The sequence below is a fragment of the Girardinichthys multiradiatus genome, chromosome 1 (assembly GCF_021462225.1).
Source record: "Girardinichthys multiradiatus isolate DD_20200921_A chromosome 1, DD_fGirMul_XY1, whole genome shotgun sequence".
In the NCBI taxonomy this organism is placed as follows: domain Eukaryota; kingdom Metazoa; phylum Chordata; class Actinopteri; order Cyprinodontiformes; family Goodeidae; genus Girardinichthys; species Girardinichthys multiradiatus.
Genome location: NC_061794.1, coordinates 14,588,323 through 14,732,501, shown reverse-complemented (window position 1 = coordinate 14,732,501; position 144,179 = coordinate 14,588,323). Strand labels below are relative to the sequence as shown.

The following is a 144,179-nucleotide window of genomic DNA, read 5'->3' as shown; positions in this document are numbered from 1 at the left end:
TTCATCACTCAAAATCCCAATCATGGGTAAGACTGCCGACCTGACTGCTGTCCAGAAGGCCACTATTGACACCCTCAAGCAAGAGGGTAAGACACAGAAAGAAATTTCTGAACGAATAGGCTGTTCCCAGAGTGCTGTATCAAGGCACCTCAGTGGGAAGTCTGTGGGAAGGAAAAAGTGTGGCAGAAAACGCTGTACAATGAGAAGAGGTGACGGGACCCTGAGGAAGATTGTGGAGAAGGGCCGATTCCAGACCTTGGGGGACCTGCGGAAGCAGTGGACTGAATCTGGAGTAGAAACATCCAGAGCCACCGTGCACAGGCGTGTGCAGGAAATGGGCTACAGGTGCCGCATTCCCCAGGTCAAGCCACTTTTGAACCAGAAACAGCGGCAGAAGCGCCTGACCTGGGCTACAGAGAAGCAGCACTGGACTGTTGCTCAGTGGTCCAAAGTACTTTTTTCGGATGAAAGCAAATTCTGCATGTCATTCAGAAATCAAGGTGCCAGAGTCTGGAGGAAGACTGGGGAGAAGGAAATGCCAAAATGCCAGAAGTCCAGTGTCAAGTACCCACAGTCAGTGATGGTCTGGGGTGCCGTGTCAGCTGCTGGTGTTGGTCCACTGTGTTTTATCAAGGGCAGGGTCAATGCAGCTAGCTATCAGGAGATTTTGGAGCACTTCATGCTTCCATCTGCTGAAAAGCTTTATGGAGATGAAGATTTCATTTTTCAGCACGACCTGGCACCTGCTCACAGTGCCAAAACCACTGGTAAATGGTTTACTGACCATGGTATCACTGGGCTCAATTGGCCTGCCAACTCTCCTGACCTGAACCCCATAGAGAATCTGTGGGATATTGTGAAGAGAACGTTGAGAGACTCAAGACCCAACACTCCGGATGAGCTAAAGGCCGCTATCGAAGCATCCTGGGCCTCCATAAGACCTCAGCAGTGCCACAGGCTGATTGCCTCCATGCCACACCGCATTGAAGCAGTCATTTCTGCAAAAGGATTCCCGACCAAGTATTGAGTGCATAACTGTACATGATTATTTGAAGGTTGACGTTTTTTGTATTAAAAACACTTTTCTTTTATTGGTCGGATGAAATATGCTAATTTTGTGAGATAGGAATTTTGGGTTTTCATGAGCTGTATGCCAAAATCATCCGTATTAAGACAATAAAGGACCTGAAATATTTCAGTTAGTGTGCAATGAATCTAAAATATATGAATATTAAATTTTCATCATTACATTATAGAAAATAATGAACTTTATCACAATATGCTAATTTTTTGAGAAGGACCTGTACGTATAACCAGGCATGTAGTTAGACCTGGGCAGGCTTCTTGATAAAAGACAGTTAGAAATATTAAAAAGATGCAGCCACAAAATGGCATTGGACTTCACATTTTTATTTAAAAACAATCAGCTTTTTAACTTGTGTTCCATATACTCACGTCTCGCTCCACAATAACCTGACAATGAGGTAAAAAGAGAAGACAAAAATAGTTATTTGCGCACTTGCAGCTCATGTCAGAGCAACCGCGGAGCCAACCGAAGAGTGGGAGGCTGGTGTGTTCAGGAACAGGTGGAAGCAGAGTGGTATAACCCAGACGAAGGTAGTAATAAAACCTGAATGCTAACTTGGAATGGGCTAAAACTATTGTCAGCAAAATTCAGATTAAGTTATTTTCTAAATACCTCAAAATGTGTCATTATTTGCTTCAGTTATTCATTATTTTTCTTCAGTCCTAAATTCTGTTTCTCCTTGTCCTTCATTCAGCTTCTAACCAAAATAAACAGTACAATTATTGCAAACCTTTTTTGTCCACAAGAATTTACATTCAGTCTAAAACCAGCCGAGACAGAGAACTGGTACAATATGTCCTATATTATTTTAATGTTAAATTACCTATAAATTGTCAGAGGGTGTGTTGAATAAGGGCAAATATGCACGAAATGTGGGGGACAAGGCAGAGAGAAATTGGAAGCGTTTAATGCAGCTGCTTGCGTGACAAGGAACTACACACAGACATCGAGGTGTCGCCTTCACCACCGCACATCCACCCTAATAATCCGTTTACTGAGGCCATGGTTAGAAGAGTTAGATTATTAGTTGGTATAACTTTAGCATTGGGAGATTTCAGACAACGTTTGGGTCGCAGCACTACACATAGTAATCTCTAAGTTATTGAGAACGCGGCCCGCACCTCTCATTAATGCAACGCAACACGTTATTTTGCTGTGGCAGGAGACGCGCTGTGTGACATGTTCCCATCTAAAATTCAGACACCGTGCTTTAATTTTTCTGATACAGGCGAACACATGTTTCTTTATGAGGCGGTAGAAACCTGTATCAAACAGACAGTGACTTGATAGAGTTCAATATTTTAGACAAACTGTGATGGATGGAAGACCTGAACGAAAACAATGCGAGGAAACCCAGATTTAGAAAGGTTTGGTCACGCGAGGTGGGACAGACATTTGGTACACCACATGCAGAAGAAATTGGATAATGGCTCCTGTTACATCTCCGCCAACTTCAGCAGCTCGGGGTAAAACCTCCTAGCTCATACCAATGTATATCAACTGGCTCCACCTATCCAGTGGGAGTCACACCCATATAGTCCTCGTGGCCGGGCCAGGGGTGGACCGTTTGAAAAGAGGGCTGGACGAAGGGGTGGACAGGGAGGAGCTGGTTCCTCCCCCTGCCTAGTATGTGGGCAGACGGATCATGGGGACCGCAGCTGCCCTCAGCGTTATGGGGCACATCCAGAAGAAGCTCCTCCATCCTTGCATCAACCTCCTCTGACACAACAAGCTCCTGTCACCGCACAATGCATCAATCATACCACAGTGACACACCCCGCAGAGAGGGCCAGACAATGGGAAAAAGGCAGAACCCATTGTTCCAGTGGAATTAAAGGGACACATTGCTATTTCTTGTGAACACTGAAGCCATGTTTTCCATGTTGAACATTCCTCCATCCACTAAAATGTCTTCTCTGATGGGGTGAAAGACTCTGGCTGTGTTTACACCTCTTCACATTATGGTTGGAAACTGACACATCTGTGAATCTACTCGGCAGAGACATTTTGATTGCATTGGGAGCAACACTACTATGTTCCATGTATGGGTTGGTTGTGACTTTTCCAGATGGAACCTGAAGCTGTAGAGGAGCCTTGTGTGGACATTGATCAGGGCTTCATTGAGCCTGAAACCCCTTCTGGTGCTGGGGTGAGGTCCAGTTTCCTTATTTGGAAACCCTGGATTCGGGCCCTGGCTCCTTGCGGCCCAATACCTGCTCTGCCACAGATGACTTTGTTTTATGACAGAAATGAGAAAACAAACAGATTGGTTTCAGGAACAGTTTGAGGCATACTTTAGAAAAGAAATTATGGACCATTTCCTCTAAACCATTTATGAAATGTCTGATGAAGCTGTATCTCACATATCTCTAACCTTGCACTCAAGTCATCAGACTAAAAGAACAAGATAAATTAATAGTTCTGACAGCTGACTAGCTGAACACTACAGGGATGTCTTTTCGTTCACTTATAGGAATCAGCAACTGAGAGACACCAGGTTGCCTCAAGATTTTGCCTTATCCCCGGGTCAGGTTCTCAAATCAGGTTCTCAAACAGCAGCTCCAGGACTGCATGTTGCCAGTGGAGGTGGTTTCTGATTACAGCCAGAACAGAAACCACCTGTATTGAAGCTACCAACTCTATTCTTTTACATCTTGAAAGAAAAAAAAAAAAAAAAAAAAGGTATCGAAGTGAGTAAAATGAAAAACAGATTGAAGAATACACGTTACTTTTTAGGACTAGTTATTTCGACAACAGGAACCCATATTTTGACTATTTTCTGCCTTTTTTATTTAGATGTTTCTGTAACAACGTTATTGCAGAAAAAGGGGGATATAGAGGTGACTCAGTATGTTAGCTGTGCACTAGATAATATGGGAAAAGACATGTTGATATGAAACAATGGTTGAGAAGTGGATTTGTGACTGCAGCACAGAAGCCAATCAAACATGAAAATTAAAAGAGATTTGTGGCTTGAGCCTTGCTGTTGCCTAAAAAGTAGCAGGTTATGCACGAAGCTTCAATTTGGTAAGTGTTGAAGCTGAGACCTTTGAACATCTAAACTTGGAAAAAATCAAACATCACAAAAGGGGTTCTCCCCTTGAGGAACTTACTGTGTGGAAGAAAAAAGTCCCTGGTAATAAAAGTTGTGAAACCACCAAACATGAGAGAACACATTTCGGAAGAGGCACATGGAACATCACATGTAGGTATTTTGCAGGTGCCTATCAATCCAGAACAATGGTGGCACCCATATTTAAAAAAATATTGTGAGAGAGAAGATCAGGTGTTCTATTTGCAGACACTTTAATCCAAAACCCACTGTGCATCCATTTCCAGGTAAGTTTAAGACAGGGTATCCACAGCGAGAGGATATGAGTACAGGTTGGTCTATGTGGATGGATATTCAGGATGGCCTGAGGCATGGCTCACAAGAAAGGAAGACAGTAAGTATGTGGTACAATGTTTAATTAATCATTACATTCCCAGACATGGTTTCCCAGAAAAGATAAGATCTGATAATGGAACTCATTTCAGGAGCAAAGATCTGCAACAGGTGGAGCAAATGCTGGGACTGAAACATGTTTTGGTACAGTATATCATCCTCAGTCACAGGGCAAGGTAGAAAGAACGAACCAAACATTGAAAACAAAATTGGCTAAAATCTGTGCACAGACCAAATTAAATTGAGTGGATGCTTTGCCAGATGATTATGATGTCTGTCAGGATGTCTGTTAATCAGTCCACAGGTTACACCCCACATGAACTACAGACTGGGACCAGCACAGCGGATACCAGGACAAACAGGTGAATTTGCACAATTACCTTCTAACACGTTCTTTAATGAGTTGCAGACCCTAGCGGCAGAATTTTCCAGAGGACCTGAGGAAATAAGAGGCTCCCCTGTGGTACCAGGAGTCAACTGGGTATAGCTCAAAGTCATCATCAAGCCAGGAACCCAGGTTCACAGGCCCGTTCCAAGTCCTGGAAAGAACATCTCATGTGGTTTGTTTGAGAGGAAAAGGAGAAATCTGGTATCATTGGAGCCAGTCTGCACCAGCTGAGGAGCCTACAAATTCACAAGCACCAGAGGTGTCATAAAGGGGCATAATAATCCCCTGGAGGCTCACCGGTGTGATTGCACTTAGCTGAAAAGGATTTATCGACTCCAGAGACTTTTTATTTTAGTTTTCAAGATTAAAAGAAGAGGATTTATCGACTCCAGAGACTTTTTCTTTTGGTTTTCAAGAGGATTTATCCACTAGGAGTCATTATATTCCACTAATCAACAGATAAATTCAGGACTGGGAATCGGAACATATGTGACTCTTTATTTTGATTGTGTGATCATTGAATGTGGGGTCTTGTCTGTCAATTAATCTTTGAAGAATTGGTTATATGCTATTGTTGTTTTCTGTACTGGATGTATGAGTTTGAATCAACATTTCTGAGTAAATCCCACAGTGTGTGAAGGTTATAAGCTCCTGGGTAAGTGGAATTGATCTGATCCAAAAAATAAAAATGGTGATGCATGGTTGGGATGTTGGTTTTAAATGGGAACATGGGGGAGGAGGTTTAATAATGACACTGGTGGGAATAATTGTGTTCTTGACGTGTGATGTTTTCCAGAGTGGTGAGCACCCCTCCAGTCCCAATTTCCGCAGCTGTCGTCATCTACTCTGGAAAATGACAGAAATATCGGACACATGCATTAAAAGACATGGAGGTATTGAATTAGATTATATACTTGGCTCGGACACCACGTTTCAGTTTGATCTCTGTTCTGTGTTTACATGTAAGGGTAGGGAGCTAGCCTGGACTAAATATAATGTGTATCTGAGTATCTATAAGAAAGGTGCGATGGATGGTATGGAGAACATTGGCATGCCTGCCCAGGGTTTTGTCATCTGGGACACTAAACAGGGAAGAATACTGTCAGATAATCCATATGAAGAAAACTTTTGGTGCATTTGGTGACCTTGGCTAGAGGACAAGCAAAGGGTAAATTGACAGCTGGAGGTATTAATCCAATATTACTCAGCATTGGAATAATACAGAGCAACCCCTACCACAACCCTAATATTACAATAAGGCCACCTACTCTTAGATGTGGAAATATAAATTCCGGATTTTATATGTATTTAGGAGTAGATTTGCCAGGATGGCTCGCACGAGATCAGGGTAGAATTGTTAGAATTAATCTTATTTCTGTTATGGCCAAAGGTGGTGAAGAGAAAACCCCTGTGGTTCAGATAGACTATAACACCTTAACCCCTAAAGATGTTGTCCAAGGGGCTCTGAGATTTACAGAGTCCAATTTGTGGTTAACTTGGATGGCTCAGACAGCACGTGAGTCAGCCATGAGCAATTGTATAGCATGTGCGGCGGCTAGACCCACTCTGGTCACTGTACCTGCCTCCATATATGAGAACGCGGATCCAATAGGTTTTAAATGCATGATTCTGACCCCGCATGTCATACCTTAGCAAAGGTGTTTCCGGTTATTAGTAATAGCTCACTGGTAGGCCCTTTTTCTCCTTAGAGTGAGGGATATGATTATCCCTGTTTCAATTTTACAGGGGTTACTGAAGAACCACAGTTAAATTTGGGAACTGTCTCTCCATCATGGTGTAACAAAACTTACCCAGCTGGCACTGTAGGATACTGGGCCCGAGAAGGTTTATACAGGTCCTTCTCAAAATATTAGCATATTGTGATAAAGTTCATTATTTTCCATAATGTCATGATGAAAATTTAACATTCATATATTTTAGATTCATTGCACACTAACTGAAATATTTCAGGTCTTTTATTGTCTTAATACGGATGATTTTGGCATACAGCTCATGAAAACCCAAAATTCCTATCTCACAAAATTAGCATATTTCATCCGACCAATAAAAGAAAAGTGTTTTTAATACAAAAAACGTCAACCTTCAAATAATCATGTACAGTTATGCACTCAATACTTGGTCGGGAATCCTTTTGCAGAAATGACTGCTTCAATGCGGCGTGGCATGGAGGCAATCAGCCTGTGGCACTGCTGAGGTCTTATGGAGGCCCAGGATGCTTCGATATCGGCCTTTAGCTCATCCAGAGTGTTGGGTCTTGAGTCTCTCAACGTTCTCTTCACAATATCCCACAGATTCTCTATGGGGTTCAGGTCAGGAGAGTTGGCAGGCCAATTGAGCACAGTGATACCATGGTCAGTAAACCATTTACCAGTGGTTTTGGCACTGTGAGCAGGTGCCAGGTCGTGCTGAAAAATGAAATCTTCATCTCCATAAAGCTTTTCAGCAGATGGAAGCATGAAGTGCTCCAAAATCTCCTGATAGCTAGCTGCATTGACCCTGCCCTTGATAAAACACAGTGGACCAACACCAGCAGCTGACACGGCACCCCAGACCATCACTGACTGTGGGTACTTGACACTGGACTTCTGGCATTTTGGCATTTCCTTCTCCCCAGTCTTCCTCCAGACTCTGGTACCTTGATTTCTGAATGACATGCAGAATTTGCTTTCATCCGAAAAAAGTACTTTGGACCACTGAGCAACAGTCCAGTGCTGCTTCTCTGTAGCCCAGGTCAGGCGCTTCTGCCGCTGTTTCTGGTTCAAAAGTGGCTTGACCTGGGGAATGCGGCACCTGTAGCCCATTTCCTGCACACGCCTGTGCACGGTGGCTCTGGATGTTTCTACTCCAGATTCAGTCCACTGCTTCCGCAGGTCCCCCAAGGTCTGGAATCGGCCCTTCTCCACAATCTTCCTCAGGGTCCGGTCACCTCTTCTTGTTGTGCAGTGTTTTCTGCCACACTTTTTCCTTCCCACAGACTTCCCACTGAGGTGCCTTGATACAGCACTCTGGGAACAGCCTATTCGTTCAGAAATTTCTTTCTGTGTCTTACCCTCTTGCTTGAGGGTGTCAATAGTGGCCTTCTGGACAGCAGTCAGGTCGGCAGTCTTACCCATGATTGGGGTTTTGAGTGATGAACCAGGCTGGAAGTTTTAAAGGCCTCAGGAATCTTTTGCAGGTGTTTAGAGTTAACTCGTTGATTCAGATGATTAGGTTCATAGCTCGTTTAGAGACCCTTTTAATGATATGCTAATTTTGTGAGATAGGAATTTTGGGTTTTCATGAGCTGTATGCCAAAATCATCCGTATTAAGACAATAAAAAACCTGAAATATTTCAGTTAGTGTGCAATGAATCTAAAATATATGAATGTTAAATTTTCATCATGACATTATGGAAAATAATTAACTTTATCACAATATGCTAATATTTTGAGAAGGACCTGTATTACTATTGTGGTGGAAGTGTTTTATTAGGCCAAATTTCCCTTAGGGCAGTAGGAAGCTGTGCAATGGTGCGGCTAGTGGCTCCCTTACTGCTGTGGGGGAGAAATCACCACATGGAGGAATGGTGAGGAAGACCACATCCTTTGATCTTATGGACAGCTCGTTAACTTATATTGATGCAATTGGTATTCCACGTGGAGTTCCAGAACAATTTAAATTAGTTGACCAAGTGGCAGTGGGGTTTGAAAATTTACTGGTAATTTCAGCAGTTTTTCCTGTAACCCCAAATAAAAATGTAGACAGGATCAATTACATACATTACAATGTCTTAAGGTTGGCAAATATGACACAAGATGCGATTGAAGGATTGGCAGAACAGTTGGCGCCTACTTCTCTTATGGCTGTGCAGAATAGACTTGCTCTGGACATGTTGTTGGCTGAAAAGGGGGGTGTGTGTACAATGTTTGGTGACGTGCTGCAAGTTTATCCCAAATAATACTGCCCCCGATGGTTCAGTGACTCGAGCTTTAGAAGGTTTACGTACATTAGGTAAAGAAATGTATGAATATTCGGGAATTGGGACTGGAGGCATGGTTCACCAACACCTTTGGTAAGTGGAAGAATAAAATCATCTCATTGCTGATTTCATTGTCTGTATTTGTTAGTATTCTAGTAACATGTGGATGCTTTTGTGTGCCATGTATTCGCTCCCTTACAGTACGACTCATAACGTCAACTATTGAAAAAGGGGGGTACTCACTCATCAGCCACCTCCATATAATATGATGCAAAATGTTGTAACTGAAGGTTGGGAATTAATGGCCCAGTTGTAATTATTTGGTTTTCCTTTGTCACTTGCAGAGTACTAATCTTTTGGTGAGCATTTGTTACTATAATTCCTACATTTTTGAATATTGACCTCTTTTGCAGAGGTCAAAAGGGGGAATTGTTGAGAATTAAAATCATGTACTTTCATGCTATTAGTTTAGTTTGCATGTGAGAACATTAAACTGAGATTTGACATGAGTGAGCCTTGAGGAGAGAGGACAGATCACCGCAGGAGTCAGGATGAACAGGGCTGAAGCAGAGGTTAGAAAGATCTCAACAGCTGCATAGGGACAATAAAGCAATAAAGGTCAACGTTTGGCCATGGTATAGATACCAAAAGGGAGCTTGGCTGATTTACAACATCAGACGAAAAAAGGGAAGGAACAGTCAGTAAGCTTTGAAGACAACAGTATAAAGAGATACTGGAACTTGTAAATGACAGACATCTGGGTAAAGACAGCCATGCTTTGCTGAAAACCTGCGATCTCTCTCCGTAAGGCCTTATGTAAAATTTATTTCCATTTATGTCATTGTCTTGTGTTATTTGTATATTCATTTTGCATTAGAAATCATTGGACTTATTATCGTCCAAATTAAATGTGCGTTAATCTTAATTTCTTGCTCTTCATCTGTTCTTTCTCACGACATCCGGACTGGGAGAGGTTGGGGCCGCAAGAATATCAGTGATAGCATTATTTTACCTCAACAATACCTCTCTCTGTCAGATTGACCATAACCTTTGGAAAAGAGAAGGGGTCATACAGGTAGAAGAAATGGAGGGTGTGTTTGCACCTCAACCATAACTGAGCCGATTTAGGCTAAACCTGACTCACCCTTACTCCATCCAACAGGGAAGGTAGAAGATGGAGGTAAAAAATAAGGAAGAAAAGTTAAAAGCAAAATAAAGCATTTAATTTTACCACATTTCCTCATCCCTTCTCTTCTGTACATGCAAACCTAGCAGGTCTCAGTCCCTGCCTGCAGCAGGCTCTATACAGTAGCAGCAGAGCCTACATGCAGATCAATATATTAGTGTTATTGGTTAGAATATGAGTCTTTAAGTCACATTGTTAAATTTAAAGAGAGTCAGTTTGCATGTATTAAAAATAATTAGTCCTCACAGAGACAGATACATGAGTGTGTAACAGCCTGAATAACCACACAGCAGATACATGCAGCAGTCAACAAGCTCTTGCCTTTGAGGGGAAATGTCAAAAGTCTCTTCTGCATAAAAAAGCAAATGTTTTCCCTAAACTATCTCAGTTGCTCACTTTACAGAGCTTTTATACCCAAATAAACCATTTAGAGATGCTGGGGTAGAGATGTGCTCAGGTCAAGTTCATTATGTACAAAATAACATACGTAATTATAAGTGTCTCCAAAGAAGTTAGCTCACTTAAGAACCCACTCATTTGAATGTGTCGACTCATAACCATGTTTGTAATGTACAGTATGATACACCATTTAGCACCTATTGATAACACAATGGTTCCAGATATACCAAATGTGAAACCCATTTTCCACCATGACCTGGGAAACTTCAGGTTCTCAGCCTGAAAACAATTTATTTATTTTCAATTTACTTATACTGGTGTTTTTTTCTTTGTTTTGGAGGACAACAATTTAAAGATAAAAAAACAGAAATTTACAGAAAGAAAGAAAAATAGCTATGAAGGAATAATGTGACATATCCATAATGTTCTCAAAAGGGCTGCTAATTTGAATAACATTATAAAAGAACTAATTGCTGATGGTTACTAGTTATTTTGTTGTACTTTGTTCGTTTCAATCAGCAGAGGATAACACATAACAGAAGGTATACCATAACCACAAGCAAACCACATGCATTAATTGTATAAGTGGTCAGCTTACCAGGAGACACTGTGTGAGTGTGCTCTGTCAAAATAGGACAGTCACATCAGTTTATTGGCTGAGACAGGCAGGATTACTTATGTTAACCCTTGGCTCTCAAACACAACTGTATTATAATTAAAAGCAGCCAAAGGTTTGACTCAACTATTTTGTAAAGATTTTTTAAATGAGCATTTTGACAAAAGACAAATTTGTTGAAATACTCTTAGATGTGTGCGTGTCCTGCACCTAAAACAAGGAGCTCATTCGTAAGGAAAAAAGATATAAAACTAAAAGCTCAGCCTCCCATTCTTGTCTGAAAATTTCTCAAGATAACAAGAACACCTGCCTTCTGAGAGTGAAGTGCTCATTTGGGGTGATAAGAAACAATAAACTCTTACAAATAAAATGGAGGTAGGATATTGAGAGCTTTCTATATAATGAAATTGATTTAGAATTTTATCCTGAAGGAGCAAATTCAGCAAGAATTTTGGCAGTTCCCTTACAGTTTAGTCAAGACCGGTGGCAGCCCAGTGTTTGTTTCATTTAATTCTGTTTGCTTAATTTCTCTGGCACCAATCAATAACAAAAACCATCTGAGGGAACTTTCCAAAAAAACCGGGGTCTCCCATACAATACACATTTACTAAATGAGTTTCTTGATGTATTTTATATTTCATCATAATAAAAACTTAAATTTGAGTGTGTTCAGACTCCATTTAAGACATTTAAGACAAAAGAAAGCCATTTGTGACAAAGAGTCGCCCAGAACATTTTCCAGCAGAGTTACTGATGCTCTGTTACAGCGAAGATTGCTTGTGTTGCTGTTTTTCCAGCATATATATGAATTAGGGAGGGATTGGGTAGGATTTGCTTGTTTTCTCTTTAAGCCCAGATCTGAAATGAAACTGATATGTGTTTTTTGCAAAAAAAAATGATTAGCACTTATGGCAGAAAACTAACGGCACACCTGATCTCACCCTAAATAAAGCAGCACACCGTAGCACCTTTAAGATCTGAAAAATGTGTAAGATGCATTGGGAGGAATTTTCCCAGGGAAAATCAACAAAGGGCTGAGTTTATGTAACATTCCGCATGCAGGGTTTTTAAATGTGTAAAGATCTTTAAATACAAATACAGCTGTGCACTGTCCTTAACAAGTAATATCTGCATGACGACTTCAAGCTACCTATTCTGTGCATTTTAGTTGATTCCAAAGCATAAAGAATACTTGTAGACCACGGAATCAAAGGATGATCTGAAAGGGGCTTGTGAAACACAGGGGGGTTAGCTTTACGCTGTGGGGATGATTTTCTTTTGCAGGGGCAGAGACACTGGTCTCTGGGTGGATGGGATGACGGATACAGCTAAATACAGGGAAATCTTGTAAGACACCTGATGAAGATTGCTTAAGACTTAAGATGGGGGCAAAAGGTTATCTTACAGCAGGAAAATGACTGAACATACTGCCAGAGCAACAATGGAACATTTTAAAATCCTAGCAAATGCATTTCAACCTGGAAAGACTCACATAACGGAGAAACAACAAGAAGACGGTAAAATAATTTATTAATGAAAGATTATTTCTTTGGCGCTCAGACTCCTGAGGGAGATGTAAACGCTGAGGATGAAGTAGGTTTGAATAAACATCTTAGGATTATGATTAGGTACGTCTACCTAAAAAAGTGAGGGTTGGTAAAAGTGATGCCCTGGGAGATGATTGGCTGAGGAGGAGTGCGGACCTGCCGTTGATTGGAGCAGCCAGTGAGGAGTGATTGGACGCGGCGGGGGTGGTGAGTCTTCCATGTTGAATTTTCGTTTAAACTCCATGTGTTAAAATGGCACCGCGAAGTCCACACCTAAAAAGCATTTAGAATCTGTGTCAAGGCTACTAAATTTACATTTATTGATGCTTTTTGATGGAACTGGAGGAAAGAACAGTTTGTAAAAAGTTCAGAAAATATGGAACAGACATGCAGCTGTAAACGCAGGTTCTTCAACGTTTTAATTCAGGGGGATGTATATAAATACAAGACGCACTTCAGATTTTTCCATGTTAAATTTGTGAAAGCATCCTTTTCCTTTCACGTCAAAATAACACTTTGATATATTTTGGTTTATGACATAGAAGCCCAAGAAACTATATTAAAGGTTCGAGATAATTTGACAAAATGTAAAATGTTCATGTGGTTTGAATTATTAAAACAAGCCAATGTACAGTGGCTGTTGCAGTTTGTCAATATAAAATGAAGTAAATAAAACATGTGAGGATGAACATTTTAGTTAGACCTTCTGAGGTCATAGTGTGGTGCTTACAGTATGTAGTTAACTCAAAACTTTAGACTGAGCGGCACCTGTGTGAGGACATAATAAAAAAATGGATGCACACCAGCAAAACTGCAAAGCACTTTCAGAGAGGCCATCACCAAGGACTTGTAGTTCAGCGAGAGAAGAATGGCTCAATCTCAAACTTCTCCACTCTACAAATTGAAGTATCCTTTGGCAAGACAGTGAACCTCAGTTTTCATCTGATGCATTCATCTGCATGTGTTAGACAGAAAAAAAGGCTATGTATATTCCGCAGAACTGTTTATCCCAAGATGAGCTGTGTAGATGTATAAAGTGTTGTGTAAAAGCACGAGTGGACATTAAGACTTGAAATGCCCAGTCCATTTACTGTAACTAGCTCATACAAAATTGCATGGCAAACATATCTGCCATTAACTTCTCTACTTTAGTTGCTATGACAAGAAGCTAGAAGTCCACTTCAGGTGTAATAAAATCCTTTAAAGTAGTGTAGATACACAAAGTCCAAAACTTGAAAGGCTTACAGAGAGATGGATATTACATACTTGATGGTAATAATGCCATTAAAAAACTATGAAGAGGAGAGTTTGATAGTCCTCGCAGCTGTGGTTCTACCTGTCCAGCTGCCACTCTGAGGGGGTTTAGAGGACAACATATTAACTTTGACTGCCCTATCTGAGCTCGGTGGCAGCACACTCTTTGAAGACCACAGTTTTGCAGCAGAGATTAATCTCACTGTACTAAAGTATCTCCTTGGCAGCTGTCGGCATGTGCTGTCCACCCCATTGATCGGGTCCTTCTGTAGAGGCATGGATGCATAATTCTATTTAATGTATGAGGAGCAAAGGGGTCTCCAGGCCTGTCATAGTCAGAGCAGACTGATCCAAATGGCCTCATACTAATGCGGCCTGGCAGGCCTCCCTCAGGGCAGAGTGTGGCTTTTGGGCGCACAGATGTGTATTCAACCTGCCCGTGCGGATTCGTCAAACTGGAGCGAAAAACTGTGTTTCCAGGTGATCCAAAAAATTAGCTGACAGCATGAGAGCAGAGAGAGGATGAAGGCAGAGAGAATATGACTCTCCAGAAACACAGAGAAAGAAGACACAAGGGGAAACCAGAGGCATCTCTGCAAATTGTTAAAAGAAAACTAACATATTGCTTTAAGGCTTTAATCTGTGTCTTTTTATTGATGAAAACACCTTGAAATTGGTTTCTTTTGGAAATGAGTCATGCAACAGGTTTAGGTATTTCATTTCTTTGCACTGACGTCAGACACTGCTAGCACTGGAGTTGCTTTATTTCACAGATGCAAGAAATAAAATAATGTAAAATGCTGAAAAATATTTCCTTTAAAAACTTAACATTGTGGCCTTGTTAAACACATGTGTTCAACAGTGTTAAAAAATAAATACAATTATTGCTGCTAATTATACATTATTCTGATTTTCTTCAATATTTATTTCCTTTTACTCAAATACACTGCTCAAAAAACTAAAGGGAACACTTAAACAACACAATATAACTCCAAGTAAATCAAACTTCTGTGAAATCAAACTGTCCACTTAGGAAGCAACATTGATTGACAATCAATTTCACATCCTGTTGTGCAAATCTTTGGCGATTAGCAAGACACACTCAATAAAGGAGTGGTAATGCAGGTGGGGACCACAGACCACTTCTCAGTACCGATGCTTTCTGGCCAATGTTTTGGTCACATTTGAATGTTGGTGGTGCTTTCACACTCGTGGTAGCATGAGACGGACTCTACAACCCACACAAGTGGCTCAGGTAGTGCAGCTCATCCAGGATGGCACATCAATGCGAGCTGTGGCAAAAAGGTTTGCTTTGTCTGTCGGCGTAGTGTCCAGAGCCTGGAGGCGCCACCAGGAGACAGGCCGGTACACCAGGAGACGTGGAGGAGGCCACAGGAGGGCAACAACCCAGCAGCAGGACCGCTACCTCCGCCTTTGTGCAAGGAGGAACACAAGGAGCACTGCCAGTGCCCTGCAAATTACATCCAGCAGGCCACAAATGTGCATGTGTCTGCACAAATGGTTAGAAACCGACTCTGTGGAAGTGTGTTGTTAAAAGATAATGGTGTTTATGACCTGTTTACGATGCAGCTGTTTTTCCCATCCCTAGAGAGTAACGTTCTTTGTAATTAGGGACCCCCAAAAGATAATAAAAAGAGTGGAACGGACAGATATTTTTCAGAGCGGTAGGAGATTTGTAACTGAAGCACATCTCTGTCCGTTCTCCTTGCTGCGAGTGAAATAACAATTTTTTTGTCTTTCTCTTCTTTTTGTGATGTTATAAGTATTTTAGGTTGTTTAAACCTGACACCTGCAACATCCTTCAGCATGACCGGTTGGGCAGTAATGGTGTGGGGTGGCATTTCTTTGGAGGGCCACATGGCGCTCCATGTGCTCGCCAGAGGTAGCATGACTGCCATTAGGTACCGAGATGAGATCCTCAGACCCCTTGTGGGACCATATGCTGGTGCGGTTGGCCCTGGGTCCTCCTGATGCAGGACAATGCTAGACCTCACGTGGCTGGATTGTGTCAGCAGTTCCTGCAAGATGAAGACATTGAAGACATGGACTGGCCCGCCCGTTCCCCAGACCTGAATCCAATTGAGCACATCTGGGACATCATGTCTTGCTCCATCCACCAACGTCATATTGCACCACAGGCTGTCCAGGAGTTGGTGGAGGCTTTAGTCCAGGTCTGGGAGGAGATCCCTCAGGAGACCATCCGCTGTCTCATCAGGAGCATGCCCAGGTGTTGTAGGGAGGTCATACAGGCACATGGAGGCCACACACAATACTGAGCCTCATTTTGACTTGTTTTAAGGACATTACATCAAAGTTGGATCAGCCTGTAGTGTGTTTTTACACTTTAATTTTGTGTGTGACTCCAAATCCAGGCCTCCATTGGTTAATAAATTTGATTTTCATTGATGATTTTTGTATTATTTTGTTGTCAGCACATTCAACTTTGTACAGAACAAAGTATTCAATGAGAATATTTCATTCATTCAGATCTAGGATGTGTTATTTGAGTGCTCCATTTTTTTTTTTGAGCAGTGTATAATGGAATAAATGAAACAGCTCAGGTTAAAAAATTGTGTCACTTTTGAATAAATTTAGGACAAGTAGGGATATATTTTAATATGGAGTTTAGATGAAAATTCAGAATGAAAGACTCACCTTCACCGCCTCCACCTTCCAATGACTCTTCTGTGCGTCTCCCGGCCTTCCAACCAGCATCCTGTCTGCCTGATTCTCCATTCAATCACCTTCCGACGCCTTGCTTTTAATGGAAGGCTTCCAAGCTTGAGGTTCACAGGTTATATCTTAAAGACTCTATTTTCTTATTAAATGACATGTTGAAAAATGCCAGAACAGAGTACTTTGCAAAGCTTATTGTTTCAGAAAAGAAAAATCCTAAAGTCTTGTTTGACACAATTAAGAAAATTGTCTCTCCTGATATTCCTCATGCACCAGTCTATACAAAGTCTGAGTGCAATAAGTTTTTGAATTATTTTGTGACTAAGGTCGCTGCCATCAGGTCAAGTATTTCTCCATTATGTTCTCAGTATTATTCTTGCAATTTGCTTACTTCTGACACCTGGTATTCATTTGCCTGTTACCTTACAGAACATCAGTGCTTTGCTTGATCGTATGTAACCAACTTCAAGCCCCCTCGATATCCTTCCCACTTCATTGTTTATTAGTGTGTTTGACTCTATTGGCCTCTGTATAGTGGAGATGATAAATACTTCTCTTCAAACTGGCTCAGTTCCCAGCTCCTTAAAACAAGCTGTTGTTGAGCCAATTTTAAAGAAACCTCATTTGGACCCACTTGTTAGAGTCTGCCATTTTTGACTCCGTTTCAGTTTGGTGTCTTTACTCTTTGTAGTTTTGTTTGTTTATTCCTTCAGTTATTCTGATAGTTTTGTTCTCCCTCTACCGCCTCCTTGTGTGTGTTGTATTTCTCTCCTCTCGTTTTTAGTTTCTTAGTAGTTGCTTTCTTTTCACTTTGTGTGATATTATTATTATTAATATTATTATAGTTCTTGTCTTCCTTGGATTCTTTAGTTTAGTTGCTCTTTAGTATCTCTTTATTTATTTATGGTTAGGTTTGTTTACTTTAATAACCAGGTTCTCCTTATGGGCTTTGTTTGTTGTTAGGTTGTTGTCCCTGTTCCCTCTAGTTTCTCTGTTTACTTTAGTTCATGGTTACTCTAGTTTTCTAATGCTTCATTTGATTATTTATCTTTGTCTATAGGTTTGCTTGGTCTGTGTTTCTCTTTATTTGTTTATTAGTCACTTCGCCCTTGCTCAGTCTTTGTATTTGTTTCACCTGTTCCTTCTGCCTCCCTGCCTCCTTGTCACACCTGTTCCCTGTTCCTTTGATTACCTGCCCTTTGTATTCCCTTAGTGTATTAGTTAGTCCGGTTTGTATGTTCTTTGCTGGTTCCTTCGTTCACACCTCGTTACAACCCGGTCCTCTGCCCTAGTCCATGCCATGACTTTCCATGTTCCTGCAGTGTCTGTTATGTAAGTGTTTGATCTCAACTCTGGTCAGTACCTGCAGTGTTTTTTGTTACATTTTGTGAACTTCGAATAAAGCTGAAGACTGCTTCAGAATGCTGCTGCCTTGCTCTTGTCTGCGCTTCGGACCGCCCCGAAACCATAACGTGACACCACTTCTTCAAAACAGTTACATACCAATATCCAAATTACCTTTTGTGTCAAAGATTTTGGAAAAAACGGTAGCAGAACAACTTAACCATTTCTTGGAAGAAAATAATGTTATGGACACTTTTCCAATTGCACTCCACTGAAATGGCGTTACTTAACATTTTGATGGCAGCAGACTCTGGAGAGTTCATAGTTTTGGTTTTATTAGATCTCACCTCTGCTTTTGATACTATCAATTACAGTATCATGATAAACAGGCTTAGGGATCTGTTTAGGATTACTGGTGTTGTTTTAAAATGGTTCGTGTCATATATTTATCTGAGAGATCTTTTACTGTTCATATGAATCAAGTGATGTCTGAAACAACAGTTTTGTCTTGTGGGGTACCTCAGGGATCTGTTTTGGGTCCAATTCTCTTTTCACTTTATATATTTCCGCTAGGCCAAGTTATAAGACGTTACAATGATATTTTTTACCATCTCTATGCTGATGATATTCAGCTATATTGCTCTTTCAAAGCCTCTGAGTTTTATAAATTGTCCAGTTTAAGTAATTGCCTGACAGAAATCAAGCAATGGTTAAACGACAACTTCCTCCAGTTAAATACTGATAAAACCGAAACACTGATTATTGCTCCTGACCACATGATTTCGGAAATTAGGCGACATATCAGCTTCTTAAGCCCTTCTGTACAATCAAGCCTCAGAAATTTAGGTATCATTTTTGACTGTTCAATGTCCCTCGAGCATCACTCCAAACAGTTGGTTCGGAATTGTTTTTTTCATTTAAGAAATATCTCAAAACTCAGATTACTGGTGTCAAAGGCTGAGCTTGAGATGATTATTCATGCTTTTATCTCTTCCCGTTTGGATTATTGTAATGTCTTTTTACTTGTTTTAACAAATCCGTTTGGATTGCCTTCAATCTGTGCAGAATGCTGCAGCAAGACTCTTAACTGGCACCAATAGAAGATCTCATATCACTAAAGTTTTGGCCTCTCTTCATTGGTTGCCAGTAAATTTTAGATTTCATTTAAAATTTTTGTTTTAACCTTTAGGGCCTCACATGACCAAGCCCCCAGTATATATCTCTGACCTGTTGAAACCATATTCTTCATCCCGAGCTCTTAGATCATCAGGTCAAAGGTTACGGTTGGTCCCTCGCACTCGTTTCAAAACTCGTGGGGATTGGGCTTTTGGGGCTGTGGCACCAAGGTTGTGGAATTCTCTTCCATTGTCTTTACAATGTACTGTTACGCTCCATTGACTCTTAAAAAGCAGCTGAAGACACTTTTTATACAGACAAGCTTTTAATTAACATGTTATATTGTATCCTACTGTTTGATATTGTTGTACTTATATTTTATTTTTTGTTTTTTTGTTGTGAAGCACTTTGTGATTTTTATCTGTGATAAGTGCTTTATAAATAAATTTTACTTACTTAAAAGGACCTTCTGCGGTGTTCATCCTCGCTTGTCAGCTGAGTTCATCCCTCCTCCACCCCACCTCCACCATCTTCCTTCACGTCTACTCCTGACTTCCTCGCTCCCTGGCCGCCAATCCACCACCAGTGTCGGATCGGGGGGAAGACATCTCTAAATCTAAGCCTTACAAATGATCATCTTAGCTAATGTCATTCTCAGCATTCATGTTTTCCTCCCAGGTCCGAGCGCCAAAGAAATAACCAAATACAGGTCCTTCTCAAAATATTAGCATATTGTGATAAAGTTCATTATTTTCCATAATGTCATGATGAAAATTTAACATTCATATATTTTAGATTCATTGCACATTAACTGAAATATTTCAGGTATTTTATTGTCTTAATACAGATGATTGTGGCATACAGCTCATGGAAACCCAAAATTCCCATCTCACAAAATTAGCATATTTCATCCGACCAATAAAAGAAAAGTGTTTTTAATACAAAAAACGTCAACCTTCAAATAATCATGTACAGTTATGCACTCAATACTTGGTCGGGAATCCTTTTGCAGAAATGACTGCTTCAATGCGGCGTGGCATGGAGGCAATCAGCCTGTGGCACTGCTGAGGTCTTATGGAGGCTCAGGATGCTTCGATAGCGGCCTTTAGCTCATCCAGAGTGTTGGGTCTTGAGTCTCTCAACGTTCTCTTCACAATATCCCACAGATTCTCTATGGGGTTCAGGTCAGGAGAGTTGGCAGGCCAATTGAGCAGTGATACCATGGTCAGCAAACCATTTACCAGTGGTTTTGGCACTGTGAGCAGGTGCCAGGTCGTGCTGAAAAATGAAATCTTCATCTCCATAAAGCTTTTCAGCAGATGGAAGCATGAAGTGCTCCAAAATCTCCTGATAGCTAGCTGCATTGACCCTGCCCTTGATAAAACACAGTGGACCAACACCAGCAGCTGACACGGCACCCCAGACCATCACTGACTGTGGGTACTTGACACTGGACTTCTGGCATTTTGGCATTTCCTTCTCCCCAGTCTTCCTCCAGACTCTGGCACCTTGATTTCCGAATGACATGCAGAATTTGCTTTCATCCGAAAAAAGTACTTTGGACCAATGAGCAACCGTCCAGTGCTGCTTCTCTGTAGCCCAGGTCAGGCGCTTCTGCCGCTGTTTCTGGTTCAAAAGTGGCTTGATATGCTAATATTTTGAGAAGGACCTGTAATTTCACATCATTAAAACTTTTTTTTTTTTTCTTTTCTTTTCTTTTTACCGTGTCCTGTCCGGCAGAGTATCGCTCAGAATTGTTGTCTGAGTGCCAAGAAATTGCCCAACAGATTTACTTTCACAAGCTGAGCATCACAGCTAATGCTTTAAAGCTCTGCTTGATATTTATAGAAGAAACTTTATTATAAACTTCTTTGGAAATATTTCAATTGTTACGGACATGGAGACTGAAATGAAAAGGAAAAATGAAGCTCAAAAAAGAGAGATGGGGAAAAAGGGGAGAAAATGAGGAAAGAGTGGAGGAGAGAAAGAAGGATAAAGAGAATACAAGATTACACCCTGCTTGCTTATACACTTACAGCTGTTTTTTTTGTTTTTTTTTTACAAAATAGTACACGGTAATTCTGAATGTAAAATGTACTTAGTGAGAGGTGCAGCCCAAAATAGAACATCTGTGTATCTGTCAACACCTGAAGCTTAACACCTGTGAGTATGAGTGTGGACGCGCTTTTGTATACAAGGTTTCTCCACAAAATATGCAATAGCGAGTGTGAGGACCCACAGGCCTGCCCATGGTCCCTGGACAGACACTGAGGAGATCTGAGTCACAGACATCTAAAGGCCCCCCAAAGCACAAGAACCCCAGGAGAACCACCGCCGGGACTACCGCAACCCCCCCAGAGAAGAGCAGTGGAGAGTCCCAGGGGAACCACCCAGCAGCGACAGTGTAGAAGCCCCGGGAGCCGCAGCGACAAGTCCACAGGCCCCACCGGCAGCCGTCCATGCCCGAGCAGATCCAGCCATGGACCCGAAGGCCCAAGACCCCGGGACACACCTCCCCCCAAGCAGAGGCCCGACAGAGCCCAGGGGGCCAGGCCCCGGCAAGCAGCCACCAGGAGTGAGCCAGCCCACACCAAAGCACCCGGCCGCGGACACCGAGAACCACAAGTACACCAGTGGGCAGAGACTCCAACCACCAGCAGGCGGTGTGGCGGGGAGGAAGCTGATCCAGGAGAGGGAGCAGTTCAAGACCCAACCTGTCGCAAAAAAAAAACAGGCACACACAGTCACAATCACCCACTCCCACCCTCATGCATACACATAAAATCACTCACACCCAACATAAGGATAACTACAATGGACGTCATACACTCACTCACACTCCCCATGCATACTCTATACTCCCAGGTCCAAGCACCTGTACCCCCTCAGGGCAACCAGCCCCCGGACCCAGGAGGTAGTCCCCTTCCCTCCCGGGGCAGAGGCAGGCAGACAGCGCCGGTACTGCCCAGACCCGGGTGCCCCCGGCCCAGCTCCCGCCCCCCTGCCCCGAACACAGTCCCCAACAAAAGAGGGGTCCATATGGCCCAAAGCAACCCGCCAACCGAAGCCGCCCCAGGTCGGAGCAGTCCCGACCCCCCAACGAGCCCTGATCTCAACCCCATGAATCTCCCACCCCCAGTGAACCCCAACAAGAACAAGAACCTCCCCACAGAGCCACCCCCAACAAGGACACCGATATCAAACACATCCCCACAAACCCAAACGGCACGAATCCCCACCCCCACAGGGGCACACCCCCACAGGTGAACTCCATGGCCGAGAAGCCAATGAAGCCACACCCACACAGCGCAAGCTCCACACACAGCCCCGCACCCACAACCGGACCGGCAACCCCACACCATGATGGGACAAACTCATCCACCCAGAGGTCCCCGGCCAGCGGCAGGCACCCAGGGCCAGTAACCCCACGCCCCCACAGCAACAAAAAACACTACATCACTGCCACTGCAATGACCGCCCAGGGAGAAACACTATCCAGCTCAGCTCCACCATCGCCGCCCAGCCGATCCAAACGCCAGTGACCCCACGCCCTAGAAGTGGACACAACCCCTCCACCCCACAGGCCGCAGTCCCTCCACGCCACCCCCCAGTCCACTGCCCCGATCCCCCCTCGGACAAGACAGCCAGCAGAGCAGCACACCTCCAAGCCCGCCCAACCCCCACAGACAGTGCCAGCAGCTCCAGCCCACCAGTCCACGAGAGGGATACATGCACCGGCCGGGGACCTGGGCCATGCGGGCCAACCGCTCCAGGCCAAGCACACCCCGCCAGCCGTCCCGGTGTGGTCACAAGACATGCTCTGCCGCCCCACCCACCCGACCACCAACCGCAGCCCAGCGCCTGACCCCGGGCCAGGACCACAGAAGGAAGCCGTGGAAAGAAGAAAACTTTTCTAATTGCCATCCCTTTTCTTTGTGAGTCTTTTCAGATTGAAATGCAGGTTATTTGCATATAGTCTTATCTTGCTCATTTAACACATTCTGTACTATATGACTTGTGCTATGTTTAAAAGAGATTTGATAATTTTCTTTCTTTATTTCTTTATTTAACTAGACACCAGTTTGCCTATCGTTGCTTTATTTACTACATATGTCTAATTAAAGATCCACTAAACAATAAATGAAAGTCTAAAAGAAGGCTTAAATTAAAACTGCTCTCATACTGTGAAGTGAAAGTACATGAGAGAAAACCTACTTGTAAATCTTCTCAGAGCAGGCTCAGGTGAGTGACAGTCAAAGGGCAAATAGTAAATAACAAATTAAAGCCAAAATAAAATGTGTCTTCATGTTTATCTGCGGTTGTGATTATGAATATGAATATATTATTTAATATTGATACTTTAATATTTATTAAATATTAATTGGGTCTGTTAAAGGTTGTCCTGTGAATACCAGCCCAATAAGGCGGTGGTATTAGGACAAAATTAAAAGGGATGAGCCAAGCTCTGGTATTATTGAACAGCACAACTCTGTACACACACAGAATTAATTCATACAATTTCTTAAAATACAAGTATTTATCAACAAAAATAAATCAACTCAAAGTCAAATATATTTCAATCAACAAACTCTTTATGCTTAAACAACCCAACTAAATTACCAAGCAAAATGAAAGAATAAGAAAGACTAATGGGCTATGTACAATATAAACAAGTGAATCAAAGATGGTTGAAAACCATGATCAAAAGAGTGATGCAACATTACCATGCAATGTTATTCATGTTTGAGAAAAAAAGAATGGAAATGAAATGAAATTAGTCTAGGAACTAACTTGGGCAATAATTGGCAAACCTTTAAACAACCATTCACATTCTAAGATCAGATAAAACATTATTTTAATAAAATAACATTTTAAAGAATGATTTGCTGAATAAAACCAACCTTCTGGATGACTAATTCAGTGTTTAATTAGCTGCCTTTATTTATTAAAATACTATTTAAGGAAATATTATTTTGAATAAGAACTAAACCTTTTTGGATAAATGGGTCTAAATGCTGTTTAATTAGCTGGCTTTGTCTAGTACAAATAACATTTGAGAAAATATTATTAAGGAAATGTTAAAATAATATTTGAGAAAATATTATTTTGAATGAGAACCTTTATGGGTAAATGATCTTTAGTGGTGTTTAGTCAGTTATCACGTTTAGTAAAATAATATTTAGGGAAATATTACTTCCTAGATTGGAAACTAACAACCTTTCTGGGTAAATAATCTTCAGCTGACTCATAAAGTGGGGGAGCACATGTTCTTAGCCGTTAGCGGTTGGAGCTAACAAAAGAAGCTTATAGCTGGTTACCAGAATCAAACATACCTTTACAATACCACTAATAAAATGGTTGAAATGCATAAGCATGGACGGCATGTTATAGCCAATCGTCTGTGTTTAAAATCACCCTTTAAATAAAGTTTGTCTTAACTTTAAAAACACAACACAGAAAATATCCTTAGTTGAGTGCTAGTCTGCTAACACTGGCTGTAGCTGAGTTTCTCAACACAACACAAACAAAAACAAACGCAATTAAACTAACATTATTTAGATTATTTACCTCTAAACTAATCTTCTCTGCCCAAACACTACCTCTTACGTGATCCATGCTGAAGAGAAGTTGTCCTGGACGTTGAGGGAAAACATCCACGTGTGGGTTAACAAAAGGTTATCTTGCACCTAACCTCCATAGCTGTCGGGTGGGGTGGCTCGTTCTGCTGGCCAGGCCAAACCGCACGTACAGTGACATGCTTTGTTGGGGTACCTTCTTTCCTTCCGTCAGGCTGGGAAAACCACTCCACTCGGCTTTTTAGAGGCAGGGTCTCTGTTGGGAACTCTCTGGAACACAGTTTGCTTCTGTAGACCAACACTGCCATATTACTGCTTGCATCATACTGTATAGGCATGCAGCTAAAGTGGCCTTCAAAGACCCATTATAGAATGAATAATCAAACAGAGGCTGTGCTAAACTTTTATTTTATTACTTTTATTAAGGGTGGAGTACTTTTATTAATGGTGGAGTTCTCCAGACAGAATGAAAAGCCGGCTGTAGAGACATTTTACACCTTGATCAGTTTGAAAAATGGCTATTGGAGCAGTAATGGCTTTGCTTGCAAATATGCCGCTGTTCATTTTAGGGCTTTTTACCCAGGCGGACAATGGTGCCACAGTTATTTTTTGTCAAATTACTAAACCACCAGTGCATGATGTGAATGCAGTGACCACATTACGTTGACCATAACAACACTGACAATAAAAGAGGATCATATTTATACTGATTTCTTTTTTAATTTGTGTAAATGTTCCAGTGTAAAAAATCTCAAATAGCAATTTTGTAATCGTTTAAAATCTGTATTATGCAAATTACAAATGCTTTCAAGCACCGATCATTTATTAATTACAGAAGTGTTGCACTAGTGATCATATGATCCAATCAGAACTTGAGCAAAGAAGCATAATAATGTGATATTTACAGAGTAAATAAACACTGTTAATATTGTGGGTAATATATAATGTTTTTTAGGAATTTGAGACTTACCAGCAGCACAGTGAAAATAAAAAGGAATATATGGATGGATTTTGGAACTACTGTAACTAAAACAACACAAACTGTGCCTCATTTTCTTTACTTGGATTTTATTTTGCTAACTTTGTGTAGTCTTTTTGTTGTTCATACTGCAGGGTCAGTGCTTCTGTTTAGCTGTATCTCTTTTCTGGACATAGTCATTACTGGCAATAGTTCTGTGTGCTCTTACAGAGAGAGGTTTTTTTTGTTTGTTTATTACTCCCCTTCTTGTCTTCTCATTTTCTAGCCAGTTATGACAGAAGGCAGCTCATACTAAGCCAGGTTCTGCTGGAGGTCCTGTTAAAAGAGAGGGGTTTGCCTCTACTCCACTAATATGCTTGCTTAGGAGGAGGGGTTGGGGCAAAGTTAGTGAGTTGATGCAATTGACTGGACGATTGCTTAAAAGATAACATTTCACCAGCCGGCTTATGGTCAACTGAATTCGATTGTGTTGTATTATAATTTGGATGAAATTTGACTGGAGTTGAATATGAATATATTTTGAATTGTCTTTGTATTTGAGCTGAATTGTATCCTTTATTCCAACTTTCTTTGTTAAATTATAAACAGCTTAACATACAATATCAATCATTGTAAATAGAACAAAAAGGCAATCATTACAACAAAGTTGTATGCCAGATTTCAATCCTTTATACTAGGATATGAATTGGACATGCTGGTCTTATAAAATGCCTTGGGACAAAGTTTCTAAAGACCAGTTCCAAGATAAGACAAAATGAGCTCAATTAATTAATTGATAGCTTTCCCCTACAAAGATATGTACAGAGAAACTAGTTTTTGTTGTTTCCATTCTGGCGAATGGCAGCAAAACAGAAGAAACCAGGGGTAGAGCAATGATAGGCAAACGAGAAGAGCTAATCAGAGGGAATGAATTGCAGCTGAGACAAAGATGAGGCAACGCATTCTGAGGATATGTGAAGCAGCTGAGACAGAAGAAAAGAGCACAGCAGGGAAGGGGAGAAAAGACAAATAAACATGAATAGAGCTGAACAAGAAACCCTAGGGAAAATACCAAACAGAGATCTAACAGCAAACATCTAAATGTAAAGGGATCACAAGAAAAACTCAAAAGAATGAACTAAAGAAATACACCAAACAATAATGAGCACAAGGAAATGAACCTATATGGCAAAACCCAAATGGCGAAAGTATAACAAGACCTATAGAACATTACGAGGAAAATGCTGAAAAACATAAACACACATAAAAACCATAAGCTAACACCTCACTATTGTGACAGTTTCAAGTGACCCAATTCAAAAAAATTATGGTGAATTTTATTTAGCTCTGAAGCTAGAACTTCAAAAAATAGAATATAAGATGCAATTTAACAGCATTCCAGTTGCAAGTCGGAAAACTAGATTAATTAGCCTTTTTTTGCTGATACTGTGCTGCTATTAACAGTACAAAATCTGTATGGTCATGTGAAAAAATTTGTGCACCCTGTTAAATCATTTAGTGCCGTATTAAGAAATCTTCACATATTTATGTCAAATCTTATTTTACTTTATCTCTGGAAAAGACAGTGGTGCAACTGCACTTATTAATAAAAAGGCAGAACCGAGGATTATCTTAAAGAATCTGGAAATTAAGTTAAGTTAGTCTTGGAACTAACTTAGGCAATAATTGGTATTCTTTCAAACAATTATTCACAATGCAAGATCAGATAAAATGTTATTTTAATAAAATAGTGTTTTAAAGAAAGATATGCTGAATAAAACCAACATTCTGGATGACTAATTCTCAACACTGTTTAATTAGCTGCCTTTATTTATTAAAATAATATTTAAAGAAATATTAAGGAAATATTAAAATAATATTTAAGGAAATATTTTGAATAAGAACCAAACCTTTCTGGATAAAAGGGTCTTATTGATGTTTAATTAGTTATCAAGTTTAATAAAATAATATTTAAGGAAATATTACTTCCTAGATTGGAAACTAACAACCTTTCTGGGTAAATGATCTTCAGCTGGCTCATAAAGAGGGCGAGCAACTGTTTCTTAGCCGTTAGCGGTTGGAGCTAACAAAAGAAGCTTATGGCTTGTCATCAGAATCAAATACATACCCTTAAAATACCACTAATAAAAGGCTTGCAATGGATAAGCATGGACGGCGCATCACATCATTAGCTGAGTTTCTCAACACAAACAAAAGTCATTAAAAGAACATTATTTAGATAATTTAACTCTAAACTAATCTTTTCTGCCCCAACACTACCTCTTACGTGAACCGTTCTGAGGAGAAGTTGTCCTGGGTGTTGAGGGAAGACATCCACGTGTGGGTAAACAAAAGGTTATCGCAAGATAACCTCCATAGCTGTGGAGAGAGGGGCTTTTAGCTGGCCCGGCCGAACTGAACCACAAAGCCACCTTCGGCTCCCTGAGTGGCCACGATGCACCAAGCTAGCTCTCGCTACCTTGACGTACACACAGGAAGGCGTGCGATGCGGTCTCGGCCTTCTTTACCAGGCCATGGGGGAAATCCTCTTGGATTAGAGCTGCTTCTGAAGGCCTCAAAAAAAAAAAGCCAAGTCATGCTTCTTCTTCTTCTTGTATCATTTTTGGCGGTTGGCAAATAACTTTATGATGTGCATTACCGCCACCAATTGATATGGAGTGTGGTTCTTCATGGTTTTAAATCTTATTTACTATTACAACAATCAAGTTCTATTTATTCATTTAGTTTTTTTTTTTTTTAAATCTAACTATAATTTGAATATGTTTGCTACCTAAACTTCTTTGCAAAGTATCTATCAAAATAAAATTTTCTTTAATACCTACAAATTCTCTCCTTAAAATTGTTATTTCTTGTTCATATTTCTGACACTTCAATATTACATGTTCTATTGTTTCCTCCTCTCCACAATGATCACATTATACTGTATTATGTTTCTTTATTTTAAACAATGTAGAATTAAGTCCTGTATGTCCAAGTATTAATCTTGTAATTGACCTTTCCTCTTTTCTGCTCCTTCTTCCAGTTCTTACTCCTCCTACTACCTTGTTGATTCTGTAAAACCATCTTCCTTTCCTTTCTTCATCCCACCATTTTTGCCACTCTTTCCTGATTCTCTGTTTAATTATATTTCTCGCCTCTGACCTTCTAATATTAATTATAAAGCTAATGCTGTTTTGTGTTGCCTTCTTTGCTATCCTGTCTGCCTTCTCATTCCCTCCAACTCCTACATGTGCTGGTACCCATAAAAACACTAATATTAATCCCATCCTTTGAATTCTAAATAAAGTATGTTTTATTTCCAACAAAATGTCTGGTCTACCCTCTGAATGATTATGTTTTAAACTTAATAATGCTGAACTTGAGTCTGAACAAATGATTGTTTTTAATGGTTTTATATCCTCCACCCACTGCACTGCTAACAATATTGCTAATAATTCTCCTGAACATACTGATAATCCATCTGTAATTCTTTTTCCTACTTTTATTTTAAATTCTGGTATTACAAATGCTACTCCTACTTTTTCATTTGTTTTTGATGTGTCTGTGTAAATCTGGACATGATGATAGTAATTGTTTATATATTCCTGTATTATATTTGAATCTAATCTATATTTCTTATCCTTTTTCTTTTCCATCAATGCCATATCCACCACTGCTTCTGGTAATAGCCACGGTGGCAACATTGAACTTATTTGTTTTTCGTATATTTGAAATTATTCTGCTATATTATTGATAATCCAACCAAAACTCTTAACTTGTTTTTTTTCTTTTTCCCAGCATGGTTTTAAAATATCATGTGTGGGATGATCCGGATTATTGCTTTGTAAGTTTATCCAGTAATTTATTGCCGTTTCCTTCTTTTATCTAATGGCATCTCTCCCATCTCTACCTGAAGTGCTGCTATTGGACTGGTTCTGATTGCTCCTCTACAAATTCGTAAAGCTTGATGTTGTATATTGTCTAATTTTATAAGATGTGTGTTTGTTGCTGATCCATGAATTATACTTCCATAATCAATATTTGATCTAATTAATCCTATATAAATTATTTTTAATAATGTTCGATCTGCTCCCCAATCAACACCAGCCATACATCTCATAATGTTTAATATTGTTTTGCATTTATCTATGATATTTTCTATATGTACTTTCCATATTATTTTTTCATCAAACCATATACCTATGCATTTTTGCATTCTTAATGATCTTTCTTACCTTTGCCTGCTTTCTTTTGTACTCAATTAGATTCTGATAAATTGGGTTACTTTTTAACGTTTAAATGCTTTATTTCTTAGTTTTATTACTTCACTACATTCTTTTGTCCACCATGGCACAATTTTTTTATTGTTCTGTCTTCCTCCTTTTTTTATTGACTCTTCTGCAGCCTGTAAGATTTTGTTTTACAGATATTTATATTTAAACTATTTATATCAATTGATTCATCTATTTCTTCCAATTTCTTTTGACTTAAATATTTAAATTTTTCCCAATCAGCTTTATTAAAATTCCATCTTTTATATAATCCTGTATTCCTGTTATTTATTAATATTCCTGTTGTGATTTTAATGGGGTAATGATCACTGCCTACTGTTGTATCTTTGTCAATGTCCCACTCACAGTTATCGGCTAAACAATTTGATACTATTGTTAAATCAATCACAGACTTTGTACCTGTTTTTACATTAATTCTTGTTCCTCTTCCATCATTTATACATACCAAATTTTTCATTTCCATTATTTCTTCAATAACTTGCCCATTTTTATCATTACATTTTCCCCATAATGTGCTGTTAGCATTAAAATCTCCACACTAGATTACTTTTCCTTCTAAGTACCCCATTAATTCATCCATCAACTCGAATGATAACATTTTACATGGATTATAAAAATGTATTATCTTACATTTTTCTTTTTTATTGTACATTTCAACTACTATGTATTCTAAATTTTTACCTTTTCCTAATATCTGATATTGTATTCCTTCTTTTATAAATATTCCACATCCTCCTCCATTTCCCTCTTGTCTATCCCTTCTGATACTATTATACCCTTTAAACACAAAATCTAGGTTTGGTTTTAACCATGTCTCCTGTATACATATAATTTCTGGTTTTACATCAATTCCATCTATATACCATTTAAATTCCTGTCCATTAGCTATTAAGCTTCTTGCATTTCACTGTAATATTATTACCATATTTTCCGCACTACAAGGCGCACTTAAAATCCATTAATTTTCTGGTGGTGTTGGACTAGGAGTAAGCACAGTACAGGTGTTTACCGCTATTACTTCGGCGACCCCCCTGACTACGGTAGCCGTAATGCTGCAAGCGGTGCGGCTTTGTAGTTTACCAGTCGTACTGAAACATTTTGACAGAGCGCCGTGTACAACCAGTATGGATCAACCAATTAACCAATTGATCCATATATAAGGCGCTCCGGATTACAAGGCGCACTGTCATTTTTTGAGAAAATTAAAGGTTTTTAAGTGCGCCTTGTAATCCGGAGCGCCTTATATATGGATCAATTGGTTAATTGGTTGATCCATACTGGTTGTACACGGCGCTCTGTCAAAATGTTTCAGTACGACTGGTAAACTACAAAGCCGCACCGCTTGCAGCATTACGGCTACCGTAGTCAGGGGGGTCGCCGAAGTAATAGCGGTAAACACCTGTACTGTGCTTACTCCTAGTCCAACACCACTTGTGTGTGTATAACGTTTGAATGTACTGTTGCAGGAATTGCCTGAACTATATGTGATTAGAAGCTCAGTGTGTGGGGTGTATGTTTCGTGTGTGTGTATGGAAGATCTTGACATTACTCCTCCGGACAGAGGTGGCGCTGTGTGCTGCCGTAGCTGAGAATCAAGAGTGAAGGAGTGACGTCGGTATTATTGTGTGTGTGGGGTGGGTAGAGATGGCGACCGGAGCAGCGGTGTATGAGTCTGTAAGCCCTGTGTTTTTACGTGCTGCAAAGTCATTAAAAAGAACCCCGAATCTCGTCAACAACTCAGTGTTTTGATGCTGTTTCTTCATGCTCAACTCAGCAATGTATGAGTGAGGGAGTTAACCCCGAGGAAACTAGTAACTTCGGCCCTGGAGAAAGCGTCTCCCCTGTGTCATCAGACTACGGTCAGGGGACAGAAACAGGAAAGGTTAACAGTACTAACGTTTGATTTAGTGCATCAAACTGTTTCTTTTACGTGTTTACTGAATCAGGGAAAAGTTCCCTTTCACGTTTTAACTAACGTTTGACTTCAACTTCATAGACTCCAATGCATTCCTAACATGCGGTTGGCTCTATTCAATAGAATTCTATGTAGAGGAGACCTTACCATGAGAGTGAATGGAGTTATCAGAACGCTGGTTTGTAGTGTATTAATAAAGTTTGACTGACTGACTTATCTGACTGTTTTGTTGACATTCTCTTTAGCACAGCTCCATCTAGTGGATGCATAACACAACCCCAGTCAAACGTTTGACTGCAGTAGCTTCTATTCTATGCGCCTTATAATCCGGTGCGCCCTATATATGAAAAAAGTTCTAAAATAGGCCATTCATTGAAGGTGCGCCTTATAATCCGGTGCGCCTTATAGTGCAGAAAATACGGTATATGTTTCTATCAGCAGGGGTTCCTCCTTGCCTCCCATCTGTTTCCAACTTTTTATTAATGTATTCCCAAGATCCTTCTTTAAACCCTAAGAACTTTTCTGCTCCTCTGACTATTATTTTAATCTTTTCTGTTTTGTGTTTAGCGTGTTCAGTGCATTTAATGACATAAGCTACAAATAATATCAGTTTTTCCACAGGCATTGTGACATTTTCCTCTGATTCTACTTTTCTCTGTTGATAAGCTGGAATTTTAATTTGACCTTCATCCCTTGTTCTTTCATGCTGTACATTTTTGACTGCTTCAGCATAGCTTATGTTTTTAATCATTTTAATTTGTTGAATTTCTTTTGCTTTCTTCCTTACCTCACATCCCCTGAATGTAACTCTATGTTGATCCACAATTGCAACATTTTTCCTGCACTTCTTCCCCACAATCGTCATTCGATGGTCTTCTCCACACTTTGGACATCTTTGTTTACCTTTGCAGACAGCTGCTATATGACCATATCTCTGACTTTTATAACATCTTAGTGGTGGGGGAATGAAAGGCCTCACAGGAAAACTCAGATATCCTATTTTGACATTTTGTGGCAACACTGTTTCTTCAAAGTCTATTAAAATTGACAGGCTTCCTACTCTTTCTCCATTTACATTTTTTGTCAGTCTTTTGAGATTTTTTACCTTTGCACCAACAATGCTTTCTTTTAATTTGTCTATATCTTGCTCCAAAGGAATGCCATAAATTACCCACCGAACAATTTTATCTTCTCCTATAATCTTCCTCTCTGTCACCGTTTTCTTGTGAATGTTTTCAACTTGTAAAGCCTTTCTTCTTTGTTCTTCAGTTTTACACGACACCAGTATATTTCCATCTCTCAATACCTTCAGCATTTCAACATTTTTAATTTCCCTAGATAGTGAAATAGGACTCAGGTTCTCTTTTTCTTCTTGATTTTTTTATCTTTAATATTATTTTACATTCTTCCCTTCCAATTTTCCTCCTAACTACTCTCTCTTCTTCAGAACTGTTTTCTTCCAACTCTCTTTTACTCCTTTGACTATCTAACATTTTTCCTTCTTTTGCTTTACCTCTTCCCCGTCCTCTCCCTCTACTTGCGTCCATTCATAAAAGTCCATATTGTCCTCCTGTGTATCCATTCTGAACCATTCACATACCAGTTTATGCCTTTTACCACCACTTCCAAAAGTAAATAATCTCTCAGTATCTATGCTCGATACTGTTAACAAATTTCAATCTCAGCAGCAATTCCAGGCAGTAAAGTCAGGTGATCTCCGTCTGCGACTCTCCAACCCAACAATACCCAGACCCCAAGTCACGCTTGTCTCATTACACCCTTTATATGAATGAATGCAGGATATTCGAACAGCAAATCATTACTTAACTTTGTTGCATGTGATCGAAGTTACTTTTGGATCGTAGTTAAAGAGTCTTGTCTGCTTGCAAGGAGACATACGCGTGTTTGGTGCCTCTCCTGTCTGGTTCCCGTCTGGAATCTGCCTGGAAAGAGATCTGTTTGTTGGAACGCAAGGCTTCTTTTCAAACAGTGACATCAAGGGAAGTCTGCTGTTACCCCTCTTGTTCCTGGCTGTGCTGGAAGTAGGTTAATGTTATTTATTTTGAAAGAAAGTTCTTACTCAAAAGTCTGGCCTTCTCACATACCTTCCATAAAGTTAAACTTGTGCAGTCTCTTTCTGATCATACAGCTGTGCACTATGAATTGTAGCAAGAGCCTGCTGTTGTTCATGTGATGACATTTTTGGTGGAGACCGCCTTTAGCATCTTGCCCAGTGTTTCTGCTACATGTAATTAATCGTGGCGCACTTCCACGGCAAAATAAAAGCCGCTACACCTTCAGAATAAAGTACTCATACAAGTATGTATACAAGTATAATGGAGAAGGGGAGAGAAGGAGAAAATGGAGGAGAGAATGAAGAATGAAGAGAATATAAGATAACAACCTGCTTGCTTCTACACCTGCAAAATCATTCATATTAACAGCTTTTTTACCAAAAAGTGCACGGTACTTATGAATTTAGTGTTAAATGCGGCTCAATATAGAACATTTGTGTATCTGTTAACACCTGAATCTAAACACCTGTGGGTCTGAGTGTGAGTGCGCTTGTTTATACAAGGTTTCCCCATAGAAATATGCAATACCAAGTGTGAGGAGCCACAGACCTGCCCCCCTGGACCTGGGACAGATTTGGAGATGATCCAAGCCATAGACATCCAAAGGCCCCCTAGAGCACAGGAACCCCAGGAGAACCATCGCCAGAACTACCGCAACACCCCCAGAGAAGAGCAGGGGAGAGTCCCAGGGGAGATACCCCATAGGGGCCCCCAGACCCAGGAGGTGGTCCGCTTCCCTCTGGGGGTGGAGACATGCAGACTGCCCCAGAACCTGAACCTGCGCTGGGCTAGCCTGGGCTGGTGCCTGAACCTGAGCGACCCTGGCCCGGACCCCGACCCCCGCCCCAATCCCAGTCCCCAAAGACCCCCATCCTCACCCAGAGAGGGGGCCATGTACAAAAGAGGGGTCTACATGGTCCAAACTAGCCTGCCAACCAGACACGCCACAGGATGAAACAGTCCCAACCCCCCAGTGAAGTCTGATCCTTACCCTATGAGCCCCCCACCCCCAGTGAACCCCAACATGAATTTCCCCAGAGGGCCACCCCCAACCAGGACACAGATATTGGACACATGGCCCCAAACCCAAAGGCCATGAATCCCCTCCCCACAGCGGCACACCCGCACAGGTGAGCTCCATCCCCGAAAAGCAGACAAAGCCACACCCACACAGCACAAGCTCCACACAGCCCCACTCAAAGCACCCTGCCGCATCCTGCCCCCACCACACAGCCCGCCGTGATGGCAAGGCAAGGGCTCTGTGCAATGCCACCCCAGCCTCCGCCCACAGGTGCAACAGGGCAGACACCACCGAACACCGCACCCACAATGGAACCCCCGACCCCACACCAAGATGGGACAAACTCACCTGGCAAGAGATCCCCAGCCAGTGGCAAGCACCCGGGTCTGACGTCCCCCACCACGCCCTCCGCAACCACACACAGACACACCACATAACTGCCAATGTGACGATAGCCCAGGGAAAAACATTATCCAGCTCAGCTCTACCATCGCTGCTCAGCCAAATGCCGGTGACCCCACATCCAAGAAGATGCTCCGGCTGTGTCAACCAATGTACCTCTCGTGCATGCTTTTTTCGGGCTCCAAGGAACTTGGAGCTGACATATGTTGAATTTGAGTGATGGTAATGTAGTTAGTTAATATAACTTTTACGTTAATGCATAAAGTTTCAGGTATGTTTTCAACAGCACAACGTACACCTGTCATCTCTTTAGGGATTTGTTTCACCCACATGCAAATTAACTCAGGACACCAGTAAAGGTTCAAACGTTTATTTACAGTCAATGTTTCAAGTCGCACCGGCTCAGGCAGCTACTTAAGACTTCTCGGATTCTCTTAAGAGAGAAGCTCTGGTTAGTTCTGGCCACAAAGGAATAAATCCACAAAGTCCAAACAGTCTTGCTTACTTGGGTCACAATTAGTAAACACCAGGGGGTTATTTACCATTGGGCTTGGGAGTTAGGTAATCCAGAAGGCTAGTCCAATAAGAGCGATCCACAACAGATCAGAGTCCACACAGAGGAAGGAGCTTGGGAGATTTAGGAACCAAACAACAGTCTAGTGGTGATAATCCAAAGTTCACAAACTGTAGAGAGAGATACTGGATGTCCAGTTCCAGGTAAAGAGGAAACCACCCACACCTCACAGGTACTAGCAGGAAGCAGACAAAAAACAAACAAGGTTAGCACAGGGTCAGGTCAAACTGGCAAAGTTACACTGGCTTGGTGATTACCACATGGGCAAAAACACTCAGGCAATGGACTGGTGGCAGGCTCCTAAATACTCCTCCCAGGTACACACAATCAGCCAAAGATCAGGAACCCCTGTAGTAGAGTCAGCAGTGGGTCCAGGAGGACAAGCACAGAATGACACTCCCAATTCCCAACAACACCCACCACCCCCTTCCCCCCCTCTGGCAGCAGACCGCCACAATTTCAAAAAATCCTAGAGGAAACCCTGTTGCAGTCTGCTGTTGAGGTAAACTTCCTTGGATGGCCAGATCTGGGCATGTTGGCAGTTGCTTTGAACGTTCTCCTCTTGTAGAATAGTTTCCTTATAATGGAGTGGGGGATTTTGAAATTGTTTCAAAACCTCATTAAATCCCTTACCAGGCTCATAAGTAGCTACAACCATCTTTCAGAAGTCCTCAGACAGCGTATTTGACTCCATGGTGTTTACTCTCACATCAAGTGTAAGGAGCACACCAAACAAAAAAGTTTGAGTTTAAAAATGTATGTGACTGCTATTTATTATAAAAATTGGCAGATTAGGAACAAACAGTTTATTCCTGCAGCAACAGCCACTTTCAGCCAGTCATTGTAGATTTCAGGTTACGGTGTATGAGAAACCTTAAACTGTCCAAGTCAGCATTCCAGTTTTTTTTTTCCATCTTAGATCTTTCGTATACAAACAGAGCACAGCATTACCACACATCAAGGAGCATGCAGCGGCATGGTGCTCTGTAAAAACTAAGAGCCACCTTAAGTTAAATGCATTTCCTTTACCTCTTAAACTCTACTTAATATGTTTTTGTTTTTTTTTACACATCCCCCCGCCCGCTTTCTTCTATGGAAGATAATAAAGATGCATTTCGTGCTAGCATTAATTCAAGCTGAACAATGAGAAATTGTGTTTGTTAAACAGAGATTCACAAAAAAAAGACCAATGAAAGACATTTAAACTTTGTTGCAGTTCATTGAACTTACAGTGTTTCATGGAGAATGAAATTTACCCTTAGTGTCAGGTCTCAATATAACAATGATGCATGACTGATTTGGGTTTCTGGCCAAAAATGGACCCATCGCCAGCACAACAGTGGCGCACCCACGTTGATGAGGCCCTTTCCTGGTTGGGTTCCGGCTTGGAGGAAATCATTTCCACATTAAGTTCTGGCAATCTTGTCTCCGAGCCGCCACCGTCACAAAAGGAGCCACGCCTATCTCCGCCTGAGATGTTCAGGGAAGACCCAGACCAGTGTCGAGCTTTCCTAACTCAGTGTGAAATTCATTCTGAGCTTCAGCCGTCATCCTTTCCCACTGAACGTTCTAAGGTGGCTTTTGTTATATCTCTGCTGGCAGGAAGGGCGAAGCAGTGGGGACTGCTGAATGGCAGAACAGGTCTGCGTTTTGTACCTTCTATGAAACTTTTTCCAAGGAACTCATTTGAGTTTTTAACCCTGTTCTTCCAAGTTGTGAAGCCGCAAGAGGCTTACTGTCCCTCAAACAGGGTGATCAGTCTGTCTCGTCTTATATAATTGACTTTCATTTGTTGGCCGCAGATAGCCGTTGGAATGAGGCAGCACAGATGGATGCATTTACGCAAGGACTAAACGCAGACATCAAGGATGAGTTAGCAACCCGTGACTACCCCTCTTCCCCGAAACAACTCGAGGACCTGGCTGCTAGCATTCCCATTTGGCTGGCAGAGAGAGGGAGGGGGAAGCGACATGAGGAGGGTCGCTCCTCATTAACTCAGGGTCCTGCACTCTGGTCTGAGAGAAGGAGGCTGTCACCTCTCACTGAGGAAAATGAGGATTGTGGGCCCATGCAGTTGGGCAGAACCAAGATTACCCCTGAGGAGAAAGATCATCGGAGAAGATTCAAGCTCTGTTTTTATTGTGGAGAGAAGGACCATTTAGCACTCAGGTGTCCATTAAAAAGGACAGGCAGAGGAAGGGAGTTTTCTACTGAGCCGAAGTCAGCTAACTGCCTCCTCCTTCTTGTTTCCTGCTCATTTTCGAACCTCTTCCATGTCTTTCCAGGGGGCCGTGTTTACTGATTCAGGAGCAGACACTGAATTCATGGATGAAGCATTTGCCATTAAGAACAACATAAAGCTCATTCCGTCAGCTGACACACGTAAAGTGCTAGCATTGGATGGTCACAGCATGAACAATTCACACCTCAGGACGGAGGAGATTACCTTAACAGTTGGAGATAATCATCAAGAGAATGTAACCTTCATGATCATAAATTCACCTGAACTTACTGTTGTCCTAGGGGCCTCCTGGTTGCAGAAACACAACCCTCACATTGACTGGAAGAGAAAAGAAGTTCTGGGTTGGTCTGAGTCATGTTCCGACTGCCTTTTGTCTGCTGCTACAGAGGTTATTGTGGAGAATGAGGTTGAGGAGACCTATCCGGATTTATCCAAGGTACCTCAAGAATACCATGATCTAAAGAAAGTATTTAATAAGATTAAGGCCAAGAACGCTCTGGCTCATGCTGTTCATTCGGCTCATCATGACTGTGATCTACTCAGAGAGCAGTATGAGGAGGAGCAGGAGGCCAAAGCTGAGCTGCAGCGTGCTATGTCCAAGGCTAACAGCGACGTGTCTCAGTGGAGAACCATGTATGAAACTGATGCCATTCATCGCACTGAGGAGCTCGAGGAGGCCAAGAAAAAGCTTGCCCAGCGTCTTCAGGATGCGGAAGAGTCCATCGAGGCTGTGAATGTGAAATGTGCCTCTCTGGAGAAGACCAAACAGAGGCTACAGGGTGAAGTGGAGGTCTTGATGATTGACGTGGAGAGAGCTAATGCTCTGGCTGCAAACCTGGACAAGAAGCAGAGGAGCTTTGACAAGGTTCTTGCAGAGTGGACGCAGAAGTATGAAGAAAGTCAGGTCGAGCTGGAAGGAGCTCTGAAGGAGGCGCGTGCTTTGAACACAGAGATGTTCAAAATGAAAAATTCCTATGAAGAAGCTCTGGGCCACCTGGAGACCCTGAAGAGGGAGAACAAAAACCTGCAACAGGAAATAAGTGATTTGACTGAGCATATTAGTGAAACAGAAAAGACAATTCATGAACTGGAGAAGGGTAAGAAAACTGCAGAGAATGAGGTCAGGAGCAGGAACGATGCCCTAAGGTGCCAAAGAATATGGAGAGAGGCCAGGAGGTCAATGATCAGAATGTCACTGATTCAGTCAAGAACGGCCAACTGGAGACGGACCTGCCCCTAAGTACCAGGTGGGGCAGAAAGTTTGGCTCACCGCCAAGGACATACCATTAAGGGTAGAATCCCAGAAGTTGGCACCCTGATTTGTTAGACCTTTCCCAATTACCAAGATCTTCAACCCTGTCGCTGTACGGCTGAGATTACCCAACTCTATGAGGATTCACCCCACGTTCCATGTTTCTCAGGTCAAGCCCTTCATGGAGCCCCGACTTGGCTGCAATCGGCAGATTAGATGCACCTGGTGGCTGCTGCGGTGTAGTGCAATCTGTGGAATGCCAAGCACCTGTGTCTTCCCTGATATATACTGACAAGCAGACGGTGCCAGATTTTTGAAAGCCATTCGTGTGAGTAGATATCCAGCGTTCCTTCCTGTCTGATCTTTGTTCTTGACCTTGCCTTGCCTTTTGGATTTATGCCTCTGCCTGCTCCCTGTCAGACTATTTGGATTTTGGTTGTCAACCTTGTTTCCTGCATCTGGTTTATGCCTCTGCCTGCCCCTTGCCTGATGCCTCCTGTTCCGATCGTTGACCCTGTTTCTGTCCTTGGATTATTGAGCCAGCCTAGCCCTTGGATTATTCAGCCTGGAGTCAATTCTTACCTGTGCTGTGGAGATCACCGCCTGCTGCCCACTGAGGTTTCCCTCTGGGTTTCAAGTTCCACTCAAGACAAAAGCAGGCTAGTGGCTTTTCTGATCCCTGCAAAATCTGGAGAGACTACAAGTCACTAATCCCTCTTTCTGCCTCAGTGATTCCTGGAAGCTGTGAGGAGTGTTACCTGTGTGACGTTTTCCTGTGGCTGAATAAACCTTTTAAACTTTCAGTACTGTGTCTGGCTGAATCTTGGGTCCGCTTTTTTCTGATTCATAGCAGGTTTCAATCTCTAAATGTGATCAGTGTTTGTAAGCGCTCCAGCTAGTATCCATTTCATTTGTTTCATATAGTACACAGTAATTTTATTTTCTGAAGTTTAGTGAAGTCACTTCTCTACCCTTAGTAAAACCCAAAAAAATGTGTCATGGGACAGGCTTATGTTGTTTTATGTTTTATTAATAGCAACATCAGAGTACTAAATGTACAGAGGACGAATCCAGTGAGAATCGCATTTACAGTGCTTGCAAATACATAGCTTAGTAGTACAAGAGTAACCAAATCATAGTCACCTGGAAATTGAAACGTTTACCAATTACTACAAAAGGAAGAGATGTGGTTCATAAGACACAAAACAAAAGTTATACAACGTTTAGCCGTCACAGAGACAGACTGGAGTCCCTTTTTTTGGAGGTTTATAATGTGTGTGTGTGTGTGTGTGTGTGTGTGTGTCTGTGTATACTATAATCATATGTCTTATACAAAAGTTAACAGAGGTACTCATTGATATATTAAACACAAATATAAAAAGTTTAAGAGTCACAAAGTACAAACTCTTCATTTTTATGGCAACAACACAACTGGAGTCATTTTCCTTCATTGTAAGTATGAATGAGCTGTTTTTGATTGTAAATGATCAAAGCTTATGTGCTCAGATATGAGCAGCCCCTCCCAGGTAATGAAATAACATAGATCTGCATCATTTACTTTACCCCTATCTGTAAACACAATGTATGATATTCATGACAGTTCTGTCTTTGATATTAATCGTACTTCATCTTCTGATTTTGTCATCATCAAACAGGCCCAATGAGTCTGCAGTAATTCTCTTCCTGTTCCTTCCTGCTTCTCAGATTTCCTTAACATGTCACTCATTTCAGGTCTGCACTCTGTTGCAAAGGCATCTTTACTAGAGGCCTTCTGTGTGAATTAACGGCAGATTTGGGTCATGTTCCTACTCCCCCTCTTGCAGATGCATAATGAGAAAATTGGGGATGTTGCAAACAAAATGTTTTTCTTTCTTTTCCCAAGTCTTTCACTGTATGGATAAGCACCAGAAGTGCTTTAGCTCTTTTGAATAAAAAAGCAAAAACATGACCCAGGAGCAGAGTCAGAGCCCTCTGCTGCAGTTACAGTAAGCGCACAATATGTGATTTTCCTGAAACAACAAGGAAAAGCAGAGTGAGGAACTACAGTTTCCTCACGGCTAAGGAATTGGTTTGGTAAGATTTATTGTGAAATCAAATATTTCTCTCCTCCTACAGAGTCTCACCTCATTTAGCACCCTATTAACTTTGATCAAATTCAAACCACCACCTTGTCACCATCAATACCACATGTGTAATATGTTTCTGGGCTAGTCAGACATCAAAAGCTTGTAATGAAGCTGAGTCGATTTATTGATTCTATTTCTTTTATGGTAATGCTGTTTCACAATATGGCAGGGAAATAAAAACAGGCCTTGGAAATGTTCAGCCAACATTTAGATGTTCAAACAATACATATGTCGATAAGTTCCACTCCATATGTCTGACATGCAAACACAAATCACAGGACCTGTAAATTGGTCTTATCCTTCATTTTTACAGAGCAAATCTTTTCTGATCGATAGTGTCTTTGTACTGAGGAGAGAGAAATATTTCATAGGCGAGTGAGGTGACAGAAATGGGAGCTGTAGAATATTCATTTGCTGTGTGAAAGGAATGCACCTGCTTATAAAATCAGATCTGACTGGCCAAATGGATTTTGTTTTTTCACTATTTGCAACAGGCTATTCTGAAATATTTACTGAAAATGGAAAGGAAAAATTATAAGGTATCTTGCGTATTAGATTTTGGACAGGAGTTAGAAGAAACGAGTTTATATGTTGCATTTGTGATGTCACGCTGCAATGGATTTACTCACATTATGTAGCCAAACAATCTGTGTTTAGCAGGTTTCTATACTAATCAGAAGTATCTGTTTAAAACACAACTGCCATCGAAGCATTATAGGTAAAAATTAGGCAAAAGGTACATGTACCAAGAAGTATCTTGGAAACTTTGAGGAAATATTTTTTTCAGAGATTCAGATCATAGGTTTAAGTTTACATCATCAGCATCATGTACTTGATTAATATAATTCTGTCGTCCTCCTAGAAAAGATTCTGCCAACTTTTAAATGTCTGGGGCAATTGTAGCAAAAGAAATATGAGAAAAAAAGAAAAATTACAAATTAATAAAACTCAACCTAGATCAAGTTTAGTTGGTTTCTTGGCAGCAACAGTTGTATTAACAGTACATGTGATGATGCTCTGTATGTGAAATCCCAATTATAAATGTTTGAGAAGAATAAGTCATTGGTTTTCCAGCCAACCATAAATGCACCAGAACTCAATGTATGACCAAATAACCTGATAAAACCACCCAGAACTCTTGCTTTTAGATATTCCACCTGGAGATCACTTTTCAGCCAGTGAACTATTGCAGCGTCTACTGAAGTATTATACTGATTAGCTAAAGATATCATACAAGTACTGCTTAAAAGTGCAGATAAGAAGCTTGGCACAAGGTTAGTTTTTGTGTTTTTGAAAGAAATACTGTAGATACACATGTAAACAAAGACACTATTCCCGACCTAGCTCAAAACCTTCCCAACAACTGGAAAGGACTTGAAAAATAGAACACACCTGTACACAAATAGAAGTAAATATATAGAAAATACATTTACACTTGTATAATATACAGTAGGTTTCATAACCTTCTGATAGAGAAGGTAAGACTCTTCATTCAAAAAAATATATGTTAGGTGAAAGAAGCAACACAGCCTGGTGCATTCGTGACTGAACCAGTTATGGGTCATTCGTTAGTCTTTTTCATGTTATGAATGATACCAAGTCATTTTTACGCCTCGACAAGGGCTCACATTTACACATAAGGCGTTTTCACACATGCACTATAGGCCTGGAATGTTCTAGAGATAATTTGGCAGCATTTGCCCTAAATGTTTTTCAGAGATTTTTCAGGCTGCCTTGTAAATAAATAAATAAAAAAGAAATCAGGAAGAACAGCTTGTGACAAAATGTGCAAACATAGCAGCAAATAGATTAATTTTTCTGATGACTTGTTCTTTTCCATTTTGTTCCCTCACCAAAATGGAATTGTTAAGACACAAACAGTTCTTATTTTTTAACAAAAATGATTGTAGAGGTTTATTTGTCATTTTTGATTTGTTCTAATAAAAACCTATTCATTTTTTCCAGATTATGTCCTGCTTACAGTTTCTCCCCTTTCACACATTTATAGCTCCGAGACCAAATCTTCAGAGGAACCTTCTACTGTGGAATGCTAACGTACAGCCACTTAAAAAAAAATAAAACATCGGACCAAAATTTCTGCACAATCCCCAAAACATCTTAAGTCAGTCATGTGTGAAAACAGCCTCATTGACATTACTTGGCGTGATTTCTTGGTACATTTTAGGAATTAGGTACAAGTCTAAAATAAATTACCCATGTGTATTACTGGAAATGAATTCTTAACACTCAGTGAAACCATTTAAATCTGTACATATTGCTGTTTGCAGCCAAACAAATGTTTACAATTACAGAATTGTATTTGTGCTTTGTACAAACCTACAGCACAATTACAGGTAGATTATTAGACAGTTTTCACAAAAGCTTCATAGCACAAATGTAATCAGAGGTTTAAGTTTTGAGAATAATACAGTCATTGGTGCTAGGAGGCTCTCTCAGGAGAGCTTTACTAGTCTTCTCACAGAAGGTCACTCGACTTGACTTCAGAAACTGTTTCAACAAATTTGGTTTTTGGTAGCTGGTTCGTCTTAATCCGTTTACTTTAACACAATAATTAGGGAGTGTCAGCTTTTTTAATTGCATTATTTCAGATATAACTGTATTATTTACTTAACCACAATCCATTTGGATGAAACCTGACTGAATTTTAATCTGCTTGAGCAGCTGTTCTTCTGGTGGAGTACAAGGTGGGTCAACAGGGAGTTGGCCTTTATAACATATCTGGTAATACAACTATTCCACAGAGACCACGAATAATTATATGAATCCTCAAGAATTGCTTAATTTTAGGATTCATGAGGATTCTTGGAGTTTTGCTAATTTTCTAGTTGAATTTGTGACATCCAAAATGGATGTTCAACATAGAGCACCTGTAGTACTGGCTCTGGAACTGGAGTATCACTTCTTCTAGTATAGCTAGAAAAAGACTTATTCGAAGTGGAAGGAAAACAGACCCCAGGTGGTGGGTTAGGCTGCGACTGACACCAGCTAGAAGGCTAGAATATGGTCACCACAACAGACTGATGCAGGAGCTGGGGGTGGAAGATGAGAATGCATTTGTTTTGTGGTTAAGACGCATAGGAATTCCTAGAAATTAATTAGGAATCAGTTACCATACTTATGAATGAACTACTAATTTGTTAAGAATTGACTGAGATGCTTCAGATTTAGGAGTTCTGCAGCAAAATTATGAAAAGCTCAAAACTTTTGCCACGAATTCCAGATGGCTCAAGAATAAGACTAAGAATAAAATGTGAACCAGTTATGAATTTAGGAATTTATGATTAAAATAAGAATCCTAAAATTCAGCAATTCTTGTTATTTGTTGTCTGTGTGGATGGTATAAGGGAGCATGTTGAGGATAATTTTGACCCTTAGAACCATTCCTTTGTTGCTTCTTTACTGTCTTTTCTTCAACCGTATGTTCCCTCATCCACAAAACTTTTTCATAAACTTTTTTAGGTAAAAACAAAAATATTGAGCAATATGTTTTCACTTTTTATCCAAATTATATCAGGTATCAGAATTTACTCCAACTGGTTGCTTAGTAAGAGACTAATTTGTACTTCACATAAAACCTAGACAGTCCTGAGATGGTATGAATGTCCTGTGGAGCTCCCTGCAGTGTGTTGTGGCACTCTATATTCCCACCAAATATATCTGGTGCTGTTGGATCTGCCTTCACAAACCTGAATATGTTTCCTTTAACCCTAATCTGAACAAACCTCACATAAGAAGCAGGGACATTAGCATTGGATTAGCTTGGAGCAGGTATAGATGGGTTTCTTTGTAATAATTTTAGCTAACGGTGGGGCGTGAAACAACAGCATTCCCTGGTTATCCAGACTTTCAGTGTAGGGGCTGCAGCAGCTCTTTTTAGGTGTACAAAAATAGACTTAACTATCCTGGTTTTAAAATGGGACTTAATAGAAATTACTATATGTCTTTAAAGTAAAGCATAAACCATCCATATTTTTTTCCAACTCTTTGTGATTCGTAGAAACATGTTTTAGACTCTTTTGCAACACACATCTCAAAATTACTTCAAAACATTTTTAAATACATTTTTAGTATTTTTTGTTTTTGTTTAACTTTTTTTTTAAAAAGGACAAAAAAGAAAAGAAAGAAAGCAATAAGAGCTGATACAGGGTTAATATCACACTTTGTTTAGTCCTTCGGTTATTGTTAAAACCTCCATTTATCCAGGTTGTGGCACATAGTGGCATTATTGGCACATTGTTCAGAAATACAGTTCATCTTCTGCCCAAAGCAGCTCCTTGGGCTTCTTTATCTAAAGTCAAATATTTTCCATGAGACATCCTTGATGTTCACAGTCTTGTTCCATACGTCCTTTAAATATATCTATATATATATATCTATATATATATATCTATATATATATCTATACATAGATATATATATATACCTAAATGAATGCTGTTCTTCAGGAAAGATGGAGGAGCAGCTCCACAGCTGCTCAGCTTGTTAGCTCTAGAAAAATAAATATCTTCACAAGTGTCCAAGGAGAGATTACACTATTTTACAAAATAAGCTGTTTTGTGTGTTTCTTGTTTCCAAATGGATCCTGTGGAAATGCACACAAGACAAAAAAAACAACAACAAAAAAAACAGTTATTCCTCATTATGAGGCAAGCAAAAGCAAAGCTTTTTAAATTAGCCTACTTACTACTTGCTTTAGAGGGGAGGGTGGCATAATAAAAATTTGGCCTCAAAAACATTCAGCCCATTTCATTTTTCAAAGCTGACCAAAGTAACACGTGGTGGACCAAAAAGTATGCACTTAATGCTAATTGTTAGACAAATAATCTTAATAACTACATGAGGCTGCACAGATAGTGAGGAGTCTTGCATTTTATTCAAAACTGCACAACAGAAAGCATGCTGTGAAAAGCTGAACTATACAATGTGTGTCCAGACGACAACAGACGACATTAGACCCTGTCCTCTACTAATATTACCTGCAGGCTATCCATTTCTCTGAAAATCTGGGTCAATACCAGCAGTTCCACCTCCTCCTAGGCTTCTACGAACAGTGCATGGCCAAGCATGCATTTAACGTTTACAATTTGAGTTTTAAATTCTGGGGCATTCTGGCATGTATTAACAATACAAAGAGATGTTCTAGTAAGGTAAAACTTTTTTGGTTCTGAAAAATAAACAAACTGTAAAAGTAGACTTGTGGATGGTAATGAACAGACAAACATTAATGAGAGTTAGTGTCAAGTTAAGTTTGGATGCAAGATGGTAGGAACCATTCTGTGGCGCAATTTACAAGAATTACAGTAGGCCTAAGTATTCCCACATTTTTTAAATGCTGCTCTGAACTGAATTTCTTATACCCTATTTCTCCCAGCACAGGGTATGGAATAAATACACAAATATGTCACAAATAACAAACATATGCCAAGTTTCTCTCAATTCCCAAAGTGGGGCAGCATTACCACGGGGATCGAGGTGGCTGAAGCTCACTCGACAGTTTGTAGAGGCGGTAATGTGGAAAAATACGCACCAAAGCGTGGATTCATGAAATCTTTCCCACTGAACTAGTGAAAGCCCACAGCTCGTCAACAGGAGATCTCGAACCATTTCTCTGACACAAAGGCCACAGGAATCAGTTGTCTTTCAGTGGGGGAGGGCCTGTTGGGTAAAATGAAGGCAGTTAGTACATTAAGCAGATTGACTTTCAAGAGGATGAAATACAGAGCAGAAGCATATTTTTTTTTACCCCAGAGACTTTATTACTGTGTCCTCTAAAGTCCAATTATGCCCCTAGTTAGCCTTCACTGCCACTGTGAACAGCGTAATGCTAAAGATACTAAAGAAAGCTGCTAGACTCATCAGCAGTGTCCCTGTTAAATCTGTAAAATACAGCAATAAAAATGCTTTTAGTGACTTGTGATGGTTAAATATAGTTACTAAATAAATCCTTCCTACCATAACTGCCAATGTAAAACTGTTAATTTCTCATAATTGTTGGCTTTTACCTCATGACTTAACCTTTCTTACCCAGACTATAAAAACTTTCAATATATGACCAATTTGATGTCACTGCATCCACATAATAGGAGCAATATGAATAAATTCGGATCCAGAAATGACACATTTTAATTATTTTATCAGTTTCTCGGATATAAAAATTACTAAATGTGTGACATTCTCAAAATGGTAGTGCAGAAACTTCCTGTTGCCCTGAATCTTTATACCCAATCATTGCAAAAGCAAGTACAATCAATCCCACATGCTTTCTGTAAGCAGATTCAGTGAGGAACTGAACCAGCAGACTCTCAGGAAGATGGATGACGAATGATACAATGGAAATAATGATAAAGATTAGATTTTACCAAAGCTATAACCCCAAAATCAGCAGATTGTAGGCAAGAGAAACACTAGCAGGAGGAAAATTTGAGCATCCTTGATTTTTTTATTTATTTAAATCGACTATTAGTGCAATAAAACAAATTATCTCCTCATTCAGCTGTGACCTTCAGCATGTACCGCAATTATCACAATGATTTGCCCCCGTGTAAAGATGCATAAACAACTTAAAATAAATTCATAGCATACCCTTACACTGAAAGTTATAGAAAAATTTAAACTTTTATTTAAGTACATTTTTTCAGTGTGGAAAAAGAAGCCCACATTAAAAATGTGTTTTAGAAAACCACCAGTTCCACACCTATTGACATCAATGCTATTATTTTATCCAACACCCTTTTGTTCACAGATCAGCGCTTTGTTTTTTAGGTTATTTAACACAGTCTCTAGAGCATCCGCTGTCCTGGTTCTTCTTTTTTGCTCTCTTCTCTTCAGTTCACACCACAGGTTTTCTCCAGGATTTAGGTCTCTGGACTGATATGGCAATGGATGACAGTTGATTTTGATTTTCAGTTGGCTGGCAAAGCCCCCCAGATGTTTTAAAAATCTCCTGGTATTTTAAAGGTTTATTGATGCAAAACACTCTAACTAAAGACCTTGTTAAAAATAGGTCCTTTATCAAACTTAACAGGAAACATAAGGGTTTTCTCTACATATTCAGCCTTTGTTTCCAATGAAACATACAAAATCCTCGCTGGATAAGGGTAATGGGACTCTAACATAAATTTTCATACTCATTGATTCAAGTCACTGAATAATATTTAAACGTTCCTGACATTCTACACTCATGACACACTACCACTGTAGCAAATAAAAAACTACTGAAATTGCATTTATTTAATAGGAATTGATAAATCAAGGACAGTAATTTTCTATTTATTTTGTAATATTGTTTTTAAGAAGGTTTTCTTTTCAAAACAAATAGCTTGAGATTATACTAGTGCAATTAAAGAGGGATTTTGTTGTAAGGTGCCACTAGTAGGTGCCAATAATTCCAGAGGGTGCTGTACTTGCTTCACATGTGAGACACCACACTCCAGCAGCACTAGTGGTCATATATTAAGTGCATTCAAAATTATTTATGACAAGCAGAAGAAATATTTTCACCTTTCATTTATTCATTCTTCCACCATAGTACCTGTTTCCATTGTAAGTACTCTTGTAGACAGGAGTCTGCTGGATCATCTCATCTGTGTAGATGGGCACGGCAGTCCGTACGCACTCATGTGAGCACTGCAGGCTGTCATTGTAGGCAGTGAAGATGTCCACCTTGCTGGGCACACGGGCCGGGGTGAAGTCTGTCAGGTTCTGGCAGCTTTCCTCCTGCTGGTGGATCTTTCTCTGATGGCTATTGTGGCGACCATTTCCAGACTGTGCACAGCTACAAAAACACGCACCAAAGACAAGAAACAAACATAAAATCATACCTCGCACCTATCACTAAGCTAGTAAAATTCTCCAAAAGAGATGAAGACATGTAGAGAAGGTGCTGTGAATGAAAAGTAAAGGAATCTTTCCTACCAGTTTTTAAGGACGAGTGTTGTGATCAGGGCTGCGATCACCATGATAAGAGACACAGTGATTGTAATAATCTGGTGAACTGCCAAACCTGCAGGAAAAACACACAAACAAAGAAATTACTGTGATTTGCAGATAAAATGGTTCCTTGTGTATAAAATGTCCTGAAATCAATTTTTCAACAGACGTTCCCCAGTCTGAATACTGTTATGCATTAACATTTGCACACCTCAAAGTAAGCAGGTTTTGCCCGAAGGCTTTAATTTAAGCATTGAGTAGAAGCAAATTTTTGATCAGATATATCAAATGAAATATCTGATCAAAAGCAGAACCTGAAAGGTAATCCGAGTTCTTTGAAAAGCGTGACAGATTGAGAAGGCAGCAAAGAAACAAACAAAATGTGATCCTTGGGGAGTTTGAGGAAGACAACAGTGAAATCTCATCTAAAGAAAAAGATAAAACATCATGGGAAATATGTTTCACATTCAGCAACAGAACATTGGCTGTGCTAATTTTGCTTGAAATAAATCCTTCATTAGGTTCTGTTCTATATCGGTATCGCATCAGCGCCATCTTTCTGTAAAGACACATAGCCATCCAAACTATTATAAATATTAAAATACAGAAATAATGTTGCTTTAAAGAATCACAGAAGTCTTGTTATATTCCAGTAGAAGTGTAACAAGATCTCTTGTGAAATGAAGACAGCATGAGGTCTATCATGTGACTTTGTCTGGTTAACTAAGTGTAAGCTATTATTATAATCTGTGGATCTGTGGATGTGAATGTGTGTGCTATAGGCCTAAAAAAATTTTTCCATCCTTAAGAATTAGTATTTTTTAAATAAGAAATAAAGATGTCCTTGAGTTGTAAGGCTGTGTTGACAAAGTCAACATATTAAAGACTAATTTGAATTCCCTTATCATTCCTACTCTTCTCAATTAGTAGTGGGTGCTTCCATGGGTCTCTTTCCCATTCCAAAGCACTCTCAAGCAGCCCGGTCCTCGCACAGCACTTCCTCCTAGCTACAGTTAGAACCCCTATCTGCCCTGACTACAAAATAAATTATGCATGCATGAAGCTGATGCTGTCGGATTGTGCCTACAGTCTATGCTTAATGTAAATGTAAAATGTTTTTATATCGAAAATTAGACAAAATGAATTCACAGAAATGTAATTTATAACTCTAAGCAGGATGCTTTTTATATGCTTTTTTAATCACAAGGTTATTCCTCTTTCCTATAGAGGCCATTACAGTTTCATACACATTGGCCAATTTTGCAGATTAAATGACGATGTCATTTAGTGACTTCTAGAGACTTTTAGGACAGCCAATAGCTACTTTCTTAAAAGAGGAGTTGGCAAAATTACAGTTGACAAATAAAACTTATCAGACTAGTACTTGGTTACAAAAGCATTTAAGAAGCTTTCACCACACATCATTTGTGTGGCAGCAATTTGGAGACCCAATAAAAAAGAAACAGTGACAGGGGGGCACACAGGAAATTAATGATTTGTAAACACTATGAGAATAGAGAGAATAGCGAACCATTAGCCACAAATGATGCTATGGTTGTTATCTTTAGGGCTATTTCACAGTTTGGCCTCCATCTGATTATCCCTTATTCAAGGTCTTAAGTATTTAGCTGGACTATTCTGAACCAAACAGAGATTGTAATTTGTGTGAGAGCCCCACATCTTAGAAAAGACAAAGATAAAAGCATACTTAAATTTTATCTTAGTACCCATGAGATACAAAATTTTCAAACCTAAGATTAACCAACTATGTTTTAGATAAACAGTAACAGCTTCAAAATATCTGAGAAAATGGACTTATTCAGATTGGCCTGTGATTAATCTTAATTAAATTCCCAAATCCTGAATGGGTTTTTAAAATGGGTTTTATTGTACAAAAAACCACCAGGTGTTTTCCAATTTGTGCGTTGTCACCCTTCAAGTGTGTTGCATCTATTACCTTTGTGTTGTATAAAGTGAGGAAGGCTCCTATCTAACAAGGTTTATGAGTTACTTTCAAGAAATGTCAGTGCATGCTAAAAAGAAAAACTGCAATTGAAGGTCTAGTTTTAGTATAATATTGACATCTGTGTATTAAGTATTATTTCTGCTATTTCCTTTGTTGTCAGCAGTAGATAAAAGTCATGTTTATTGTTTATTACCAGATTTATATTGAGAATAGTTAAGAAAAGCACCAATCAGATTCTTAATGGCTGATAGCAATTTTACTTTTCCGATAAGGTCTGACATGCTGATTACATTTTCTCCTTCATATATTAAAGTGAAGAAAATAAAACATTATCTCCATTTATGGTTTAAATCAGGTCTCTAGCCTTTCGTTTGGTGAAAAAAATGCATGAAAGAGCATGTTTATAGTTCTCTTATTCTTGGGCTTAAAATATTTGTTTTTTTTTATTTGATTGAGTTTAATGAATGGGGAGATACATTTTGGTTTTCCATATTTGACCTGCCGATCACTAATCACAGCCAACTAATGGAAAAATGACAGATGCTTATCTCTGGCCGATTAACTGGTGCATCTCTTGAACAACTGATTCCAGCCTGTTGGTGTGGCACCAGCAGGCACAGTTATTAATGCGGACCTTAGACCATGTTTTTCATGTTGAATGTTAAGGGTACTTCATGTTGGCAGGTCATGGACATAAAGCAGCGATAACCACAGTTTCTGTACATTAGACAGGTTCCAAGGTTAGTCGAGGTAATGTCACTCATTCATGTAGGGAAATTAGATTTTGACATTAGAAAGCCTACAGATAGATAAGATAGTTCAGTTACATCATAGATAGTGAAACACAGGAAGAGAAAATCCTGGCCCAAAAAATGTATGCTTTTTTTATAGACCAACATAATTCTTTTTAAGAGTATCCAGCCATGTTAGATGATGGATTTACTTTAAGTTGAAGCAACACAGCATACATCTCTCAACGCAGAATGGATAACTTGCTTTTATGTTGTATGTTTGCACCAGCAAAACACATGTTATATTTTGGTTTAAGACACAACTGTGAAACAGATTCTTATTAGAGACATTTCCTTGTTGCTATCATTTAGTTAAGCCCAAAATTATTTATAGTCCTTACAAAATTTGATTTAGAATTATTAATTCATTCAACAAGAAGTTTGTGTCTCATAGGAAATAAGAATTGCAGCTTGTAGCAGATAATAAATCAAACAATTATAAATTTAAAGAAACTGAATTTGGTTTTATCTATGCATGTTTGCACTGGTTTTGATGACTGAGCATCTTTTGTGATGATCTCTGAGTGTTTAGGGTTGGAAGGTCTCCTTGCCATCACCCTAATCTTCAGCTTAATCCATAGGTTCACTATCAGATTTAAGTTGGCACTATTGCTGGCCACTCCAAAACATAAGAAGAAATATGTTGGTAAAAAAAAAAAAATCTTTAAAGCTACATATGACAGAGGTGTTAATAATTTTAGACTTAAATGTTCTTCCTTAATTTGTGAAACACACTAGTTTAACCCAGCAAACTAATTGATTTTCAAACCCTAAAGTGAGATCTCTTTCCTTTTTTATCAAAAACAGTTATTCACAAACACAACTTTGTTGGACATGTTGAAAGTGAGGATTAGTTCAGCACCACTGCGCTGTACTTTAAGGTGTATTTGTGTTGGTGAGTGATGAGCATTAGAGCAAATAGGGCAGAATGACACACTGCAGAAGGTGACATACTGCAGGGGGACAAAACATATAAATAAAAAGAAAAGCCGTTACGATGAAAATGCTCATGTGGGCCTTATACATTTCACCTCTCCATCAGCCAGCTGCCTAGCTGCTGATCCAAGCCAATTTGTCTTCTGAAAACACTCAAAAGGAAGTGCTACCCTTTAGTATTGGAAAAGAACACAACCTCTCCCCAGCTCCCCTGCTGCCCCCTCTCACATAATAAACATCTGTGAGCAGGAGTTTGAAAAAAATCACAACAGGTCAAGCTTGGATTAATGATATCTCTGGATGGCTCTGGGAAGCCTCATCTTCCCAGTGCAATCAAGTCCCTCACCATGACAAAAGCACATTTAGTTCTCTGGCCCACCATTTGCATTTCCAACAACCCACTCATCTCTGCCCTCCATCTCCTTCTCTGTCTGTGTTCCTGTGATGTTAGAGCTGGAAGAACCTAGCTATAAATGAGCATCTGTTTCTCTGAACTCAATCAAACATCGAGGTGTCCACTGATGAGAATCTCTTTGCCTTTCGTTGATGTCAAATCGAAAAGGGAAGCCTTCCAGTTGGTAGATTTTAAATCAAAAACTGAACTTAGTAGATTTGCCCTATAAACTGTAGCTGATTAAAACACATTTTAAGGCTGAATTAGTTTCTTCTCCTAGCTTTCAATGGAAGCTACTCTATTAATTTTGATAAGAGGAAGCTGACTGACACAGCTGGTAAACAAGAACATTTTATTTGCAGTTTAGTCAGGGTACTTAAGTCAGAGTAGCTCATTAAGAGTTACATCAGGCTGCCATTTGGGGCCAAAATATGCATACAATCTTTGTACAGTCCTTTAATGAAACAAATGAAGCCGAAAATGTGACTCTCAGCAACACAAACATAATTTCAGGCCTTTCAACCCAATTTTCAAGGCACAAAATTTAAAGGGGTCTTAGACGGCATCAGGGTTCTAAGTCAAGAGGCCAGATCTGTTTTCATCCATAGAGGGAGCAATGTTTGACATGTGGATCTGAAAGTCATTTTGTCCTAGTAGGGAGTTAGATAATGCATGCATGCACCTTACCTTGAAAATACCCAGTAATGGTTTGGTTTTTGTTGTGGTCTTGTGTTTTTGACCTTTCATTTAGTTTGGGTTTTGTCTAAGTTCCTTTAGTGGTTTCTTTTCTATTACTTGTTATGGTTTTCATGTGACTATTATTATATTCGTTGGTATTTTAGGTCCTTTGTCTTCCTTGTAGTTTCTAGTTTAGTTTCCCGTTTAGTATATCTGTGTTTATTTATCTTTTGGTATTTGTTCACCTGCGCTCTTTGTTTACTAGTTTATTTTCTCTGTTCTCTAGCCTGATCCACACCTGATTTCCATTCTCATCTGATTACCTGCCTCAGTATCTCATTGGTCCATACTCCACTTCCCTCTGTTCATACGCTCTCTGTTTTTGTCTGTTTTTCGCTGGTTCCTTGGTTAGTTCACCTATCCTCGTCTAAAGCTTTGACTACTATGTTCTTGCAGAGTCAACTCTAAGTTTTTGGAGTTTTGACTTGTGTTTTTGTACCTGCAGTGATTTTTGCTACGTTCTTGCTACGTTTGAAAAACCTTTTGAACTTATCTTTGAATAAAGAAAGAAGACTCCTTTAAACATGCAGCTGCCGAGCTCTTGTCTGTGCTTTGGTCACTCTAAACCTCAGAACCCGACAGTGTTGTTTGGTCAAAACACTTTCAAAAATAAAGTGGCAGTTTGACTTAAAGTGAAAAGAAACCAAACAACAACAAAAACTGATATAGAGGAAATGAACTGAACTCCCCCTCCTTAGCAGTTAAGGTGTGTTGAACCGCCACCTTAACGTGGTGGAGGGGTTTGAGTGCTCAAATGATCCTAGAGGCTATTTTGTCTGGGGCTTAAATGCCCCTGGTAGGGTCTCCCATGGCACAGGCTCTAGGTGACGGGTCAGACAAAGAGCGGTTCAAGAGCCCCTCAATGACGACTACGAAATCGAGGCATGTGATGTCGCCCGGTACTGGAGACAGGCCTGGGGTCGGGACTTGTCGGAGAGCGCCTGGTGGCTGGGTTGCTCCGCGTGGGTCCCGGCCGGGCCAAGCCCGAACGAGAGACGCGAGACCATCCCCCAGTGGAACCATGAGGGACCGGTGCAAAGAGGATTGGGCGGCGGACGAAGGTGGAGACCTCGGCGGCCTGATCCCCGGATGCTTAGGCTGGCTCTAGGGACGTGGAATGTCACCTCGCTGGGGGGGAAGGAGCCTGAGTTTGTGAGGGAGGTCGAGAGATATCGACTATAAATAGTTGGGCTCGCCTCCACGCACAGCGTGGGCTCTGGAACCCATCTCCTCGAGAGGGGATGGACTCTCTTCTACTCTGGAGTGGCCCACGGGGAGAGGCGGCGGGCTGGGGTGGGTTTGCTTGTTGCCCCCCAGCTCAGCCGTCTCATGTTGGGGTTTACCCCAGTAGATGAGAGGGTCGCATCCCTGCGCCTTTGGGTTGGGTAGAGGTCTCTGACTACCATTTCAGCCTACGGGCCGAGTGGCAGTGTGGAGTACCTGGCCTTCTTGGTGTCCCTGTTGGGGGTGCTGGATAGTGCCCCTCCCGGGGACTACATTATTCTGCTGGGGGACTTCAACGCCCACGTGGGAAACGACAGTGACACCTGGAGAGGTGTGATCGGGAGGAATGGCCTCCCCAATCTGAATCCGAGCGGTGTTTTGTTATTGGACTTCTGTGCTAGTCACGGATTGTCCATAATGAACACAATGTTCAAACATAAGGGTGTCCATCAGTGCACTTGGCACCAGGACACCCTAGGCAGGAGGTCAATGATCGACTTTGTTGTTGTACCATCAGACCTTCGGCCGCATGTTTTGGACACTCGGGTGAAGAGAGGGGCTGAGCTGTCCACAGATCACCACCTGGTGGTGAGTTGGATCCCTGGGGGAGGGGAAAGCCGGGGCGGTGGCAGAGGCAAAAACGCGGCGCCTCAGGAGGAGGAAGCAGTGCTTCGCCAATGCTATTTACAGTGGGGGTGGGGAGCTGCTGACCTTGACTAGGGACATTATCAGGCAGTGGAAGGAGTACTTCGAGGATCTCCTCAATCCTGCCATCACGCATTCCCTGGTGGAAACAGAGGCTGGGGACTCAGGGCTGGACTCTTTCATCACCCAGGCTGAAGTCACCAAGGTGGTTAAAAAGCTCCGTGGTGGCAGTGCTTGAGATCCGCCCTGAGTACCTCAAGTCTTTGGATGTTGTGGGGCTGTCATGGTTGACACGCCTCTTCAACATTGCGTGGCGGACGGGGACAGTGGATTGGCACACTGGGGTGGTGGTCCCCCTTCATTAGAAGGGTAACCGGAGGGTGTGTTCCAACTACAGGGGGATCACACTCCTCAGCCTCCCTGGTAAGGCCTATGCCAGGGTATTGGAGAGGAGAGTCCGGCCAATAGTCGAACCCCGGGTTCAGGAGGAGCAGTGTGGTTTTCGTCCAGGCCGTGGAACACTGGCCCAGCTCTATACCCTCTACAGGGTACTCAAGGGTTCATGGGAGTTTGCCCAACCGGTCCACATGTTTTTTGTGGACCTGGAAAAAGCATTCGACTGTGTCCCTCATGATGCCCTGTGGGGGATGCTCCAGGAGTATGGAATCGGGGGCCCTTTACTAGGGGCCATCCGGTCTTTGTACAAGCGGAGCAGGAGTTTGGTCCGCATTGCCGGCACTAAGTCGGACCTGTTCCCGGTGCATGTTGGACCCCGGCAGGGATGCCCTTTGTCACCGGTCCTGTTCATAACTTTTATGGACAGGATTTCTAGGCGCAGCCAAGGGCCGGAGGGGTCTGGTTTGGGGACCAGTGGATTTCGTCTCTTCTTTTTGCACATGACATGCTGCTCCTCCACATCGAGAGGAGCTAGTTGAGGTGGCTCGGGCATCTATACCGGATGCTTCCTGGACGCCTTCCTCGGGAGGTGTTCCAGGCACGTCCCACCGGGAGGAGGCCCAGGGGACGGCCCAGGACATGTCTCTCGGCTGGCCTGGGAACGCCTTGTGCTCCCCCCGGAGGAGCTGGAGGAGGTGTCTGGGGAGAGGGACATCTGGACGTCTCTGCTGAGTCTGCTGCTCCCGTAACCCGGAGAACATAGTGGAGTAGTTAGACGGGGCCGGAAGTAGAGGTGAGTCTTCCAAGTTGAATTTTCGTTTAATCTCCATTTCATTTTTACATTTTATCATCAGCATGCCTAAATGCCGAAACCAAAACTTTTTATATTTTCCCTTGGATATCTAATTGCCTTCAGAAATGTACTTTCAGAAAATGTAAAACTTTACTGTCACTAAATTTGTTTTTTTTATAAAATATTTATATGGGAATAACTAAATAAATGAATATGGTGGCAAGTATAGCAATATGTCAACTGGTAATATGTTTACCGGTTGTACAAATGTGACTGTGTTGCAGGTAGGACACAGTGGGAAAAAACCCTGTAAAAGTCAGCAGCTCAGTGCACTACAAAGGATGTTTTTACACTTTTTACACTTCATTTGGTTTGGTTCACTCTCACACTGCACTTTAAAAAGAGGAAAAACCAGCCTGGATAACATCATGCAGTTCCAAAAGCTGCTTGTTTGGGATTCTATCACAAGATGCTGACCAGTATGAGCAGCAGGCGAGGCAGCAATTTATCCAGCATGCCGGTCTATACACATGAGACGAATACAGCAGTACAGAAGAAAACCAGCAGTACAGAAGAAAACCAGCAAAGAGCAAGAGAGTTTGAGTAGTTACTGAGAAGCTGAATGAGGATTTAAAAGTTTTTCAGATTATATACATGTCTGTAAATCCTAGGAGATGCCAACTTCTCCCTTTGGCTCAGCTGATAGTCCATTTGCATCCCCACTTTACGCAAACCACACAAGGGTTCACCATCACACAAACTGAGATTAAACTAGAATTTGCTTGTGTGGTCCAGCTTTTACACCTGCCCAAATTAATTGGACTGAGGACATAGGGACATGAGGTAAAAAGGACGGATAACATTTAAAATTACCTCAAGCAGTAAGGAAACTTGATTTTAGATAATTTGTTTTGTAGCAAATGGTCTTGGCAATAAACCTATACCGATGGAAAGCCTGTTTGTCTCCCTTTAAATAGTGTCATGTTAGTAAGGAACATTTGTTGTATCTGGGTTGTGCCCATGAAGAAATGGTCAAATCTTCTCTGCCAATGCTAAACAAAATATTCTGTGACTAACTCTTGTTTAGTGTAGTCTAATGGACTAGATGATCTAAGCTGAAGAAACAAGACAAATTGGCAACCATTCCTCAACCAGCATTTAATACTTCTCAGTTGTTGTGTTTGTCACCTTGGCATGCACCCAAGCTGATCCACAATTGTTAAATAGAGAACAGATAAGGACAGCAGGTAGGCCAATTAATAGTAGCACAGATAGAACCAGGTGAGTTAAGTGACTCGTGCAAAACAGCTGGGGGGGACAGTAAACTGAGGAACTGAGCAAAACTAATGCAAGAGGACCGATAGTTAATAAACCTTTATAACAAGCACCACCTAAGTAAATACTAAGCTCTCCAGGCACCATGATCGTACCATGATTTTTATCCACTGGTATGTATTTTTGGTATATGGATGAAGTGTAACTGTACACTCTGAAATCTAAATTTCATAATGTCAAAGGAGCAAAAATAAACTGAAATCTGTCAAAGTTGAAGGTTTCTCACCAAGCCAACTGTAAAATCCAATATGGCTACCACACATTTAAAACATTGAGATGGTTGCAGTAATAAACCACTTGTTTACACTTGTGTTGTATCTCTATTAACTCCATGTGCTGTGCAACCTCGTTTCTGCTTCTGCCTCTCTGCCTGCCCAGACGCTTTTCTCCTAAGCTCCCTGCTTGCTTGCATTCTTTTACTCCTAACTTTTTATCTCTTAGCCAAAATTACGGAAATATTGGACTAAAACTACTTCTTACCAGTGACTCCCAAGGTTTATTATTATTTTTTATTTTTATTTTTCTAAAGGATTTTGATGTTTTTATAATTGAACTCGAAAGAAGGACAAGTTGACGCCAGATATTCAGCACAAAATGACTCCCTTCACCACAGAGGACTTCGACAAACCTTTGCAGAAATTGGCTGTTTTGGAGATGAAAATCCATCGACTAGAAGTGAATGTGGAGGTGAATATGGGGTACAACGATGATTCAACTCTGCCTGTGATCCCAAACAGTGACAGCCAGCTCAACAACTCAGCCGGCAATCAAAACACTGAGAATAAACCTACAGGCAAACCCCCTGGCATGTTTTAGGCGCATGCCCAAAAAATCAAGGTGGACAACTCACTGGAAGATCCCCGCAATTAAATACATTAGAATGGCCAGAATTACAGAGAAATGCCCCTGTTTCCCCTGGGAAAAGGAGACTTCGACAGCGAGCTGCTGTCACAACAACTGATAGGTGTGAGACAGCTGGAAAGAATGGAATTCCCCTCCAAAACCGATTTGCCCCACTACAGAATGAAAACCAGGAAAATGATCCATCTTTTGAGAACAATAAAAGGTTTGAGAACAACCTTCATTCTAAACAGTCTTTTCCTAAGCTGCCAGAGAAAAAGCGCCCCACTAGACCAAGAACCCTAATAGTGGGCAACACAGCTGTGGATGGGATTAAAAACTTCTGCAACAAGAAAAACACAGAAGTTATGATTGGTACCAGTAACGTGGTCTCTGATATCTCAGAGAATATTCTTGCAATCACAGAAAAGTGCCAAGTCTCTAGAAAACCTTATTATACACTGTGGAGCCATGGATGACGTGGCTAAGAAAAAATCAGAAGAAAGAGAGGTCATCACAAAAGATCTCCCCGTCGAAATCCACAGGAGAAGTGGACCCCCCCGTTATACCCCCCTCCCCCAAAATTCAGATCCAGACCGACAGCCCCAGTAAACTCCCCTCACCCCAGACCCCGACCCAGACCGCACAGAACTCTCCCATCTCCCCACTGAGCCCGCTTTTTGCTTTACTGGATTCTGATAACATGAAAGGAGCTCTTAAGATCGGGACCCAAATGGCTCTGACATCTCCATTCAACACCACCCGTGGCAAAGGCCCTGCTACTGAACCAACATCTTCTAAATGCCGCAGAGCCCCACCACCTCCTAATCTATCTCATCCTAATCATGACCTTCAAATCACTTCTCTGTGATACAGTCTGGGCCCCAGTGGTAACTCTATCAGAAATGAGCATATCCAGGAAAAACTTGGGCCCCTAATAGGAGATAGTTGTAAAATCTCTGTGCTTATACCGGACAGAAAGAACAAAGCCAAAAGGATAAGAGTTAGTAATGAACAATCAAAAAAAGCCATAAACTGTCAGGTACAACCAGACACAGAGTTAATATCAGCAACTAAGTCATATAAACTGATGTTATTGAACATTAGATCTCTGTCCGGAAAATCATTTTTAATCAATGACTTCATTACTGACCACGATCTTGATGTTATGTTTTTAACAGAAACATGGTTACATGAATATAATGAAGCTCCCATTCTGATGGAGGCAATGCCTCCGAACTACAATTTTCTTTGTGAGAGCAGACAGCAAAGAAAAGGTGGAGGGGTGGCCACTTTGTTTAAAGATTTATTAGAGCGTAAAAAAGTATTTCCGGGCAAATTTGACTCTTTTGAATATTTGGCTCTCCGGGTAAAGAGCCCTGTCTGAACCATGTTCTTGAATATTTACAGGCCTCCTAAGTCCAAAACAAACTTTTTCAGTGATTTTAATGAGCTTTTATCTGTGATATATGTTGATTATGACTGTTTAATTATCGTGGGAGACTTCAACATTCACATGGACAATCCTGAAGACAGAAGTGCAATAGATCTATGTGACACTCTTAGACATTTTGGTTTGACTCAACATGTTAAACAGCAAACGCACAAACAGGGACATATTTTGGACTTGATCATCACTAAAGGTCTAAACATTTCCAAGGTGTCTGTAACTGATGTTGCCCTATCTGACCACTTTTCTGTTATTTTTGAAGGCATCATCTACAATGACTCAGTTTGCTAAAGAGACATGATGAGAAAACGCATCTTTAAAGATGGTGCTGCTGAAACCTTTAACCAGATTTACTCTTCTACCTTGCCCTGTAACACTGTAGATGAGCTGGTAGACAACTTTCATTCTAAAATCTCGGACATAATTGATTCAATTGCTCCAATTAAAGTGAAAGTCGTTTCTGGGAAGAAAATGTCTCCGTGGAGATGTGCTCCACCAGTCAGAAGTGAAAAAAAGGAGTGTCATAAAGCTGAACGCAGGTGGCGAAAGACTGGACTCCAGGTTCACTATATACAGTTCACTATATATATATCTATACAGATATAACCTACAACTGAAAAATGCAAGGGAATCTTTCTTTTCTGAGATCATCAGCAAAAACATTAACAATGCTCGTGCATTATTTGCCATGGTTGACAGGTTAACAAACCCTCCTGTAACTGTAGCATCTGAACTCCACTCTACCAGGGCCTGCAATGAATTTGCTAAATTCTTTACTGAAAAAACCCAAAAGATCAGAGAGGCAGTCAGCACATCCACATCAACTCCAGTACCAATGCTGTCTCCAACTAGAACTGATTTTGTCAAAATTTCCCAATTTCACCAAATAAACAAAAACTTAGAAGAAATCGTACACCAACTAACCTCTTCATCCTGCTGTCTCGATCTTTTACCCGCAGCTTTCCTTAAGAAAGCTTTGCCTGTAATAACATCTGATTTAACACAAATAATAAACACGTCCCTTTTGTCAGGTGTTTTCCCCCAGGCCCTGAAAACAGCAATTATCAAACCTCTATAGAAAAAGAGCAACTTGGACAAGCTGCTACTACAGAACTACAGGCCTATATCAAACCTCCTCTTCATCAGCAAGATTATTGAAAATGCTGTGTTTCAACAGTTAAACAACATCCTAACAACGACCAACCACTTTGATATCTTCCAGTCAGGCTTCCTGCTCACCACACTACAGAGACTGCTCTTGTCAAGGTGTTCAATGACATCCGTATAAATGCAGACTGTGGAAGAACCATAGTGCTGATATTATTGGACCTTAGTGCAGCATTCGGCACTGTTGATCACTCCATTTTATTAGAGCGTCTGGAAAACTGGGTCGGCCTTTCTGGTACAGCACTCAATTAGTTTAAATCCGACTTGAAGGACAGGGACATTTTTGTGTCGTAGGTAACTTTACATCAGAGACAACAAAAATCACATGTGGCGTTCCCCAAGGATCCATCTCGGGCCCCTCCTATGCAATATCTACATGCTCCCCCTAACTCAGATTTTAATAAACAACATTGTAAGTTATCATAACTATGCAGACAACACACAGCTATACGTTACAATGTCACCAGGTGACCAGGAACCCATTCAAGCGCTGGGTAAATGCTTAGAAGAAATCAGTGCATGGATGGGCCAAAATTTTCTTCAGCTGAATCAAAACAAAACTGAAGTAATCTTTGGACCAAAGGAAGAACATTTAAAAGTTAGCACACAGCTTCAGTTAATACAGCTAGAAACCACCAGTCAGGCTCGAAACCTGGGTGTAGTGATGGACTCAGACCTGCACCTTCAGAGGCACATAAAGACAGTAACAAGGTCAGCCTTCTATCACCTAAAGAACATCTCCAGGATTAAAGGACTAATGTCTCAGCAGGACCTTGAAAAACTAATTCATGCACTCATCTTTAGTAGAATTGATTACTGCAACGGTGTCTTCACAGGTCTGCCTAAAAAGTCAATCAGACAGCGGCAGTTGATCCAGAACGTGTCCTCACTAGAACTAAGAAAGCGGAGCACATCACCCCGGTTCTAAAGTCCCTACACTGGCTCCCTGCAGCTCAGAGAATAGACTTTAAAATACTTCTGTTAGTCTATAAATCACTGAATGGCTTAGCACCAAAATACATTACAGACTTGTTATCAGTGTATCAACCACCCAGACCTCTCAGGTCTTCTGGCTTAAATCTACTCTGCATACCCAGAACCAGAACCAAACATGGAGAAGCAGCTTTTAGTTCTTATGCTCCACTAATCTGGAATAAACTCCCAGAAAACTGTAAAAGCGCCAAAACCCTAAGTTGCTTTAAATCAATATTAAAAACTTATTTGTTTAGAGTGGCCTTTGACTGTGCTATCTAAACATTATTAGTTACGTTTTCAGTCCAATTTTCCTTTCATTTTCTTATTGGTCATTCTATTCTCTTTATTTTATTTTATTTGTTTTTTATTACTTCTGTTGTTTGATTTTCTGTATCATTGTAATGTTTTCCCTTATGTACAGCGCCTTGAGTGCCTTGTTGCTGAAAAGTGCTATATAATTAAACTTGACTTGACTTGACTCTGTTATACTGATTGCTTTGCTTAGAAATGTCTGAATGTACCACATGCACAGTGATACATTGTCATGGGCTTTTGCTGCTAATTGTGGTTGTCTTTTTAACTAAGCATTTCCCGGGTTTTCCAACTTACTACAGGAACATGGTTAAGTTCTCATTTCTAGATTCAAGAAATATAGGCCAGAGTCTTAGTACCAATACAAGACAGCCTTACTGGTACATGGTTCATAACCATATATCTAATTGGTAAACAAAACAGACACAAATACATAAAAAAAAACATCTAAACATCCCTTTAAATTATGAGCTGCTGTTCAATCTATATATGGGACATATATGTTTTGCACAAATTGAGTTAATATGGCTGTCTGAGTTCCAAAAAGAACATATGTGTTCAACTCACTATAATGACTGTAATTTATCAAGCAGATGACTTCATATCTCCAATTTCTGTTTTTTTCCAAATGAACTGTATTACTGATAGATGTTCTGGCAAAAAGCACATTGGTCTTAAAAATACCAAGCTGCTGCTTTTATGTTACAGAAATGGAGTTGTATTCAATACATATAAATGTTAGCCTTTTTGTTACAAACAGTTTAACTTATTTTTTCAATAACAAATCATAAGCTTTTTTTCAAAAAAGGCAAAACATTTTTGTGACATCCCTGTTTAAAATATATTATGTATGAATCTGTGATGCTGTTAAAATTACTTTTGGTTCTCTTATTGTTTTTATTTAGAATACCCAGCTCTATTGGTGGAATAAGGTTAGTCTGGAGCAGCCTCGATCGTATAGTCCTCATGAGGATGTCTTGAACCGCTCTTTGTCTGACCCGTCACCTAGAGCCTGTTTGCCTTGGGAGACCCTACCAGGGGCATATAGCCCCAGACAACATAGCTCCTAGGGTCACTCGGGTACTCAAACCCCTCCACCACGTTAAGGTGGCAGTTCAAGGAGGGGTTCAAGAAGTAATGCTCTTAACTGTAATATTTTACCGTTGCATATTGAAAATGATAACAAATAGGCAGAGGTTGGAATGCAATTCTAACAGTGTGATAAGTTTCAGTAAAAATAACACAATTTTACACAAAGATTTAAAAATAAATTAAACATAATCTAATTGCTCTTAGTTAAATGGACAAGTAACAATTCGTTAGACTCATAGCATATTTGCTTAAGTCCTATTTGAACATTTTTGGAAAACCAGAAAAAAAAAAAATAATCAGTAAGATTTTCAGCAAGCACAAGTTATTATGCTATGAGCCTAACAAATTATTAATGGTACTCTTAAAATAATACAAAATATTAATTACCACTGATTATTACAGCCTAATTGTTGTTATCTATACCATATTTTTATAGTTATATTTTTATTTTGGAACTAGCTGAAAATAAAATAAAGGCTTAACAGAAATGATAGTCATACCGCAAACTACCTCATGCCTAGTATTAATTATATTGAGTTTGAAATTTCTTTTGAGTGAGAAAGCTGCACCAAAGCAATGTTGGACAAATGATGCCCACATTAGGTGGCTATTGAATCACTGGGCATGAATATATGAGTTACTGTGTCTGCATGTATGAACTGCCGCAGTATCGATCATTCTCTGCAAATAGCCATTTACAGCTAATGGTACGCACACCCACTCAGTGTTTGCTTAAAAGGCTCCTAAAAAATGTGGGAAAGGCCCCTCATCATTAAGAGAGTTGCAGCTCAAAGAGCATTAACCTGTTCGCTACCACAGAGCACATTTGCAAAGAAAAATTCAGTCAATGCTAATATGCTGTGCGACCCCAGCAAGATTGCCTCAAACCCCGCATCCCCACCCCACCACCCCCCTCCTGGCAACCTGACACCTTCCCAGAATGGTGGGGGAAGACGTCCGTCAAAGGTTGATAGCCACGAATTTCCAATTAACATTGATGTCAAAGTGTCAATCTAGGCTGATTTCCACTGAGTAACCAAGCAATCTAAAACACTCATTGCCAAAAGCAGAAGTGAGAGAGGCACAGGACAGAAAGAGGAGAGATCACATACAATTACTCTAAATGCCTTTTCATTCAGTGTCAAAGACATTGCTGCATAATTCAGGCAGCCTGAGTTGCAAAATGGTAAAATGGCAGAAAAAGAGTCAGCCATGCTATATTGCCTCAATGATATTCCCCATAAAGAGAGATACACTCATCTTGAGTCTGTATTAGAAACAGCGGGGGAACACTCAAGAGCTCATCACACAGCAGACAAATGAGAATAACAGCAATTTTAAGGGGGATGAGAAGTGACATTGCTTCTAATGCTGCTTCCAACAGCTACTCTGAAAGCTGCATGCTGGTGAAAGGAAAGGTTTTTTTAAATTGGGAAAAAAAACTTGAACCAGCAGGAGAAGCAAATTGAGCACCTGCAGAGTTCCTGATTCTAACTCCTTCCAAAAACGTATTTTATAAATCTACAAAATAACCCGATAACATTAAGGTAGAATTTTATTGATATTCTACAGCAACTTTTCTGATTGACATAAAGAAATTTACAGCATCAAAAGCTTCTTAGTTTATATCTGTAGTTTTTGTCTTTGAGGCAGATGTGCAACAAAGAAAGAGTCAGAGAGACAGAAAGAGAGGCAACATCTGCTCAGTGTTCATCTCCTCTTTGCAGAGTCATCTGTAAATCAGGGACAGAGGGTCCAACCTGTCACCAGGCATCAGCATTTAAGTCCAGATTTAATGCTTGAAAAAATAAATTCATTTTACCCACGTTATCGTGAGTCAATACAGAGAGCTATGGCAATTTTATTGGATTGCCATGGTAACTGTTGTGGAAAGTGGTTTCTCTCTGTCTCTTCGTGTCTCTCGCTGTTGAAGAGGCTGTACTGTACGCCCCTGCAGGCCTACGTTGGGTCAAAATGCAGCTTTACAATGCTCACACAGCCAGCTTCCTTAAAAATGTATTTATTAAACACTTAACATACATTTTACATGCACAAAATAAAAACAAAAAATTGCTGGGTATTTTCTTTAACCCGGATATCAGGTGGATGGTGCTGGGACAGAAGTTAGGCGGTTTTAACATTTGGTCAGAGTGTGGCCCATTTTGATAAGTTAGAGAATTGAAGGAGATTCATCCTCCTTAGCAGGACGTCATTTTGAACTAAGCAACAACCTGATTAGACTTCGCTGAGCCACCTCCACAGAATGAACTAAGAAATGGTAAGATGTAAATGTTGGTGGGTTGTGTTATTCATATCATTTCAACCAAAAGACCAAGTATATTTACTTAGAACATCATTAGCCTTTTACCTGCTAAGTAACTGACCAAATAACTGATCATAAAGATAACAGAAACAGGCTAAGATGCAATTGTGTTTCAACATTATTTTTTCTTTTAGCTGTTTTAAATGATTTGTAATTACATTTTTGAGTTTTAATTAAAAAGGCAATCAGGAGAAGAAAAATGTGGTCACTTTTATAATATTACACACTCACTGTCCACTTTACTGGGTAAACTTTGGGGTACACTTGTTCAGCTGCACAAATAGTAAATCAGCCAATCACATGGCAGCAACTCAATGCATTTAAGCCTAAAGACATGGTGAAGACAGATTTTACACCCACAGTCATTGTTAAAATAATATCTTGGCTAATTTGGTCTACAATTTTAACACATTAGGTGCCCACAGATATGTTCTTGGCCTCACTTTGGCCTCAATTTGAGCCCCTCAGTACCAATCAAGCATTATTCAAATGTTGACCATGTTCATTCCCTTTTTGAACATAGTGTATTTATTACAAGAACAAATCATTTCAAACTGGTTTGTTGAACATGACAATAGTTCACTGCATGCCAATGGCCTCTTCAGTTGCCAGATATAAGTGAATGTTTGAGATGTGGTGAAAGAGGAGATTCATATCATGGATGTGCAGCAGACAAATCCACAGCAGCTGTGTGATGCTTTTGTGTCAGTATGAGGCACAATTTCTGACAATTTCCGACACCTTGTTGAAAATATGCCTTGAATATTATAGGAAGTTTTGAACACAATACAGAGTCCAACCCATTAGTAGCAATCAAATAAAGTGGCCATTGAGTTTATATCAAAAAAGAATTTTGCCATCCAAAATCCAGGACAAAATCCACAACTGAGGACTTGATCAACATTGATGTTGTCTTCATTTCTTTAATGTGGTCATTTTTTTAAAAGCAGATAAAGTCACCAAATATTTTTTGGTAAATAATTCAGGTTCTGGGTTAGTTGTTTAATCCCATGATTTGGTAGTGTTAATGCTAGACATTAGTCACTTTAACCCTTATTTTGTGTTGAAAACCTAACCCAGTATGTTGGGTCAAACCTAAAACCTAACATCGTTGTGTTAAATCAACCCAGGCCTCAATTGGTTCATATTTGACCGAGGGATGAATTGGCAAAATAACTAAAGTTAGCTTGTTTTTAACCCAACATGGGCAAAGTGAGCAGTGCCTGCTCACTTTGCCCATCACTGCATGCAGGCTGACTCATATGTACCATTCATTTAACCCTCTTACTCACTTGCAACCCTGATAAACTACTAAGCATTTTGGTTGATCTAGTCACCTTCTGGCTCCTTCAATCATTGTATGGTTACATTTTATCCAAAGCAGTCACTCTGGACAATAGATCCATTCAGGCTTCATAGACTCTGGAACAAATGTCAATTTTTAGTTACTCTGAAAAATCAGTAATGTTTTATCTCCCATCACACAGACCATCTAACAACACCTACGTTATCAGTAGTGGTTTGCTGACTCGGGTTTTAATAATTTCATATCCATAATGGAGCTGACAGCTCCATCTGTGTGGAGTAGAAGGGAGTCAGAGTTACAAGCAGCACAAACACAGAATACAATCAGTGAGCATCTGGAACCACCACACTAAACGCCTCAACCCTCCTCCTTTTCATCCTTCCTCACCACCTGTAAAATGACCTGAGCATCAGGGGAGCAGGATCAACAGGAGCCATCCACTCAGAGCTGCAGCATCCAGACAACCCAAAAACCCACCATCCAAATTAATTGAGACATTCAAGATGCTTATTATGCACACTGGTGGCAAGCCATTATAATAGGACAACATCCATTATCACCAACACTGTATTCTGTGTGTTTCTTTCCCAGTTTTGGGCTTGGCTTGTGGCAAGAAAGTAGCTAATTGAAGAATTACACCCACTGATGGCAGCAAGTCATTAAACTTCAATGCTTGTACTGACTGATGATGTGCAAGGGAATAGCTCAAACTAGGTAAATGAGGCAGAACGCTCACAAAGGCTGCTTTCTGAAGGACACTGATATGATTAAATGACTTTTTATTATTTTATATATATATATATATTTTTTTTTTTTAAGTGATTACAGAATAAAAGAAAAACTGAAGGTCTTAGTCAAACTAATAATTATAATATTGTCTAAGAATGAGTTTTAGCCCCAAATAATACTAAATCAATATGACAATTAAATAAATCTGTATACTGAGGAGGGTAAGTATAAACACTACTTAATAACTAACGGGTAGCACTTCCAATAAAAATTGTAAGCTAAAACAAAAATAAAAAAACCCATCAAATTCAACTTATATCCGTAGAAATAAACTATGACATTGTATGCATATTCACATTCTGCCACCAAGATAAAACAAACACCTAGAAAAACACCTCAACCCTCTAACCTGGAGCAAATAATTATAGACTGACTCTTGAGGTTAGGACTCCTTAGGTTAGGGCTGTTGGCCTGTGTTGCTCTGCTGCTCCAAAAAACATTGGAGCAATTTTCAAAGGTAACTCTTGAGAACGTCATATTTAATAAGATTAGAATTTTTGTTCTGATGAGGATCGTTTGTCAGATCAAAAGTACCTTTTAAAAATAACATTTAAGCAGGTATTGAATATACTTGTCATTAAGCCCACATTTTGTATTAAAATGTTTTCTCAATGGTCTAATATAGTATTCTAATCTTAAATGTTGTGTTTTCATTAGCTGTAAGCAGAAAATCATCATAACACAAAAAATGGCTAGAGAACATCAGTCTGTGTTTAATTAATCTGTATAATGTGTTTCACTTTGTGAATTGAGTTACTAAAAAAATTTACTTTTCAGTAATCAAATTTATTGAATGGGTCTGTAGTGTATCCTTCCTTTTGACATCTGTATTATTAGGTGATGTAGACACAACAAAACATTCTGCTTCTACATATTAGTACTATTTCAAGAAACCTACATCTTTGAGCACCTACTTTCTCCATCCAGTGAAAGGCTTTAAATCCTACAGCTTCCAGAGGACTCTAAACGCAACACAACAATTTCCATTCAAATCGTTTCCCTTCAGGTACCTATGGCCAATCAGGTAAAGGTATAGCCAAAAAAATGATTATGCCAAAATTCTCAGTAGTTTTGTGGTTGTAACTTGAGTTATAGCTTCAGATGGGACAGAGGTTTACAAGTAAATATCAGCTTTCTCCTGTAATGAGAGTTTCACAAACTGCTCAAAGCTGAATCACTGATACAAATCTTTTCTGTCAACACACAAAGTTTTTGTGTTAATTAACGGACTCAGGTGAAAGCAGCTCATCACAGTAAAAGCAAAAACAGACAATCATAGCAAAGAGAACATGGAAAAAGCAAAGACAAAACAGTTTAAGCTAACAGGTGCCGAGTCAGGGCTGCTCTTTAGTAATATTGCCCTAGCCTACAGCCAACATACATGACTCACACATGGAGCGTGGTGAGAGGGACTGTTTTCTGTGTCACTACATGGCCGAATTTCAAACAAAAACAAATCAGTTCCTGAAATGTGAAAGCCCAACGAATGCTTATCAAAACAAGCACAGTAATCATCTGATCCAACAGCAGTGATAATGTTCATTATTAACTTCTTTACCCTTTAACAATCTTCACAATTAAGTCGGATGCATTTTTCATCTGACTTAAGATGAGGCTTCATCTGTTAATATTCTATCAGACAACATAATGAATATTCAGTCTGCACCAGAACACTGCTTGCTACCGCTATTTGACCAGAATCAGTTTATTTTGAAACAAAAACATCTAGTTTTATGCCTCAAGACAAACTTTGATACTTTTTCTAGGGATCCAAAGTTTTTTTTCAATTCCTTGTGAAAATGGAGCTGCAACACAAAATAGATACACATTCTACAAAATCTAAAGTACATAGATGTAGAGAAAATTGCATGCATACTTTGATAGTATTATTATTATTACTATTCTTTTTAATGCACAGTTGAAACTAGATCTAGTTTTAACTGCAATTGCTTAATTTAACTATGGCTTGATAAAGAAACACCCAGGAGCTTAAATGAAAGCGTTATTTAAGGTTGCTACACATACCCAAAGACAACCTCTTCCTCCCTCAAACCATTCACCTTCACTGCCCACAATATGATCATTCTGCTGTAAATGCTGAAACTCTGACATCTTTTCCCAGGTGGTTTAACAAACATTTGCACCTGTATAATTTGACTACAAGTTCTCGGCTTATGACTGTGAAGATAAACTCATAAGTGACATCAACTCCACTGAACCACAGGACTGTTGAGTAGGTCAATGGAAAACATGCAGTATTGTCTAAAAGTATAAGGGATAATGTAACATTTTAAAATATTGGAGCTTTGTTTCATTTATTTTAATGTAAAATCAAACTTTTAAAAATATTGCTCTGATTTTAAATACTGGTTAGATTTGGTGAATAGCTATTTGCACACATCTGCATTATATGAATGGCATGTTTTCCTGTCTTTCCTATTTTGAGGGGTGGCTAAAAGAAATAAGCCCATCATAAGATAAACTTAAAAAAGTAACTTATATATATATATAAAAAAATGATTCAGTTACATTTATTTTATAGAAATATTAGGATGCCAGTAACTGTAGTACTGTTAATTTGTAATAATTATATCATAATGTAGGATTATGTTTGTCACTGAAAAATATTACAAGTAGGATTTTCTAACTTTTTTTCTGTGTAGAAGATTCTGCTTCTACAAAAGATGAATTTGTTTTCATTTTTTTAAATCATTTTAGGAAAGGGAGCAGTATTGTAGATAGTACTGTAAATGTATTTCATAAATACAACAGCAATAAAAGCACTTCAGGAACCATTGTCTTCTCATCTTATTTTAGATGTGCAGAGATCAAATCTGTCATAATGCTTAATGCCCATTTCCTGCTGCCATTATTTTAGGCCTTTGGTCCCCATGCCATTTTTAATTATCTGTGACTCCTTCATGTTTGAATTTACAAACCGATCAGAGATATATGATTTTTTATAACATTTGACTGTTAACAATTTGTGCTTTTTAATTACCTATGACAACATTATTCTTTTAAGAGTCATAGTTAATTAGTGCATGCAGGCCATTTGGACAGAGGCATGCACCCCTTGTTCGTCCTTTGTGACAGAGGGGCCAATAAATAGCCCTTATTTAAACAGATTTTTAGATCCAAAGCATTTATGCAAAATATAAATATGAAAAAGTACATGTTTGGTCTAAAAACTCATTGTCTGCTTGGAAAAGTGAAAAACAAGCAGTCATATCAAATTTATGCAGCTGGTAGATTAAAATAAAACTTACATAACACAAACTGAAACAGCACGTATTTCTGTAAAACAACAGGAGTAGGAGGCATAAAAAAAGAGGAAGGATGAAGTAAACAACCAGCAGAATATGTGATTAGCAGGCATTAGGTTAAATATTAAGACAGATGAACAAAACTGAAAACAGCTGCACATGTATTTCATATACAGTATATTAATGAAATGTTACAAGTCCAAAAATATTTAAAACATTCTTTTCAGATTGCAGCTGTTGATGTCGCAGATGTCAGGAGTTTTGGAGTTTTTGTCCTCTGTCAGTCTGAGCAGCTTCTATACATAGTTACTCAACACAAACATTTAAAAGGTGTGGAATTACTACATTAATTAAAAACGCTATGTGTGAAAATTATTATGTCAGTCTTAATGTGAAGGGTGATGTAAGACTTCATGCAAATGCAACTGATGTCTGCAGTGCCACTCTACACTGAGCACAGACCAGCTGGGGTTTGTGAAGATGTGAGCTATGATTGAAAATGTGATTTAAATTAGAAAATGAAATCTCATATAATGCAATGCAGTCAAATTAATCTTCTTTAAAGGTTTTTTCTGTCAATTCTTCTCTAATTCTGACACGGTAAGTTTGTAGACAGGCCTTAAATTAATCTCAAATGTAAATTTTTGGATATTTGCACATGCCTGAATTGGCCTGCATCATTCGGGCTCAAAAGTATGAGCTGTACTTAAACATTAATCATAACTATGATGATAATATCATGTCATGTCATATCATTTTAGAACAGACTGGTCTTAGAATTATATCTATTGCACTTTGTTTACGTCATACATAAGGAAAGAGTTGTGAACAGTAGCTACCTACATAACATTTTATTTATTTAACACATTTTGCCAGCAAAACCTCCTACTTCTCCTCCACCTCAAACAAAGTTGCCTCAATAAAGTGAATACAGGGCTATGAATAAAATTATTTAATGAATTCTGATATCTTCCTCAGAGAAATCACTTCAGTTTTCAAATTATAAATTTCAATTAACACTAAAGTAGAAGCCACTAAATCAAAAACATCAAATGATTTCAAACAGTGGTCAATGGAGACTAAAAAAAGAAATAAATAATGAGTAGGATTTTTCCTTTAGCAGCTGTCTCATCAGTAATTCAAAGCTGTGCAGCTGGTTTGGTAATTATACTTTTTTTTGTTTTATGGGCTAATTTGAGGCAAACATGGGTTAATGTGTTGTGAAGGCAGACTGTCCTCTGCAGACTGTCTTTTAGCTCTGATGAGAGACTGCAGTCTTACAGGAACAATGATGTGCACCCATTTGGAAAGGGAAAAATGACTTTCTTTGTCTGTCAGCTTTCAGGAAGCTGTGCTCACTAATTTCCTCTTTGATACAATATCAAGCCATCATTTGAATCACAGGTGGCCTCACACTAACCTTCCAATCAGAGGAAAATCAAGAGATCACAACGGAGCTGACAAGACCATTAACTATGCCATTTTGCATTAATTATACACAGCTCAATCACAGTTGTGGAATACATATTTATGCCTCCAGTATTAAAGGTGTTTTATAAAGTTAGATTTTATAACAAATCACATATTTCCATGGAAATTCCTTACGTGTTTTCCAGCATCTGAGCCTCAGGACAAAAACAGTGACAAAACCTGTTAAGCAGTAATGGACCTTAATCACCTTTACTGTTCAATGTCCGCTTTTATGACATGTCTGTTGTTGAATCATGTGGGAAATATTCAATTAGCCCAGTTTGAGTGATAAGATGTTGAACATAACTTATCATTACACCTATGAGGAAGTTATGTAGCTTATAAATGTAATGAAATGTTAATTCTGAAACGTCAGGCTGAAACGATTGTCTGTTGAGGATTGCCTCTGCAAAGAGGGCTGCCCATTAATGTCACATGTGCAGTAATTCAGGCATGCACCATTCACTATAGTCAAGGACACCATATGTGAGGGAGATAAGCTAAGCTTTAACATGAAATGCTGCCAGTGTTGTAAACATTCATGCTTCACAATATATTAAAATGAATAATTTCTTTCTATATATTGAGAATTTATAATTAAAAATTTAATTTGCTGTCCCAAAAACAAACTTCATAACACTTGTGAATATTTTATTTCAATGTGTTAAACATGTAGCTAAGGGAAAATCAATCATTGAAAACATTATTGTCCATATTCATTGGATCACATTGTGCATTTGCATTCTGCTCTCAGCCAGATGTTTATTGTAATACAAATGCTTTAAAGCTGCTGGTCATATTTCTTTCCTGTGTCTTTTAGAAGAAAGAGAGACAACCCCAAAATTCAAACTTTTAAAAGCACTGGATTGTTGGTGACCTAATACAATCTAAAGTGGTGGAATATAATCTGGCTAAATCCCTATTTATGCAGGTTAGATGGCAAACATCTTAGATTTCAGCTATATTTTCAAGCACGTTTACCTTTTGACTGCGCAGACACAGAGAACTTGATGGACTCTGTGGCTGGAGCGGGATACTGCAAGATGAATGCAAATTTCAATGTGTAGGTCCAATTTGGCATCTGCTTTCAGTTTTTATATTTACACTGAAATAATCAGGGCAGAGAATAGATGTTGACAATATTAGCCCCCCACACCAAACCAATGAGTGTGCGTCCACTTTGGCATTGCTGCCAACATGAACCCGTGTGGAACTTCTCATATACCTGATTGCAACTCAGACATGAACAAAGCAAACAATTGGATCACAACTTTGCAGGAGAATATTGATAACTCGCTTCCCTATGAAGTACAGAAAATTCATCCTAAGAATCTCTTATGTTACAACAGCTGTTCCCTTTCAAAATGAACATTGCACTGCTCTTTTCACACTTGTCTGTTGAAAATGACCTCTTTCAGTTCAAAATCCATCAGGCTGAGAGGAATAAATGCTGAATATGAATGCTGTGAAAATACAAAGAATTTGTCTTGCAGCCTGCTTTAACATCAGGACAAGACAACTTTTGTTCTGAGGTCCAATTCTACCGTCTTTTCTTTTTGCTTGGATGTTTTTTTTTTTCATTTTCATGACATTGCATTTTTTAAATTCTTCATAAGATGTGGATAAATCTGTCTTTTCAGTTGTCTCTAAGAAGCTTCAAAATTAACCTTCATTTAATTTTCTTGCCTTCTCACCCACACAAAATCACCCTAATCATCTTGGATTTTTTAAACAATCAATACTCAATGCTATACTAGATTGTTGAGCAGATTAGATGAAAAATAATTTACAGCAAAGAATGTTTAAAAAGTTTGCAATGTGACAAAAACATGCTTTTCACTTTTGGTGCCAGGACATCCAACTGCCAAGATGGCCTTCTACTAAGGAGTGGGAAACAGAGTCATGTTGACACCAGTACAAAGCCTTGGTGGCACTGGCACAATGTGGTGGTGAGTATATCAGAATCAGAATCAGCGTTATTGCCAAGTTCGTGCATACAAACAAGGAATTTCACTCCGGTACACTCTGCTCTTTTGTTCTGTTTTTGCATTACAGAATATACAAATTTACAATTTACAATGTACATTATACACATATCTAATAGAAAAGGTGCATTTGCAACATCTGTATGCTGTTGTTCTGTACTCTATTGAATGTTCATCAGAGAAACAGCCTGGGGGAAGAAACTGTCTCTGTGGCGGCTGGTTTTAGAGAACAGTGCTCTGTAGCGGCGGCCTGAAGGTAAAACTCTAAACAGTTTATGTGCAGGGTGTGTGGGGTCTGCAGAGATTTTAGCAGCTCTTTTCTTGACCCTAGATCTGTATAAGTCCTGGATGGAGGGAAGGTCAGCTCTGATTATTCTCTCTGCAGTCCTGATTATTCGTTGCAGTCTGGACCTGTCCTGTTTTGTGGATGAGCCAAACCACACTGAGATGGATGAAGACAGGACAGACTGAATGATGGTAGTGTAGAAGATGACCAGCAGCTCCTGTGGAAGGTTGAACTTCTTGAGTTGCCTCAGGAAGTACAGTCTCTGCTGGGCCTTCTTTCGAACAGTGTCTATGTGTGAAGACCATCTCAGGTCCTCAGAGATGGTGGTTCCCAAGAACCTGAAGTGGTCCATGGCCGATACAGTGTTGTTGAGGATGGTGAGGGGGGTGTATGGGGGTGGTGTTCTCCGAAGGTCCACCACCATTTCCACAGTCTTGAGTGGGTTCAGTTCAAGGTAGTTCTGACAACACCAGTGTACCAGCTGATCCACCTGCTGTCTGTATGCAGACTCATCACCGTCCTGGATCAGTCCAATGACAGTGGTGTCGTCTGCAAACTTAAGGAGTTTCACGGACGAGTCATTTGTGTACAGTGAGAAGAGGAGTGGGGATAGAACACACCCCTGGGAGGCACCAGTGCTTATTGATCTGGATCGGGAGAAGATGCTCCCCAGTCTCACCTGCTGCTGTCGGTCTGTCAGGAAGCTGTTGATCCACTGACAGTTGGAGGCTGGGACGTTGAGCTGTGTGAGCTTGTGGTGGAGGATGTCTGGTATGATTGTGTTGAAGGCCGAGCTGAAGTCTACAAACAGGATCCCGGCGTACGTCCCTGGGTGGTCGAGGTGTTGCAGGATGAAGTGTAGACCTAAGTTAACAGCATCATCTGCTGACCGGTTTGCTCGGTAAGCAAATTGCAGGGGGTCCAGCAGGGAGCCTGTGATGTCTTTCAGGTGCTTCAGCACCAGCCGCTCAAAGGATTTCATGACCACAGACATCAGGGCTACAGGCCTGTAGTCATTTAATCCTACGATGGTGGGTTTCTTGGGAACCGGCATGATGGTGGATCGTTTGAGGCAGGAGGGGACCTCACATTTCTCCAGTGACTTGTTGAAGATCCTTGTGAAGATCGGAGCAAGTTGATGTGCACAGGCTTTCAGACATGATGGGGAGACGTTATCAGGTCCTCCAGCTTTCTTTGTTTTCATGCGCTGAAAGAGCCTGTTTACGTCTTCCTCGGAGATCTTTAGTGCAGGCAGAGGATCTGATGGTGAGGGGTTGGTAGCTTTGTGGGAGGAACTTGTTCCTGAATGGGATGTAGAAGGGATGATTTGAGGTGTGAATGGCTTCTTGTCATGTCTGCAGTAGAAGCCATTCAGACGGTTGGCCAGGAGACGACTCTGTTCAGGATGGGTGGAGGGGCTCTTGTAGGCAGTCAGGTTTCTCAGACCAGTCCATACAGCTGAAGTGTCACCAGTAGAAAGGCTGTTCTTAAGCTTCTCACTATAGCTTCTCTTAGCTGCTTTGATCTCTTTTGTTAGTTTGTTCCTGGCCTGCCTGTACCGCGCCCAATCTCCACTGCTGTGACCTTCTTCCTTTTCCCTGCGCAGATTCCTGAGGTGTGGAGTAAACCATGGCTTATTGTTCCCAAAGGTGCAGAAGGTCTTGGTCTACACACACATGTCCTCACAGAAACTGATGTATGATGTCACCACATCAGTTAGTTGGTTTAAGTCAGTGGCTGAGGTTTCAAAAACAGTCCAGTCTGTGCATTCAAAGCAGGCCTGTAGCATCTGCTTTGATTCCTCAGTCCACTTCTTAACAGTGTGAACCTTGGGTTTGGAAGCTCTTAGTCTCTGTCTGTAGGTTGGGATGAGGTGGATTAGATAATGATCCGAAAATCCCAGAGCAGCCCTGGTAACATCATGATATGAGTCCTTTAAAGCTGTGTAACAATGGTCCAGTGTGTTTTTGTCTCTGGTGGGACACTTAATATGCTGTCTGTATTTGGAGAGTTCATTTGAGAGGTTTGCTCTGTTAAAATCTCCCAGTATTATGATGAAAGAGTCCGTGTATTTTTTCTCCAGGTCTGTAATCAGCTCAGCTCTGATCAGCTGGAAGTCCGGCAACAGCAGTGGGCGGTCCGGGATGTTTTCACTCAGCCATGTCTCGGTAAAGCAGAGAACCGCTGATCCGCGGAGGTCCGTTTTTACCGGTGAGAAGAAGCAGCTCGTCCATCTTGTTGTTGAGAGAGTGGACATTTGCCAGGTGGATTGAAGGCAGTGGTGTGCGAAGTCCTCTTTTGCGGAGCTTTACCAGCGCGCCAGCACGCTTTCCCCTCCGCCAGGAGCTCAGTGAACCTCGGATCAATGAAAGATGGTGAAAAAAACCCAAGAAAGGACTCTGATGTTGAGAAGTTCCTCTCTACTGAATGAGACCACAGGATTGTGGCCCGACACCACAGAACTGTGGCTCGAAAAACATAAAAACACACAAAATACAAAAACAAAGAGAAAGCGAAGCTCCGAGGCTGCCATCGTCTGCGCTATCTTGCCATCACCCAGACAATGAGATGAAGAGCTCGGGACAACAGCCTTGTGACAGGAAGGGAAACAAAGAAGCAGCAAGGACATAAACTCAACAGGAAGTACAATGATGGACAGGAAAATACTTCTCTCCTGTTTCTCTTGTATATTGCAGTGGTTCTCAAAAGCTTCAGCCTCAGACCCATAAAATAACAGTGGATGAGACTGGTGGCTCCAATTATTGGTTGGGTATGTAAGCAATTTCACAAAGTTATTATAACACGATTGCATTGACAACACAAACTGTAGCTAAAGGTAATATTTTGCTGTTTTTGTAAAAACGTTTATTTTGCTTACCTGTGCTCTACAATTATCATGTTTACACTTTTATTATATTTAAGAAGAGTCCACACATATTGATCTGCGCCCCTGATTACAGGCACCTAAAAAATGGAGCATGCACTCCTCTATTTTTAAAAGTGGGGATACAAACTTTTGTTCCTATTTTCCTGTTTTTAGACCCAAAGAAATCTGATCACTCCCTGCAGTTTGACATATTCACATAGTCACTGTTAATTCTCATTGTGCATTTTCTATGGCAAGCAAAAACAAAATAAACATCTAAATAACTGCTGAATTTCAGTTGAACTCCCCTTCTCCTTGTCAGTTCCATCCAAATTACTGCTTAAAAGTTGCTACAGCTTACCATGATCTCCCCAGTCAGACAGTATACAGCAAGGAGAGGTAAGTTAAAATCAATAAAACCTCAATTAACTTTTTAAGTATGTTAGGATTGATTGATTAATAAATATTTATCAAGAATTATAAATTAAAATCATAATTTCAGAAAATTTATTTATTAACCAAAAATCCTTATTTATGAATCGAAGCCAGAGATGTCCTCTGGTGTTGTAATTGTAGCCTAAAGCCCTTGATAATTACAACCTGTAAATACTCAGTAATAATTGAAAACTATTACCAGAGATGTCACTGTTTAATCAACCGTTTCTGCCGAAACGTGGCGAACTTTGACCTTATTTTTATTGACAAATCACTCTTGCACAAAACAAACAAACTTTTCTTTATCTATGTGAATATTTATTAAATCAACAGCCCAATCCACCTCGCTATGCTGATCCAATAATCTTCACCTAATCAAACATACAACGTTCTACACAGGAAAAAAAAAAAAGGGTAAAATATCTAACTAAACAAAATAAAAACAGCAGTGAGTGTGTATGAGATCAAACCAGCAGTTATGGCAGTTATGGCAAAATAAAAAAGGGAATATGGTTGAACGAAGCTTTGGGAGCGCCCCTCCCAAAGTGTAGCTCAGCAGGACACAGGCGGTCATAAAACCCCAAGCAAAGTTGTAAACTCAGCCCACACAAAGGATCATAAACCTTTTTGGCGGCTAACCAGGAAAACATGAAGTTGAAGACAAAGAAGGTGGTTGATTTTCACCATAAGGTTATTATAGCAGTCGAGTTTCTCAGCACACCTGCGCTCAGGTGTTCGCACAATAAAACACAACTTGCGAAATTCAACAGCAGTCAAGTTTCCAAAAAAGGCTGCATGCACATACAATTCAGAACACATTAGACTATAAGTGGCGATTCTACATCGCATAAAAACCTCTTCTACCCTGCCCAAGCTATTCCTAATAAAGAAATAAAAATAAAAGGTGGATTTTACTTGTCGTCTCCTCTGAGCAGAGGGAGGGTGGGGGGCCTCCGTGTCAGAAAGGTAGAAAAATCACTAGTACCACTCGACTAGTAACTAGTCGACTGGTACAAAAACAAGGAGGAAAATTGCGTCTCCTTGAAAACTCCATGGTTCTTTTGGTTACATGTTAAACTCACGTCTTCGATCGGTAAAGTTGAAAACTTACAAGCCTTCTTATTCCTGTAAGCTTAATTTGCTTAGTTTTCTCATTGGCCAACAGTGGAGAATAAACAAAAAATCCACATGGGACTTCCACGTGGGACGCCCCAGTCTTATCAGCCGTGGTGCCCGCTGGGATTTGTAGGAACAGACTATCCTGCGGTACAAAATGGCCAATGACGTTGGAAAGGCATAGTGGCGTCCCGCAATGTGCAAATGGTCCAATATTCAGCAAACAAGTGGTCCAACAAGTATTATAATTGTGCTGCAGCTTGTAAACACGGCATAATTTTAATGAAATACATTCAAAAATTTCAAACGTCACAGCATTGTAGATGGCTCATGTAGTATCAGGCGGTGGATAGGAACCTTTGTGCTGTATTGTGTTTGGAGGGGGGGAGTGGAATAAAAGGAGTACCAGCTAAGATGGAGATGTCTCACACGTGCTTCTGTGTAGCCTCAATATTCTATTAGATAGACATATTGGAGAACAGAACATGGTGTCAGAAGTATAGACTACTTAGCGAAGAGTGAGAGAGAACAAGTGAGAACTGACGGCTTGAAAAAAAAAATAAGAAGGACAACACCATGAACCAGTTTCAAGCCGCCCTGCCAGAAAAGTTTATGTTCAGAGCTGAAGACTGGCCGAAATGGATAAAGCGTTTTGAGAGGTTTCGTATCGTATCTGGTTTGGAGACATAAGCGGACGAAAACCAAGTTAATACGCTGATGTACACCATGGGGAACGAGGCAGAAGATATACTGGTTTCCCTGTATCTAACTCCGCAAGAAGCGAGTGAGTACGAGACTGTTAAGGGACGGCTGGATGCTCACTTCGTAGCCCACCGGAATATTATATTTGAGCGGGCGAAATTCAATCAGCGCCAACAGGAGACGGGTGAGTCCATTGACAGGTTTCACACCACGTTACACTGTTTGGCTGAATACTGTGGATACGGGACTTTGCATGATGAGATGGTGCAGGACAGATTCGTCGTGGGTCTGAGAGATAAAAGACTATCAGAACAGCTACAAATGGATGCTGAACTGACGCTAAAGAAGGTGTTAAACAGAGCCCGTCAGAGCAAGCTAGTAAAAAAGCAACAGGAAATGCTTCATGCTAACTTCAAATCAGACATTGCTGGCGCGCAATTGGACCGCGTTCACACGAGCGGGAGCGTGCGCTCCAGACAACCGAAGGCGCCGCACAAATATGTCGTCACAAAAGCAACACAGGATAAAAAGGCACAGTGCAGAAGAAGCAGAGGCACGAAAGGACACAGTATGCAGCAATGCCCTGCTAGAGAAGCAGCCTGCAATTATTGTGGGAAAAAGGGACATTTTTCTAGGGTCTGCAGAAATAAAAAAAATATGTGAAGTGAATGCTGGGTTTGCAACAGAAAGCACAGATACAGACAATGATGCTGCTTTTCTGGGATCGCTTTCGGCAGAAGTTAAAGACAATCCATGGATGACAGACATACTGATGGGCAAACATAAGACTGTATTTAAAATAGACACAGGAGCTGATGTCACTGCTGTCCCAGAAACACTGTATTCTCAGTACCAATTTGGCAAATTAGATAAGCCAAAGAAAATCCTGCAGGGACTTGGAGGCACCGGATTAAAAGTGAAAGAAATGTTTACAGCAACAACAGTGTTAGTACTGAGGAGGACATTTATGTTATGAAGGATTTATATACATCATTGCTGAGTGGGCGTGCTGCAATGGCATTAAAATTGGTTGCCAAGGTAAACCAAATAGGTTTGGACTCGATTGATGCTGTGAAGCAGGAGTTTCCTAAACTTTTCACAGGACTAGGACTGATGGAGGGCGAGTATAATATTGTTCTGTCAGCAGATGCGCAGCCTTTCTCCCTCTCAACGCTGAGGCGGATATTCCTCCCCCTACAGCCTAATGTTAAAGAGTAACTCAAACGTATGCAGCAGGAAGGGGTCATCACCAGAGTGGAGGAGCCAACAGACTGGTGTGCACCTATGGTGGTTGTCCCCAAGAGCTCAGGCAAGGTGAGGATATGCATTGATCTCATAGAACTGAATAAATACATCATGAGAGAAAAACATCCACTCCCATCAGTAGAGCACACGCTCGGACAGCTAGCAGGAGCAAAAGTGTTCTCCAAATTGGATGCCAATGCTGGATTCTGGCAGATTCCACTGTCAAGGAAGTCTTCCCTGCTCACCACCTTCATTACACCTTTTGGGCACTATTGCTACAATCGGCTCTGCTTCGGGATTTCATCGGCACCAGAGCACTTCCAGAAACGCATGGCATGGATTCTGGAGGGCCTGGAAGGAGTCCTTTGCCAGATGGATGATGTCCTCATCTGGGGGACGACACAGCAGGAGCATGATGAAAGACTGAGGAAGGCACTGTTTGGACTCCGGAAGGCAAGAGTAACCTTAAATGACAAATGTGAGTTTTCTAAATGCAGAATAAAGTTCTTGGGACAAGTCATTGATGCATCAGGAGTCAGCCCAGACCCGGATAAAGTGAGTGCTATAAGAGCCATGGAGGAGCCCAGAAATATAAGCGAGGTGAGACGCTTCCTGGGTATGGTGAACCATCTTGGGAAGTTCCTCCCTGACCTGGCAGAGAAAAACCGACCTTTGAGAGATCTCCTGAAGAAGTCAAACATGTGGTCATGGGGTCCACCACAGCAACAAGCTTTCGACGCTGTTAAAACAGATCTGACAACACCACCAGGACTAGCGTGGTATGACCCGAATGCAGAGACATGTGTGTCAGCAGATGCATCATCGTATGGACTCGGTGCAGTTCTTCTCCAGAAACACGCTGATACAGGATGGAGTCCAGTGGCATATGCATCACGGTCTCTCAGCGACACGGAGCAGAGATATGCTCAGATTGAGAAAGAGGCTCTTGCTTCAACATGGGCCTGTGAGAGGTTCGCAGAGTTTGACCGAGAAGAGGTTCCACATTAAAACCGATCAGAAGCCACTAGTTCCGCTGCTGGGGTCGAAGAGTCTAAACGAGCTTCCTCCTTGCATACAGAGATTACTAATGCAACTAATGAGATTTTCTTACAGCATTTCCCCTGTGGCTGGCAAAAATATTGCTACAGCTGATGTTTTGTCCAGAGCTCTAATCCTCAATGGGTCAGGAGGACTGCAAGAAGAGGAGGTCAACTTGTATGTTGACTCATTCGTTGCATGTTTACCTGCCACGGAACCACGACTGAGGGAAATCCAAAGACATCAGGACGGCGACAGCATACTCAAACAGCTGAAAAAGTTCTGTGGAATTATGGTACCAGAATAGTGATTCCAGTTTCTCTCAGAAAGGACATTCTATCAAAGCTACATGAGGGCCAATTGGTTATAACTAAATGTAGAGAAAGGGCCAAACATTCAGTGTGGTGGCCAGGTCTCAGCAGCGAACTGATTAAGCTGTTGGAGACCTGTGACACGTGTTGTCGGGAGAGAACTAAACACAAGTGCCACTACTGCCCACTTAATTCCCACAAAGACCTGAAACTTCTGCTGTTCCACACGAGACACTACCTGAAGAAAATCTTCACAATTCTCCACACATACCTGTTCCAGAGGAAGACCAGCAGGAGGTCATGGAGGGAGCTGATCTTTTCCAGTTTAAGGACAAACAATATTTGATGGTTGTGGATTATTTCTCCAGATTTTTTGAAGTTGCAAAGCTTACTTCCACAACATCTGAGGGAGTGATCGAACACTGCAAGTCCATCTTTGCACGTCATGGCATACCAGAGCGTCTCCGTTCTGATAATGGGCCACAGTTTGCTTCGGATTCCTTCAGAAGGTTGGCACAAGAATGGGGTTTCAGTCATGAAATATCCAGCCCAGATTTTCCTCAGAGCAACGGGGAGGCTGAGAGAGCTATCAGAACTATCAAGACTCTCCTTAAAAAGGCGGGGGATCTGTATCTTGCTCTTATGGCCTACCGTTACGCTCCATGCAAATGGATTCAGTCCGACTGAGCTTCTCATGGGAAGGAGGATAAGGACAACTGTTCCTGTTACTCAGTCGCAGCGAACGCCAAAGAATATTGATATGGAAAAGCTGAGGACTGCAGAAAACAACTATAGACAGAAACAAAGACAAAACTACAACCGGAGGCACCAGGCCTGCAACATTCAGTCATACATCCAGGGGAGAAGGTGTGGGTGACAGATCTGCAAGCCAGAGGAACAGTAGTGTCTGGGGCAGGGTCACCTCGATCCTACATCAATGAGAAACCCAGAGCCATGCTGAGAAGGAATAGCTACCACCTTTCACACATTCCTGGAGCAACTGGAACATCTGTTGTTCCACCTGAAACTTCTGCTGTTCCACACGAGACACTACCTGAAGAAAATCTTCACAATTCTCCACACACACCTGTTCCAGAGGAAGACCAGCAGGAGGTTAGCCATCAGCCTCCACCACCTGAGAGTCGAGTTTCACTAAGAAATAGGAGACCCCCAGCCTATCTGGATGATTATATTTGTTCATAGGGGGGCAGCAAACTCAATCAGGGCTTCAGGGTTGGATGAGATCCGCCCTGAGTACCTCAAGTCTTTGGATGTTGTGGGGCTGTCATGGTTGACACGCCTCTTCAACATTGTGTGGCGGACGGGGACCGTACCTTTGGATTGGCAGACTGGGGTGGTGGTCCCCTACATAAGAAGGGTGACCGGAGGGTGTGTTCCAACTTCAGGGGGATCACACTCCTCAGCCTCCCTGGTAAGGCCTACGCCAGGGTATTGAGAGGAGAGACTGGCCAATAGTTGAACCCCGGCTTCAGGAGGAGCAGTGTGGTTTTCGTCCCGGCCGTGGAACACTGGACCAGCTCTATACCCTCTACAGGGTACTCGAGAGTTCATTGGAGTTTGCCCAACCGGTCCACATGTGTTTTGTGGACTTGGAGAAAGCATTCGACTGTGTCCCCCGTGATGCCCTGTGGGGGGTGCTCCAGGAGAATGGAATCGGGGGCCCTTTACTAGGGGCCATCCGATCTCTGTACAAGCGGAGTAGGAGTTTGGTTCGCATTGCCGTCACTAAGACAGACCTGTTCCCGGTGCATGTTGGACCCCGGCAGGGATGCCCTTTGTCACCGGTCCTGTTCATAACTTTTATGGACAGGATTTCTAGGTGCAGCCAAGGACCGGAGGGGGTCTGGTTTGGGGACCAGGGGATTTCGTCTCTTCTTTTTGCAGATGACGTGGTCCTGCTGGCCCCCTCTAGCCAAGACCTACAGCATGCACTGGGGCGGTTTGCAGCCGAGTGTGAAGCGGCTGGGATGAAGATCAGCTCCTCCAAGTCCGAGGCCATGGTACTTGAACGGAAAAGGGTGGCTTGTCCTCTTCAGGTTGGAGGGCAGTTCCTGCCTCAAGTGGAGGAGTTTAAGTATCTTGGGGTCTTGTTCACGAGTGAGGTAAGAATGGAGCGGGAGATCGGCAGACGGATCAGTGCAGCTGCCAGGTCCGTTGTGGTGAAGTGAGAGCTGAGCCGAAAAGCGAAGCTCTCGATTTACCGGTCGGTCTACGTTTCTACCCTCACCTATGGCCATGAACTTTGGTTCATGACCGAAAGAACGAGATCCCAGATACAAGCGGCGGAAATTAGCTTCCTCCGTAGGGTGGCCGGGCACTCCCTTAGAGATAGGGTGAGGAGCTCGGCCATCCGGGAGGGGCTTGGAGTAGAGCCGCTACTCCTCCACATCGAGAGGAGCCAGTTGAGGTGGCTTGAGCATCTATACGGGATGCTTCCTGGACGCCTTCCTCGGGAGGTTTTCCAGGGACGTTCCACCGGGAGGAGGCCCAGGGGATGGCCCAGGACACGCTGGAGGGACTATGTCTCTCGGCTGGCCTGGGAACGCCTTGGGCTCCCCCCGGAGGAGCTGGAGGAGGTGTCTGGGGAGAGGGACGTCTGGGCGTCTCTGCTGGCTCTGCTGCCCCCGCGACCCAGATAAAGCGGAAGACGACAACGACTCAGAGGATTTGGGTAGTCCACCCCTCCCTCTTAGTAGGTAAAGTTAAATGTTATAGAGATTACTTTAATGTTCAACACACAAACAACCACGCACACTCATTCATACACCTAAGGGCAATTTAGAGTGACCAATTAACCTAACAGGCATGTCTTTGGACTGTGGGAGGAAGCCGGAGCACCCGGTGAGAACCCACGCAGGCACGGGGAGAACATGCAAACTCCATGCAGAAATATCTGCGGCCGGGAACCCAGGAGCTTCTTGCTGCAAGGCAACAGTGCTACCAACTGCGCCACCGTGCAACCCTATATATAGAACTAAGATATACAGGTCCTTCTCAAAAAATTAGCATATTGTGATGAAGTTCATTATTTTCCATAATGTCATGATGAAAATGTAACATTCATATATTTTAGATTCATTGCACACTAACTGAAATATTTCAGGTCTTTTATTGTCTTAATACGGATGATTTTGGCATACAGCTCATGAAAACCCAAAATTCCTATCTCACAAAATTAGCATATTTCATCCGACCAATAAAAGAAAAGTGTTTTTAATACAAAAAACGTCAACCTTCAAATAATCATGTACAGTTATGCACTCAATACTTGGTCGGGAATCCTTTGGCAGAAATGACTGCTTCAATGCGGCATGGCATGGAGGCAATCAGCCTGTGGCACTGCTGAGGTCTTATGGAGGCCCAGGATGCTTCGATAGCGGCCTTTAGCTCATCCAGAGTGTTGGGTCTTGAGTCTCTCAACGTTCTCTTCACAATATCCCACAGATTCTCTATGGGGTTCAGGTCAGGAGAGTTGGCAGGCCAATTGAGCACAGTGATACCATGGTCAGTAAACCATTTACCAGTGGTTTTGGCACTGTGAGCAGGTGCCAGGTCGTGCTGAAAAATGAAATCTTCATCTCCATAAAGCTTTTCAGCAGATGGAAGCATGAAGTGCTCCAAAATCTCCTGATAGCTAGCTGCATTGACCCTGCCCTTGATAAAACACAGTGGACCAACACCAGCAGCTGACACGGCACCCCAGACCATCACTGACTGTGGGTACTTGACACTGGACTTCTGGCATTTTGGCATTTCCTTCTCCCCAGTCTTCCTCCAGACTCTGGTACCTTGATTTCCGAATGACATGCAGAATTTGCTTTCATCCGAAAAAAGTACTTTGGACCACTGAGCAACAGTCCAGTGCTGCTTCTCTGTAGCCCAGGTCTGGGGAATGCGGCACCTGTAGCCCGTTTCCTGCACACGCCTGTGCACGGTGGCTCTGGATGTTTCTACTCCAGACTCAGTCCACTGCTTCTGCAGGTCCCCCAAGGTCTGGAATCGGCCCTTCTCCACAATCTTCCTCAGGGTCCGGTCACCTCTTCTCGTTGTGCAGCGTTTTCTGCCACACTTTTTCCTTCCCACTGAGGTGCCTTGATACAGCACTCTGGGAACAGCCTATTTGTTCAGAAATTTCTTTCTGTGTCTTACCCTCTTGCTTGAGGGTGTCAATAGTGGCCTTCCGGACAGCAGTCAGGTCGGCAGTCTTACCCATGATTGGGGTTTTGAGTGATGAACCAAGCTGGGAGTTTTAAAGGCCTCAGGAATCTTTTGCAGGTGTTTAGAGTTAACTCGTTGATTCAGATGATTAGGTTCATAGCTCGTTTAGAGACCCTTTTAATAGTATGCTAATTTTGTGAGATAGGAATTTTGGGTTTTCATGAGCTGTATGCCAAAATCATCTGTATTAAGACAATAAAAGACCTGAAATATTTCAGTTAGTGTGCAATGAATCTAAAATATATGAATGTTAAATTTTCATCATGACATTATGGAAAATAATGAACTTCATCACAATATGCTAATTTTTTGAGAAGGACCTGTATATATCTTAGTTCTAATGCTGGACTGTGACTGGAAAGAGATTTAAGTTTGTGCACTGTTAGTTTAAAATAGATAAATAAACAGTAATAACAAGTTAAGGTTCTAGCACATTCTGCTGTGGAAAAATACTAGTAAGGTACTGAGTAAATCTTGGGTATCCCACAGGATGCATCTTTCTGGTGTGTTATTTAAGTTTACATTTCTACATACTCTTATATAGACCCATTCAGAAAGGGGGATGTAGTATCAGGCTATCGGTGGATAGGAACCTTTGTGATGTATGTGTTTGGAGGGGGGGAGCAAAATAAAAGGAGTACCAGCTAAGATGGAGATGTCTCATGCGTGCTCCTGTGTAGCCTCAATATTCTATTAGAAAGACATATCGGAGAACAGAACAGCTCAGACCTGTACCCAATCTGTAACCCCAATTTACACCGTGTCTGTCTCCACTCCGCCACGGTACAAACTCCCCAGTAATTACACACCCTTTATTGTCAATAAGAGCACCTACACTGTCCCCGCAGGGCGACGCATGGCCATCCGGCAAAATTTGAACCAATTTAATTTTTACCTGATGCCAGAGTCAGGTCACAGTCAATCTACACAGATCACATTGCATCAACAGGAAACTGAATGGGCATAACATCCATATTTTCAAAATAATTCACTAAAGACAGACTAGCTTCTCCGAAAGGCTTTGCCATTGCATTAAATATAAGGGGAATACATTAGATCAATTACTGGACTATACATGTTAACTTAGGTAATCAGAAACCGAATGATTAAACATTAAATGCACCAAAAAAGGCAAAAAATATATCTTCTCTACTCTGTACTTACCAATTGTAGAACAAAACTTAACTGTTAACTTCCAGAGGATGAGTTGTTTTGGTTTGACTTCAGCATTTATCACCGGCTTTTATTGTGTGATCTGCGCATGCTTCTTAGAGTACCTCCGGGCTTCACTGCGTAGCGGAGCCGAGTGCTTCCACTGTAAGTCCGTACTGGAACAAATAGCGGAAAAGGGCAAAGCATAACGGAGTGGAGCAGAGACAGACGCTGTGTGAATCAGGGGTAACACAGCCACCAGCCAGCAACATGCAAACTGCCACATGGTTCTGTTGCCCCTCACCACTTGTAGAAACAGCATCCAATGACAGTTATCAAACTAAATTCACCCGAACTCTTGAAATTATTGTTTTAATTAGCATAAAACTGACAAATTAAAATTGAGGTTCGAACTCAGAAAAGGAGGGTGTCCTAGTCTACAGGGTCCTTGGCAGCACAGGCGCTACGTTGAAAATTGTCACCGCTGCACTGAAATTTAGGCCGAAACGCTAATTTTTTATGTGGGTATTTTGACTGACATCTGAGCTCCCTCCATGTGGTTTTTATGTAGGCTATAGTGCATGCGCCAAGTGTCTGTGCCAGTTTCCTTACACCCTATGCGATCGCTAACGGTAAAGCTTTCTAAACTCATGTCAGCTTTGAAGGGTGAGTATATATGGGCCTGCAGAAGAAAATCTCTCCCGCCCCCCTCGCTAACCCTGGACTGCTACATTATCAGTCACCCACTTCTCACTCATTGCCAGCTTATGTTAATATTGTGCCACTGCCATTTAATGAGCTGTTGAGAATGAAGGTTTATATAAGAGATAGCACATTTACATCAGACAGAGTATTGCATTACTGTCATTTGATGAGATTGTTTTTGGATGCTGGAATGCTAACAATGTAGTGGCCAGCAGTAGTGTCTTACAATGTGTCCAGTTATGGTTCTATCCCGAAGTTTGGGAATCAGTTCAATAGAGAATCTAAAATGTCATTCATCAAAGGAAGAGAAGATAAATGTGAACACAGATACATTCAAGTATTGTAATACAATTCAAGTGTGAGGTTGCTTTTTATGAAAATTATTAGGATTACTCCCAATTCTGAAAAAGAACTCTGCCAGGAATAAAGAGGGATCAAAACATCCTTCAAAAGCAACTTCTTTCAAAAATCAAGGAACAGTTTGGTGTTGTTCTGTGTATGATTTAACACCATGCCAAAAGGCATGATGCATCTCAAAGAGTACAGCTCTAATTTATTATCAAATGCCCAGCAAACTTCACATATCCTAGCCACATTAAAAACATGTGGTCAATTCTCAAAAAGCAGGCTGTAAAACAGAAGCCAACAAGTTGTTATAATATCCATGCATTAATAAAATAGGAATGAGTCGAATTAACTAGACTTTGGTTCAGATCTAGCACACCAAAGCGAATTGCATTATCTACAAAGACTGATTGTCAACACTGTAATATTGATTATTCACATACATTTGTTGTACTTCCTAATCAAAGAGGTTGAAACTCATACAAGGTTTAATATGTTCTTTCATACTGTTAAAGGCACATGACACATTTGTGTCCTGGCCAAAATGTTGATTATGACTGTAGGAACAATTGTTCAATTGTTATTTTCACATTGTACACAATACAATTGAGACTAAACCACTAGTTTTTAGCTCTTTGTCTTACCTGGTGTGTCCCCATATGGCTTTGGTGGTTTGGCAGTCTCTGCTTTGCTGATAGAGGATTTGGTGGTGCTCTTGGACTCTGTTGAGGTCACCACAGTGAACGTCCTTTGGGAGAGCCTTGAAGTAGTGATAGTGGTTGTCGCCACAGTGGTAGTTGAGGCCTTAGTGGACAGCGTTGCATTGAGCTCTGCTTTGCCGTCATCATCTATGCTATCTGTCCCCGTGGGTCCCCAGTCAATGAAACTAGGCACCGTAGTAGTCCGGCCCTCCTGAGACTTGACATAGCTGTCCCACTTGAGTTGCCTCCTGGCTCTAATTAACAATCTCTCTCTTGATAATGCCACTGGAGCTTCTACTATTCCAGGCAAAGGGTCACTTGGTTCTGTTTGAGAGTATCTTAACCAGCACTCCTTGCATGCCGATTGTCCTTTATGTGCTAACTTCCGATGCGTCTGACCTTTGGATTTCATCCCCAACCCTGACTTGTTGTCTTGAGGAGGAGGAACGGGGTGGATGAACCGCCGCGCCAAAGGGCTCGCCGTTCTCCAGTGAAGCTTGTTGGGCATGTCCCAGAGGGGCTGCAAGCGTGGCCGGGAGCGAGCAACCAATCTAGGAGTGAGCTTGATCCCCAGACTCTGACTGAGAGGACTGCACGCCGAGAAGTCCAGGGTGAGGTGAGTCATGGCCAACAGGATCCAGACCCGGTGCCCCACACAGCTGCCTGGCCTCAAAGCAGACAAACTGAAACACAAAATACACAAAACATAAATGAGACAAGTCATTTTCCTAGCAAAGACAATCTAATCAAAACATAACATTCAGACTTGGTCAGTCTTCCACCACCTAGATATTGGAAAATATTTGCATCAGCAGCCATTATCCATTTTTACACCAAATGTTGCACAGAGTATGAGTCTGCAATTGCAGCAACAACCACTCCATTAGGCTTTGCCAATAATTACTTTTACAAAGAGCCTCTAGCATAAAAGGTCAATCGTAATGTCAATGTTGCAGAACATGTGAAAGGCGCTAGATTTTCACATCTTTACTCTGAACTGTTATTGGCAAGATAGAGCTATCCTTGACTTTCAAGATTCATATCAACCCATAGATGATTAGACCAACACGCAAAGTCAGGTGTGCTTTAGGTGATCATCATATTCCACATTATCTCCCCTAGACACAAAGTCATCTGCTTCCCAAGGAGCAAGCTGATTATGCAGAGAATCCTTAAGGTGGTCCTGTGCTATGCCAGCAGATTACACAGTATGACAAATACAATTTAAATACATTGCTGGATTTTTTGTTTTTACCATTTAGATTGTAGTAGTTTACTGAATAGTACTAGAAAGTCTTAGCTTTTGTAGAAACTTCACTTTCTGAGCACAAGGTGATAGATGGGCTGATTTGCAGTCTGTGACCCGGTAGTAGACTGCTTTTAAACTCAACCTTCAGAGGCCCCTGGGACAAAGCCACACATTGATTCCTGGGGGAGAAACCTCATTATAGGCTATCTTTAATCTCTGCTGTCCTTGCCCAATTTAAGCCTACAAGGATGGCTCCTTTTGGAGGCATCACATAGTTTCATGACAAATGAAAACATGCTGGGCGGGTTCATCAGTGGTTAGAGGCATCAAAAAGACATCATATAATTATTGAAGTTTGTTTGTGCAACTCAAACTAGTGGCACACCACTATCCCTACTATACTGTCTAAGTGTAGTGTGCTTAGGAAAGTAGATATATTACAATTGTTCAGTTAGTGATTTGACAGTTTTTTTAACATCAAGCATCATCTTATGTGTTGTATTTGATGAACAAAAACATTATTGATTGTCAATATTACGTTTTTCTTTACAGTGCATAGGAGTAGGAATGACCATGATAAGAAAAGCCATGCTTTCATTTTTCCCTGCTTTTCAACTTAGGTGTGAGGGACCAACAAGCTACTGATAGAGGAATAATTTTAAATGGCATTTTAATTGAGCCATAAAAGGTGAGTGATTTGACCATGAAAGAGCTGGGACAAGGTTAGTGTACTATCTATCGACAGCTAAAAATATGGGTGATAATTTGTCTTGTACGAGCTTTGGCCCTGACCTCAGACTTTCTGGCACTGATCCTGGCTCCCACCCAACTTGGAGACTCGAGACGATTCACTTCTAACTCTACAGGCCAAATTAATGCAATATCCAATAGAGGAAGCGGATATTGCTTGTCATTAATAAAATGACTTTGCAACAGGAAAGGTAGCATTGTACATGCTTAATGGGCATAATTGCAAAGTATTTAGCATTAACCCTGATTCTCAGGGAAGATTGCAATTAAAGGTAACATACAGAACTTATGCAACAAGTTATTATTCATTTCTACATGGCAGATGAGTGGATATGGAAATTAACATGGATATAGAAGAAGCTTAGTAGTCCTAAACTTCTAATAGGCTTATGTTGTTAATAAATCAAATGCTGATTTATAACTATACATGACTCATTTTCAAAAATTGCTCTTTCTGATTTATTAACAGAGATGCATAATAAAACATTTATCAAAAGAAATCAAAGATGTTTTAAATTAAAAGACATATATAAAAGTGTCACATTAATATTTGTTGTCGGACCAAAGTGCAGGTAAGAGCTGGGCAGCCGCATGTTGAATGATCTTCAGCTTTATTCAAAGGTATCCAAAACGTAACATAAATCAATGCAGGAGTTAACGAGAGTCACAGTCCAATACTTACATCTCCAAGCTCTGCAGGAACATGGAACACATGGCAGTCAAGGGTAGAGACCCGAGTTGAGAGAGGAGGAACCAGCAATCAACACATGAACCAGACTAACTAATATACTATGGGAATACAAAGGGCAGGTAATCAAAGGAAGAGGGAACAGGTGAGACAAGGAGGCAGGGAGACAGAAGGAACAGGTGAAACTAATGCATAGACTAAACATGGGCGAAGGGATTAATTAACAATAAAAAGACACAAACCAAAAACCACAAAGAAAGTCCAAAATGTCACACCGTGACAAAAAGATTTATTCGATTTTGCTAAAAGAGGTGCAAAAACATTCTTCTTTTTAAAAATATGTTTAACATATTTTTAAAACAGGTTAAAAACAGAGATGACTCATCATAAACAAAGCCAAATTATTTATGCAGGAACGAAACTGATATTACAAACGTTTGATCTCCAAGAGTTCAATAGTTCAGATCTCATAATATAGGCTATAAAAAGAGTCAGCTCAACCGAACGTTTTACAGGCTAAGGGAATTATGTCAGATCACATAAAATGGCTCATAATGAAGATTAAGATTTAAAGCAGCAGATATGAAATCAAACTCTCTGGTAAAAAGATATCCCATCTGTTTGGTTTAACATAGTGCATAAATAAGCCTTTAAAAAATCCCTGAATTGTCAAACTATAGACAGTTAAAACCGGACTCTTAGCGAACACCCATCTTTGCTTTTGTACATGCAGGGTCACTTGTTAGTCCACTGATCATTTGTGTGTAATGTGGTGCCTGTGGGTGGTCGAATGCGATCTCTTGGCCACAACATTTCTCCCTAAAGTCTGTCAGCATGTGACTAAGTAAGTCTTACTTCAGCTATTTATATAAAGTATGCACTTTAGAGCTGGCACCCTTTAATTATGTTTGGTACTCCTATTTGAAAGGAAACAGATCTTGAGTTGCTTTGTGGTGTTGACGGAAATGACTGCTAAGACTGCCAACAACACTTTGCTACAAAAGCACTGAAGAAGCTTCAACTAAATTTTGTTTCCTTTTTTGTGGCAGCATTTTGCATACTGGATTTTAAAAAGTAACCTTGGTAGAGCAACACAAAAGATGCAAAAAATGTGAAAGCACTGAGGGGACAACCGCAACTGGCTAACCATTAGTGAAAACAAAAATGGGGAACCTTAGTTTTCCCAGAAGCGTTGCTAACATTTTGCGCCACTTTCGTGAATCCCATTGTCAGGTTTTGTCTCATCTCTGGAGCTGGATGTAATTTTGCACCTCTAGTGCCCATGTAGTTTACCTCACATATACTACTATATATACTCAAAAAGTAAAGAAATTAATAAGGAACAATCCTTCTTGGCAATACATCCTTTGCAGGTCCACCAATTTGGTTGTGTTAGTCACTTGCATTAAAAGCTGTTAAAAGCCTTCGGCTGATCTAAAATTATGCAGCAAGAGTTCTGATGAAAATAAAAAAGAGATCATATTTCTCCTATTTTAGGTTCCTTTTATTGGCTCCCTGTTGAATCTAGAATAGAATTTAAAATTCTCCTTCTCACATATAAAGCCTTAAAAGGAACTAAACCCCAAATCAACTTTTTTGCAGATAAACTGTATAAACTGAACATTTAGGGTGCTATCTTTATGTTACTGAGCTATTTTGTTTTATTTCATATAAGCTTGTTTAATTCTGCAATATTTGTCCTTAAACGTGTCCTTAGTGCTGCCCTCTTTGAGTTGAACAGTGGTTACTGCAATTGAATTTTCCTATTGGCTCAAACGGTACAGCTTTGTGCCTGCTTACATCACAGCATCCCACGTTGGTGTTCAAATCAGCAACTCAAGCCAGCAGCTCGAACTGATAAGGCTCAAGCCTGCTGGGCTCCACAAAGCCTATCTTAACATCTGGCGACAAGGCGGGTGAAAAATACTCCATTCAAAATATCTATTCATGGCAAAACTACCAGTGTCGCTCTGCTCCCCCTCCATGTTTCAATATGTGAAATTAAGCTAGCTGCCACTCTCCCTCGTCTTCCTGACCACAGCCCTGCTTAACCCCCTCCGCCCATTGCAACACTTGGCCGTGCCCACTTTGGTGGCATTTTTCAAAATTTAGGGGTGGATTTATTCTTTTACATGGGGTTTAGTTCAACTTTAATGATCAAGCTCCATCATACATCAGAAATCTGATTGTCCCATTCCTAACATGACACTTCGTTCTCAGACTGCAGGTCTACTAGTGGTTCCTAGAGTCTCTAGAAGTAGAATGGGAGGCAGATCTTTTAGTCATTCAGCTTCTCTACTGTGGAACCAACTCCCAGTTTTAGTCCTTGAGGCAGACACCCTTCGTACTTTTAAGGCTGGCTTAGGTTATCCTGAGCTATCTCTGTACTTAAGTTGCTTTAGGCTTAGGCTGCTGGAGGACATAATGACCACTTTCACTATCTCTGCTACATTATCATACTACTTTCCAAATATGCATTATTTGCTGTTTTTCAACTTTTAACTTTATGTTCTCTCTCTGTTTTTTTCTCTTCCTAGAACCTACATATGGTTGGGCACTAAAAGAGCTACTACCACTGATGTTTTATTTTTCTTTTCCATAGAAAGTACTCCTTGATCAGTGCTTCTGTGTTCTTTGTGTGTCTTTGCTCTGTTCTCTCAAGTCCCCAGTCGGTCAGATGGCCGCTCACACTGAGCCTGGTTCTGCTGGTGATTTCTTCCTGTTAGAAGGGAGCTTTCCCCTCCACTGTCACTACATGCATGCTAAGTATAAGGCATTGCTGCAAAGTCAATGCAAGCAAATGTCCACTGTCTCTACATGATCATCCAGGAGTAGTGAATTCTGCAAGTCAGTGACTCAATGCAATCTGCTGGGTTTCCTTAGATAGAACAACTTTTTAATCAATCTAAATAATAAACTGAATTTGACTGCACTGTTTGATAGTTAGGATTAATTGACATGTATGTACCTGACTTGAAATCTGTTTGATTTGATTGAATTGACTTTGCAAAGTGCCTTGAGACGACATGTGTTGTGAATTGGTGCTATATAAATATAACTGAATTGAATTCATTCCACAAGTATTCAGTGGTGTTGAGGTCAGGACTCTCCTCCCTCAAATTCTGGGGGTAGTCTCTGATAAACCCTACTCTGTAGGAGCAAGCATTAATATCTTAGAGGGCAACGTTTGGGTCCAGATAAGGGATTGACACTGGTTGCAAAATCTCATCTTTATCTCTCTGTATTGAAATTGCCAGAGATGATAAACCTAGTTTTTCAGTGACTGAGATGAAACCCCACACCATTAGACTGCGTCCACCAAAAGCTTGGCAGAGAGGATTGGTGCAACCCACATACTCAACTCTGCTGCTCAACCCAAAATTGCATTTTCCTTACAAATGTGTACCGTTTAAGGCAGGGGTATTCAAAGAGAAATGCGGGGGCCATTTGCAGCCTTAGGAAAACAGACTTGGGGACAGCTATATATTACATTTGGCTAAATACAGCAAGGGTTTTGGAAGAACATTAACATTTTTTTGCTGGGATTAGACTTAAAGATTTTCCAGAAAAACTAAATAGAATACATTCTACTCACATAGTTAGAAAACTATACCTTTCTATTATTAATGCCAACGCCTGAGACCTACAAGAAATTCTTCTATTCTACTTTGTTTTATTTAAATTTTGCATGTTTAATCTGGGTGCAAAGAGGATTGGGTGGTGGACAAAGGTGGAGACCTCAGCGGCCCGATCCCCGGATGCTTAGGCTGGCTCTAGGGACGTGGAATGTCACCTCGCTGGGGGGGAAGGAGCCTGAGCTTGTGCGGGAGGTCGAGAGATATCGACTAGAAATAGTGGGGCTCGCCTCCACGCACAGCGTGGGCTCTGGAACCCATCTCCTTGAGAGGGGTTGGACTCTCTTCTACTGTGGAGTGGCCCACGGGGGAGAGGTGGCGGGCTGGTGTGGGTTTGCTTGTTGCCCCCCAGCTCAGCCGTCTCATGTTGGGGTTTACCCCAGTGGATGAGAGGGTCGTATCCCTGCGCCTTCGGGTTGGGCAGAGGTCTCTGACTATCATTTCAGCCTACGGGCCGAGTGGTAGTGCGGAGTACCTGGCCTTCTTGGCGTCCCTGTCGGGGGTGCTGGATAGTGCCCCTCCTGGGGACCCCATTATTCTGCTGGGGGACTTCAACGCCCACGTGGGGAACGACAGTGACACCTGGAGAGGCGTGATCGGGAGGAATGGCCTCCCAGATCTGAATCCGAGTGGTGTTTTGTTATTGGACTTCTGTGCTAGTCACGGATTGTCCATAACGAACACCATGTTCAAACATAAGGGTGTTCGTCAGTGCACTTGGCACCAGGACACCATGGGCAGGAGGTCGATGATCGACTTTGTTGTCGTATAATCAGAAAGCAGTGCTTTGCCAACACTGTTTATAGTGGGGATAGGAGACTGCTGACCTCGACTGAGGACGTTATCGGGCGGTGGAAGGAGTACTTCGAGGATTTCCTCAATCCTGCCATCACGCATTCCGTGGTGGAAACAGAGGTTGGGGACTCGGGGTTGGACTCTTTCATCACCCAGGCTGATGAAAGTCACCGAGGTGGTTAAAAAGCTCCGCGGTGGCAAGGCTTCGGGGGTGGATGAGATCCGCCCTGAGTACCTCACGTCTCTGGATGTTGTAGGGCTGTCATGGTTGACACGACTCTTCTACATTGCGTGGCGGTCGGGGACAGTGCCTCTGGACTGGCAGACTGGGGTGGTGGTCCCCCTTCATAAGAAGGGTGACCGGAGGGTGTGTTCCAACTACAGGGGGATCACACTCCTCAGCCTCCCTGGCAAGGCCTACGCCAGGGTATTGGAGAGGAGAGTCTGGCCGATAGTTGAACCCCGGCTTCAGGAGGAGCAGTGTGGTTTTCGTCCCGGCCGTGGAACACTGGACCAGCTCTATACCCTCTACGGGGTACTCGAGGGTTCATGGGAGTTCGCCCAACCGGTCCACATGTGGACCTGGAGAAAGCATTTGACTGTGTCCCTCGTGATGCCCTGTGGGGGGTGCTCCAGGAGTATGGAATTGGGGGCCCTTTATTAGGGGCCATCCAGTCCCTGTACAAGCGGAGCAGGAGTTTGGTCCGCATTGCCGGCACTAAGTCGGACCTGTTCCCGGTGCATGTTGGACCCCGGCAGGGATGCCCTTTGTCACCGGTCCTGTTCATAACTTTTATGGACAGGATTTCTAGGCGCAGCCAAGGGCCGGAGGGGGTCTGGTTTGGGGACCAGGGGATTTCGTCTCTTCTTTTTGCAGATGACGTGGTCCTGCTGGCCCCCTCTAGCCAAGACCTACAGCATGCGCTGTGGCGGTTCGCAGCCGAGTGTGAAGCGGCTGGGATGAGGATCAGCTCCTCCAAGTCCGAGGCCATGGTAGTTGACCGGAAAAGGGTGGCTTGTCCTCTTCAGGTTGGAGGGGAGTTCCTGCCTCAAGTGGAGGAGTTTAAGTATCTCGGGGTCTTGTTCACGAGTGAGGGAAGAATGGAGCGGGAAATCGACAGACGGATCGGTGTGGCTGCCACAGTAATGGGGGCACTGTGCCGGTCTGTTGTGGTGAAGAGAGAGCTGAGCCGAAAAGCAAAGCTCTCAATTTACCGGTCGGTCTACGTTCCTACCCTCACCTATGGCCATGAACTTTGGGTCATGACCGAAAGAACGAGATCCTGGATACAAGCGGCTGAAATGAGCTTCCTCCGTAGGGTGGCCGGGCACTCTCTTAGAGATAGGGTGAGGAGCTCGGCCATCCGGGAGGGGCTCGGAGTAGAGCCGCTGCTCCTCCACATCGAGAGGAGCCAGTTGAGGTGGCTCGGGCATCTATACCGGATGCCTCCTGGACGCCTTCCTCGGGAGGCGTTCCAGGCACGTCCCACCAGGAGGAGGCCCAGGGGACGGCCCAGGACACGCTGGAGGGACTATGTCTCTCGGTTGGCCTGGGAACGCCTTGGGCTCCCCCCGGAGAAGCTGGAGGAGGAGTCTGGAGAAAGGGACGTCTGGGCGTCTCTGCTGAGTCTGCTGCCCCCGCGGCCCGGTCCCGGATAAGCAGAAGACGACGAGTACGAGTACGAGATGTTTAATCTGATGCTGAGCAGGTAAAAAGGACGTAATCCCCAATAAAGGTATTTAGCGTTTTTAATAAATATAATATAATAACAATTTAATAAATTAAAAATAGCCCCTAAGTACTTTAAACTATGTGATTTTGGCCCACAGTACAAAATATTTGGACACCACTGATTTAAGGGGAAATTATCAGGCTTTCCAACAGTATAAGATTTACTGCTAAGAACCACTGTAACAAAAAAGAAACAAAACAACAAACACAAATGTCCTTATTTTTTGTGCTAAGTTTATATTGCATATAAACAAAAATAAAAACTATCAAAGTATAGCTTAACTAATAATGTTATAAACTGACCAGAGAGAAATACCTCATTATTCAAGCAATTTAGTGCTAGCTAAGTTATTTATTTTCAAATCATCATTTGCCATTTTTGTCCCATTTATTCATTTTTTGATTTTGCATTTACAAATAACAAACATGAATAAATTAGTGTACTTTAGAATATAACTTTACTTTAAATAAATCAAAAGAATTGCATGAAATACTGTGTGAATTATTTTTTTTGTAGGACACACAATTCTTTCCCTCATTTGTTTTACACACAATTTTACATGCTGATGTGCTCCCTGAATCATTGTATTCGGATTGCCTACTATTTATAAAAACCACCAACCAAAACAGAGCTTGCTAGAGATATAATATCCTAGCTGCAAGTAATATTTTCTAGGAACTGCACATTGATAATTTAAGAGACGCTAACATACTTTGACATCCTGCATAATGAAAATATAATTTGGAAGTACACTGCACAGATGGCAGACGAACTAGTGCGACATTCTCGGCGTGAACAAACCAGATTGCTTTCTGATGGCAGTGTTCACCGCGTCCTATTTTATGAGCTACATCATACTGTCATGGCCGACTTCAAAGTTTAGGTAAACCCTAGGAATGGGGCAAGAAATCAGTTTAGTGGAGCTTCTGACATGGTCTTATCCTGAGCTTCTACTGCCTCAGTCTGACATTTCTATCTTCAAACTGTGTTAAAACATGCAACCTTTCTGGTTTAGATATATAGAGCTTGGGAAATTTTTCACGACTTGTCACATTACAGCTACAAACTTCAATGTACTTCCACAGCATTCATGTGACAGCCCAACACAAAACGGTGCCTTTTTGTGAAATCGAAATACATGATGCATGGTTTTCATTTGTTTTAGAAGTAAAAAGTGTGGAGTCTCAAAAGTGTGGTGTACATTTGTATTCAACACCCCCTAGTCAATACTTTGTGAAATCACCTTTTCTACCATTTATACTGTAATGGCAAGGCTTTTGATTTATGTCTGTACCAGCATTGCACATGTAGAATTGATATGTGAATATATATGTGAAAATCAATTTTCACATATGCTTAAGTCTTGCTACAGATTCTCAATTGGATTTGGCTCTGAACTTTTACTGTGTCATTCCAACACATAAATCTTGAATCTTTGATCTGAACCATGTAGCTTGGGCTGTGTGTTTAGGGCTGTTTAAAAAAGGGTGCCATAGAAGTTCTCTTTTGCAAAGGTCTAGTAGAAGCAGAAAATATATTTGGGCATGATTTAGCATCTCTCATCTCTCCTGGTTATATCTCACCGTATCAAGCCCATACTTGAGCTAGATGTACTGGAACTGAATTACCAAGTGAAGACGGAAGGTGAACCTTTAATTAGCGTTTCTGTTGGCCTGGAGGACTCTGATTTGAAGGTCAGCAAAAGACTGGATTGATGATTTTACCCAGGACTTGACAGACAGCAGACAAAAGAGGCACATTGGGCTTCGACACACATCAGGCAAAAAAAAATCTCTGTGCATGGCACGTAGGCTCACCACTATTAACTATCAAAACAAATAGACAGCATGTTCACAAGTATTATATCCGCCGATCTCGCTTGTGTTTTTGGATTCAGAATTATATTTGCCATATGAAAAAAAGCGCCAAAAGCCTAAGTTGCTTCAAATCAAGCTTAAAAACGTATTTGTTTAGAGTGGCCTTTGACTGTGCCATCTAAACTTTATTAGTTAAGTTTTCAGTCCAACTTTCCTTTCATTTTCTGATCCATCATTCTATTCTGTTTATTTTTTAATTACCTTTATGTCACTGTAATGTACTTTGCCTATTATGTTTTTTATTTTTATGGGGTTTTTTACCTTCATGTGAAGCACTTTGAATTGTCTTGCTACTGAAATGCACAATATAAATAAACTTGCCTTATGTTCATTCATCCCATAGTCTGAGTCCCACCCCTGCAGTCCTTCATCAAACTCAGTGAGAACAGAAAGCTTGTGACATGTAAAATGTCAGAGCAGTGAATTAGGATTATGCTTTTCAAGTCCAATTACGGAAGAGCGCTACAGCAGGCTTTGCTGAGCAAGATTGTTTTTTTTAGATAAGCTGTGCTATGTTCAGTAAATCTACTGGCAACGTATTCTGCTCCTTCTTACAGATTTTACTGTCAGTGGGGAGTTTGCATAAGTCACTCACAGCCAGGCCAAAATCAACATATGATGTCCATGTACAGGAATCTCAGCCTGAAAAGTACGATCAGGATTTCCCTTACATATCAAAACATTACTGGAATATGATTTAAAATCTGATTTGTATAGTTTTATTCTACGTATTTTTTCTAAGCACTTTCAACCAAATGGATTGATGTGGACATTTAAATGAAGGCTTGCCAGCAAAATCTGCATCTGGAATAAGAAAGGTAGCTAATTAATCTTTTTAATTCTCTGAACAAATTTCTCATCAAATCCCACAATACACTTCTGAAAACAGTTCAAATGTATAACAGTTACCAGGCTTTGAAGGTGGAAACTTAACATTACCACTATAAAAAAATTGAAGGACTAAAATTTGCTAACACAAGCATATAAAGTGTGTAAATAGGATCCTCAGGATTATCCTGTTTGGACTGCTTGAGTGAAAACGACAGTGTTTATTAACAAAAATCCATTCTTGCAGTGTGTTCTGCCCTGAAGATACGGGTCACTCTGCATAAGTAAATGTCTGCCCACATGACGGATTTTTGACATGCGAAGTGGTCTTCTGTGGTTTGCCCTTTTTCATAAATAGCAGAGTTTCTACCCTGTTGTTTTTTTACACCCTCGTGTGTGTGAATTCAGACTGAGTAGCAGATTTCTTGTGCTTAGCAGCCCCAATGACCCAGGCCCTCTGGGTGGAGTAATTACATTTTCCTTCCTGTTATACTTATGTAACCACAGTTTGGGGGGTTTTAAGTGAAGATGCTAAAATGTTTTTTTTTGACAGTAAAATTCTGGGTCTGTCCAAAGTGATGTTATTTAGTTGTTAAGATTTGTCATGGTGTATCAAACTCCTCTGCGCTCTCAGCACTGACATCATGAGTGCTGTAAATGCTTACAAGAGCATAAACTGGTTGTAGCTTGGTCAAAAAAGACAAGCATGCTACGATGAAAATCCCATGGTGACCTAAATCCTACTAATAGTGTGCAGTCACAACAGCATTCTGTGAATTAACTGCAGTAATTATTTGGTCAATAAAAGTACATGATTATACATCAGGCCATACCTGCTTTTCAAAAGAAATAAGCATTGATTGTACGTTTATCTCCAATTTGTTTGATTATTGGCTCATAATTTGATAAATCATTCTAACTTTTTAGCTAATATGATTTACTCCTCTCCAAAATACAGTTTTAGTAACTGTAACTGTTTTGTCCCACATTTGGTTATCATTTTCTTAAACAGTATTAACATTCTGTTTACACCCCATTTCATAAGGCATTTTAACATTTAATCTAGACAAAAAGCATATTATTACTATACAGCCTTACTTTAAACAGTGAGTATTTAAAAAAACAAAAAGATTTTTACATTTGTTGAGAAAGATCACTTCCAAGATATCACATCCAAAAGACTTATCTTACAGTCTGAAAAAGGACAAGCAGCACCATTTCTAGGTACTGCTGCTGTTCATCCAGAATTATTCTGGTAGTTGTGCACAGTTTAAACATTATATAATTAAATCGGACTGTATATTGTTTCTAAAGATATTTACATTACACCCTAATTCCACTGACTATGGTTCTTATCCCCTATTGAGATAGCTGATTTACTTAAACAAATGGGAGATTATGACCCCTGATGAAACTAAAGTAACTATGAGTGATGTTCTTCTATTCATTTCATTTAAAGGAGTTACATAGCCAAATTTCCTTACTGCAGATATATTTGGAATATAATATGTTCAAATTATTTCAAATGTTGGCTGTCAAAGGTGGCACAGAATGTAAACACAGCATTTTTTTCTGAAGATTTTAAGTTACATCTAATTTTTCCTGACTGTTATTCTAATCTCTGTTTGGGCCAGTGGATTCTTGTTGATTATGAGAGGTTATGACCTCTGAACTCTGATCGACTTCCTCCGGAGGGATTTTTTATTGAACTCACATAGCCATATTTGTTTACCGTTGACTATGGTCAGATTAGAGAAAATTACTTTAAAAATCATTCCTTAAAGTTTTTATAAAACAAACAGATATTTGCTCAGTGATAGATGTACCTTGTCAGATGGCTCCTTTTCCATAACCAGCAAAGTCAGCCATCCAAAACTCCAGCTGTATGAAACCGTGAACAATCAAAATATCCATATTCTCTGTAAAAGAGGCCATGTTTTAGAGGCCACTGCTAACTTATACATCGTTTTATTTAGTTATCACGTTTCTACGATGAATCTATTTTAAGGTATTTAATTCAAATATAACTGGGCAATATATCAGTCACAAAATATAAAAGGTGAAGGGTGAAATCAGGATAGCATTTTTTTACAGATGGTTCTACTTTGATTCACCTGTTTTTCACAGCTTTTCTTCAGTTATTTCTACTCATTCCTTAAAGATTTTTTTTCCATTCTTTTCTTATTCTTTGTGTCATATCTTTCTGTTTTTTAATGATCTATACTTAAACTGAGCAAATGTTACAACATATTTTCCTTAAAAAGTATTCTGATTGTGATTAAAGTGTATGAAGCCTTATTTAATAAAGCCTTACACACCCCTGACACATAAAAAAATTATACAACAAAAGATATGAACTTTAACTAGAAAAGCATGTGGAGTCGAATAGAAAAGGAACCCATGTTTCTCATGAAAGTGTTATTACATCATTTTAATGACGGCTCAAGACCGTAATAAAGGATTTTATGACTCATCTTTATTATTCATCTTTTGCACCACGTTGGACCTGGTGAAACAAAACTATTATCTCTACAGATAATCAGCCATTTTACTTAATTATTGTTTCTGCACTGTATCCCTGGCCCTCTTCCTGTTTCATCATCATACTGCAATCTCCTGTGCAAAGTAGGTCTTAATTAGAATTAGTTGGGAATTTTGCAGGAGCAAGGTCTCAGCAGATGGGTTCTTCACCTGAGGGAGGTGAAAAAGGGATCTTGTGTCCCTAGACTGCCATCAGTAGATATTTCATCAACGAGGCCTCAACAGCTCAGCCACTGAGTATGCATATTTTTTTCGTTTTGAGGTGACTCCACTTCTGCTGAAAAGTTTTATGCGGTGGCAGACACCAACAGTCAGGATTTAGACTGATTCAGTGGTAGACATATTTTTAACCTCCCATTGGGGGTTTTCCTTTCCTGAGAAAGGTGCTTCTATTCAAGTCTGTGTGTTCACAATTTCAGAGTTCAAAAAGTAACCATTTTTCTGGGTAGCACTTGCAATTGTTGGGAGTATTTACAGGATGAACTATGGCATCCATTTCTCTCCCACTCGATTCCAAAGTAAGCACTTGGAAGGAAAAAAGGAGAGCCACTGGGGAAAAGGTATTCCAGCTACAGGTCAGAAAGTTTCAGGCTGCAGTGGGTGTTTTTCTCTCGTGAGTCCAAGCGGGCACAGGCAGAGGTGAAAATGAGACTTTGTGAGTATATACTGGAGGACTACATCTCAGAAACACTTGCTTGAATTGACTTTCCTTTTTCTTGTTGCTGTAACATTTCATCTGTTGTGGTGTGAACTCCACAAGACATGCAAATGTATTTTATTTATGGATTTTGAATTAAGCATACACAATAAACTGTGTGCAAATTTGTAGATTTAATTTACTTTTAATGTTTTTATTCACAGTAGTATTGGAAGTTACTCAAATTACCTTCCTTTTTAAGCTGTTAACTTTTTGTACATTTTAAATGACTTGATATTTCATTTTCTCGGCTTATTATTATTGGCATCTAAGGACATTAAGAAAGCAAAATGGCTTTGCTATTAAAACCATATTCATTAACCTCAGCTAAAACTGTGGGATTTTTGATTGTCAATTAAAAGCAGTGTCTCAGACATTATGCTCTAGACACAAGCAGGACTTATGTATATTTCAGGAATCAGAAATATTTAAAGAAGCAAAGAGCATGAATTTGTAAATTTTCGTGTATTTTGGACTTTGCAAATAAGGCAAAGACTTTTTGAAGATGTTTCTTTCTCCTGCACCCTTGCAGAAATAAACAAGAAAAGTAGCTCTCTGCCTCCAGCAGGTGATAGCAGCCTAGAGACTAATTCTAAGTACAAGTTTCTTGCAATGGTTCCTTTTCACAGTCCTATACTTTTGCAAACTAACATTTTCCAGTTTTTTACAACAGTTTTTAAAACATTCGGAAATTCCGAGTACAGATCATTACCTTGTGAGGTTTTATTTGATGCATGCTAAAAAAAATATTAAGAAACACAACATGCTGCCTTTCCATTCGAAAGTTTGGTAAAGGGTTTCTTATCTAGTTAAAATCTGCAACACACAGACTTTTAAAATCTAGACTGGATTATCCTTCATTAACATAGATCATTTAAATTAAACCATGTGATCTAGGAAGCCAAAAAGCAGTGAAATGTTACTTTTTAGATTTTTTTAATGAGTGAATGTATCTGTCACTTGTCTGTCAGTAACTCCAAAATCAAAAGGATCAGTAATAAAAATAGTAGTTGTGATGTCTTACATTTTAGAGAACTATGAATGGATGTAAAAAGCCCTTAGTTTTTCCCTATTAATTTTTTCCATATTTATCCAGACTTCGAAATACTAAAAATTAAATTCCAGACCTTCCAGACCTTTCGTCTATGTAGGATCTCTGCTCCTCCCCTTCTGGTTGGTTCTGGCAGCTCATTGTCTGCAGCTGCAACGCATTCTCCTAATGAGCTCATGGGCTTCTTAAGGTAGCTGCTGATACAGACCTTTGCTGGAACATAACCTCAGTTATGTGGACTCCTGTCTGTCTGCCTATCCGTCTGCCTATCCGTCTGCCTGCCTGCCTGTCTGCCTGTCGACCTGTCGACCTGCCTATCGGCCTACTTGCCTGCCAACATCTGGTAATACTCCCTCTTAAGGACTGCACTGTAAATATCCTCATCACCAGTACTCTCTCCCTCTCCTTGGATTCCTGGGTTTACCTCCTCCTCTGGCTTCTGGACAACTCCAACTCAAGATTCCTTAAACAAAGTCTACAGTAGAAATAAATCTCATTTACCGTCTTATCCTGTGTGCTGAATCTGTTTCATCCTCTGGTTTTGTTCTACTTCGACTATTTAAGCAATTCATGATAGTTTACATAGGAATCCTGTCAATAAAGTCACTTTTACTTGGATGTATGCAGTCAACAGGATAGTCAGGTTTGTCAAAGTTGTTACAACCTGGTTGTTTTTCTTTCTCTGTCGACATTAAAAAGCAAAAGTCTGAACATGCTCATTAGGATAGTCAAATTAATAATATGAGACCTTATGACTGAAATGGTCTGACAAGCATTGTTATATCAGATGAATTAAGACTTAACTGTCAAAATCATTAAAGAAAGTATAATGAACTTCAAACAATGTTCTCTCCATTCATAAAAAAGATTACCAGTTAAGAGTCTAAATGCAGAGTAAACTGGGTGCTCAGGCTGCAGAAACAATTCCTCCGCATCATCATTCAATAAAGGGCAGTTGCCAAACAATCAATAGAAACAATCTCAATTCTTGGTGCACTAGGATGCTTAGTAGACAGAAATTAGGCTGTTATACATTTAGAAAACATATGAAATGTGGAAGGACACCAGAGTTGAAAATGCTTGCATGCACAAGGAAATCATGCACCTTTCAGACAAACAACAGCAGTGGCTGAAACCCATAACTAAAATTATCTCAAAGTATGAGAATGATACATTCAGCACTCTACCTACTGTACTCTGCTGTACATACTGTAAAAACATGACTATTTGTTGTCACATTTTCTGTCAGATCATCACTGGGTGTAATGGGAGGTTTCTATTTAACCAAATCCACCTGCTTTATAAATGGTGGAATTATGCATCCACAGGGTCGATCCCTTCAGTTTGACACAGGCGAACTCTGGTCAGTGTAAATCGAGGGGATTTGAGACCTGAATTTGCACCTGCAATGAATGGTCCACATCTCAGTGACTTGGCAGTAATTTTATAAAACTATCCACAACTTCTTGTTAAAACATATTTGTGTAAAGTAAGGACTTTTAAAAAATGCCTCAATCTAATTAACACTTAAGGGAAGCACGCTATTAAATATCAAAGTAGATGTATGCTGCAGACACAAAACCTTCTAATCATCATTATTGTTTGAAAATCTATTTACCACTGACATCTGCTTTAGATCACCATCACCCATACAGCCAGAAAAAGGATATATTAGAATACACAGACCTGTTTCCAGTGACTGTGGTAATACCCACTTTGAGGACAGCAGATGTTTCCTTGTGCTCAGCCTTGTTAGAAAAGCCCTTTAAAGATCAAATGACTATATGGAAACCTCTCATACTGCAATTGTAGCTTTGCATCATAACCACTTATATACACTTAAACATCATCATTTAACCATGCACTTGACCCAAGCAAAACTGACTCCTCTGCTGGTTTTGGCACATAAAAGAATTAAGGTTTGGAAGCAGGGAACCTAAAATGTTTCTTGTAAAATAAACAGTTCTAAATATATCTTCAGCAAACAAAATTTCACAGTGAAACCTCTGCACTTTTTAAAATATAGACTTGGCAACAAGTCAAAAATTGAAGTTAGTGGTGGTTATCGGGTTTCAAAGAGTCACTAGGTAAATGAAACACCAGAAGTCGGAGCACGTTTTTGCTTTCAAGGCGGCAAGAGCAAATGTCACATACAACCAGGGGTTGGTGATCAAACTGTAAAAGTAAATAGCCATGATTGTCGCGAGACATCAAGCACACTAAAAATAAATTTGTTTGGCGAAGTAAAAATAGACTGAAGTTTTGTTTTGTTCCTATAAATGAATCCGATTTTCTTAGAGGTCTTTAATCAGTATTTCTTTAGGTTTTCATTGCACTTTTTGTAAACTTTGGCTGCTTTCCCATTTAAGATTATTAGTTTTGGTCACCTGACTCTGACCTATTAATCATGGGTGTGAAACTCAAGGGATGAACCAGTGTTGCCTTTACAACCGCTGTCATAGAAAAAACATGTTTAAATGTATTTTCAGCCACATTGTTAACAGGAGCATGTCACTAAAATACAATTAGTTCCCATTCTTTTAGTTGAGTTTATGAAAAATACAAAAGGTAAGACAAGTAAAGGAAAGTATTTTAGCATATGCAAAAATATGTCATTCTTACTGAGCTATTAGCATGAACTTGGCAGACAGGCAGGTTAGAATTTATATGGAAAGTTGATTGCATTGTTGGCTCTGGTGTTTCTAATCTTCCTCTTGACAATACTCCATAGATTCTCTAAGGGATTTTAGTCAGGTGTGTTTGCTGGCCAATCAGCCACAGGTATACAATATTCATTAAAGCAGCTACTGGTACTCTAGTGTGGCAGCTGCCAAGTCCGACTGGTAAATGAAATCTCCATAAACCTTGTCAGCGGAGGGAAGCATGAAGTGTTTTTTTTTTTTTTTACATGACACCCTAAATCACTTTGGAAACTTTGCATTGGACCCCAAGCGTTTTGGATTCTGTGCCTTTCCACGTTTTCTCCAGACTCTGGGACCTTGACTTATAAATAAAATGCAAAACTTAATTTCATCTGAAAAGAGAACTTTGGGCCACTAAGCAACAGTAAGGTATTTTTTATCCTTACCCGGCTTAGGCATTTCTGAAGTTGTCTGTGGTCCAGGAGAGATTTAACATAAGAAAGGAAAAAGCCGCAACAATGGCAATTACTTTGTGTCTCATACCCTCTGCTTGGAGGTGTCAGTGACTGTCTGCTGGACAACTGTCAGGAATCTTCCCTATGATTGGGTAAGGCATAACATGGTCATATTATAACATTTCTGTATTAAAAGTCCTTTTTATCTGTCTTGTGTAATGTTCTAAGTTGATAAGAAGGTTTGTTTTAGGGTTTGTTTAGTTGTAAGCAAAATTCAACTGAAAAAAAATAAATACATGCTTTCAAAATATTATTCTCTTTGTACTGAATCAATATAATATATGAGTCTCACTTTGAATTTAATTACTGAAGTAAATTTACCTTTCAATGACATTGTAATTTATTAATATGTACATAGGGTGATCATCTGCAGGACAATGCATCTCTCAAGTCTTTGCTGGATTTCTTAGAGAAATGACTTTCAGATACTGTTCCTCTGCTCTTTTGTTGGTGTTGTTTTTCTCCACCCCTGCTGATATTTGTTCAGTGCTTTCATGTTTTGATGGTCAGGTAGAAGGACTGGGCTGAAAATAGGTAAATAAGCAGGAAAAAAAGACTTTCAGAAACCCTTAAGAAGTATTGATCAAGGGTACCTTAAAAGAATACAGCAAAGGCTGGCTCCTTACTGGGAAGGTAAATGGGGACGGTTTAAAACCTTTGCACAGTAACGTACACCCTTGCTATACGTGGCTTCGTTGTATCCTCATAGTCCGGTTATAGGTCAGAGTGGGCAGGAGTACCTCCCAGCAATCACAAGCAATAGGCAAGGTACACCCTTAACAGATCAGCAATCTATGTTAGGACCAAAACTGAGACAAACTGTGCACCCTAAAACTCATTCATAAAGTCACTTTAAACAAGATAGTAAGGCAAAAGACCATGATAAAACCCCACCCAGGAGAACATGAAGCCAAGACACTCCTATTATGAGGTGACTTGCTTCCTGCCACATACATTTAAACCACTCATAAGCCATGCAGTTATTCATGGAAATTGTGTGCAGGAGTTCAATTCAGGGACTAAGAATTTGTGTGTGTGTGTTTCTGTACTGCCCTCAATCATGTGCTGCCTCCATAAAGTGGTAGTCATCCATCAAAACTTTGAAAACCCCCTAAACTTAGCTCTGCTCTGTCTCAATGATATATGGACATTTTCTTGTTTTATGAAATCTTGCATCGTGATGCACAAACAGCAAATGAGAATTTTTGAAACGGCAATTTAACAATCCAGTGGCTTCACATCCTTCTCTCTGACAATATGTGAGTGAAATTTCATGAAAAGTTGACCTACTGTATGTGGAACATCTACAGGTCCTTCTCAAAATATTAGCATATTGTGATGAAGTTCATTATTTTCCATAATGTAATGATGAAAATTTAACATTCATATATTTTAGATTCATTGCACACTAACTGACATATTTCAGGTCTTTTATTGTCTTGATACGGATGATTTTGGCATACAGCTCATGAAAACCCAAAATTCCTATCTCACAAAATTAGCATATTTCATCCGACCAATAAAAGAAAAGTGTTTTTAATACAAAAAACGTCAACCTTCAAATAATCATGTACAGTTATGCACTCAATACTTGGTCGGGAATCCTTTTGCAGAAATGACTGCTTCAATGCGGCGTGGCATGGAGGCAATCAGCCTGTGGCACTGCTGAGGTCTTATGGAGGCCCAGGATGCTTCGATAGCGGCCTTTAGCTCATCCAGAGTGTTGGGTCTTGAGTCTCTCAACGTTCTCTTCACAATATCCCACAAATTCTCTATGGGGTTCAGGTCAGGAGAGTTGGCAGGCCAATTGAGCACAGTGATACCATGGTCAGTAAACCATTTACCAGTGGTTTTGGCACTGTGAGCAGGTGCCAGGTCGTGCTGAAAAATGAAATCTTCATCTCCATAAAGCCTTTCAGCAGAATGGAAGCATGAAGTGCTCCAAAATCTCCTGATAGCTAGCTGCATTGACCCTGCCCTTGATAAAACACAGTGGACCAACACCAGCAGCTGACACGGCACCCCAGACCATCACTGACTGTGGGTACTTGACACTGGACTTCTGGCATTTTGGCATTTCCTTCTCCCCAGTCTTCCTCCAGACTCTGGCACCTTGATTTCCGAATGACATGCAGAATTTGCTTTCATCCGAAAAACAGTCCAGTGCTGCTTCTCTGTAGCCCAGGTCAGGCGCTTCTGCCGCTGTTTCTGGTTCAAAAGTGGCTTGACCTGGGGAATGCGGCACCTGTAGCCCATTCCCTGCACACGCCTGTGCACGGTGGCTCTGGATGTTTCTACTCCAGACTCAGTCCACTGCTTCCGCAGGTCCCCCAAGGTCTGGAATCGGCCCTTCTCCACAATCTTCCTCAGGGTCCGGTTACCTCTTCTCGTTGTGCAGCGTTTTCTGCCACACATTTTCCTTCCCACAGACTTCCCACTGAGGTGCCTTGATACAGCACTCTGGGAACAGCCTATTTGTTCAGAAATTTCTTTCTGTGTCTTACCCTCTTGCTTGAGGGTGTCAATAGTGGCCTTCTGGACAGCAGTCAGGTCGGCAGTCTTACCCATGATTGGGGTTTTGAGTGATGAACCAGGCTGGGAGTTTTAAAGGCCTCAGGAATCTTTTGCAGGTGTTTAGAATTAACTCGTTGATTCAGATGATTAGGTTCATAGCTCGTTTAGAGACCCTTTTAATGATATGCTAATTTTGTGAGATAGGAATTTTGGGTTTTCATGAGCTGTATGCCAAAATCATCCGTATTAAGACAATAAAAGACCTGAAATATTTCAGTTAGTGTGCAATGAATCTAAAATATATGAATGTTAAATTTTCATCATGACATTATGGAAAATAATGAACTTTATCACAATATGCTAATATTTTGAGAAGGACCTGTATAGGAGTTAGACCTTGTCTGGTTAATCAGACATGTTTCCAGATGAAAAAGCCCTTTCTGGTATTCAGTACTTTATTGTGTTAGATGTTATTTATAGCCAAGTTGTTTTAAAAGCTCAGCGATGTCATGGCTTCCCTCAAAAGCCTCCAGGGGATTTGAGGATGGATTACGTCTTCGTTTTAAGTGAAACATATTCAGACCACCATGAAGTAGCTCAGGCTATTTTGTTCACCTTTTAAGGATTGTGTATAGAGAGAAACCCAAGAATGTAGGGTGTGAGAGCTCTTGTATTGTGTTTTCATTCATACCACCTTCCCTGATTCTGCCAGCTCCCAGCATAACAAGTCAACGCTAGGGAGGAGATTCCTAAAATAGAGATGGAAGGACATGGAGTATGCATTTGCATTATCCTAAGAGAGTGACAGAGATGGAAAAAGACTGAACAGTGAAAAAGCTGTGCGGTAGTCTCACCCCTCTGGGGCGTAAAAACTCTCTGATAACATTCAGGTCGAGGAGCAAGGACACTTCTCCTTACAGATGACTCACTGTGAGTACAGTGCAAACAGCAGTGCAGATTGGACCCAAGAGGCAAGGCAAAGATGCATTTGACTGCTTTAGCTGAATGCAATAGAGGCAGGAGACAGTATTTTACGTACATCAATATTTATTGACAGACTTCACATGCAAAAAGAAGCTGAAATGGCCACATGGCCAGAATGACACAATTTTCAGATAATTTAGCATTTACAGCCGGATGTGTTAGGACTTTTTATGGATCATAATGCAGAAAAGGTTCAAAGTAAATTAGAAATGGTTTTATCAATAGCTTTATTGAGCAGCTGTACCCTAAGCATTGCATTTACTAAGATACAATGCTTCACCCACTTTTTTCTACTTCTCTTTCAATCCGAATTCCCTATGTATGTCACACATTGTGGAAAAAATTAAAGAAATATTTCATCCACATCTTAGATTACACTACATAATTAATAAAATAAAAAATGTAAAAAATAAGATAGCATACATGTTACAGTTTGATATTTAAGGTGCAAATAAGGGTTTATCTTTGTGTATATTGGGTACTTACATGATACCCAATATGACAACCTCAGCAGAGGACTTACTGAGAAAAGTTTATGGTAAGATGTGTGTAATGTAGTTTTTTTCTGGAACTTTATTTCCTGTAACCCTTTTCACTACCAAATCTGTTTCTTGTATCTGTTTTTACTGTGGAGTCTAAAGGAAGGCCATTCATGTAGATTGCATCCACTAAAGCTGAGCGAGTTCTCCTCCTGCTGCAGTGCTGCTTTAATCCGGGGACACAGGTTGTCGCCTACCGCAACAGCAGAGTCCAGAGTGTATTTAAAATCAGTGAGAGATAACAATGGCATATTTTATCCAGACTGTTACATGGTGGTTACGCTTTAAGGGCAAAGTACTGTGACTCCAAACTTTGTGGAAAAGTTTACCTAGAACGGGTTTTCAGTGAGCTGCATTAATCACAACGTGATGGATAAAGTGTGAAAAGAGTTCTAATGTAAAAATGTGTGAGAAAAAAAACTATAATCAATGATTCTGTCAGAGACCTTTGGCCTTGGAAAACCTAATAAAAAGAAACAGCTGCTTCAGAGTGTCTACTAAACCTAAAATCAGTTAATTGTCCACAATCCTGAGGGGTTGTGATTGCTTTAATTTGTATCTGTGACTAGAAACACTGTAGAAAAAAGGGCTAAACTTACTATCTTAATGTCAGTTTTAAACATTTACTGACAAGGGAGGCACACACTCAGTCTTTAATTAATTTAACTAATATTTCCACAAATACAAAGTAATTTTTGTATTATATTCAAAAGTTAATAGTGTACAATACTGATTCAACAGTAATATCTGCATTGCAATGTTGTGTTAGCAAACAGAAATACCCATAATTTCTGCCATATAATTTAAAGTTAAAAGATAATATAAACTGTAAGGGAGTTTGAACTGGCTGATGACTGAAACAGCAAACATTTGATGTGTAGATCCCATCACACAAGTCTCCCTTTGGTTCAGGGCCCATCCAAAAAGTACTATCTCCTAGTCAAGAAAATTTGTTGGGGTAGATTTCTATTTGCCTTGTCTGATTTGGCCATGGTTCCTAGAGTGGCAATACAGAAGGGGACAAAAACTACCCCAGAAAACTACCCTGGTCCCCAGAAATGGTCTCTGGAGAGGAAACGCACCTTTTGATATTATTTAGGAAGCTGGTACTTCCTAAATAATAGGAAGTACCAGCTGTGCAATTTATTGGGAATTGATGAAATTTTAATAACCTTAAGTAGAAATGTCATGATGCCACATTGTTTACACAAAAATGCAACAACGAACTTTGTAAGATTATCAAATTGCTTTAATTTTAAACAATATCTTGTTCAAAGTCTTTGAATTACTCCACCATTACTTTTTCTTTCCAAGAACTAAATTTGTATTCGCTGTGAGGGAGGCAAAAGTCTAGTAGCTTCTTTCAGCCAGCTGACTGGCAGTGTGGATCAACGGTCAAGCAACGGACGACATTGTGGTACTCTTTGGACTAAACAGAAACTCTGGTTCCCCCAGCATTTTTTCTATTATTTTATGAAAAGCATAGGAATGGTACCACTTAAAATTTGAAGTGGTATTAACACCATAAGTTTTGAAAACTGTTGGTATAGTTTAATGCTGGAAATTGACCCATACCTTAAATCTCCCCAACAAAAGTTTAAAAAGATATCTGTTATTATGGTGTGATTGAACAGATATGACATTGTGCGTAAAATATAAGCAAATATACCTTGAAACCACATTTATTCATCTATCTAATTAAGCTATTTCTGAGACTTTCATAAAATAAATTATTTTGAACCTAAAATGATGCTATTGCTGAGGCCTATAAAATTTTTATTCCTACATATCTTCTATACCGAATCATTGTCAGTCAGTCATTTTCTACTGCTTATTCCATAGTGGGTCACGAGGGAGCTGGTGTCTATCTCCAGCAGTCTATGGGCAAGAGGCGGGATACACCCTGGACAGGTCACCAGTCCATCGCAGGGTAACACACAAAGAACCATGCACACACTCATTCATACACCTAAGAGCAATTTAGAGAGACCAATTAACCTAACAGGCATGTCTTTGGACTGTGGGAGGAAGCGAAGCCGGAGTACCCGCTGAGAACCCAAGCATGCACGGGGAGAACATGCAAACTCCATGCAGAAAGACCCGCGGCCAGGAATCGAACCCAGTACCTTCTCACTGCAAGGCAACAGTGCTACCAACTGAACCACCGTGCACTGTTTAGCCAAGAATGATGACGTTCCAGTATATAATCGTGCTGCTTTATTAAAATAACATGTTAAAACTCTTATTAATTGAACGAGTTCATGGTATAATAGAATAATTTATAAAAAAACAAATGCATAAAGCCTTATAGAGCTAAAATCCTAATTTCCTTAAAGAAAACAAACAACAGTGCTGATTCACAATTAAACCAAATTCACACTTATTTATTTGACCTTCCACCATTTTGGTAATTACGTCTCACAGAAAACATGGCTTTGCATCTTAAGGAATTTGCTCTGACCCCACTGGGTTTAGTGAGATGTAACACTTTTCTCCTTCCTAGAACTGCAGCAGATTAAAAAAACCAGGACATGATACCAGCCCTGTTTTTGCCCTTCTCAGTCCTATTAATTCCAGCATGTAGCTTCAAAAGAGTCTGACCCAGAATAATCACCGTTTTCAAGCCAGGGTCAACAGACATGTCCTGAAAAGCAAGCCTCTAGTAACGCAGCACTACACCAGTGAATTTAACAAAGAGTTCTTTGTAAAACTGAGGCTGTGCATTGCATTATCAAAATTAACACAGCACTATATTACATAGAGAATTAACTTCACAGATAAGATGACACAAAAATTTAAATCTAGTAATCAAGATTTTTCCATAAAACCAATTAATATAGTGAGAGTTACAATACCATACAGCACATTCCTTAGACAATATAATTTCATAAATATTTTAGCAAATGAACTTTCTGCTTCAACATTTTACCAAAAAAACAGGTTTTAGTTCTGGCAGCCTGTGGTCTACCTTTTCAGCAGGCATTTGATAAATTGTTTATGATGTCTTTTGGTGGTAGATATGAGCAGGACAGAAGCCAGATACAGGTTTTTGATGCATTTGTGTACATCTGACAAAGAGAACAGAAACAGTGGGCCAAAAAAATATCTAACTAAACCGGGCTGAAAAAACTGGTAGCATGCTATTTTCTAATTTTATTTCCAATGAACTTTTATTAGCGTCTTTCCAACAACTGCTATAGATTACAATGCCAGGTGAAGGATCATGCTGCTGATCAATTAAACTTATTTTGCTAAGTTTGAAATACATCATAGGCATTATTATTTAATACTACAAGCCAAATTGCAATTGGAACAGCAAGACCACCAGTTAACAAGCTGATGTTCTGATCCATCACCTCTCTCTCATAACTTTATTCTTAAATAAATACTATATAGGCTTAATACTATCTGCTCTGTTTTTACATCTCAGTGACCATCCTAGAACACAGAGATTAACTTGAAGATTCTACCATGACCACGATTAGTGGACAAAAAGGTAAACTTTTAAAGTAATAAAACATATATCTCGAGGCTCCCACTTAGACAGGTGTACTTTGAGCAGCGCAGACCCCGCACTGGCTCTGAACACACTCCGTGGACATTTTAGGCTTCATAATTGATTGTACGAATTTTCTACATTTCGGTTACAAATTCCTACAGTTTCCATTAAACTGGCACAGGCTCTGTGACAGGAGCCAGCGAAATACACTGTGCCCCCCCAAGCACAGCCCCCCTCTGTGGTGTTTGTGAGTGTGTCTGTGGTGAAGTTAAGTGTTGTGAAGAATGCAGATTTGTTTGTCTAAAGTGTATTAAAATTGGGGCTGTGGCTGGGTTGTACGAGACCCCACTGCTTGCTGAAATCAGAATCTCCCTCATCCAAACCCCAAAGCCCTAAGTGTCTCTGCATTAAAATTGAGGTGCAGGACAAGGCCAAATATAGCAAAGATGTGGCATTGTATGGTGCTCCCTCCATGCCCACAAGGCTCATCACCCCACACCACAAGAGCCTACTGTTGTGTGGTGTTGCACATATATATGGGAGGTGGGGGCGAGGCACCACGATTGGGGAATGCCAAATATGGTACTGTATGTGTACTGTCTTGAAGTGTGTAGACGAGCCTCTGCTTTAAGATCAGGAGGAATTCTTCAGCATTCAGCATGAGATTCTATCACATTGGTGCACCGATCTGTAATTTTTAATATTGGCCTGGTTGAAATAAGATCCTTCTACATGTTCAGTGGCGTCGGTGTCAACAGAATCTTCTCCTGAAGCATTTTCACATCAGCAGTTTGAAGGTGACCAACCCATCATGCACAACAGTCTCAACAACAAATTGACAGACAACTGGAAGTAATTATAATAAAAATTAAAGCTGCAAGCAGCCTTGAAGGCCCTCGCACCTCAGCGCAACTCGGCCTGTGCAGCAACCGCGGGAGCCTGGCATCGCCTCCTACATGCCACATTCGATGACACCGCTTCACTTCAACACGTGGCAATAGGTGTCACTGTGAGCAACATTTCATATGATCTTTGGTCATGCAGAGTTTTGGCCTGTTAATAAGCATTGAAAATTGGGAGTAAATCGGGCATTCCAGATGGAAGCTGCACTCACTTGTTTGTTTGTGGGTAGGGCTAAAACAACATCATCAATTGACTGTGTCAGCATCTCCATCATGAAGTAATGATCATGTGTACTACATTTCAAGTGGATCCGATGATGTATGAGGGAGATGTAGCCCTTGAAGTGTCCTAGGGGGTGCTGTTGATCCATATTTCAATGTAATCCAATAGAGGTGTTTGGGGGCTGACAAAGATCAACCATATTTATTTTGCACTGAATGGGACCATGCATGTGTAATTTATAGTGAAACGTATGGCCGTGGCGTGTCATCATAATACGCCACGCCACCATAGCCACACTCTCCAGCTAAAGCAGTCAGTACTGGCGACTGTCTAAGACCATGATGTTATCTTTTACTTGGGACAGTTTCACATTGATTAGGTGAAAAACATCAAACACTGATTCTCTAAAGGAAAACGTGACACTTCCTGTTGTCAGGGGGCGGGGCTTCGATTATGTCAGCATCTGACCAGTGAATATTGTTCAGGCCTAGAGGCAGATCAATCCCAAAAGGTTTCAGGTCTCTGTGACTTTTCTTGCAGGAGCTATGTCAATTTTGTCTTTTATTGCTAAAAGTCATATTTTGAGGCGTGACCACGCCCACACGCTTTCATGTATCCAAAAGCTTTTGATAACTTTTAATCCCCAATCCCTTAAGAGTATACTGAGTGATTTTCAAGTCTGTAATTGAAAAGCTGTAGGAGGAGTTCGGTCAGATATGCGGGCTAGAAACGGCCAAAACAGGGTCAAAATGGCAAATTCAATCCAAAATGGCCGAGTTCCTGTGAGGTTTGGACCAATGCTCCAAGAGACTTTTTTGTAGGTCCTGTGAAGTTACATATGTGTACCGAATTTCAGATACCTCAGTCAAAGCATGGCTTGGGGCTGATTTTAAAAGGTTTTCTAGGGGACGCTGTGGACGAATAAGGCCACGCCCACCAAATATGTCATCAGATCTCTGTTGGGGACTGGACTAGGATCGATCACATGGAATTTGGTGCAGATCAGATGATGTATGTGGAAATTAGAGCCAAACGTATGGCCATGGCGTGATGTCCAACTTCGCCGCGCCACCACGGCCACGCCCTTTTATGACAAGTTACTGTGCTTCAAACGAAGTTAGACCCACTAGTTATCTGCCTTCTGACACAGTTTTAAGTGGATGGAGTGTAGACAGCCAGATAGCGACCTTTCCCAGTAAAAAAAGTGACTTCCTGTTCTGAGGGGGCGTGGCTTTGATGATGTCAGCATATGACCCCATAGGATCGTCGGGAACCTGAATGTCCTCCTTCATGCCAACTTTGGTGTGATTAGGAATTTTTTTGGGGAAGTTATTGCAATTTTTCACTTTCGGCGCGAACACCAACTTCGTGTCCCAGCCACGCCCCCTAAACATGGCCGAAAACTCAGGATTTTGATAACTTTTAATCCTCCATGCCTTATCAGTATATTGCCCAAATATGAAGACGATAGCTCAAAATCCCTAGGAGGAGTTTGTTAAAGTTCAAGGTGAGTAAAAGTGAAAAATGGGCAAAAATTGGCCTTTAATCCAAAATGGCCGACTTCCTGTGCATTTTAGGGCATACCCCCAGGAGACTTTTTTTCTTTGTTTGAGGAGCTCTAGCATTGTGCCGAATTTCAGATCTGAACGACTTACGGTTCGGCCCATCTCAGGTTTGGGGGTGTGGCTAAGTGGTTTGGCCACGCCCACTGACGACGACATCAAGGATGAAGAATTTCACGCAGCGTGTGCATCTAGGGGCTTGGCAAAGTCCCCATATTGCCCCGCAAAGAGGCAACGGAATAATAATAAGAATGCCTACGATTACAATAGGCCCTTGCAGTTTTCCTGCTCGGGCCTAATTATAATAAAATAAAATGACTGAACAATGGAATGAAAGGTACATACTTCCATGAAGGATATTAACACTTAAATTGTTATCTTGTCTGCTGTTTGCCAAAGAGGGAGGTGACACTGTGATATATTTTTTCCAAAGAAGGGCTGAATTGTTCCGTACTTAATGGTCTTACTCTAATTAATGAATTTAAAATACTGTCAAAGTGTTATATTTTTTATCTTACAGAAAAAACCTTGTGCATTCAAAAATGTTGCTGCGGCATCGAAACCTTTTTTGGAATCAATGTCAAATTTGAAATTTTAATGTCATGACAACCTTTGAACATTATAATAACTTTCTTAACCACGTTAACCCGTGATGGATCGGCATATTATGGTTATCCTGTAGAAACTCCAGTTGGGACAGAATATCGAGTATCGAGACTGCTGTGTCTGGAATGTCATTGCTCTGTTGGTTAAGTGGGACAAAATCAAAATAATAATATTTACCATCTGATACTAATTAAACCTGTTGTTGCTATTATTATTTTACTGAAAACAGAGCTGTTCTTAAAAATGAACACACCTCTGTTAAAATACCAGATTTTTGTGATGTAATAAGTTGGACTATGAGAAATCATTTAAAATCTTTTCCATTATTAATATGATATGTATCCTGATCAATTCCACCAACAAAAACAATTAAGTTTGTTTGAAAAATAATTGTAAAAAAAAGTGCAATAACCTGGTTGCATAGGCTTCCAGTGTTCTTGGTGCACAACCAAAATCAAAGAAGTCCGATTAACCTGAGGTTCAGTACTTCTTGTATGTTTTTCAATGATATTTGCTCATTTGCATCTTTTAGCCAAAGCCACAGTTTGCAGAGATTACAAGGGATCAAATAGATCTTACTGTACAATCACAAATGCTAAATCATCAAAACATGAGTGTAAAGATACAGAAAGCTGTTCAGCGATTATAAAAAGGATTTAAAAGTTGTAATGCCAATAAAGATTTTCCATTTGCTATAAAGAAAGACATAAATACTTTTTGACATCAAAACTGAAAACATGTAAAAAGGCTCCTTTTTTACATGTTTTATTATGTTTTGAGAAATCCCTGTTTCATGTCTTTTCAGAAACATGCATCTTGGTAAAATGGAAGTAATTTTAAGTCTCAATCTCTCAGGGTGTAATAGTATTTATGGAAAAACAAGCCCTAAATAAGTTATACAGCTGACTGTACTCTAGATTCAAAGCCACATTGTAAGCCAGGGCATTTGGCAATGTAACATTAGATAAGCTTTGAATAAAAGTTAAAATTGTGAAAGTGATACAGTATATTGACTGCTGTAGGAGATACAGTTTATAGCCTGGAGTAACTTTGCAAACAAAACATTTTCAAATATATTGCAGAAAACCTGGACTCCAGATATCTGAGATCCGCAATGAGTTTTGAAAATAACAGTAACAGCTTGACCATCTGTCAGCCACCATATGCATTCAACCAGAGAGTAGTTAGATAGCTAAATGTTGTGTTATTATAAATGAAGCCATTGCCTCTCTCCACTCAAAGCCTCAATAGATGGTGTTGTAAACCTTTGTGGCATTCAGATTAGACCATGATCGCATTTTACGTAGTGCTTGCACAGCTGAAATATCTTAGAGTGGCAAATCAAATGCAAGCTTCAACTCAATAAACATGACATCGCTCAATTACACAATTAGTAGTTTTCTCCTTTTTTCCATCAGGTCTTCGGTGTCACTCCATTTACATTTCTTTGCATTCAATGGGAAAACAGCAACAAGTAGATATGGAATCCTTGCATTTTTATATGTTTTTTTTACATGCTGTTTACACAAAAATTAGGTTGTACAGTAATAATAATATAAAAATGCTGATTATTAAGCTCTTTATTTAATGCTATATGCAGGGAAAACCCATACCATAAATAAGGAGAAGAAGTATGTGCTGGCAAAAAACCTTATAATGTATTTTTAAATAAACATATCTTAGATGTATTATATCACCTTATTTTTTTTCAGCATCAAAAAAGGGGAAAAGTCAAAACTGATTCCAAAATTCCACACCAGGGATTAAAGTACTATGTTACCACTTATAACATCCCAACCCCAAATAACATTTTTAATTGATGTGTCTCTGGAAAACTGCACTTTTGATTGTTTTTTGGCAGGTCTGTCCTAGCTAAATCAATGTAACCGACTGTTAATGACAAAGTAAATAGAAAACGTTAGAGTATGCAAAATGCTAAAAGTAATTCTCCTCAGCATTGATGAATGCTGAATACTGGATATTTATGAATTACGGGGCTGCATCACTTATTCAGCTGTTCCATTTAAAACTCAGTTTAACTGGCACCTTACCCACAGCGCAAGACGAAAACATACTCCCTTTGGTGTCACTGAAGGAAAGCTTAAGTACATTCTTGAAGTGGTGCTTTAGATTTAATCTGCCTCAAAAGTCAAATGGTTCACTTGAGGAAATTAGATCTCCATTCAGTACAAATTTCTGAAAGACTTAAAGTATCATGGTAATGTAACCCCCTTTGAAATGAACTAGGACATTTGTTATGCTACATATGCAAACAGTTACAACCTCTTCAGACTTTTCAACACTTTTTTTATCCAACAATATACCTACACACAGCCTAAAGCTGTGGGATCATCAAAACTCAGACCACACTCATTTTAATGCAGCTGGGCTTTATGGTTATTGCATTATTAGTATTATTATGCATTTTAGCCTTGTAAATGTTTTTGCAGCTTTTTCTACTTTGAAATAGATTTACAAGATTATGCATCCAATGTAATTCCAAGGAAAGATGAGAAAGGTGGCAGACTATTAGATTAAATCTGGATGCAGTACTTTTTTGTTTATAGTATTTAGAGCCAGTCTTTACTTTTACAGCGCTTTAGACATGGCCCTATAAACGCAATATAATCATATCATTTTTAATATGTGTCACATAATTATATCATTATTGGAAACAAAAGGTGCAGTGAAGAATGCATACCTTCTACATTTGGCCAGAAAGTTGGCTGAGTATTTAGTATATCAAAATACCTGTGGTGCTTTTAGAACGCATAAGTTAAATAGTCAAAGCCAGATTCATACTGTATGATAGACAAAATTGTTCAATGTCAGAGAATTTTAAGAAAGTCTCTGGTCGTCAACTTGAATCTGTTGTTGAGGTTACTCGGGTGTGACAGATTGGCTGACAGTCCATTTAGCTCTCTCAAGGGATGGCAAATATCAAGAAGTGCCTGGAATTATCGTGTCGTGCAGTGATGTTATAAACTAGACTGCTGATGCAATATTTTTTAAAGCTTGTCTAGTCTTTCTAGTCATCCAATAATTTGTTTCTGACAGAAACATTACATTTATGTACATCTGCAAAGCCTGAGAAGGTAAATTGTTCTTTATGTGTCTAAAATTCATCAAATTAAATCGAATTCTCTTTCAAATGTTTATAACGTGTTTTAAAATTACATTTTACTAAGCCTAGATATTTACAGGTCCTTCTCAAAAAATTAGCATATTGTGATAAAGTTCATTATTTTCCATAATGTCATGATGAAAATTTAACATTCATATATTTTAGATTCATTGCACACTAAGTGAAATATTTTAGGTCTTTTATTGTCTTAATACGGATGATTTTGGCATACAGCTCATGAAAACCCAAAATTCCTATCTCACAAAATTAGCATATCATTAAAAGGGTCTCTAAACGAGCTATGAACCTAATCATCTGAATCAACGAGTTAACTCTAAACACCTGCAAAAGATTCCTGAGGCCTTTAAAACTCCCAGCCTGGTTCATTACTCAAAACCCCAATCATGGGTAAGACTGCCGACCTGACTGCTGTCCAGAAGAAGTCTGAAACAAAATTAGTAGACATTTTCACTCTTCCATGTTGCTCCTCAGATACAGAGCTGAACATTTCTAAATACCTGTAACACAAATAACAACTGGCCAATTCTCTTTGCTGATATTTCCCATCAACAGCATAGAATTTAAATAAACAGGACATCACTGAAGTATTCTGTCTAGAATATATATATATATATATATATATATATATATATATATATATATTTCTTTTTCTTTTTTTTTTTTTTTTTTAAGTAAACAATGCCATTTTATAATGATTGGTTTATAACTGTCTCTTTGTCTGTGAAAAAGAATATTTGCTTTTGTCCCCTAGTACTATGTACAGTATGTATAGTAAGTACCATGTTGTGCCTTCAAGATCAATGATTCTGCAAGTGTGATATCTTCAAAAGTAATTTATCTGTGTAAGTAAACCGTGTTAGAGTTCTACAAAGGTCAGGGAGATCTGTAGGTTTTGTTGTGAACCAGAATAATCTTTGCAAATACATATGCTGTGTCTGCATACTCTGAAGGAAATGGCTGTTGTGCAGTGAGGCACCTGTTTTAGACAGGACAAATTTAATCTCTTTACATTGATAAATATCATCTGCATGTACCCGTGCAGCAGAAACTGACTCCAGGGGGCAGGAGCTGATCTGGTCAAGGTGGATATCCTGTATTACCCAAATAAACACCACGGTTGGCTTTCTGTGGAGTTCCAGAGATTTATGGATTTATTTCGTGGAGCAGGCCACTGGGAGGCAAATATTGTATGAAGTCTTCCAAATGTGCCAGTGGTGTTTAACCCACAAACACACACATAAACATACCCAGACTTTATTTAACCCATAACTGTCTAAGCTGCAACAGCTGCTACAATGGCCGCAGAGTAAAAACCATGGTTGAGACCAGAAAACAGTTCAAAGATAAAATAAATAAATAAATAAATACAAAATAAATAAAAACTCTGAAAACAACAGAAAATGGGGAGGTTAGAAAATATTGTTGCATTTGGTTAAATAGGGCTCCAAGACGCAACAGCCAAGGGTTTTGCATCATCCCATTAATTACTCCCACTGCACAATGTCCTCCAGCTCTGTGTATATGACCCACATGCTCAGTAAGAAGAGGATTAGGAGAAACAGGGTGAAAAAGAAAACAGAAAAACTGGAAAATTGCTCCAATTATAAAAGCCTTTTGATGTATTAATTTTACCGTGCCCCATGTCACAGTCCACATCAATTACCACTTAGATGTTAAAAACAAAGTAAAGCATTTATTATGAAGTATTTCACCTGAACTGTGAGATTCTCCGTGCTGGGCCAGTTAATGGAAAAAGCCTATGATGGATAAGTCTGATCCTTTATAGAAGCACTATTGATCCAGCGAAAGCTCACTACATTAATCAGGTATAGTATGAGCTCTGTGCTGGTAATTCTGTTACTCTGCAGGATGGATGTGATTCAATGTAACGGCAGCAAGACACACCTTTTCATTTTGCACAAACTATACAAGATGGTAGTTACAGTTTTGTCCAAAGGTGGCTGGGACCAGTTGCAGCTAGGACCTGTTGGTTTGCAAGAGGAGGCTAGTTGATAAGTTTTGGAAAATTTTCATTTGGATCGGAGTCAATTTTCCTTTTGTCAATACTCAAAGGATGACAGTTTACTGAACAAACAGTGTGTGCATGCTTTTCAGGTATAACTTATCTGGCAAGATGAAAACACCATGAATCTGAATGAGGAGTTGTGTATGAGGGCAATAAAAGTTAAAAGTAACCCATGACCAGGTTTTATGTGCAGCACACCAAATGATCTGATCTTGACAACTTGCAGGGTGGGATCTGTCAGGGTTGCCAATCAGGCACAAGATTTATCTAACATCAGCAGCACATTTTTAGCTGTTTGCTGATGCAGTCAAGCTGCAGATTCGGGTCTTTGAGCAAATTTAAGGGTGTAAAGCAGGAGAGAGCAGGAGAGATAAAAGGAGAGATTTAGGCACACGGTCTTATACAAACACACATAAATTCACATGGACAGTTTCAAATAAAAAAATATATGAAACTACCAACCGTCTGAACTAATCAAATTGATATTAAACTAAAGGCATGTGATAGAGCTGCTATGGCAAGAGCAATAAAAGGCTCCCTCTCTTGCTAAGATTGTCATTGTTTTAGTATTTGGGGTTCATTAAGGCTGAACAATGTAGAGCAGTGATGTAAAAAAATATGTGGTAGCACGGATGTGCACTGCACCGCCTTCGAATGAACATGTTTATAAGCAGCATTAAAGCCTGATTAATGTATATTCAATACCTACCAGAATAATATTTGAAGCATTTGCCCCCATCTATTTTTTATTTATTTATTTACTTATTATGTGTCATGAACTATTAAAAGTGCCCAGCCCGCAAGGGCTTACAAAACACCAAAAAAAAGGCAGACATCTACTTACAATATATCAAACAAAATATGTCCTCTTACGTTGAAGCCAAGTGCTCAACAAAAAGTGAGCCAAAAATATTGGCTTATGCTTAAACAAATATTTGACCTTGTCCTCATGTGACAGTGTAAATAACTGTGCTGCAACATTAGACAATTTACAAAATAGTTGACTTCTTAAATCATAATAAGGACAGTAAAATACAAAATGCAATTCATTTTCAGTTTATGTTGGCATAAACAACATATCCTCTCCTCCTCTGGAACAGAGGGAAACCGTCCAGTCTCCAAAGCCAAAGGCAAAGTCCCAGACCTTACCTGAGCACACACGGATCTCTGAGCTCCAGTTAGATTTAATGTAACATAAGGATCAGGACCAAAATGATCTTTTATCAGAATAACTACAGGAGTCCACTTTCCACAGTAACAGACACCAAACAGCAGAGTGATGTCTGTGCGATTTGGTAGTGCTCATCGTAGTAAGATTGGATTTTTAGTTTCCGACCATCCAGTGACCAGTCAGGGCTAGTCTGATTCCTGTCACCTACTGGTTACTCAATCTTGTAACTATTTGTTGGGCCTTTAGCTTTCCACCTTGATGTACTACTGCAAATCTAAATGGGTGAGAGATGCTACTGTAGTTTTCTGCTCCAAGACATCATCAGCAGTTTGCAGATCATATCACCATCTCCAGGTTTACAGCTCTGTTGCATGGTCTAAAGAACTTTAAAGTTTCTAGTCATATAAAAACAAATGAATATTATTCATGCTACTATTTACTGTTCTTTGGTCACAGCACCTAACTTTAACAGCTAATGTGTTATTAGTTTTCCCAAGGCTATAAAATCAAACTCCAGTCTTCTCAACTAAAGCGTCCAATATACATGTTTGTGTTGCAGGGAGGAAAGGGAACCATAACAGCAACCATGATCTTAATCTATCTTTACTTACAGCCACAATCCAAGTTAGTGTTGTGTAATTTATGCTTCCCTGCTGTTGCCATCAGTAGCCTCAACAACAGATCTTGTTTTCATTTCTTCTCTCTAATTGGAATCTCAGGGATGGTCAAATGAACCACAGTTGGACACGTCTGTTTTGTGTATTTCACCATTAGACAGGGACAACCTGTCCTGGTCTGCCTGGATTTGACAGAGCACAGGGTGTTAACAACACACTCCTAGAGACACACACTCACATATAGTCACACACGCCTCCAGAGGATATGATCTCAGAGAAGCAACACAGCCTATTTCACTGCAAATTAGGTTAATCATGCTCCAGAGAGGCCCAGTTAATAACCCTCATAGAGACTATTAAGATGGCACCTAAATCATAGGACTATCTGAATATCTGATGCCCCTCATACAAAAGTGTCATGTTTGGCCATGGAGTTGTGGTGAAAGCTAGTTTTGAGAATGAAGAGGTGGGGTCACATAATGTCCATCAGCTGCAGACCGCTGATGTTACGCAATTGGTTTGTGTATTAGGAGCCCTTGTTCATTAAGCCAGTTATATTATTCCGAATTAGACCATTAGTCAGATACAAACCACAATTTAATGCAGCAATAACACAGCGTATGCAGCACATGCTCCCCATGAATACTGATATGAGGATATAACAACTGAGCTTTCTCAGCTCACTAATTATTATAACAATTTTCTCCTTTATCTTTCATGTTACCAACATTTGAGTAAATTTAATATTTATCCTGACTAGAATTATTTAGACACCCCAAGAATCAGTAACCTCTGGGAAAGAACTGTACTGAAAGAAAAGTCCTTGGGAAAGGTAACTGGTGTCTCTGCCAGTTATATTATGCAGCCAAGGTAATCTGAAGCCTGATCTGCTGCATCTCCGGCGTGTTGGTGGGATGTGGGCTCTCTGTGGGAAAGCAAAAACTGTGTGACGTCCATGAAAGATTCACCGGCGAGGTGCAGAGCCTGGCATAGATGAATAGTCGCCCTATAAGCTCAAATTATACACAATTACAGCCGCTTTCATCTTGGATCACATTTAAATGTATCTTCCATTGGGAAAATCTATCATGTACATAGTATTTCATTTACAATGAGAGGGGAATTTTCAAAATCTAACCTATTTTGACATTGTCCTCCATTTGTATAGCCCAAATAGAGACAAACTTTGCTCACAAACAACCAATTTTGACAATTTACAGCATGCAGTCATTTTTCTCTTAAAACAACTACTTTATTTAGAATGTAGTATGAATAGTGCTGAAAGAATACATTAACATCTGTTAATCAACAGCCAACAAAGCCTACCATATGTGCTACAGAGATGTCCCTTCTGTGAAACTATTTGCAAACTTGTCCCATAGTCAAATGGAACTACATGGGGCAAGGCAGGGACACAAGGGTAAAGCGTGCAACTGATGTAGGGAGGCTACAGTCTTCGAGGCAGCCGTCAGTGGTTCGAGTCCGGCCCGTTGACCTTTGCTGCATGCCTTCCTCTCTCTCTCGCTGTCCACCCCATTTCCTGTTGGCCAACTTGCAAAACAAAGGCCACTAGAGCCACACAATTTAAAAAACAAACTACACTTCCACATACACAAACACATATTAGATCATTATTTGTGTTCTGTTATAAATATATTTTTTCAGTCAATAGATTTAGTAAGGCCTTCAAATAAAATCGTCTGTTATTCCAGTTGAATAATCTTACATTGTAAATTTGAAAAAACACTATACTCTTCAGTTGGGAAAAAAACATTAAGAAGTGACGTTTTTTTACAAAATCACAAATAACAGTTATTGGTACTGCTGCTGTTAATCATTTTTGTACTACCCCTTTTTAACAATAGCCCACCACTTAGTTTTTTCCCATAACATTTCTCAGAGTTGGAGCAAAGGGATATGGGATCTTTGACCATTTTCTCTAGATCATCCAGAGTCCTCGCTTACCCCACAGGATTGCCATATCATTTAAGTACAGGGACTGGCATGCCCATGGAATAAAGTTGGTTTTGTTTCTGGTCCACAATTTCATTTTTTTGCCATTTGTCTTGGATCATTATGTCACTGTAATTCCAAATAATTATCTACTTATATCCTATAGGTAGAGGCCAAGAGATTTCTATGTAAAATTACCTGACATAATTAATGATGTCATGCACTCTAACAAGGTTCATATGGCCTTTGGGGAAGAAACGGGCCCACAGCATCACAGATTCCCCACTGTTTTTAACGAAGTGGTTTTCCATCCTCTCATCCTTTGTTTTACATCAAACCCACCTAGAAAGTGTTCATGGTAAGACAGAAAGGACTTTCACGTGCTATGCCTCCCAAACAACTGTTTGGCATGTTGATAGCATCAAATGGTTGGTATGCAGAATTGGTGCCACTCTTTGCTGCAGTTCTTTCACAATAAGCTTGGACTTTTAGTTTTTACAACCCTTACTGCCCCGCTCGCTCTGTATGATGGCAACTGTTCAGACTCTTCAGGCAATGAGGCCACCCCTCACACACATAAATGTGCTCAAATTAAAAGGTGATTTTCTTTGTAAATTTTTTACTTTGAGATAAAGGTGCTGCCAAAATAGTAAATAATTTTCTTTAAGGGTTTTTACATATATTCCACAGGGGTTCCAATGAGAGTGACACTGGGGACCCAAGACTCACATATTAAAAATATGTATGTGACCTATTCGTCCCTTAAAGGCTTTGAGTGGAAAACAAGACAATGTTTATTACAATAATAACAGCATCGTTCTAGTCAGGGCCTCTAATTATATAATTAAGATAAAGCGTGATTATCAAGATCCTTTTTTTCCAGAGAGTCTTAATGAGATTACTTGCCCAAAATACATAATGAATAACAATCCTGAAGATCAGTAAAAGCTGAGGTGTGGAGTTTTTTTATCTTTCCATCAGCTCCTTTTTTTGAGTTTTCATCATTAGTGCAGTAGCATATACGCCTACATATCTCCATTCCGTGGGCAGGTTTTATCTGTTCCAACAGGTACAGTAGCTGTTTCCTCACATCCTCAGAGTTCAATAGTCCCTCTTTTTTCTCCACATAAACACACACATTATGGACAGCAAGACTTCTCCCTCCAAATATAAAAAAAGACTAAATAAAATAAGGGAAAAAAGGACTTTCCCTGGGAGGATCCATTCACTAACTGCTAACACCTGACAAGAACAAATGATGCAAGCTTTCAACCACCGTTTGAGACAAAGTGGCTTACAACTTGTAACAAGCTGCTGCAGTCTATAACACCAGTTGCTGTTTCTTCAGGCATTCCCATTCTGATGTTCCAAATGCCCCCGACAAGTGCCAAGAAAATTCCTCAAATGGGAAACTAATCTATTTGAACTTTAGACCGTGCCAGATCTGAAACCAATTCATTTCATCATCTTGTGCATCTACCGCTCTGCCGACGCCAGGCACTGCCATTACCCTGTGAGGTCAGCCTAGGATGTGGAGAGTGTGTCATGCATAATAAATTAATGGATACATTCGGGCAGGAATTAGATATGCCAGGCAGGAATGAGATTCAGCAGGTGGTAAAAGAACCTGAATAATCTTAGATTGTTGTTCATTTAGGAGCACTTTACATTTACAGCTATTTTAATGAAAAATTAAGGTGTCCAAAATTGGCTATTAATTGAAGACTTCCTAGGAAAGTTAAACTGAATACCATACTTTCCACCTTGTTTAAAAATACAGGAATATTTCCCACAAAACAGCAAAAAAATATAAAATAATATCAGTTCAGTCAGGTCAAGTTAGAGCATCTCTTCTATTAGCTTCCATGGAATAGCTTTTCAATCCCAGATAAGCTCAGATCAGTACTGCATGCCACCACCAGCAAACAGAAACTTTCAAAGCACAAAACTCAGAAATATTATAATATATGGGTATTTAGTCCCAAATTAATCTGTCTTCTTTCAAAGGAACGTTCAATTACCTTTAATTTAACCTTCATAAAGTTACCCTCTAATTACATTATAATTGCGTTTTCCATATGTTTGCTCTCACAAGTGTGGCGGAGGTGTCAGGGCTAACCTTGAGGCTCTGCGCGCGTGCGTCTCTGACCGCGTGTGAGCTGTACTGTTGGCGACCCCTAGCGTCGCTGACGTGAACATTTCTTCTCAAAAACATTGTTTTCGCGTAAATTTTCCCTGTTGTCGGTACTTGGTTGCAAAACTATAGACCGTGCTTAATATGTTCTCCACCATTCTGTTTTCTTTTTTACTAGAGGTAACACCGAATATGTTTTTAATCCCAATAGACGTATAAGTTGCTTTGGCGTAGGTTTTAAAACTGAGCAGGTGGTCAAATTTTCGAATGGAAAAATTAGTTTCTTCAAGCATTTATTGACAATACTGAATGCGTAACAAATATGCCTCACCTGCGCGCAGCGCTCCTTTTTATCCACATCTTATCTTGGCTGCCGAATCCGCCTCAGTCCTCCTGGTACCCTCCCATTTGGACGGCTTTCCACCAAAGTCTGGGGCAAATTCTGGTTTGAGGAGAGAAAAGCACTCAAGTTACGGACCTTACTCCAGCTGTCAACGCCAGCATCGTTGTTTTAAGCCATATCCTTCAACGTGGCGCACATCGAATTCCTCCGAGAAGATGGGCAAATTCCACATAAAATTAAACAAAAATGCCAGAACAATAGTCAGTTCGCTCAGAAGTTCTTCATCTGATGCTCTGTTCTCTTCCTGGTCATCAGTTAAATGCAGATGCGGGCAGGTGAGCAGATGCCCTCAAACTTTGCCTCCGCGCAAAATCATTAATTCCCTCCCTCCGACTGAAAGTGCAAGCGCATAAGATGCGGGAAAAACGGGGCGAGTAGTTGGCTTCTTCATCACTGAACTGACAGCACGTCGCTTACATTGTTGAGAGGCAGATGAACGTCCGAGAAAAAGAGAGAGAAAAAACACAGAGCAGGCAAAGGATGCACGGATGATCCAAGTCAGCAGCGCTAGTAGGGGGTCCTCATTATCTCCTCACATCTCTGGAGATGTTAATGGTTGAGGAGGGGTTTAGATAAAGTAAAAAAGGATGAAAAAAATATGGAAAATAGGCGAAAGTGAAGGAAGGAAGAAGGAGCGCGATGAAAGAAAATCCGGGAAGATCAGTGTTGTTTCAGAGGAGTTGGAGAGAGAGGGGGGATGAGTGCTTGTCATTACAGAGGAGAGGAGGATGGTTCGTCTCCTCCTGCTGCTCCTCTTCTCTCAGACTGACGAACGACCTGCCTGCCGAGCCCCACGTTGCCATGACGTCACCGTAAAGCCAAATATGTCATGTGCTGTAGCGCCTCGCTTCATGTGGGAGCGCGCACACGCACATTATCGTCGGGCTTGCTATGTTGATGGAGAACACCGAACTTTACTTACCTGTATAGGTGGCAGCGTGATTGAAGGGTTATTTGTTTGGGATACGAATGTACAGTGTAAAAGTATTCAAATTCAGTTTTTAAGTAGTTTATTGAGATTTAATGTGACAAACCAACCAGAAGCACTGCGTAATGGTGGAGTGGCAGCAATATATTTTTTTTACTAATGAAATTTGGATATGTCATAACTTTGCAGGTTTTGGTACTGACTGGATGGATTGCATGTGTCAACATCAACTTTTCAGATTCTCAATTGGATTTAGGTCTTTGACTGGGCCATTCTTAGACGTGAGTGTATTTGGACATAAACCAGTCCATTGTAGCTCTGTCTGTAGGTTTATTCGGGAGGTACTGCGAGGAGAACCTCTTTCAAGTTTTTTGCAGCTTCTAAGAGGTTATCTTCTGGAATTGCTCTGTACCTAGCTCCATCCATTGTCTCCTCATATCAGACCAGTTTCCCTGTTCCCACAGCAAGATCCTCTCACCACCATGTTTCATATTGGGGTTGGTATGTTAAGGGTGTGTGCACAGTTATTTTCCTTTCTCTTGAAGAATTTTGCATGTAGACCAGAAAGTTCAGTCTCAGTCTCATTGGACCACAGCACTTTCTTTAACATATTATGTTCTCTACACGACTTACCGCACACTACAAATAGGAACTCTTATGATTCTGCTTTAACAATGTCTTTATTTTTGACATTTCAAGTCAAATTTGTGGTGTCCACAGCTGCGGTTCTCCTGTCAACAGGTTGTCCCACCAGAGCTGTGAATCTCTGTAGCTCCTCCAAAGTAACCATTGGATTTCTTGACGCTTGTCTGATTAATGCTCTTCATGCCTGCCCTCTCAATTTAGATGGAGATTTTCAAAGCTTGGAGTATTGTTTTATGATCTAACCCTGCTTTAAACTTCTACACATTTTTTTTTCCTGGTCTGTCTGAGCCCACACAGCTGAACTCTGCTACTTGCTGGGGGACTTCTGAATCCACTTGGTTGCACTGGACTTAACTTAGGGTTATCAAAGTAAAGGAGGCCAAATATTTGCACACCACAGTTTTCAGACTTATTTGTGAAAAAAAAAAAAATCATGGAACATGTTCCTACCATTTGAAAGTGATAAACTACTTTGTGCTGGGATTTCACATAAAATCCCAAATAAATTACATTAAAGTATATGGTTGTAACAGGACAAATCGGAGAATACTAAGGGGATGTGCATACTTTTGCAATGGCCTGTAAATTTTCTAATCAAGAAGTATCAAAAAAGGGATGAGAGAAAACAAATTGTGAAAGTTATAAACTTTGATCCAAGTGAAGCAGTTTTTATCATTTGTTGCAAAAGCCTGTGAGTATATCTAAAAATCGTATGGTTTGGCACAGCAAAATGGCTGCTGACAGAAATCTGCTTGAACTGTCTGCTCAATGTCACAGCTGACCGAACCTCAAAGGAACAGAGTCATTGCTCTGCTTGTGGCTGACCTGAGTAATAAAAGAAAAGAAAAAACTTTGTCAGACAACTGAATGTCAATCATCCAATGAATGTGCATCTGAGTTGAAAGTATACTGTAATGCCACTGGCCTGGGACTATAGCAGATTGGCCCTGGCTACGTCAGCGGCATGTGGCCATTGCTCATAAGGATTGATACAAAAGCTTTCCACTTGTATAACAAACTTCACTAGCTGGCGAAAAAAAAAAACACTTGTCATGGGCTGAACCACCTTTAAATTTATTTCTCTTATGCAATATTTTTTACCCACTCTAACTTACAAAAGTTCTCCAAATCTGTCACGTTGTGATGACATTTCTTTTTAGCTGATCCCACAGAATTTCTGTCAGATTAAGTTTTGAAATCTTGTTCGGCCACTCCAACACTCTACTTTTCTCCTGGTGAAGCCATTCTTTGGTAATATGGATGTCTATCTGGACTCATAGTGAAGCTAAATAATAAAATCACTCTTCATCTTGAGAACATCATCTATCATATTCATCTATCAGACACCTAAAGGTTTTGGGGCAAAACTGTCTGGTATTTACAAATGTTTATGATTTCACCCATCCTGACAAAACAAGCTTGGTTTACAAGCTTGGCAAAAGCAGAGCATGGGCAAGAAATACACTGGTGGGGGTGGCCTCTTGATGACTCTTGGAAACATTACTAGCTGCAGGTGTTCATGTGTCAAATGTGACAACATAAAAACAAAGTTATCCAGGAAATTCTGAAATTAATGTTGGATTAATAATATGTTTCATAATCTCTCAACTGAGAATTATGTATTATCTATTTGGTGAGCTCATTTTTAAAACATGTTGGCTTTCATACTCTGGTCATATAATGCTGATTTTTATGCCACCCTGCTTCTGTGAGTTGCCATAGAATCTGTACTGCTTTTACATAACCAAAGTTCTATACAGTACGAAAATAACCTATTGTAATTGTACACACTAATTACAGTAATCCCTTGTGAAGAACAGGATGATTTTTAACCTGAAGAAACTTCAGAATAGATTTGAAGAGATAAACCCTCAGATTCCATTTATTTCCACCTTCTGTATTGTATGTGAATCCAGTTACTTAGAGTAAAGCCATATATAATGTACTGTACAGTACAATAGATGCATGACGTAAGAACTCAACATCAGAATCAATCACATCCCTCCGATTTCAGGGCTCAGCTACGATGAGGTAAAATGTATTTTCTGGAAGAATTTGTAGCCTTAATGCTGAATCCAAGGTGAAAGCAGCTTTTTTATTGCAGGTTGTATTTCTACCATCTTTCCCATTTGACATGAATGCAGAGTTAAACTGTCACCCTAGAGGCTTTTTACACACCTGTACTACAAGAACTTAGCGGTAGGCAAAATTCTCTTTTCATTAGAATCAATGTGCTGATGTGACCGCACAGCGGGATAGGTGAAAATATTATCCATGACAAGATCAGGTCTTGCGTGAGAAAAAGAGAGAAAAAGGCAGCCTTCCTTGTTCACCTCAGGGTCAAAGTGTCTAACCAATGAACACATCACACCTGTTTCAGCCTTTGCAACTACTCTAGCCTTTCCTAGAAAATAACATCTCCAATGGTGTATTTTGAGTTCAAATTCTTGCTCCCCTTTAAACAAAATGCAATTAGGTATCTCACTGCATGTAGCAAAGATAGGTTGCCCTTAAGTACACTGCTCAAAACAATAAGGGAACACTCAAATAACACATCCAAGATCTAAATGAATAAAATATTCTCATTGAATACTTTGTTCTGTACAAAGTTGAATGTGCTGACAACAAAATCACATAAAAATCATCAATGTAAATCAAATTTATTAACCAATGGAGGCCTGGATTTGGAGTCACACACCAAATTAAAGTGGAAAAACACAGTACAGGCTGATCCAACTTTGATGTAATGTCCTTAAAACAAGTCAAAATGAGGCTCAGTATTGTGTGTGGCCTCCACGTGCCTGTATGACCTCCCTACAACACCTGGGCATGCTCCTGATGAGACGGCGGATGGTCTCCTGAGAGACCTCCTCCCAGACCTGGACTAAAGCATCCACCAACTCCTGGACAGTCTGTGGTGCAACGTGACGTTGGTGGATGGAGCGAGACATGATGTCCCAGATGTGCTCAATCGGATTCAGGTCTGGGGAACGGGCGGGCCAGTCCATAGCTTCAATGTCTTCATCTTGCAGGAACTGCTGACACACTCCAGCCACGTGAGGTCTAGCATTGTCCTGCATTAGGAGGAACCCAGGGCCAACCGCACCAGCATATGGTCTCACAAGGGGTCTGAGGATCTCATCTCTGTACCTAATGGCAGTCAGGCTACCTCTGGTGAGCACATGGAGGACCATGCGGCCCTCCAAAGAAATGCCACCCCACACCATTACTGACCCACTGCCAAACCGGTCATGTTGAAGGATGTTTCAGGCAGCAGATCGCTCTCCACGGTGTCTCCAGACTCTGTCACGTCTGTCACATGTGCTCAGTGTGAACCTGCTTTCATCTGTGAAGAGCACAGGGCGCCAGTGGTGAATTTGCCAATCCTGGTGTTCTCTGGCAAATGCCAAACGTCCTGCACAGTGTTGGGCTGTGAGCACAACCCCCATTTGTGGACGTCGGGCCCTCATACCATCCTCATGGAGTCGGTTTCGAACCGTTTCTAACCGTTTTTGCAGACACATGCACATTTGTGGCCTGCTGGTTGTCATTTTGCAGGGCTCTGGCAGTGCTCCTCCTGTTCCTCCTTGCACAAAGGTGGAGGTAGCGGTCCTGCTGCTGGGTTGTTGCCCTCCTACGGCCTCCTCCATGTCTCCTGGTGTACTGGCCTGTCTCCTGGTAGCGCCTCCAGACTCTGGACACTACGCTGACAGACACAGCAAACCTTCTTGCCACAGCTCGCATTGATGTGCCATCCTGGATGAGCTGCACTACCTGAGCCACTTGTGTGGGTTGTAGAGTCCGTCTCATGCTACCACGAGTGTGAAAGCACCACCAACATTCAAAAGTGACCAAAACATCAGCCAGAAAGCATAGATACTGAGAAGTGGTCTGTGGTCCCCACCTGCAGAACCACTCCTTTATTGAGTGTGTCTTGCTAATCACCAAAGATTTCCCCCTGTTGTCTATTCCATTTGCACAACAACATGTGAAATTGATTGTCAATCAGTGTTGCTATAAGTGGACAGTTTGATTTCACAGAAGTTTGATGTACTTGGAGTTATAGTGTGTTGTTTAAATGTTCTCTTTATTTTTTTGAGCAGTGTATATTAGTGTACTTAAATAAGCTCAATCAGTTTCATAATCAATGCAAGAGAAATTATATTCCTTGTCAGTGTGCAATCACAAAGAATAAGGAGATTCTGTATATTTGTTAAAATTTAGATTCATTTCTCACTTTTGAAATTCAATTTAAGTCAAGGGTTAGACAAAAAATAACACCAGGATTGCTATATTACTTAAATGTTTATGTTTCGATTTTCTTCTGTATCTGTTTTCATCGTCACCCTGTTGTTTATTATGTTCTAAAAGGTTCATTATTTTAGGTTTAGTTTCTTACTTTTTTCTTGTGTTGCGTTCTCTTTATATTCTAGTTAATTCCCTTTGGTCAGTATTAAGATTTTCCTCTTATTTAGTAGATTCTTTGCATCTTAGTTCAGCACAGTCTGCGTTAATTAGTCTCCCTCCCTCAGTTTCACTACCGCTCCACATTATCATCTGATTTACTCAGCTGAATCCTATGCCATTCTGCCGTCAGTATTCAAGCTCATTGATTTTCATTTTCTTTGCTGGATTCTCCTGTCAATATCCGTTTGACTGCCTGTTTTGCCCCTGTTACATTGCCATTTCTCTGTCCCTGTGTCATGTCCTCTTCTCTGGTGCACTAAGGAAGTTTACCAATTATTAAAATCTTTATTATGCTCATCCCCCGTTCTCGTCTGCACTTGGTTCCTACTCCAAACACACACCACATGACAAGGAGCTAATATTTGATGTGATCAAAGTTTATATTATTGATAAAGATAATGCCTGCTTTCAAATAATTTAATTAATGAAAAAGGAAAAAAAAATCTACAGATATAAAAAGACAAAAGAAAGAAAGAAATGTAACCTTCCAATATCTAAGCTGATTGAAAGTTTACCTCCTTTGATCAAAGTTTTCTAATCTCTAACGAGATTTCTGAGTGCTAATAACGTAAATTTGAAGAGAAAGAGTTTAGGAGCGGGGGACCAGACGGTGTGTTCCAACTACAGGGAGATCACACTCCTCAGCCTCCCTGGTGAGGCCTATGCCAGGGTATTGGAGACGAGAGTCCTGCTGATAGTCGAACCTCGGCTTCAGGAGGAGCAGTGTGCTTTTCATCCTGGCCGTGGAACACTGGACCAGCTCTACACCCTCTGCAGGGTGCTCAAAGGTCCACATGTGTTTTGTGGACCTGGAGAAGGCATTTGACCGCGTGCCTCATTTAATCCTGTAGCGGGTGCTCCAGGAGTATAGAATTGGGGGCCCTTTATTAGGGGCCGTCCGGTCTCTTTACAAGCGGAGCAGGAGTTTGGTCCGCATTGCCGGCATTAAGTCGGATCGGTTCCCATTGCATGTTGGACTCCAGCAGGGCTGCCCTTTGTCATCGGTACTGTTCATAATTTTCATGGACAGGATTTCTAGGTGCACCCAAGGGTCAGAGGAGGTCTGGATTGGGGACCAGTGGATTTCGTCTCTTCTTTTTGCAAATTTCATTTTTCCTGCTGGTCCCTTCTAACCAAGACTTACAGCATGCGTGAAGATGCTGGATGAGAATCAGCTCCTCCCAGTCCAAGGCTAGGGTTCTCAACTGGAAAAGGGTTGCTTGCACTCTTTAGGTTGGAGGGGAGTTCCTGCCTCAAGTGGAGGAGTTCAAGTTGTTCATGAGGGAGAGAATAGAACCGGAGTTCGACAGATGGATAGGTGCTGCTGCCGCAATAATGGGGATGCCTTTCCAATCCATTGTGGTGAAGAGCGAACTAAGCCAAAAAGCGAAGCTGTCCATTTACCGGTCAGTCTACGTTCCTACCCTGACCTGTGGGCATGAACTTTCTAGTGCAATAGCTTGCACTAGACTTTATGTAGGGGTATCAGAGTAACAGAGGCTCACTATACGTGTAGATTTTCTCATTTGTATTTGAAAAAATATCTTAACAACATATATATAATTTTTATTTCACTTCACCATCACACACTACTTGTGTTGTTCTATTACACGAAATAAAATACATTTGGGCTCTGACATGAAAAAGTTGAAAAGATACGAGTATTTTTGCAAGGCACTGTGGTTATGAAAGGAGTTACTATTCTCCCAGTGAGATGAATTGCAGCTGTTTATAAAACTGACTGCTCCATACATGATGAGGCAGCATTCCTCCCCCGCTAATTGTTGCTATAAAACACACTTCTGTTAAACACCCTCATTACTTCATTACTGTGTACGCATACATCCTTATCCAAGTGGACGTAACTGTCTGAGAAAACCATCAGCAGCTCTCCAGCAGATGGAAGCTGTCATCGCTCCATTTCTCTATTTCACTTCCTCCATCTCTCTCCTCCCTTCTTATTCACACTCCATCTCCCACACTCACTGTTTTGCATGTTGTCTTCCTCTGATTTTATGTTTGTGTGCGTCCTCGTCCTCACACATTCGCCTTTGCTCATGAAATGAACCGGCGTACGTGTGAGCATCCTAATTTAGCCTTTGAGAAAAAGAGAGTGAGTTGCAGGTTGTCATGTATGTTAAGGGCTTCAGGTGTTTTCATCTCACATGGTTCTAAACGCAGCATAATAAACATCTGTTGTGTAAGCCATTAACACCCTGCCATGAGAGTGCGCATTAAAAGGAAGAGGGATCAGAGTACTGCTGTGTATGTGCTAAACTGGACTGAGTCATTCTGAGCACCAGCGGTTGTGAGTTTTCTGTGTAGGGTGATTCGTACTCTGGTTTGTGGCTGTGGTTTTACAGACAAAAGACCCAGTCATTTCAAATGCCTTTCGTTTTGAAAGAATTTATAGGCTGTGAAGAAATTATTGAACTTTTCAGTATTTTTTAAAATGTTTTAAGCTAAAATGCAAAATTCAAGAATTCAGAAAGATAGACATAAGCATTTACAGAGTAAATTAAAAGAGCAAATACATAGCATCATATTGTAGAGCCAAAAGACCAAGAAAATATTAATGGAATGAAAAGTTTGTAAGTTACAATAGACTTGTCCACTGTTCATCAAAAGAAATAAGAATTTTTAAAGGCAGTTTTCTGACAGGAAGAGAGTATATATTGAATGGATCAGTAGCCACTCATTGACAACACAGAAAACGATTGGGGGAACCATCTGAGTTTGCCTGGAGATCCTCTATGCAGAAGTGAGTGAGTTTTGTAAAAATGGACAGGTCAAGAAAATGGATTACTCATTGACCCCCTAAAATAGTTTCTAATGCAACACTCTGCCCCAGATTAACATACAGTTCCAGTGTTGGCTTTAAGCAAAGGAGCAATTCAAGGGAAAGGGATGAGGACATGACAAAGTTCAGATCACAGCAATAATGGACAACTTTAGCAGAGTCAGCTGCTGGATCCTCAAGGTGTACAGGTCCTTCTCAAAATATTAGCATATTGTGATAAAGTTCATTATTTTCCATAATGTCATGATGAAAATTTAACATTCATATATTTTAGATTCATTGCACACTAACTGAAATATTTCAGGTCTTTTATTGTTTTAATACGGATGATTTTGGCATACAGCTCATGAAAACCCAAAATTCATATCTCACAAAATTAGCATATCAATAAAAGGGTCTCTAAACGAGATATGAACCTAATAATCTGAATCAACGAGTTAACTCTAAACACCTGCAAAAGATTCCTGAGGCCTTTAAAACTCCCAGCCTGGTTCATCACTCAAAACCCCAATCATGGGTAAGACTGCCGACCTGACTGCTGTCCAGAAGACCACTATTGACACCCTCAAGCAAGAGGGTAAGACACAGAAAGAAATGTCTGAACGAATAGGCTGTTCCCAGAGTGCTGTATCAAGGCACCTCAGTGGGAAGTCTGCGGGAAGGAAAAAGTGTAGCAGAAAACGCTGCACAACGAGAAGAGGTGACCGGAGCCTGAGGAAGATTGTGGAGAAGGGCCGATTCCAGACCTTGGGGGACCTGCGGAAGCAGTGGACTGAGTCTGGAGTAGAAACATCCAGAGCCACTGTGCACAGGTGTGCGCAGGAAATGGGCTACAGGTGCCGCATTCCCCAGGTCAAGCCACTTTTGAACCAGAAACAGCGGCAGAAGCGCCTGACCTGGGCTACAGAGAAGCAGCACTGGACTGTTGCTCAGTGGTCCAAAGTACTTTTTTCGGATGAAAGCAAATTCTGCATGTCATTCGGAAATCAAGGTGCCAGAATCTGGAGGAAGACTGGGGAGAAGGAAATGCCAAAATGCCAGAAGTCCAGTGTCAAGTACCCACAGTCAGTGATGGTCTGGGGTGCCGTGTCAGCTGCTGGTGTTGGTCTACTGTGTTTTATCAAGGGCAGGGTCAATGCAGCTAGCTATCAGGAGATTTTGGAGCACTTCATGCTTCCATCTGCTGAAAAGCTTTATGGAGATGAAGATTTCATTTTTCAGCACGACCTGGCACCTGCTCACAGTGCCAAAACCACTGGTAAATGGTTTACTGACCATGGTATCACTGTGCTCAATTGGCCTGCCAAGTCTCCTGACCTGAACCCCATAGAGAATCTGTGGGATATTGTGAAGAGAACGTTGAGAGACTCAAGACCCAACACTCTGGATGAGCTAAAGGCCGCTATTGAAGCATCCTGGGCCTCCATAAGACCTCAGCAGTACCATAGGCTGATTCCCTCCATGCCACGCCGCATTGAAGCAGTCATTTCTGCAAAAGGATTCCCGACCAAGTATTGAGTGCATAACTGTACATGATTATTTGAAGGTTGACGTTTTTTGTATTAAAAACACTTTTCTTTTATTGGTCGGATGAAATATGCTAATTTTCTGAGATAGGAATTTTGGGTTTTCATGAGCTGTATGCCAAAATCATCCGTATTAAGACAATAAAAGACCTGAAATATTTCAGTTAGTGTGCAATGAATCTAACATATATGAATGTAACATTTTCATCATGACATTATGGAAAATAATGAACTTTATCACAATATGCTAATATTTTGAGAAGGACCTGTATGTGGGTGCTAGTTGTGGGGGAGCATTAAGCTGTTGAAGTAAGAAAATCTGTTGTTTTACTGTGATTTTAACTTGTTATATGTCTGTTGTCAATAAAAATATCTGCTGCATAGAGTTTTTCATTGAATTAAAGTGTTAACCGCTCTCTCCAAACGTTCCTCCTAAACATTTTCCAATGATAATTAGTTGCAGCTGTGGCTCGTTTCTTTCTCAGTGTATAGTAGTATACTAACTTCCCACTACCCCATGTATAGCATACTTTCAGCTGCTTCCATTCACTGCTGCTAATTTTTACACAACCACTACATGGTTTCTCAAGTAGCAAATTAATCTTGCAGGTGACCCCGTTATTCACAGAAAATTAATTATTGATGCATGCTCATGCACATCAGAGCAACAATGCTCATTAGAATCTGATCACAAATTAGATGTTACCAGAATGCTGCAAAAGTTTAGTTTTTTAAATCAAACATAATCTTTCCCCATAATACTTAATTTACAGTTTGCCCTTACATATTCTTATCATTTGCTGTCAGTGTTGCCCTTCTGTTTCTTCCATATATAAATTAATGGTTTTGTCACTCTCTTAAATCACACATGGATCACTGTAACACTAAGGCTCCTCTTTGAGAAACACAATTAGAAACAGTATTCAATAGTAACATAGAGGGCAATAATGTACCAAAAAAAAACATTTGTTGTGTGGGATTAGACAGCCATGAAACAAGGTATAAAGTCCAAATAGTCAGTTTTCTTGGAGTTTAATATACTAATCTAGATATATAGTAATGTGTCAAGTGATCTGGGTGTAGAGGAAAACGTCCTGCATTGGATTCGAGGACCTAGATTGTTTCTTTTTGACATTTAGGCTTACTAAACAGAACTGTGACTGGATGTTTATTATTTCGGTGCCGTCTCACTCATTTAAAAAGGTAGACTTGTTAAATGTTTTGTTTAACCCAGTGAGATTGTCTGTGCAGTCGGCTGAGAATGAGAGAGGCGGGAGGAGAAACGACTGAACTTGTTTCAGTTTCTTGAAGGTATCGGCGCTTTTGTTTGAAATGCCTGATGAAACCATTTGAGTTTTGAAGAGAAATGAAGAGATCTTTTACAAAACCCAAGAAATTCAAGCCCTGCTTTGTTCAAACAACGTACTGTATGATTCACGTACAAAAGGGACAATGAAACTGAATCTACTGACTTAATGTTTATAATGCTTGGGGAAAATTATTTCCAGTGATTTCACTTTAAAAATAGTCATGCAGTTGTTTATCTGTCAATAAGAATATATTAGTCCACATTTTTAAGAATCACCTTTTAAAGATAACTTTTTATTTTACTTGCTTTTTAATGCTGCTTTGGAAAGAAAAGCCTGAAGTAATTACAATAGTAATTCGTTTGCTGACTAACAAAAATATATATAATAGAACATCCACAACAGAGGCAGTCTCCACCGTGAGAGATAGGCATCTATTCACAGCAGGCAG

General features: G+C 40.4%; 2 protein-coding genes across 5 annotated transcripts; one reads left to right on the top strand and one right to left on the bottom strand.

The window, feature by feature from the left end:
* Positions 1-34,949: 34,949 nt before the first annotated feature.
* Positions 34,950-41,150, top strand: LOC124863685 (myosin heavy chain, skeletal muscle-like). Its single transcript, XM_047358153.1, has 3 exons — positions 34,950-35,005; positions 38,658-39,211; positions 41,071-41,150. Exons 1-3 carry the CDS (start codon positions 34,950-34,952, stop codon positions 41,148-41,150), a joined length of 690 nt encoding a protein of 229 aa, XP_047214109.1.
* ajap1 (adherens junctions associated protein 1) lies at positions 35,653-132,808 on the bottom strand. Of its 4 annotated transcripts, none has more exons than XR_007039284.1 (6): positions 93,458-93,549; positions 90,720-91,459; positions 49,428-49,515; positions 49,045-49,287; positions 47,041-47,168; positions 35,653-36,047 (listed from the first exon to the last, which is right to left on the bottom strand). XR_007039284.1 is itself a non-coding variant. In XM_047372408.1 (5 exons), the coding sequence occupies exons 1-5, from the start codon at positions 132,010-132,012 to the stop codon at positions 47,096-47,098; spliced, it is 1,173 nt and encodes a 390-aa protein (XP_047228364.1). In that variant the 5' UTR covers positions 132,013-132,808; the 3' UTR covers positions 46,365-47,095. The 4 variants fall into 4 exon arrangements, 2 of the variants coding, with proteins under 2 accessions (XP_047228364.1, XP_047228347.1); XR_007039283.1 differs by lacking the exon at positions 35,653-36,047 and adding an exon at positions 40,376-46,095; XM_047372408.1 differs by lacking the exons at positions 35,653-36,047; positions 93,458-93,549 and adding an exon at positions 131,984-132,808 and having other exon boundaries at positions 46,365-47,168.
* Positions 132,809-144,179: the final 11,371 nt, after the last annotated feature.

Excerpts from the sequence above, each read along its gene's own strand:
- LOC124863685 (XM_047358153.1), top strand. The coding sequence starts at position 34,950 with ATGGCCCCAAACCCAAAGGCCATGAATCCCCTCCCCACAGCGGCACAC. Across the intron at positions 35,006-38,657 it reads ACAGCGGCACACCCGCACAG|AGAGCAGTATGAGGAGGAGC; the intron begins GTGAGCTCCATC and ends TGATCTACTCAG. Across the intron at positions 39,212-41,070 it reads AATTCATGAACTGGAGAAGG|ATTTCCTTAACATGTCACTC; the intron begins GTAAGAAAACTG and ends CCTGCTTCTCAG.
- ajap1 (XM_047372391.1), bottom strand. The coding sequence starts at position 93,489 with ATGTGTTCCATGTTCCTGCAGAGCTTGGAGAT. Across the intron at positions 49,516-90,719 it reads GCCATATGGGGACACACCAG|GTTTGGCAGTTCACCAGATT; the intron begins GTAAGACAAAGA and ends TTTTTCCTGCAG. Across the intron at positions 49,288-49,427 it reads ACACTCGTCCTTAAAAACTG|CTGTGCACAGTCTGGAAATG; the intron begins GTAGGAAAGATT and ends GTGTTTTTGTAG.